Raw genomic sequence first — 144,179 nt, 5'->3', positions numbered from 1 at the left:
AGAGGGGTGAAATTTGAATAACCTGCTTCTGCACATTTAAGAGCTCTGGAAAGGAAAAAAATAAAGAAGCCCGATAAAATTTTGATTAATGTAAACTAATTAGCATGCATTGTTTTTTATTCCTCTTCCCCACCTGAAGTCACCGTAGAGGGTATTAGCATTTCTCATGGCATGTTTCAAATCCTATCTTATTTCTGGCATACCTTTGGGTTTGTTACCAAAAGAGAAAAAGTGAGTCTGCAGGTCTTAATCATCACAATTAGAGAGCGAGAAATCTAAACATGATCTGTTACTTCTTTGATAAGTTCCCCAGCACAGTTCAGCAGTCGTGTGTCTGTCTCAGAGAGTTCTAGAAGCTCTTGTTTTCGCCCAGCAAGACCTTGCTATCTCCTGAGGAATGTTGGCTGTGCTTGATTCTTTAACACACCTCTTGGCACAAGATCATGGGCATCCACACGTACACGTAGGCACACATAGACTCAGCCAAACACCGAGCTTCTTCTTGAGTGCTGTTACTGCAAGACTGGTAGGAACTAAAATTTGGAATACAAATAGTTTCAATTAGATCTGGAAGTGAGTCTCAGACACTGTGTTCATCTTCCACATAGCCAGAGAGGTCAGATGTTCATGCGTTATAGTAACAACCTCCAAAAGCGCATCGGGATGTACAGAGGCTGAATTCAATTTAAGTCTTAGTTTAAAAAATAGCTCCTCTATCTGCAGTACGTACACTAATGTCCCTTCTGAAAAGAACAATTTCCAATATGGAACTCAAATCCCATCACAAGAAACTCCAAAGGGTTCCAAAGAAACTCTTTTGTTTCTATCAAAAATTTAAGTAAGGAAGTAATTACCTAGGGTTTGTACATAGGTAATTTTGACATCCAGGTTTTGTGATACTGGTGTGTGCTCTAATTCAGTAGCCATCATCTCTAATATCAGCTTTTTTCAATAATTTTTTTGAACTTCTAATATGTGCCAAACTCCATTCTGAGCTCAGGATCCAAAGCCATCACTGGCTCCCCATTGCCTATAAAATAAAGTCCATTTCTCTAAGTCTCCATGATCTTGCTCCAAACCTAGCTTTGCCAACATCATCTTCACCATTCTCCCTCATTCACCTTCAGATGTACTTACTGCTCCTGAGACACACGCTGTGTTTAACCAACCCTGCCTCTGCTGATGCCATGTCCTCCGATTGGAAGGCCCTGCTCCCAGGTCTCTGTATGTCCAAATCCTTTGCTCCCTAAAGCCCAGCACGAATGCCATCTCCTCTTAAGGCCTTCCCATATGTAGGGGATCCGTGTTATCTGTGTATTCATAGCTGTGTCCTACAGATACTTGTTGCATATGGGGAAATACAAGTTGTCTTCTCTTGCAGATAGTGCCTAAGGAACTGACCCCTAATAAAAGTAGCCCCACTTGACCCTGGTTAACACCAGTGCTTGCTTTGCCCAGGATCTGCCCTTCAGTCTTTCCCTGATGGGAGCTGTTGTAATCATCCACACTGTCATGCACACACGATTCAAATTGATAGCAAAGTCAAATGAGGATTCTTGAGAAAGATGCGAATTTCATGAAGTCAATGAAAGTGATGTTGGAGAACTGTCTAATCTCACGTGAAGTCATTGACAAGTAACAATTGAGGAAGAGAATATCAAAGAGGATGATAACTCTGAAGGGGTTTGGAAAACAATGATTTGAACACCAAGCAATTAGGAGAGGCCCTTGGGAAATTAATAAAGCCCTCAAACATTTTTGGGAAAAAGACTGTCTTTTTGGTCAGTCCATGGAAGTTGAAAGTGATGTGCAGAAGGTTGTCTTGTGCTATCCAACGGTTATGTCTGACAATGATGCAAAAAATTCTCAAATCAATCCTGGATTCAGTTTTCATTTATTCCAAAAGTTTGTAAAAAGTGCTAATTATAACTTAAATTGTATTAAATCAAAGATAAGATAATTTTACTCATAATCTTTAGTTTGATTTTTCAAGACTAAGTCCCAATCAAACTGTTTCCACACTACTTGCTAGTTAATGCCCCCATTTCAACAGGCTTTTCTTAGAACCAATTACCCTTGGATAACGTGGACCTCCTGGACCAGTAGGCCCATAGCATTTCTTCCTTCTCTGAATACCTGTAGTCTTTTATCTGCACCTCTCACTCTCCAGCTTTTGTTACAGCTATTGATGAACCAGGATTTCCTCCCCACCATCCTGAAGCGAGACCTGTGTCTTGTGTATTGGAGGCTAAGAGCGGCCTTTGGGGTCAGGCTGCCTACAGTGAAATCTCAGCTCCACCTCCTTCAAGCTGTGTGACATTGGATGAGTTCCCTGCCCTTTCTGTACCTCAGTTCCTCATCTGTAAAATGGGGACAATAAAAGTGTGTACCCTATGAGATTGTCTTAGAGACCAGATTATATAAAGGACGTAAAAGTGCTTGGACTAATACACAGCATAGTATTAATTACTCAATAAATGCTAATCATTTTTAATGTTATTTCCACCCACTGGAATGTCTAGGAGGAAACGATTTCTACCTATTCCTGAAGTTTCTCCCATATAAAGGTATAAGTCTCCTGTCCCCGTCTCTCTCTCTCTCCCTGATTTGCTTACCCCTGAGCAGGAAATGCGACTTGAACTAATTAGAGGTTTTGGAAGGAGAAAACTGGGCATACTGGGCTCAACTCAGCTCTTTCCGTTTACCTCTTGGGAGCCAGGCTGCTCACAGATACCAGCACCAGCCCCGGCCCGGTGGGGAGGATGCCTGGGGGAATCCAGCACCTCTGTGACTGGGTCAATTTGTCTAATTTGAAGATTCAGGGAAAAATCCATTGCTCTTACTTCAAGCTACATCGTTCCACCAATCAGCACCAATGGTGATATTTTGGCCTTCATCTGCCTTATTCTTTGTCTTAATTTTCAGTTAGTTCAGAACCTGAGTGCAGAAAAAAATTGCTATTTCCTGGACGGCAGGGTCTCATCTAAGATTCCTGGCTGGTAATTCGTTAATGTTTGTTAGATAGATAAATATTTAAAGGCATAAGTTCTAGATTCTAGTTTTGCTTCTTGAAACATTATTTTTCAGATAACAAGAATGGCAATATAGCAATTGTGTTCAGGTCCAATGAGTCTTATGAAAGGGCTAGCAGACCATCCCTTAAACGCATTCCTGTGTGTAACACAGGATCACCCAAGGGGGAAAAGGATACTGAAAATACAAGAGCTGCTCCCAAAACCCCTTCCCCAGTTGCCATCTCAACTCAAAGACCTAGAGATCCCAACTCCTCATCTGTTGTTCCAAGGATGCTGGCTCTGAGCATACAACATGCCTCATATCTGACCTTTACTGGCCAGAAATCTGCTTTGTGAATTAAGAGACTGGTGAAATGGTCATCCTCTGCTTGTGATTTGATAGCTATTGACGTTTTGCGTTTGTGATCCTTCCTTCTCTCTGCTGGAACTTTCTTTCCCCTTTCTTTCGCTCTTAGGCTTTGCTACTATTCCTTGTACACATCCCTACCTGGCCTGGTGCTCCTCATTGCTCGCCGTCCGCACTGCCGGGCTCCTGACACCCCGAGTAAGGCTGGCAGGAGCCTCCAGCCTCCCTGCCTGGTGCTGCCATGGGCACCTGTCTTTCTGGTCATTGGCAGCCTGCAGCTGCCCCACTTCTCCCAGTTCCCTTTCCTTGATTCCTTCTGATTTTCCTGTCCAGACTTACCTCTGGGACCCGCCCTTTACAGACTGGCCCAGCTGACATTTGAACTCTGTGCCTGACCTGCCTGGGCCACTGCTGACCCCAGTGATCAGACTCCAGACACCTGAGCTTGCCCTAGTCTGTCTTCTCTGGCCCTGGATGGTCGGAGATATCTGGCCTTGGGGTCTATTGAGCTCTTGTCCTGGCTGGTGCCCCTTACTGCCCAGTGACACCCCCATGCCCACCACTAGCCTCCTGTATACGGAGCTTTCTCCCAGGTCGGATGGTCCCAGGAGTCCAGCGGCACTTCGTGGTGGAATCAACATGCCCTTCTGATTAGCATGTCACCGGCTTCCTCCTGTTCCTCCTTAGGCTTTTTAAGAGGGCAGCCTGTTTCAGCCTCTCCCTGTCCTCATCCCTGCTGAGCTCCACCACCCAAATCTGGAGCCAGCCTGACCAGGCAGGAAGGCCACTAGCCACTCATCCTCATCCACAGTGGGTGCCAGAGTTAGTCCTGCTCCCCAGACTCCACCCTAAGCCCCAAGCTTTTCTTGAGTCACGGCCTCCTCCTTCCCGCTCCCTGGGAGTTAGCTTAGGGGTTGGCTTAAGATAGGGCACTAGAAATGACAAGTGCCCTATCTTAAGCCAACCCTTATCCGCTGGGAGGGGCTGCCTAGAACGTTGTGTTGAGGCTGTGTCTGGGCTTAGCAGGAAAGAATGATGTGATCGGTAGCGATGTCCACCATGGTCTATATGCTGAGTGTTTGCCATCCTGCTTCAGTTTCCCTGAGCAGCTCTGATTCTCTGCTGATTCTAAAGTGTGGCCTGATCTCTAGCCCAGCTCACTGAGCCTCCAATCCCTTCTATCTCCCCTGGGGGAAGTGACCCAATTTCCTATCCCCTCTACCCCTGGCTAAAGTCTTGCCCTCAGTGGACTGATCACTTGGAACAATGCCACAGCCACTGCCTGACACCTTCAAGTATTTTGGTTTGCTCAGCTCCTCCTGCCACCATCTCCTGCCTGTGAAACTGGGCACTGGTTCAAAGTCATAATGAGATACCACTTCATAGCCACTAGGAGGGTTAGAATCGAAAATTCACTGGAATCGAAAAGTCAGATAATAGCAAGTGTTGGTGAGAATGTGGAGAAATCAGAAGCCTCATACACTGCTGGTGGGAATGCAAAATGGTGCAGCCACTTTGGAAAACAGTCTGGAAGTTTCTCAAACAGTTAAATGTAGGTTACCATTTGATAGAGCAACTCTACTCCTAGATATATACTCAAGTGAAATTAAACATATGTTCACATGAAAACTTGTACACGAATGTTTATTGCAGCACTATTCATAACAGTCAAAAAGTAGAAACAACCCAAGTATCTATCAACTGATGAATGGATAAACAAAATGTGATATATCTATATACCAGAATATTATTCAGCCATGAAAAACAATGAAGTCCTGATACCTACTACAACTTGGTTGAACCTTGAAAACATTATGCTAAGTGAAAGAAGCCAGACATGAAACACCACATATTATATGATAACATTTGTATGAAAGTCCAGAATAGAGAAATCTCTAGAGATGGAAAGCAGATTAGTGGTTGTTTAAGGCCGGGGAGGGGGTGAGGGGATGGAGGAGTGATAGCTAAAACGTACAGGGTTTCTTTTCAAGGTGATGAAAATGTCCTAAAATTGATCATGGTGATGGTTGCACAACTCTGTGAATATGCTAAAAACCATTGAATCACGTACTTTAAATGGGTGAACTGCATGGTATGTGAATTATATCTCAATAAAGCTGTTAAAAAAAATTCAAAACAGGCCCTGGTGCCAACGCCTGCCTGAGCCAGGTCTGGGCTTCTCGGGGACCCCTGTCTGGCCTGGGCTGGGCTGGGCTGCATTTCCAACTTTGTGCCTGGGGGACTTCAGACCCAGCACTGCCCGACTCCAGCCTCAGTGCTCAGGAGTAACAGTGCGGTGTGATCATAAAACAGGCTGAGACAGGGCTTCGTGACCGTGGGAACAGGGAGGTCCATGGGAGTCCACATCCCTCTTCTGTTGAAACTGCTCTCACTACTGCTGCCAATGACCATCTTGGTGAAGTCCTTGGCTTTGCTTCCTCCCATCCCTGCTGCCTCGTGAGGGTTCCCCAGACCCCTCCCTGGGCCCGGCTGTTGCCCAGGCTGGTCACCCTGAGTGGTCTCTCCTCACTCAAGGTCCCTCAGCCAGCCAGTTCCCTGTAGCTCCTCCTCCTCCCCAGTCCTTCAGCGTGGCCACCAGCTAAGGACATTGTCTCAGGGCAACTATGACTGAAAGTCACCACAGTCAGCTTGAGCTGGCTAAAGTGAAAAAGAGGTAGGGAGAGAAATTCATTCTGAAGATTTAGAGCCATGTTTCACCTTATTATTATTATTGTTATTATTATTACCCCCCTCAGGAATCGTTTCAGACATTTTTATGTGGCAATCAAGGTCCCCAACCCAGTAAAATTTTAATACCACAGACGTACTATGTGTCTGTTTATGTAATATGGCCTTTTGGAGGGCCACAAATCATCGTTAATATCTAAGGCTTTTTGCCCCCCCAAGAGCTAATTTTGCCTCCTTAGGGAGGATATCACCCCTGTTAAGAATGAAGAATATTCTAGAAGGATCTCATGGGAATCAAGGCCATTAGGTGTCCTGGGCCTCAGAAATAGTCCATAGCAAGGAAAGCATCTCAGCTTCCCTCCTCCTGCTCTATCCTCATCTTATCTGTGTATTTGCCTCCCTCTCTCTCTCTCTCTCTATCTCTCTCTCATTCTGGAAGGAATTCTTTCAGCCCAGGTTGGAGAAAGTGTTTACTCCCTAGACAATGGATGGGGCCAGTGGGCAGGGTCATTTGGTACAAAAATGGCTGCTGGGGATCTATTACTGTCACCAAGCGGACGGAGAACAATTCCCAAGGGAGGGATACCTAAAAAATCAGCACCCCAACACTGTCTCAGAACCCCAATTCTTCTTCTGCTCCCTCCTCGCTTCCCCACCTCACTGCTCCTGATGTTCATCTTTTCGTAGATTGCTCCTAAACCTCGCTCAGATCCTGGCTTCGTTTCCTCCCTCCCCTCAGGCCGGGTCTCTCACTGATGTCTTGAAGCCACTTCACACTCAGTAAGGGGCCTGGAGAGCCCGCTGGCCCTGACACGAGCAGGGCCCTGGTCCCATGGCTGACCTTGGACGGTTGCCCACCTTTCCTTTCTACTAGTGGTCAGTTGCATCGTGTGAATTTCACCTTCTGTCTCCATCCCCAGCTCTGAATCCTTGTTCTAAGCTGTGTTTTCTCAAAATGACCTTCTCAGCATCTACCTAGAGACCAGCCCTCACCTTTCCCAATCCATCTGCACAGGACTCCTAGAGCCCACTGTCTTCCTGGCCTGGATGTTCTCCACGTCTATTACCTGCGTGCTTCCTTCATCTTGTCCACCAAGCCATAGCTGTCCCAGCCTTCAAGATACAACCTTAGGCTTTTAACCAAGCACTGGCATCTGGGAGATACTCCAGACCCACTTAATTCACCCTGCAACCCAGTAATACCTTCCCTGACGTGCATTTGTCATTTATCAGCTCTTGAGCTGAACAGACTCAAGCCCTCTCCTTTCCTCTATTTGACTGTCCCTCCTGAGGTGTGACCCTCATCCTATCTCCACACACCGGGGGGCCCACTGCCCTGTGGCCCTCCCCGTTAGTTCTGATTCTTCCTGGGCACCATTCTTTCAAAGGCGCACAGTGGCAGGCAGTTTGCAAAGAATTTGAGTGACATGCCCTTTAAGCCATGGCAAGATGGTAAGAAATGCTGAGAAGTCCATAGAATAGCTTGGTTCTTTTGTCCCACAGGTGGCAGCTATGCATTTAGTATTTTGAGCTCTCAGGACCTTGCTCCCCAGAGGAACATTGGTCTGGCCCCTAAGACTTGGGATGGAAAGAGTTAGTATCTCCCAGCAGAGATGCCCAGCCTCACTTGCCTCAAAGAGAGTTCTTTACTTCAGTTTCCAGGAGCCTGATGAAACTGAGGGGAGGTGGGAGGCAGGCACGGACACAGTCATCTTTAGAATTAAGTTTCAGCATCATAGCCCTTGTCTGCACAGCCAGGCAAATGGTTGTGATCCAATAAGAGCAAATCCTTCCTTCTGCCAAGACCTCACAAGTGCCTTCAGACTCACAGGCAGCCAAGTCTTCTCATGAGGGAAGCGACGAAATGTGTGCAGAATGGTTTTATCAAGAGTAGAGTCACTGCGATGATGGCCATAGAGGATGAGACTCAAAGACGTGGGTTGGAGCACTGCCCGTGAACTTCACCTGTGAGGGAGACTTTCTTCCTCATCCTCTCTCCTCATCTCCTGCATCTGCTTCTCTCCATGCATTGGAGTCATTTCTCTCTCTCTCTGCAGACAGCCTTCCTGTGCTCTGTCTCCATCACGGCTGCCTCCATACATACCTCTCAAGGGATTATCTGGCCCATAATGGCCCCCCTTCTCTGGGAAGACCCCTAAAACTCAGAGGCGAGCCCCCATAACTATTTCTGCCCCTGTGGTCTTGCCCCTGGCCAGAGCTGATTGTCTCAATAGCAGATGCCTGACGCAAGCTGAGCTGGCCAGTTTCTCCTGCAAATTTGAACTTGAGAAAAGAGAGACGCAATGACTAGAGAAGTTGGAGTAGAATCACGTTGATGGTTGGTGGCAACCCCGGAGATTCTACTGCTCTGTGTCTGAATCAGTGCCAGTTCCTCTAATGCCTGGATCAACTGGAATGATTATCATTGCTAAATCTTTGCTTAAGTGAGCCAGAGTTACACTCTGTCAGCTTGCACCAAGAACTCTGAAACTAATAAAAATATCTTCCCCATGTTTCTATTCCAGAGTCCCCAGAGAGAGAATCTGGCTCAACCTTGCCTTTGGAATGGCTTTTTCTGGGTCAGTGTCCACCCCAAGGCCAATCGGCTATGACAGGGGAGGACAGGACCACTTAGAAATGTGGCTATAGCGGCCCACCCTTGAGGGTATTAAGGGTAGCTCAGTGCTGAGGAAGAAAGACACCTTTCCAGGTGGGCTGAGAAGGCCCCCATGAAGGGTCTTCTAAATGAGATCAGGCCGGGAAGGGAGAGCCGGGTATAGATGAGGATAGTAAGGAATCTGGTCTGACTGAGGCAAAGCGCTTGTGATGGAGCAGTGGGAGTTCAGCCCGACTTGAGTCTTATAAAGTCTTTCCGAGGCGGGAGGAAACGTTTCCAGAATTACATCTCCAGTCAGCTCTGCAAATCTTCTAACCTTGGACCCTTGGTGTCTGGTGGGCTGCAAAGACGTGTGATTTAAGGTAAAGGATGGCAGTGCCGACTAGCACGCTTCCGTAAGGAACAACTTATTGGTTATTCAGAGCTCTGTCCAAAGCTGCGAGTCTAATTAGCTTTAATATCCTCTTTGCAGCAAAACCTAATGTGAAAACACAGACGCATGCGAGGAAATCACATTTGGTTAATTAGCCTTGTGAAAACAACGTTCCTCACTTCTGCTCCAGCTTCCAGGTCTCTCCACTAAGCAGCCAGAGCCACAGCTTCGTGGAGAGAGCCAAGGCTGATTCTCTGATAATGAGACTGGGCAGGCTCCTACCTGCCGCCCCCGGGCAGCAGAGGATGTGAGCTGGCTGCTTTTTCATCCTCTCCAATGTCACCTGGGCTGACACTGCCAGAGGTGGAGAGAGCTGTGGAGGTAGACCTGGGGGGGGCCACTAGGAAGTACCTGATCGAGCCCCCTCATTTTATTTTATTGTTTTATTTATTTGTTTGTTCATTTATTTATGTATTGGTGAAATATACATAAATCTGAAATCTACCATTTTAACCATTTTTAACTGCACAATTTAGTGGCATTAAGTACATTCACACTGTTGTGCAACCATCACCTCCATCCATCTCCAAAATTTCTCATCTTCCCAAACAGAAACTCTGCCCCCATTAGACAATAACTCCCCATTCCTTCCTCCCCCAGCCCCTGGCAACCAGCATTCTACTTTCTGTCTCTATGAACTTTCCTGTTGTAGGTACCTCATACAAATGGAGTAATGCAATATTTATCCTTTTGTGTGTGGCTTATTTCACTTAGTATATTGTCTTCAAGGTCCACCCATGTTGTATCATGTGTCAGAATTTCATTTCTTTTTCAGGCTGAATAACATCCCACCATATGTGTACACCACATTTTGTTATCCATTCATCCGTGGGTGGACATTTGGGTTTTTCTACCTTTTGCTATTGTGAATAATGCTGCTATGAATATTGGTTTACAAGTGTATAAATTTTTTAACTTTAATGTTTTATTACAGAGGTAACCTATGCTCATTGTAAAAAAATTAGAAAATTCAGGTAAATAAAAAAGCAAATCAAATAATCCTTAACCTCAACATTAAGAGAGAACCCTATGAACACTCATTATTTATCCTTCCAAACATTCTCTCTCTCACTCCTTCAGGTTCTTTCTCCTACTAGATATCTATACAGATATACTTACATTTGTAAACAAGAGGAAATACACTATACATACTTGTTTATAAGCTTTTTAAGCTTATTTTATCATGTGCAATATCTTCATGTCTCCTTTTCTCAGTAGATGATAGATTAGATAGATAGATAGATAGATAGATAGATAGATAGATAGATAGATAGATAAAGGGAGATAGATAGATAGACACATACAGATATAGATACTGCTACCTGATTCTAAAAACTGCATTTTAATCCATTCCATGGATGTATCGTTATATGAACCACCATCATGTAATTTACCAGTTTCCCAGTGTTGTTGGACATTTCAATTATTTTCAATGTTTTGGTATTATAAGCAATGCTGTGATGCATCCTCGTAGCTGAGTCTTTGTGTATAGTCTTTAGTTATTCTCTTCAGATAAATTCCTTAGGCAGAATAATTAAGAACTTCCTCATTTTATGACTATGAAAACTGGGGCTCAAAGAAGTAAAGTGCTTGCCCAACTTCCATGGGCATAATTTGGTCATTAACCAGGTAGCTCGTAGCAGGACTGGAAAGGGTACAATGTATGTTTTCAGAGCCCCTTTTTGGTCTACCAGAAGCCAAAAACCTTCATTTCTTACTTATCAGAGACCCCCATCATGCTGACCCTCCTGAGCCTACCCTCCCTATAGTCACCCATGATCCTCCCAGTCACCAGCCTCCACTGAGCACCCCAGTCCCTTAGGAGCTCTGTATGTTCCAGGGTTTATCAGATCAACCAGATCATGCTGTGCTGAGATGCTCATGGTTAATAGGGGCTAATGACTCTCCAGCAGAGACGGCATTGACTAACAACTCTTGGGTGGTGCATATATATAAGGATCGAATAAGCAAACCCAGGTATTTGATACCTGGAATTTAAGGTGTGCTTATAGTGCTGTGGAGTATGTGCTCAAAAAATAATTGTTAAAAGGAGAAGGAAGAAGGAGAGAAGGAAGGAAGGAAGGAAGGAAGGAAGGAAGGAAGGAAGGAAGGAAGGAAGGAAGGAAGGAAGGAAGGAAGGAAGGAAGGAAGTTGGGAGGGAGGAAGGGAAGGAAGGAAGGGAGGGAGGGAGGTGGGGAGGAATCTGGTGTCTAATTCTGCTCCTCCCTAGTCTTGCCCCCCATACTTCACCCCACCCTTGCCTCATCCTTCCCCCAAGTTTGGTTAAAGTGAGTCTTCCTAACGAAGAGAATGCCAAGGGAAGGAGAGATGAAGAATCAGCTCAGTCTCTTCCCAAGCTCCATATCCATTAGGCCGTGAGCTGGGAAGTGCAGGGTGATTTATTGGGCTCTGATCCTCCATCATTTAAAGCAGTGTAATGAATTAGGGTGGTAATGCATTGAAGGCAAAGCCCTAACGCAGTGCGATGTTCCAGCTTGGAGAATTTATGGAGATAAAATTGTGAATATGTAAGGAAAGTGAGGAAAATTGATCTGCGTGAGGGACAAAGTGAAGAAAGAGGACTGACTCTTGGGATGGACCCTGCGCCCAAACACCCTGGCCACGGGCCTTTGTTAGTTTAAACAGATCCACTCCCGCCTGGCATCTTTGGGTTTGGACTACACAGATTCTAAACAACCTCTGCCCCACAGTGGCAGCTAAGTGCAGGGTCTGATATAGCCCAGCATCCCACAGTTACAGCCCCTGAAGGCCGCCATGACACTGACTGTCTAGACTCCCCCATAGACTGCAAACCCCTGGAGGGCAGAGACCACTTCTTCTCAACTTGGTATCCCCAGCACGTAGCCACCATGAATAAGATATAATCTGTGCTCATCAGTGTTTGTTAAATAAATGAGTGATTCACGTTTCATTCACGTACACAATCAATACAGATTTAAGCCAACTTTTGTGTGTGTGGGTGTGAGGAAGATTAGCCCCGAGCTAACATCTGTTGCCAATCCTCCTCTTTTTGCTGAGGAAGATTGGCCCTGGGCTAACATCCATACCCATCTTCCTCTACTTTATATGTGGGATGCCTGCCACAGCATGGCTTGATACGCGATGTGTAGGTCCACGCCCAAGGTCCAAACCTGCGAACCCCAGGCCGCCTAAGAAGAGCATACGAACTTAACCACTACGCCACCAGGCCAGCCCCTTAAGCCAACTTTTAAGATATCTATAACCCAAAACTGAATGTGACAGTCCCACAGGAAGGAACAAAGGGCTATGCAGGTTCAGAGGCCTTCAGGAAAGTTTACACAAGGGGATCCATGGAAACTTCACAGAAGAGGTGGCATTTGAGTGGGGTCTTGAAGACTGGGTAGGAGTTCATTTGGTGGATATGAGGCTGGAGGACATTCTAAGGTGAGGGGATAGCATCACCTTGAGTCTAGAGTTTTTTAAGTACAATTGCTGGAGAGAGAAATAGGAGAAAGTTAGCCTGGAGCCACAACATGCTCTGGGACATCTGTGTGTGATAAACACGACAGAATGTTTGAAGCTGAGAGCATCTCTCCAAGTTGAGACATATATGAATGCACACAGATACAAGCATGCTTACAGGGATACATAGGTACATTTATACATATACCTACATATATATATACATATGTGTGTGTATTATTTCTTACAAAGAGCTCCCAAACAACTCTATAAGACTTAACTACCTCCATTTTGTTGTTGTTAGTGCTGTGGAGTGGATTCAGACTCCTAGGACCCTGTGGACAGCAGAGTGGAACCCTGTCTGGTCTCTTTGTGCCATCCTCTCCCCTTCCAGCACAATATCAGACAATGCTCTGCTGCTATTCATAGGGTTTCCATGGCCAATTTTTTTCGGAAGTGGGTGGCCAGGTCCTTCTTCCTAGTCTGTCTTAGTCTGGAAGCTCCACTGCAACCTGTCCACCACAGGTGACCTGCTGGTATTTGAAATACTGGTGTCATAGCTTTCAGCATCACAGCAACATGCAGCCTTCACAGTAGGACAACCGAGAGACGGGTGGTATGGTTCCCTGACCGGGAAACGAACCTGGGCTGTGGTGGTAAGAGCACAGAATCTTAACCACTAGACCACCAGGGCTGGCTGCCTCCATTTTACAGATGGGGAAATTGAGGCCTAGCCAGGTTATGTGAGTTGTGCAAGAAGAACAAGCAGACCCAAATCTTCTGACTCCGGGATGCCATGTCGACTGTACCACACAACACCCTGTGTGCCTGAAATGTGTGCAGAAGCCTGGCTGAAGGGTGTGCTTCATGGTCCGTGTATGTAAGCCAGCCTATGGCTACAAATGGGGGTGCAATATCACTTCTAATTCAAATGTCCTTGGCTCTCACCCCCACTTTCTCAACCCAGGTCCTCTCTCATCCTGTTATGTCAGAAGCCTCCAGTGAACTTTCCATCAGCTGCAATTGCCCTGTGGCAGGTTCTTCCCTCCTGCGCCAGCCCTGTTGTCAGCATCCCCTGATTCCACCCCCTCCCCAACTCTATGTCACTCTGAGGGCCCACAGAAGCCTGCTTTGTGCCCTGCGCCTCAGAGGCCTTGCCTCTCCCTTCAGCCCCTCCCCACAGCTCAGGCAGAAGCTCTCGGGCACTGGGCAGAAGGCTTGCTCTCCAAGACAGTCACCACATTCCTCTCTCGGCCTTTCTCTTCATCGTCCTCACCCTCTTCCTCCTCCTGCAGGCTCCTTACCCACAAATTGGCCATCACAGAGAGTCCCTTCCCACCTTCTCATCAGACACACCTCAGAGTCTGGATTCCAGTGATGGGCACACTTTAGGCTTAAACCAGGACTTTGGGAGTGTGTATTCTAATGGATGTTCACACACACACTACATTCCTGAATTGGAAGTTCTTTTAAGTTGGCTATTGGTTGCTCAGGACACAATTTCCCCAAAGAACAAAGCTATCCTTCGTGGCCTGGCCTTCAGAAACCCATTAACCCATATGCTGAACTATAGTATAGTATTGCCTTGGTATTATAGTGTCAGTCTTTCGTATTGACTCCTGGAGTCAAGGAGCTGGCAAAAAGGAGGAAAAAGCCTTTCCTGGAGCCTGCATCCCTCCAGCCACACCTCACGTCCTCACATGCTCACAGCACAACCTTGAGAGCGTTGTCTGTGCTCAGTCTCCATGTCCTCGGTCCCTATTCTCTTTCCGGTCTACTTCAGTGAGCCTCTCATCCCCAGACTCTGCTGAAACGGCCCCATCAAGGTCTCCAGCGGCCACCGTCTGGTCCAACCCAATGGTCGAGTTCTTGTCCTCCTCTTGCTTGACCTCTCAGGGGCATTTGGCAAGGTTGGCAACTCAGTCCTTCCGGAAACAATTTCTGCCCTACCCTTCTGTGGTAGGTTGCACGAATGGCTGCCATTCTTCATCCCTCTCAGTAGGCACACCCTTTGCCATGTGGCTTTGCAGCTTCTTCTACCAGAGAGGGGGAATATATTTTCTGATGCCTTGTCTTTAATTTCTACCATGTGACTTTCTTCAGTCAATCGAAGTTCAGCCAGTGTGTTGTGACCAAAGGCTTGAAAAGTGCTTGCGTGACTAGGCTTGCTCTCTTGTACCTCTGCCATCAGTAAGAGGAGAACTCTACTGGTTCCAGGAGGATGATAAGAGATGTGTGCAGCTCAATGGATCTGCCCTAGCTGAGCCAGCATGGATGAGCTGACGACCAGTTGACCCACAGACTCACAGTTAAATAAATGCTTGTTACTGTATATCACAGGGACTTGGGGATTGTTTGTTACACAGCAATAGCTGACAATTACACTTTCCATGGCACCATACTCAACTCCCATCTCACTTGCTGCTCCTTCTAAGTCTCCTTTCTTACTCCCCCCATCTCCCTGCCCCCAGACCTCTAAATCTTGAGGATACCAGGGGCTCCATCCCTGCCCTTCTTCTCTTCTTTATCCATAATTTCCTTCTAAGGAGCTCAGCCAGTGTCTGGCTTTAAACTCCATCTTTGTGCTGATGACTCCCAAATTTATAGCACTGATATCTTCCCCAAACTCCAGATCAGCATAGCCAACCGCCTTCTCAACATCTCTACTCAGAGGATGACTCCAGTTCCTAAGATGGCTGAAATCAAACCACTGATCCTCCACCCTCCCCACCTTCCATCAAACTCACCCCTTCCCCCACAAGACATCCATATCTCAGTAAATAACACCATCTAGCAACCCAGGCCAAGAACTTCCAAGTCTTCCTTCCTTTCTCTCTTCCCTCATCCCCAGAGTCAGTTTACCATTAGTCCCATAGTCTGTACCTCCAAATCTACCCCAAATCTGACCACTTCTCACTACAGCCAGTGCACCTACCCGAGACAAGCCCCGTCCTCTCTTCTGGCCTCTCAGCCTTCACCCTTGCCCGCCTATGATCCATATTTCATGAATTATGTCCCTTCTTCCCCAGCTTTCATCAGGCCTGAAATAAAACCTGAGAACAAAATCCTTCCTTGGCCTGACAGCCCTCCTTACTCTCCATCCTGTCCCCATCTCCACCCTCTCCTCCTTCATTCTCTCCCTGTGCCCTCCAGTTTCTCTCTGTCCCTCCAGCCTGATCCTGTCTTGGGGACTCTGCCCTGGCAGTTTCTCCTTCTAGATTCCCACGTGGTGGCCTCCTTCTCATCACTTAGGTCATCACTCAGCGGCCCTCCCTGACAGCCCTAGGTAAAGCAGCACCCCACACTCTCTCTATCTGATGTCTTTTCTTCTTCGTAGCACTGCTTGGTGCCCACATTACACCACTTGCCTACTTGTCCAACACCTGTCTCCCTTCTTACAGCATAAGTGCCTTGAGGGCTCCACCCAAAGCAGGGCCTGACTCATAACATTTGATTGACAAGAGGAAGAAGTGCTGGAAGGGAAGGAGAAGGAAAGGGAAGAGACAAAGGAGACAGAGACAGAGGAGCAGGAGGAAGAGTGAGTGGAGGAGGAAGAGATGGGGAGGAAGAGAAAGGAGGGGAAGAGGAGGTTTCTTTCCCTTCCCGGCACAAGGCTGAGAGCCTCTATTCTGCCCCCCAGCCCAGCCCCAACTAGAATGACTCTCTGGGCCCCCAGGGTGACCCTGTTCCACACTGTGAACCGTGACCTGCATCTTCCTCAGGTGCTCTGTGCTCCTAATCGCCCCTCCCCTCCCCTGACTCAGAGGTCCCCTGCCTCAACCCTGAAACTCTCCGAGAGAGGCGAGGGAGAGAGTAAGTGGAGAAGATGAACTGCCAAAGTCCTGGCCGGCCTCCCCCACGGGGCCCCTACGCAAGAAGGAAAAATAAGGCAACATAAGAGGTTATGAGCGGTCAGACTTTGTCCCCAAATCACAAGGCGATCTTCCAGAAGGAGGCAGGATACAGGATTCCTTTTCCCGAACAACAGAGGTCTTGAGAAACTCAGGTCAAACGGCAGAGTTACTGCTTCCATCCCAAACCCCAACCCCGTGTTGCCATTCCTGTGTGAGGGGAGGTCACGCCACGGCCACAGGAGAAGGCAGGAGGGACACATGCCCTGTGTCTGGCTCAGAGGTGAGAGGGTGGTGACAGAGAGACAGAAGGGAGAGGCGCAGAGGCTGAGGTCCTTTCCACACCAGCCTCAGAGGGGCCAGAAGGCAGAACCACACCCCATGCTCACGGTTAACCCCTGCCACAGACCCCACCCTGGGGTTTTGACCCAGTTGGAATCTGACCAAGCAGGTCAGCCCTCCTCCCATTTGGGAGTGGAGCGATGTGGAAGAGGAGGTGGTGAGAGCCGGCCGGGAGCCAGAGGAGGGTCCCCCCAGCCTGAGGCAGCCCCGCTGCGATTCTGCTCGCCCACTTAGTCGCCCTCAGCTATCTTGCTTCTCGCAGCTCCTTCTTTTCCTCCATTTCTGAGCCCACAGGGTCTGTAAGAGCTCAGTCTTTTCCCCACGACTCCCTGGACAGCAGCGGCTGCCTCCAGGCACCGTGCAGAATGTTATGTGCGGGGCGGGCGTGTGGGGTTGGGTTTTCCACGTGTGCGGCGTGTGCACACACATACGCGTTGCATGTTTGCGTGCGTGTGATGGGGTGCTATGTTTGGGGGAGGCGTGTTGGGGGGACAGGGACAGGTCTGAGGTGGTCATTACAGGGAGGTCAGCGCCAGCTCAGGGGCAGCCTTCTGTGTGCACCAGTCGTCTCTCATGATGGTCAGGTTTGTAAGAAACTACTGGAAGACAAAGAAGAGGAGAAAGAAAAAGAAAACTAAGGAGACAAATAACTTGCCTTATATGGATATTTGTTTTCTTTGCTTGCACACTGTTTCGTCCTTAAGAGCTCTGAAAAGTAAAATAAGACACAAGCACAGGATCGGGCTCAATTAGGTGCTTAATAAGTATCCCTGGATGATGACAAAGGGCAGTGATGATAATGAGACTGCTCTCCTCCACCTCCCCCGTCGGAGCGCCCCTGGCTCTTCACACTTAGAGCTCTCTTCACAACAGAGTCGCGGTGAACAAGCCTCAGCTGCCATCTCTTCAGGCGGCAGCTCACAGCAGGTGACCACTGAACGTTTGTCTTTGATTTGAACGATGTGGATGCTACTCCAGGAAGCGGAATAGAGGTTCCCAGAGTTGCCCTCACCTCAACCAGCACCCACAGAGTGCTTCTCTCTCCTTAAGGGATCTCAGGCTCTCGTGCTTGGCCCTGAGCCCTGTATTTAAAAGGGTAAATCATCTATCCGACAAGGGGTTAATTTCCAAAATATATAAAGAACTCATACAACTCAACAACAAAAAACAAACAACTCAACCAAAAACTGGGCAGAGGAGGGGGGCTGGCCTGGTGACTTAGTGGTTAAGTTCACGCACTCCGCTTCAGTGGCCGGATGTTCACAGGTTCGGATCCCAGGCGTGGACCTACACACCGCTTGTCAAGCCATGCTGTGACAGGCGTCCCAAATTTAAAGTAGAGGCAGATGCGCGCAGATGTTAGCCCAGGGCCAATCTTCCTCAGCAAAAAGAGGAGGATTGGCAACAGAGGTTAGCTCAGGGCTAATCTTCCTTGCCAAAAAAAAAAAAAAATGGGCAGAGGATAGGAACAGACATTTTCCCAAAGAAGATATACAGATGGCCAACAGGCACATGAAAAGATGTTCAACATCACTAATCATTAGGGAAACGCAAATCAAAACTACAATGAGATATCACCTCACACCTGTTAGAATGGCTACATTAACAAGACAAAAAATAAATATTGGAGAGGATGTGGAGAAAAGGGAACCCTCATACACTGCTGGTGGGAATGCAAACTGGTGCAGCCACTGTGGAAAACAGTATGGAGAGTTCTCAAAAAATTTAAAATAGAAATACCATACAATCCAGCTATCCCACTACTAGATATTTATTCGAAGAACTTGAAATCAACAATCAAAGAGGCTTACGCACCCCTATATTCATTGCAGCATTATTCACAATAGCCAAGATGTGGAAGCAACCCAAGTGCCCACCAACTGATGAATGGATAAAGAAGATGTGGTATATATATACAATGGAATACTACTAAGCCATAAAAAAGACAAAATCATCCCATTTGCAACAACGTGGATGGACCTTGAGGGCATGATGTTAAGCAAAATAAGCCAGACAGAGAAAGACCAATACCACATGATTTCACTCATATGTAGAAGATAAACTAACACATGGACAGAGAGAACAGATTAGTGGTTACCAGAGGGTAAGGGGGTGGGGAGTGGGCAAAAGGGGTAAAGGGGTGCGTATATATGGTGACTGACAAATAATAATGTACAACTGAAATTTCACAATATTATAAACTACTATGACTTCAATAAAATTATTGAAAAAAAATGCACTCTTTCTCTCTCTCTCGCATTTATCTTAAACTTCAGGCTCAAATCGTGCCTGACACACAATAAAGACTTGAACACACATGTGCTGTGAATAAATGAATGACTAGATGAACTAATACGTTCCCTAAGAACATACGTTTGCAACAACAGATAAAGCACCTATTCTAAGGGCAGGATTCTCCGGTCCTGAAAGGAGGAAATTAGGCCTAAGAAGTCCTTGGATTATGAGGAGGCCCCCCCATCCTCTGAGCCAGGTATGCTACCCACCAGCCCAACACATTGGTGCAGGGAGGCTGGGGCTCTTTGCTTGCATTTCAAAGATGATGAGGATTATTAATTACACAGATGTTGCTCTCATTCCCTGCCGTTTGCATGGGGCTGCCAGCCCCGAGGATGCTAAAGCTGGAGGAACATGGAGTTCTTCACTATCGCTGCCTCCCCAGACCCTTCTCCCTGCCACACTTGGTTTGACTCTGCACAGATTAGCCTTCTGTCTCTCTGGCAGGGAACTGCACAGAAGCATCTCTCCAGCCCGCGCAGCAGAGGGGCTCGGCATGGCCCACATCGAGGGCAAAGTGCAGGAGACGCTGGAGGGACCCCATCTCATCAGCAGGAAGCAGAGCCCACAGCTGCCAGGTAGTGACTTGAGATTGCCCACAAACCATCCTGCTGACGGCTAACACCCCACAAACAGAGCTGCTCACCTGTCAGGCCTGAGCCTCAGGGTTTGTCACTTTGGCCCCTCCCCCTTATTCCAATCTGTGTCCATCTGTCAGCGCCACTTCTGCGATGCCTCTGGCTTCCCTCGTCTCCCCCTATGGTCCCCTCCTGCACACGTCTGCCTGCATCTCTTGCTCCCGCAATACAGCTCACTCTGCCCTGCCCATCCATTCCTCTTACCCCAGCTCCCCATCTTGCAGAAGCTCCTAGCTGTATTAGTCTGCCAGGGCTGCTGTAACAGAGTACCACGAACTGGGTGGCTTAAACAACAGAAACCTATAGCCTCACAGTTCTGGAGGCTGGAAGTCTGAGATCAAGGTGTCGGCAGGGTTGGTGGCAGCAGAGGGCAGTGAGGGAGAATCTGTTCCAGGCCTCTCCCTGTCTTCTGGTGGTCTGCTGGCGATCTTTGGGGTCCCTTGGCTTGTAGCATTGCCCTGATCTCTACCTTCCTCTTCACATGGTGTTCTCTGTGTATGCGTATCTATCTCCAAATTTCCCCTTTGTATAAGGACTCCAGTCAAATTGGTTTAGGGCCCACCCTACTCCAGTATGACCTCATTCTAACTTAACTGCAACAACCCTATTTCCCAATAAGGTCACATTCTGAGGGACTGGGAGTTAGGACTTCAACATATGGATTTGGGGGGACACAATTCAACCCACAACCAGCTGCCCACAGAATAAATTCCAAATTCCTTAGGTGGCCTTCAAGACCTTCTCTAATCTGGTCCAGACCCATGTGTCTAGCTGTTTCTCTCCTACTTCTTCCTTACATGCACATATGTGGTACTCTTTCATAGGAAGACGGGGTTTCTGAGGTTAAAGAAAGAAAGCAGAAGGGTTAGGAGGGAGAGTAACGTTTACTGAAAGTTTTCTAAATGCCACACTCCATGACAGGTGTTTCTCCTACATCATTTCCTATCATCCTCACCACAACCTCGTGAGATAGGCCTCGTGCCCATTTCACAGATGAGCAAACAGAGGCTCTGAGCATAAAGTAACTTGTTCATGATCACACCCATGGTAGGAGGGAAGCCAAGACTCACCCCCAGGCCTGTGTGACTCCAGAGCCTGCGCTCCCACCGCTCTGCAGAGGAGGAAGGCGCCTCTGAGAAGGCTCAGGGCAGGAAGAAGGAGGCTTGGAGAAAAGGGGAGAGCCGAGCACTGGAGGGAGCAGAAAGTGAGAACAGAAAGAGGTGCTGGGGATGTTCAATAGTGATTCCCCACATGAAAGGGACGTCATGGCAGAAGACTGGGGAAAGAGATCCTGAAGGCAGGGGTCTCCAAGGAGGCAGGGCTGTGAGGGGCGCCCTGGGCAGATGGCAGAGGCTGAGGACACCACTGCAGGGCAGGCAGTGGCAGAAGCCGGCAGAAGAAGCACAGAGGGTTCAGGCCAGCTCCAGGGGCCCGGGGATACCAGAGGGACCTTTGTCACAGGGCTGTGCCCTTGGCGGATTGGAGCTGCTCCAGGAGGCACGTTCTGGATTAATGCCTCTGCACAGGGGAAGGATGCTCCCGGAGCTGTTACAAACCCCTCCCAGCAGCAGCACGGGCTTTCCTGGGAGCAGGAACCTTAATCCATATAAACTGACAGCAGAGTCACAGAAATCTGTGTTGTCAGGCGCCCAGGAGAGCCGGGAGGTTTTCAAGCTGTTCCTTCAGGAGCCCTGGGGTCCTGCGCATGTCCTCAGTGGCCACTCAGGTGGGGGGAGGCCAAACAGGCAGAGCTCTGGCCCCCACCCCATGCAACCAGAGCAGCTCTGCTATCTATTTTCTATCCTGGATTCCAAGTAAGTTTTGTTTTTGTTTTTGTTTTTTTGTGAGGAGATCAGCCCTGTGCTAACATTTGCCAATCCTCCTCTTTTTGCTGAGGAAGACTGGCCCTGGGCTAACACCCGTGCCCATCTTCCTCCACTTTATATGGGACGCCGCCACAGCATGGCTTGCCAAGCGGTGCATTGGTGTGCACCCGGGATCCGAACTGGCAAACCCCGGGCCGCTGCAGCGGAGCGCGTGCACTTAACCGCTGCGCCACTGGGCCAGCCCCTCCAAGTAAGTTTTATTTCAGGAAAGGTTTCCTCTGCAAAAGAGAAGCATAACAACCACTGAAATGATCCTTCTCATTTTACAGATTATGAAACTGATATCCAAGGACTTGAGGGTTTCTTCTCTAGGCCACAGAGGAAGCAGAGACACGGTCAGACTAGAACTCAGGCCTCCCGAGCCCCAGCCCGGGGTTCTAATTGCTACACAGCAGATATGCTTCGGAGAGTAATGAGGGAGCGTGTGAGCCTTCTCTACTAGGGAAGAAGCCAGACTGGCTTTGAGGTGGCTGGGAGCTGGGGTTCCACATGGGAACCCTGTTTAAGGTGAAAGAAACAGGAACAGCCAGGTTCTGCCCCTAGGTGCGCCAGACTTCCCAAGTCCCGCATTTTGGGGGGACACTTTGCCAGCTCGCCTTTTCCTCTTGTAACTCTTCAAGAGTGTCAATAATTAATTCCATCCTCCAGAGAGAAGAGGAGGTCTCGGCAGTTGGGCTCGGAGGCCAGGCTCTGGAAGCTCATGCAGAGGGCAGAGATTGTCCACTGCGGGGGCTCCCAGCCTTGGCCACACATTAGAACCACCTGGAGCTGTAAAAAGCACCGAGACCTGGGTCCCTCCAGGGTCTGACAAGATAGGGCCGGAGTGCAGCATGAGGCAGTTTTAATAGTTCCCCAGTGAGATACCACCTCACACTCATAAGGATGGCCACCATCAAAGAAAATAACAAGTGTGGACAGGGATGTGGAGCAATTGGAAGCCTTCTGTAATGTTGATGGGAATATAAAATGGTGCAGCCACTGTGGAAAACAGTATGGAAGTTCCTCAAAAAATTAAGCATAGAATGACCATATGGTCCAGCAATTCCACTTCTGGGTATATACCCAAAAGAACTGAAAGCAAGGATTTGAACAGATATTTGTATACCTGTGTTCATAGCAGCATTATTCATAATAGCTGAAAGGTGGAAACAACCCAAATGTCCGTTGATGGATGAATAAACAAAATGTGGGACATACATCGACAAAGACTCCCTGGCCTAACTGTAATCAGGCTCCTCTGAGCCCTCTGCTCATCTAGATCCAACCTTGTGCTTCCCTCTCTGTCCTTGTAGAATCCAGTTTGAGCAAGAATCCTGTTGTCAGTTCAGTGAAAATGCCCCACCCTTGGTATCTGACCACCCTCTACAGCCAATCAAATTCCTCACCCCCACCCTTGATATCTTATCCCTCTGGCCTGCCTTCAGCAAGAATCCTGTTGATTCAGTGTAGCAAGAATCCCCCAACTGCGTGATGATTCTTCTTGGTAATTTTCCATCCATCAACCTTGCTCCTTGGCTATAAAACCCTACTTATCCTTGTTGGAGTTGTCTGCTCTCTCTCCCCACTACAAAGCCCCCTCATAGTGCCCCCCTTGAGTAAACACTGCCTTACCATCTTCAATAAGTGTCATGAATAATTTTTTCCTTTAACAACATTCAATGGAATATCGTTCAGCAATATTATTCAGTCTTGGAGGGAATGAAATTCTGATACCTGCTACAACATGGATGAATCTTGAAGACATGATGCTCAGCGAAATAAGCCAGTCACAAAAAGACAAATACTGTATGATTCCACTCAGATGAGGTCCCTAGAGTAGTCAAATTCATAGAGACAGAGAGTAGAATGGTGGTTGCCAGGGGCTGGGGGAGAGGGGGGAATGGGGACTTACTGTTTAGTGGGTTCAGAGGGTTCAGAGTTTCTGTTTGGGATGATGAGAAAGCTCTGGAGATAGATTGCAGTGATGGTTGTACAACAATGTGAATGTGCCTAATGCCACTGAACCATACACTTAAAAATGGTTAAAATGAGAGGCCAGCCCAGTGGTGTAGTACATAAGTCTGCACACTCCACTTTGTTCGTTCGCACACTTGGCCCAGGGTTCGCAGGTTCGGATCCTGGGTGCAGACCTCCATACCGCTCATCAAGCCATGCTGTGGCAGAGTCTCACATAGAAAATAGAGGAAGATTGGCACAGATGCTAGTTGAGGGCCAATCTTCCTCACCCCAAAAAAAAAATGTTAAAATGATAGACGTCATGTTACATATATTTTAGCATGGTATATATAAAAAAAATAATAATAAATAAAAAAGGGGGCATTCACATCCACTTGCAGGTTTTCTCCACCAGCCTCACCTGGTGTCATCAAAAACCCAATTTTCCAGCTGATTCCAATGTGCCGCCAAGGCTGGGAACCATTGATCTTTTGGGTAAATACCTGCGTCCCTTATTTGGGGAGAAACTTGCTCTTCCGTAAGCTACCAAAGATAGCCCCCATCATTAGTGGGTCCCAAAAGGACCTGATGAGTGTGAACTAGCTGACCGACACCACAGGGATTGAGAGTGTGGGCCGGGACCAGACTGCCCGGGCTGAGTCCAGCCGGCTCTCCTTGCTCAAATGGCTGATGACTTCTCCAAGACGTCAACGGGACTAAGTGGAGTGCCTGCCTATGAGGCCGTGTTGTGAGGGGGACATGGGACAGCCTGTGCAAAATGCTTGCCCCTTAGAAAGAGCTTCAATAAATGTGGGTTGCTATTAGAAGCTTTCAAATCAACCGAGAGAGAGTAATTCCTACTCTATTCCGTCAGCCATGGCAGGGGAATACAAAGATATGTCAGCCCCGATTCCTGCCTCCAGGAGTTTACAGCTGTATGACTTTATGACCATGAGAGCGATACAAACCAAATGCTATGGGAGTCCCAAGACAGAGATTTAATAACGACAGTGCAGGGAAATAGGAAAGCCTAAAGGTAAACGGTATTGGAGCTGGTCCCGGTGGGGTATGAAGCATGAAGCTGAGCTCCTTACCGTTTTGTCCAGCAGCATCCTTCTCCTTTTCCTATGAGATGCCCAAGCCTTAGAGGGGTTAGAGACCTGTCCAAGGGTCAGGGGGGTTCGTAAAAAGCCCCCGTCCCTACCCACCCCAACACACACACACACACATACACACGAAAAAGCTAGGTGTCATAACCCCATGACCCCCATCACTGAAAAACCCCCCTTACTGCCTGAAGGTGGCTTCCTCCCAGGGGCAGGCTCCAGGCTGCACACAGGGTCAGTGTGCTCAGGCCACAGGCAGCTGTCAAAGCCCACACAGCTGCCCTCCTCCTCGCCCAGCTGTGAGGAGCCTCCAGGCCACCTAGGATAGCGCCCCCTCTCGGGCACCCCGAGCATCAAACAGAACTAGGGTGACTGTGCTGGGTAACCAGCTGGGCAGAGGGAGGATGGTGGCTGGTATTCATTCACAAAGCCTTCCTGATGGAAAAGCTTCCCCATCGTTAGGGGGAGATTTGGTACTTAGAGCTGGGGGGAAAGAGGCCCTCTTGTGCCTGCCGACCTTGCCGCTTTTATGTCATTGAGGTTTCTGTGGAACAACCCGACTTGGAGAGTTTGGAGGCGTACTCACAAGCAGTGAGAGGCAGAGCTGGGGCCCCAGGGCATTCCACGCAGAAGAAACTACACTAGCAGAGGCTCAGAAGGGACCGCCCAGGGCACATTTAGAAATTTGAGAAGAGTCTGTCAGTTCTGACCGGAAAGTGCAGCATGTGAAGGCGAGGTTTGCGACTCAAGACTAGAAAGATAAGGGTAAGCCAGCTTGTAGGGGGTTGTCTTCACTTCAGTAGACGATGGGGAGCCATGGAAGGTTCCAGAACAAGGAGTGAGATGAAACAACTGTGAGTTATTTGTAGTTTGTTCAGCACATGAATGAATGAGTGTCTGAGGAAGACATGAGAGTCGAATGCAGGATGCTTTGTTTTGCAGAGGAAGGACTCTACCACAGCAGGTCCCACAACATTTTTATGCTTGGGTAACCCGTATAACTGCCCTGCAAATTCGGGGGGCAAGTCAAGTCATACCTAGTCTATATTTTACAAATAAACAAGATCAGATCAAACCCACATGCCAGATTAATGAGAAGGCCAGAATCTCTCTCCTGATGCTCCCCTGTGCCCCTTCCTTGGTTTTGCTGTCAGCTGCCCCAGGAACAGGCTCCCTTGGTCTCCGAGGGAGGACTGTCCCCTGCGTGCTGCTCCTTGGGCCGCCTGGGGCTCCCGGGGCCCTGGCGCTCAGCTCCTTCAGGCCCACACCCGGCCATCCCAGCTCATGCGCCTCCACCAGCTCAGAGAACACCCCCTTTCCCGGCAACGTGGTCACCCTAAATATTGCCAAACACAGAAGGTCTAAAAACACCTTCTTCTCCAAAGATACAGTCACTCAGCACAGACACCTGGATCCCCTCCTGGGGACCCACCACCCCCATCCCTTTCAGGAGTGCAGGAGGCTACCATTAGTGCCTCAGAGATGGCTTACCCCACTAAGAAAAACCAAGTAACTCCAGGATCGGAGGAAGAAAGAAGAAAAAGAGGGGGCCGGCCCTGTGGCGTAGTGGTTATGTTTGCATGCTCTGCTTCAGCGGCCTGGGGTTCATGGGTTCGGATCCCGGGTGTGGACCTACACACTGCTCATCAGCCATGCTGTGGTGAAATCCCACATACACAATAGAGGAAGATGGGCACAGATGTTAGCTCAGAGCTAATCTTCCTCATCAAAAAAAAGAAAGAAAAAAGGAAGGAGAGAGAAATAGAGGGAGAGAGCGTGAGGGTCTCCCACTACATTTATAGTGTAACGTTTTTCATACTATATTATTATTTTCATTGCTTCAGTTGGAGTTTCCCTTAACATTGTATACGCTTTATATGTTACAATCCCAGCATATAGTATTTGTTTATTAGGTATCTACTGAGGAGAGAAGAGAGTGAACAGGGAAGTTGGAAGATGGAAACTAAGATTCACCGAGAACCTTCTGCATGGCAGGCGCTTGCTGGGTGCCTGGCAGACATTCTCATTTAAGCCTCTCAGCAGCCTTATAAGGAATTTATTATGATGATTCTAATTTTACTGATTTAAGAAAATGAAGAGGGGGCAGCCCGGTGGCATAGTGGTTAAGTTTGTACACTCCACTGTGGTGGCCTGGGGTTCGCAGGTACACATCCTGGGCGCAGACCTACGTACTGCTTGTCAAGCCATGCTGTGGCGGCGTCCCACATACAAAATAGAGGAAGATGGTCACGGATGTTAGCTCAGGGCTAATCTTCCTCAGCAAAAGAAGGAAGATTGGCAATGGATGTCAGCTCAGGACCAATCTCCCTCACCTAAAAAATAAATAAATAAAATAATAACAATAAAATGAAAAGGGGCCAGCCCGGTGGCGTAGCAGTTAAGTTCGCACGCTCTGCTTTGGTGGCCTGGGATTCGCAGGTTCGGATCCTGGGCACGGACTTGCACACCACTCGTCAAGCCATGCTGTGGCAGGCGTCCCATATAAAGTAGAGGAAGACTGTCACAGATGTTAGCCCAGTGCCAATCTTCCTCAGCAAAAAAAGAGGAGGATTGGCAATTGATGTTAGCTCAAGGCTGATCTTCCTCAAAAAAAAAAAAAGAAGAAGAAGAAATAAATGAGAGGACTAAATGCATGAATGACAATGCCATTTTTCTCTCCCTTCCCACCATGCAAAGATGGCTTACGTTCCTGAATTATAAAACATTTTTTAATAAGTTAGAGAACAAAAAAATACGTTAAAAAGAGATCAAAGCAGAAGGATTTCTGAATCATTCAGTAAAGGATGAAAATAGCTTTGTCAGGGGCCGGCACAGTGGCGTAGCGGTTAAGTGCATGCGCTCCACTGCGGTGGCCTGGGGTTCAGATCCCAGGCATGCACAGACGCACCGCTTGTCAGGCCATGCTGTGGCGGTGTCCCATATAAAGCAGAGGAAGATGGGAACGGATGTTAGCCCAGGGCCATTCTTCCTCAGCAAAAAGCGGATGATTGGCATGGATGTTAGCTCAGGGCTGATCTTCCTCAAAAAAAATAAAAGAAAGTAGCTTTGTTATCCAGCGTGCGTCTTCATGAAGTCATTGCTGTCATGAGTTAGAACCTCCATTAACTCAGAAATTAAAATAATAGCCCCATGTGCGGTAAATTCTGAAGACGTCTCTATGATTTTCAGAGCACCTATTAATATTCTCCTAAACTTGTGTTGGATCTGAATGGTTTACTCTAAGAGGATTCACTTTAAATAGTCTACATCACAAAGACAAAAGTAATAAAACGGGATGAATCTGAAAAGCTTCTTTTTATATTAAGACTGAAGTACAAACTCTAAAATGATCAGGACAATGCTGGCATCGAGTAACAGGAAGAAGACCCTCAGACACAGACCCCAGAAGGTGTCTCGGTGGACAGTTCCGGAACCACCGAGCAGATCTGGAACAGTCTCTGTGGGAGAAGGTTGTTCATGGGCTAGGTTCCAAAGATTCAAACAGCAGCAGCTGCTACAATACATTTTTAATCAAATCTAAAGGCAAATTTATGAAGAAATAAATGTTACTCAAATAAAACACACAATGTGTTTTCCTGAAATATATTATTCTACTTTCTGGATATTAATCTAAAATTGTCAAATAAATGGAATTCTGAGGGGATTCACTATGGTATCACCCTAACAGTTAAAGATCTTGAAGAAATATTCCATCACTAATCTCCAAGACATATTGCACTCATATTTGGCACTTTCTGCGTCTGCTTTTGATCCTCTGTTCTGGGGCATCTCCCTCTGGTGGGTCCCTCCAGGGGTGGGATTTGCCACACGGTCACAATTTTCTGTCTTGGGCTAAGAACTCTTAGACAGTTGAGCCCTTGTCTGGTTAGCTCTGCTCAGCCCTGTGAGGAGAAGGGCGGTTAGCCTGCACTTCCTGATGCTGCAGAGATGGGTCCTTCTGAGGACGAAGGAGGGTGGTTTGAGGGCAGATGTCACCTGTACAAAGAGCTGTGGCCCAGAAGGTGTTTGCCTGTTAATCCAGTACTTGGTACATTGGCATTCTCACCTCCTGCCATTAGGAGGCCAGGAACCCTGGATTGGTTTTTATTGTGCTGTTAATATCACAGAAACAATTCTTTGGGCATGGAAGAGAGGGCTACTACAAATGAGCAAAGATTGTTCCGTATTTGCTTTAGACACGACCTCCCCTGAGCTACCTGTGGATCTCTCACAGCCTGTGCAATCACAGAAGATGTAGATGATGGAAGGGAAGGAGGGAGACAGGGAGGGAGGAGGGAAGAGGGGAGGGAGGGAAGAAAGAAAGAAGGAAGCAGGTGAGAGGGATGAAGGGAGAGGAATGAAAAGTCCAAGTTCTGAGAAGAGAGTTCTCTATAATCAGAGATCAAACACAAAACTAGAGAAACCACGAACTGAACTATTTCTATTCTCCTTTAACTCTCAGGAGATGGGAACACACACACACTAAAATATCACTTGCCAGCCTAAGAGTGCCTGTGTTCACAAAGTCTTTACCCAGCAGGATTGTGCAGTTGAGTTGATTCACAGGTGGCTCATAAAAAGCCCCATCCCCACCCCCCTGCCATATGCACCAAAAAGCTAGGTGTCATAACCTCATGACCCTGATCACTGAAAAGCCCCCCTGACTGCCTGAACGTGGCCTCCTCCCAGGGGCAGGCTCCAGGCTGCACACAGGGTCAGTGTGCTCCAGCCATGGACAGCTGTCAAAGCCCACACAGCTGCCCTCCTCCTCGCCCAGCTGTGAGGAGCCTCCAGGCCACCTAGGGTAACGTCCCCTGTTGGGGACCCTAAGCAGCAAACAGAATTGGGGTGACTGTGCTGGGTAACCAGCTGGGCAGAGGGAGGATGGTGGCTGGTATTCATTCACGAGGCTTTCCTGACAGAGAAGCTTTCCCCATCGTTAGGGGGAGATTTGGTACTTAGAGCTTGGAGGGAAAGAGGCCCTTCTGTGCCTGTCAACCTTGCAGCTTTTATGTCATTGAGGTTTGAACAATGGGATTCGGAAGCCATTGGAGGAGTACACTTCTGGACTGAAAGTGGCCCAGGACTCTCAAGCATCCCGGTGCACCTGGAACGTTAGTAGTTCAGTTCAAGGGTTGGCAAATTACAGCTCGCAGGCTAATCCGGCCCTTGGTCTGTTTTTATGTGGCCAGCAAGCTAAGAATGGTTTTTATATTTTTAAAGAGTCGTGAAACAAACAGAGAATATGCAACAGAGACATAAGTGGCCCGCATAGCCTAAAATATTTACTATGTGGCCTGTTACAGAATCGGCTTGCCAGCACCCGGTAAACGGAAGAGCCATAGATCAGAAAATGTCCAAAGTTCACAGGAAAAGATAAAGACAGAGGTGAATCCCTGGAGGCAAAGATCCGTCTCTAATTGAGAATGACACTGCCTCAGCAGGCTCACGGCACCCCTTTCACCTGATGGCGCCCTGCCTGCTTATTCTGGGGTGTGGTTCATTCAGGTGATGAGGGCAAAGTCTCCGAGGCTGAAATGAATGGAGATTGTGCAACGTGGAGAGATGTGATGGTTAATTTGATGTCAACTTGGCTGGACCATGGTACCCAGATATTTGATCAAACATATCTGGATGTTGCTATGACGGTACAGTTTAGATGAAATTAACGTTGAAATCAGCAGACTTTGAGAAAAGCAGAGTGCCCTCCATAAACCAGGTGCATCTCATCCAATCAGTTGAAGGCTTTAAGAGAAAAAAGACTGGGCTGGCGCTGTGGCTTAGCGGTTAAGTGCGTGCGCTCCACTACTGGCGGCCCGGGTTCAGATCCCGGGCGCGCACCGACGCACTGCTTCTCCGGCCATGCTGAGGCCGCGTCCCACATACAGCAACTAGAAGGATGTGCAGCTATGACATACAACTATCTACTGGGGATTTGGGGGGAAAATAAATGAATAAAAATTAAAAAAAAAAAAAAAAAAGACTGACCTGCCCCGAGGAAGAGGGAATTCAGCCAGCAGAAGGCCTTGGAACTCGAGCTGTAACATCAGCTCTCTCCTGTGTCTCCAGCCTCTGCTGATTTCAGACTTGCCAGCCTCTGCAAGGGCGTGAATCAATTTCTTATAAAAAAAATCTCTAAATCTCTCTCTCCTTCCTCTCTCTTCTCTCTCATGTGTGTATGTGTGTTCTGTTTCTCTGGAGAACCCTGACTGCTACAAGGGGGCTGGCCCATGTACAAATCTTTGTAACACTTGCTCTCTGGCTGAAGTAAGGGCAAATGTGTCTTGTTCCCATGATGCCACTGGGCATTGGAGTCAGTAAAGAGTCCCAAATGTCTTCATGTCACACTAGACTCTGCTTTCTCTGTTTTTCCCAAGACTCCACACGGGGCTGACGACACACAGAAGACAGGCTCCTGGTGACAGCAACACTCTTTCTTCTGGGGCTCCTTCCAGGTCTTGTACACTTCTCCAAGGCTTTGAAGGAATGCTCAGGGCAGGGCTCAGATATAAGGGTCCCAAGGTTGGTAGCAGCCTCCGGCTCTGACCACCATCTCTCCTCCCACTCGAGAGGAAGTGCGGTGATGGAAAGACCACAGGGCTGGGGCCCTCCTAGCTCAGGCACCCAGAAGCAGACTCAGAGCTTAGCAGGCAGGAGGTTTATCGGGCAGTGCTCTCGGGCGGGTGAGTAAAGGAAGCAGGATTGGGCATGGGGAGTAGGTGAGCCTCCAAGCGGTCCCAGCAGAGGCATCTGGCAATCCTCTGGAAAGCTCTGCAGCTGGGAAGCCCTTCAGAGTTGGCCCTCATTAGAGCAAGGATGTCAGACCTTCCTACCCCCACAATGACAGGTTATCTCTCTCCCCAGAGAGGCTGCCCCAGGAAGAGGATGTCTTCTTGGCTGAGGGCAATTCCCAGAGAGGACACAGCTGTGAGCCAGCAAGAACGAAACACTATATCCTGGAGGGGGCATCTGAAGTGTGTGCCCCAAGATTCATTATAGTGAGCTGCAGCAAATCACTTCCCAAATGGGGTGCCACCTTCCTTATCGGCAGCTCCACTCTCTCTAGGCTTCACCAACCTATGTGGACAAGTGGAGTTCCATCAGGTGAAATGGCTTGAATTTGCAACAACTCCCTCTCAAAATGAACATGATTCAAAGGCCTCCATCTCTCACCCACTGGTGTCTATCGGTGTCATGTCTATAGCACTGACCAAACTCAGTCTTTGTTTGATTAGCAGAGATTCTAGTATCTTTCTGGAAATGAACTCTCTGTCATTCCCTCTAGCAGCCCCTGGCAGGGTGGAGCAGGGGAGAAGGTCTCACACATCATCAAGCTGCCACCTCTGTCTCGTGTCCAACGCTCCTTCTGTTCTGCAGTCTCTTGGGCAGATGCCCGTGGGATTCTAGCCATGCCTATTCACACCCAATGTCTGGGCCATTCCTGCCCACCTCACCACCCTCCGCCCCACCTCGGGCCTCAGGAAATTTCCATCCTTCCCTTCTTCTGACCAGCTCCTTCAGAAAGCATGTTGGGTGCCTAGTAATGGCTCTCTCATCGATGCCCCAGCCCTTTGACTTCCTGGGTCATAGGTACTTCAGGGAGGGGTCAGGCCAGACTCAGGCCATATCTGGAATGCATGTGCACAGCTCTCCCCAACACCCAGGCCGAGCTGTCAAGGCTGCTCCACTCTGCCAGGCCTTCACTACACTCCCTGTGACTCCCTTGCAGAAGTCTCACTACATCTTCTTCCAAGTCACCCAACTTTGGGGAACCCAGTCCATTGGATGGTTCTCCATGTTTGAACCCCAATGATGAGGCTGGCTTTAAGTTTTTCCCACTGGACTTCTGGGCTCCAATCAAACCAAAAATGTGTCTGGACATCCATTTGACTGTCTAGAACTTTCCAAGAGAGTTAGAAGCTCTCTCATTCCATAGCAGTTGAAAACTGCCTGCTCATGGGAGGCAGGGGAACTCTGGAGGGCTTTGCTGTCTAATTCCAGAAACTACTCTAAAAGAATTATGATGCCCCAACAGAAAATGACATCACACAAAGAAATGGGTGCCCTTTCAAGGTGTGTTTGACAAAGGGATAGAAAAAATGCTTCTTGAATGCACATAAAGCATCCCCACCTACACTTGGACAATGGCCAGCCCCACTGGTCATAGCCTCAGCATGGCCTGGACTGGGACCACAGCAGTGTGGGTTGGAAGAGCTGGATTCTTGCTCTGGCTTATCCTTCTTTGCTGTATGCACTGGTCCTATCTGGGCCTCAACTTTCTCATTTGTCAAATGGAGGTGTGCCAGCCTTGACTGTCAGAGTGTAACCTTGGACATAAGTGAGGAGATGTCTGCGAAGAGTTTGTAAACTATAAATTACACAAATGTGAGGCCCACTTCTTGCATCATGGTCCGATAGCAGCAGCCACGCTGTGAGGTCGTTACTACGTGCTCCTTATTCTCTGTTCCTTGACCACTGTGTGGGGCTCAGCCAGAGGAGGACGAGTATGAGCTTCATCAACACACACCCCCAATCAAGATTCTCAAATATCTTGGTGGGGCTACGGGAGGATGTGTGTTTTGAAAAATATCCCCAAACTGTTCCACCATGAACTTCCACTTCCCAAGTTAAGCCCCCCAGACTCAGCTCTTCCAAGGAACCCATTGAGAACCGAAGGCCCAGAAATTCCCAGCACCCTTAGCTAGTTCAAAGTCTATGCCCAGCGGAAGTTCATCAAACGCTCCTGAAAAGTGAATGTTATTAGGCACAGCATCCTCCCCTCTCTCTGACTGATGTTGCTCTTCATTCCACAGCACATGCGCTCCTGTTCTGAGGCTGATTGGTCCATCTGGAGATGGCTGCTCCTGGAGAGGCCTGCGGTGCTGCAAATTGCTTCCAAAAGTCCCTTCCAGCTCTGAAATGTAATGAAACGCGTCTTTTCCAAAGCCATTCTACAATGTGATGGTGGCTTCCAGTGGGAGGTAAAGAGACCACCCTGGGAGCCATTAACCTTTCTGGATTTTAAAGGGTGCTAGGCAAGCAGTTTGGAAGGAGGCCAAGCCAAATTGAGAGCCCATGAGGGCTGGCTTTGGGGTGAGCCTGGCAAGCCGACACTCCAAGAGTGTGTATCTCAGCCGGCAACTAGGCCACCGCTGGCTCCCAGCCTGGGACAAGGAGAGGAGACAGGGAGGGAAGAGTGGCTGACAATGACCGAGCACGTGCTGCACCCCAGGCCAAGCCCTGCCCAAGCTCCGTCTCATCTAATCCTCACAACAAGCTTATGAGGCAGGTTCTTTATGAACCCATTTTATAGACAAGGAAGCCAACGCTCAGAGAAGGTAAGCAACTGCGGCCAACAGCCAACAAGTGTCGGGACCAGGATTTGACCCCAGATGTCAAACCACAATGTACACCCCCAGAGAGAGGTGGGGCATCCATTCTCAGAGAAAAACTGGGCCCCCCAGACAGGGAACTCAAAAAAAGGTCCTTCTTTTAGGCTCAGCTGCCTGGGGTTGGTGGTGCGTGTGTGAGTTGTGGTGTAGGGACGAGTGAGAGCATCCATACCTGGTGGGCAGCCCTTGACCTCTGCTCAGACTTTCCATCTTGTGGTAAAGTCTTGAGGCTGTCCTTGGGGTGACCCCATCTCCTTTTCCTTGGCTTCTCCACCCAGGTTTTTCTCAGGGGAGCAGCCTGGCCTGCCGCACAGTTTAGAGCACGGTGGAAGGTCCTCTCTGGTCTCAGCATCCCATCTGTCCTGCATTTCTAAGGATCCAGGAGAGAGTTCTCACTGATCTGGAAGCACCTGGGCATTGAGGCTCTTAGGAGCCGGCTGCAGGCCTGGATCTGGCAGCTGTAGCCCGAAATTGGAAGTGTGGGAAAGGCTGGTTCTCTACCCTTCCTCGCACCAGCAAGTCACTCAAGGCCTGTTGGAGACAAGCAGCAGTTTTCCATTTATTTTCCCTTTTCTCTTTTTTTTAAACACTTTTGTTCCATAATAGCTGGTATTCCTCAGTGTTTACTCTCACCATTATAAAGCCCTTATTCCTTAAATGTTTGCTTAACATTTTTTGCAGAGCAAAGGAGAAAGCTCTACGGGCCTGTGCAAACAGCCGCTTCCCAAAGGCAAGGGAGGAATTTGCCAAAGAAATGCTAAGTCCAGAGAGTCTGTGATGTCAGAGCCCCTGGCTGAGCCCTGGAATGTTCTCCAAGGAGCCAGAGGGCTGCAGCCCATTGTGAAGGCCATAATGTGGCTGCCTTCAGGGCCCACTAACTGACAAGTCGCTGGGGCCCATGAAGTCCACAGAGGCTGAGAAAAGGTCATCCCACCTCCTACCCAGAAGAACCTGGTGGGAGGTGCCCGCAGCAGTGGAGCAGTACAAACGATCCATATCCTAGTGGGGCCTCTGCACTCAGGCCTCAGCAGGGCAGAAGGTTCTTTGGGGATATTTAGAGCAGGACTGGCTCAAGAGTAGTCAAATGGCACCCCAAGCCAAGGATCTCCAGAGACTTCTTGGCAGCTCGGCTGCGTGGTCTCTCCTGTGGCCCTTCTCCTTGACTCAACTCCTTATATTCACAAAACTTCTTGTGGTTTCCAAAACACTTTCACACACATATTTTATTTGATCCCCACATTTCCCTGGAGGAAGGCAGGGGGGTATTGGTGCCATTTTGCAGATGAGTAAACTGAGGCATTGAGAGCTTAATGGCTTGCCTAAGGTCACTTCGTGCTATAGACTGAATGTTTGCGTCCCCCTAAAATTCATATGTTGAAGCCCTAGCCCCCAATGTGGTGGTATTAGGAGGTGGGGCCTTTGAGAGGTAATTAGGGTTAGATGAGGTCATGAGGTCCTCACGATGGGATTAGTGCCCTTATAAGAAAAGACACCAGAGAACTTGTTCTCTCTCTCTCTGCTTAAAGTATGAAGAGTTCATGTGAGTACACAGCAAGATGGCGGCTGTCTACAGCTCAAGGGGAGAGCTCTCACCAGAAACTGACCTGGCTGGCACCTTGATGTCGGACTTCCAGCCTCCAGAACTGTGAGAAAATAAATGTCTGTCTTTTTAAGCCACCCAGTCTATGGTATTCTGTTACGGCAGCCCCAGCAAACTAATACACTTGGCTTCTAAGGGGAAGACTTGCAGTTAGAAGCCAGAACACTGGTGATTTTCCACTTGCCCATGTGGCTCCCTGCCTGTTGGAACATCAGGATTTATGGCCTCAGCCCCTCCCAGTGAATGCTTCCATTCCAGCCCCCAACCCCAGAAAACCGGATGTCATCCTGACTCCTCTCCCGATCACCTCCCACCCACCGTTCTACCCTAAGTATCTCTACAATCCACCCACACCCCCATCCCTACTGCTACTGCCTAAATTCAGGTCCTTATTTCTCACCTGGATTAAGGCAATATCCTCCTCCCCACTCTTTACCTGGCCTTCAGAACACAGATCGGATAAGGTTTCTTCCCCAAGTCATCCTTCATTGATCCCCCAGGGCCTTCAGGATAAAGCCCCAGCCCCCGGCATGACCTGCAGGGCCCTCGATGGGTCACCTGCTTCCTTCTCTTATTTCTTGCACATGCTGCTCCCATCTGTTCCGTGCGCTCAGCATGGCACTCAACCCCAGCCCACCACTCCTCAAAAACTCTGCTGGACAACTCCTAGTCACCTCCCAAGATTGGACTCAGCCTCACCTCCTCTGGGAAGCCTTCCCAGACTCCCCCAGTCTCAGACAGGGGCTCTGGCTGCCCCAGGTTCCTCCTCCCATCATGAGGCTGCCCCCACTGGGATATCCCTGGGAGTTGATATTCTGTCCCTCCTGCTGGACTATGGGCTCCACGGGGCACAGGGCCAAGGTCTAACCTCTGTATCTCCTGGGCCTGGCTTAGGGCATGCTTTTGGAGGGAACGAATAGGTCCAAGGACTTCAGCTGGATCACTGAGATGCAGACTCTGTTGAGCATTAGAATTCCCTCCCCACATCCATTGTCTTTGCTCTGCCTGGCTCTGACTTGGCTTCTTTGAAAACATGCCAATGCTGATTCCGGGCAGAGTTCTCAGCTCCCAGCAGTCCTCGTCCTCACCCGCACCCATGCCCACCCACCACCCAGGGGTGAAAACAGGGCACAAAGGCAGGACCAGGTGCCACCTGAGAACCAGTCCTGAAGATATGTCTCAGGCACCTGTCAGTGAAAGGACATTCTGCCTCTTAGAGACTGGGGGCTGGAGACAAGGGATGAAAGACTGAGTTGACCCCAGGACCAAGGAAGTGACACATGTGGCCCCCCTATTTGGGGCTCTCCCCCCACTCTGTGGACTTGAAGCTGGGAAGCAGCTGCCCAGTCAAGGACTACATTTCTCCAGTCCCCCTCGCATCTTGGAGGGGCCGTGGCTGGGTCTGACCTATGGAATGTTGTAGAAGTGGTGTTCACGGCTTCCAGGCCCCTAACAGCCTCCTGCAGCATCCTCCACCTCCCTTGGCCCTCCATCAGCCAGGTAAAGGTGGGAGCCGTGCTTCCAGGATGGCAGGCCTCCCTCAGCCCGGCCTTGAGTGTCTGTGTGACGCCGACCCCTCCCCCCACCACTAGCTGGACATCATGTGAGCAAAAAAGAAAATCCTGAGATCTGGGGCTTGTCTGCTATTCCTGCAATGCAGAAAGCCCGAGCCAGGGAGACAGAAGGGCTCATGGGATCAGCCACAGCTCCTGGAACAAAGCAGAGCCCACTCCCGGAAGAAGCCTCCTGGCTCTAGCAGCATGAGAGCCGGACTCCGGGGGTGTACTCTCTGGTCCAGGTCCTGCTTCTACCATTTACTGAAAGGATGTCCTTGGGCCAGTCACTTGCCCTCTCTGGGCCTCAGTTTTCCTCTGTAACATGGGGATAGTATAAGTACATACTTCAGAAGGTTGTTCTAGAAGGTGCTGTTGGATCCTCACCCAGACCACTTTCCCAAGCTGGGCTGCTAACAGCTCCCAGTGCTTCCCTTCTCTAGAGAATTGCCTTTGTCCCCCTTAAGCCACCCGACCCAGAGATTCCTGAGAGGTTACACCCCACCCCCCACTCTGGGGAAGTCAACATCAATGACTGACTGATGAGGATACCAAAAGCCCTGGCCTCAAAGCAGGGCAACTCTGTTGTACCATCCAGGCTCGAGCTCCATGGGGTCAGGCTGGGGCTGGAATCCAGCTAATCACATCTTTGCTTTGCCTCTTCCCCTGCCCTATCCCTACCCCATCCCTATCCCCATTTCCTCATGTCCATGTAAGTTGCTCTCGACAATGCCCACTCATTAACTCACTTGCGTTAGAATCACTTGCATCTCAAATCTGCTTCTAGCAAACCCAACCTGAAACAGTTGTGGTGAGGATTAAATGAGATTATGAGGGTCAAATAGCCCCTGACATATGGCAGGTGCTTAAGAAAAGGGAGCTGGCCTGATTATTATTCCTGCTGGGGCTAGGGCCTGGTGGGACTCCCCCGTGGCCCCAGGCTATGACTGCGTTAAAATGCACCACCCCTGGCTGAGCTCACCCCGCCAAGCCCAGGAGGAAGTAGTTCAAGCAGGAAAGTGGAGTGTGTGCACAGTTCACTGCCATGGGTACAGGGGTCTGTGAAATAGTCTCTACCGCAGCCCTATTGTTAATACAGAGCCGGATTGTTCTAAGTAACCAGGAACGTTCATTTGTAATAAATAAGCCCTCAGGGACAAGGAAAAGAAAAGCTGGAAATTCCAGTGTACGTGAACAAAGCTGATCTCATGAATAGGCAACCAAGTGTGATCTGAGAGACTCCAAAAATCTCAACCTTCTAGACTCACAGCCTGCCCCAAGCTCCCTGCCCTCCTCTACCGAGGTTCCCGAAACGCCCGCATTCAGGATGCATTCCTTGGAGTTTTGAGCACAGGTTTAGAGTCAAATGGACTTGAGTTCAGAGTTGGGCCCTGTCATCCACAACAGGAGACGTGTCAAGGGGCCGGCCCTATGGCATAGTGGTTAAGTTAGGCACATTCCACTTCAAGCAGCTCTGGTTCATGGGTTCAAATCCCGGACACGGACCTACAGCACTTGTTAGCCACACTGTGGCGGTGACCCACGTATAAAGTAGAGGAAGATTGGCACACATTTTAGCTCAGGGCTAATCTTCCTCAGCAAAAAAAAAAAGATGAGACATGTCAAAAGCAAGCTTACATCTCAAGCAGAGCACGTGGAGGTCTCAGGGGTCTCCAGGCGAGGCCAGGTGGTCTGTGCCTGATCCAGGTGCACACCGCACTTAAGCAGTTTGGTGCCGTTAAAACAATCAACTGCCAAATTCCTAGAGACAGAAGGTGGGATGGTGGTTGCAGGGGCTGGGGGAGGGGAATGGGGAGTTCTTGTTTAATGCGGACAGAGCCTCAGTTGGAGAAGATGAAAAAGTTCTGTGCTTGGAAGGTGGTGATGGCTGCATAACAATGTGAATGTACTTAATGCCACAGGACTGGGCACTTAGAAATGGTTAAGATGGGAAATTTTATGTTATGTGTATTTTACTATGATTTAAAAAAAAACACACACAATCAGCTAAAGACAAGGGTGGCTGTGATGCCTCACTGTGTTGAAACGGCTGAAAGGGCCTGGCCTTGAAGCTCTTGAAGACTCCTTAGGTAGCATCTAAAACAGGCACTGGAGCAGGGCCTGCCTCCCAGAGGGGCGTGGAAAGCAGGGCAAGGGGCCAAGAAAGGTGGGCAGGGAGGGGAGACCAGCCCTGAGTGCCTGCAGAGGAAGGGGAAACCCTTCCACATATCCCACGTCTCCAGATGAAATGAACCCTCGGAACCAAGGCAGGTGTGCTGGGGAAGGAAAAGGAGAGGACCTGGGGGCTCAGTTTCCTGGTTTCATACAAGGAACACGGAGCGCATTGCTTATGGGTGGGTCTGTGCCAGGCCAGGTTCTGACAGCCAGTCAACAAACAAGAATTTCCAGGTCTCCACCAGGGCTCTGGGGATACAAAGATTAGTGAGAGCTTCTGCCCTCCCCGGGGTCCCGGCAGGAAGGCTGACAGGTGCACAGACAGTTCCAGGCCTGCGTTGTGGGAATTAGTTGGGGGGGATCCCATTCAGGGTGGGGAGTGGTAAGATTATCTGGGAAAGCTTCCAGAGGAGGCAGTGCCTTCACTAAAGTGTGGAAGGAGTTGGGGAGAGTATTAGAAGGGACTTGGGGGTCAGGGAGTACGGCTAGGAGCTACAGGGAAGACAGACCCTCCTCCCCCAGGGCCTTGACAGTCCACTTGGTTTCACCAAATAAGTAATTACTAAGACCGACTCTGCGAGAAAATGAAAGGTCTCTTGGGGAAAACAAGTTACCCATGGAGTGAAGAGCGTGTCCCTGGCGCCCTCCGTGAGCAGATCCGCTGCGGCAGAGGGAGAGAGAGGGACAGGGGTGGCCGTAAACGATGCCGTGTGTGGGCTCCTTTGTTTCTGTGGCATGTGGTTTCCAGAGAGACCGGGGCACGCTGCCTTCAGGTAAACACCCACCCATACAGGATTTATTCTCCAAGGGTTTTGCAAAAGAGGCCTCACCTACTGATGCCCGAAATTAACTATGTCCCAAGGGGGATTTACAGGGATGCTCTGGCCGAGACATCCAAGGGATGGCAATGGACGCCTCTGCAGGCAAGGAGTCTCCTGCCTGGCATCACATCTCCCTCTCTGTCTCCCTCTCTCTCTCTCCATCCAGATCTGCCTGCCTGTGCCGTGGTGAGGGGCCTGCCCCATGAGGAGGCTTGTGTTGCAACTGGGTGAATAAACCTGTTGACATGGACAGAGAAATGTTGGCAAGCCCTTGTGGTTACAGACCTAAAGCTGCATTCTCCAGCTGGTTTTGGGTTGGAGTGCTCACATTTGATCTCCATCTCTCTAGATCCTGTGGCCATCTCTCAGGTGGTTCTGAACTTGAGAGGAGGAAAGAGAAGGGTTACACATTGACCCTCTGGAAACTTTGTCACACCTCATCCATTTCCTGGAAATCCTGGTGTGCGACTTTCAGGACTACGGGAAGAAGAATGAGAGCCCTCCTTCTGAAACTGCTGACTTCAGCCTGACTCCCCTGGTGACGAGACAGCCCTGGGCAGTGAAGGGACAAAAGGAAGGAAGAGGGATGTGGCATTTACTGCGCAGGTGCGAGGTGCTCCACACGCCTACATTATCTCACACTACCACGGGAGGTAGGGAGTGTGCGCCCATTTTACAGATGGGGAAACAGACACTCAGGGAATCTCTTGATCACATCCCCACAGCCAGGAGGTGGAGGGGCAGAGACTTGCTCAGGTCTGACTCAATTTACAGCTCTTAACTCACTACAACATACTGTCCCCCGAGACTGGAATGAATTTTTCTAGGAGCAAGTAGCAGAAACTGAATTCAAACAGTTTTGTGGGTGTTTTGTTTTGGAATGAACATAACACTTTGCCGCCTTGTGGAGACCAGGCAGACATCTCTCCCCAGCACCCAGGGTGGACATGCTGGTCTGTGTTCTCTCTCTGTCTCTCCCCTCCCTCCCTCTTTCTCTCTTCTCTCCTTTCTCTATTCACCATCGTCAAGTTTGATTTCCCCACTAGAGAGCTTTACAGCCATGGTGATACAGTCCATCTTCTAGAGCTTAAGGCACTTCTACATATTACCTCATTTGTCTTCGCAGCCTCTCTGCAAGGGTGAAGACTTGACAGAAATAGTAAAACAAGAGGTGAGAGCTATAAAAGAACTTACATGACGGTCAGAGCCAAAGCAGGGAGGTGCTGCGGGTCTGTGAGACTGATGCTTCCAGAAGACCTGCTGAGCCAGGTCTATGGGGCTCCATAGCAGCCTTCATCTAAGCCCTCCAACAAGCCAAAAATGGGTTGTTTTAAAAACAGAAGATGTGCTATGGAACCAACGTGAAGGAAGGAATTAACTCTGCTTGGGGCATCCTCTCTGAAATGACAATGTGACATTTGTGCTCAGCCTTGAAGGATGGGTAGGATTTTTCCAGGCAGACTGGAGGAAGAACAAGAACGAGCTGGGGCAGAGAGACGCCAATGTCCCAGCTCATTTGGGCTCGTGGGGCTGGATGACCAGGTGCCTGGTGTGGGCAGTGGCCAGGGACAGAGGCTGGAGACCAGGGGAGGAGCCTTGAATGTCAGTCCACAGGGAGAGAGGGGCTGTGGGAGGGTTGGTAAAGTAGAGGAGGGTGGGGACCAGAAGTGTGCTTTGGAAAGTCCATTCTGGTGATGTGGGGCATGAAGTGATGTGGAGGAGGAGAGCTTGGAGGGGACAGGGGGCTCAGCCGGGAGCCACTGCTGCCAGGGTCCGGGGAAGAGACCATGCAGGCCTGGATTAGGGCAGGGTCGTGGGAATAAAGACAGGATGTCAGAGGCCTTGGTGATTTTTCCAACTAGAGAGAGGCTGTGGTGTGTGCTGGATGCTGTGAGTGTACCAAGGAGGTGAGGACACGGCCCTGCCCACATGGAGCTTACAATCTAATTGGGGAATAAGACCAATAGACATTGAAGCATCTGAAAGCAATTGCCTTAGAGTAGCCCTAAGTGCCACTGAAATAAAATGTCAAAGAAAGGAAAGATCAAGGGTGGGCAAGCTAACTCCAAGAAGTCATCGTGAGGGAGGGAGGAGCTGAACTGAGGGAGAAGGAAAGCATTTAGAAAAGCAAAGAGGAGGAAGGACATTGGCAGAAGCTGGAGTGAAGGCCTGGAGTGGGAGCCAGTCAGATCGCTGTCCTCTCAGCAGCACATCTGTCCCCACGGTCCCCTTCCCATCACCCTGCCCGCCATCATCCTTGATGATGTCTTGGCCCATATGCTGATACTTTGGGCAGAAAATAATGAGTCATTATATCCCTCTTTTTTATGTGAAAAGTCTACATGGCTCCTTTTTTGGTGAAAAGTAAGTAAATCAAGTGGGCCTTGGGGCGTCCAGGTCCCTCAGGGGGAAGAATGACATTTCGTAAGCCCCTGAACTCGAACTTCTGCCTGTCTAGTCCTTTCTGCTGGCAAATTCAGGCTCCAGTTTTATTTCTCATGCCTAGAACCTCTTGAGAGACTCCAGCTGGCCCAGGGGACTCTAGAGAACTTGACATATGTTGGTCCTCAACAATTAGTTTTTGAATGAATGAATCAGAAGCTGAACTCCGTTTTCTTTCCCCTCCCACACCCGTCACAGGCAGCTCACCGTGGTCCTGTGTATGAGGGAACAAAGAACACTCAACTTTGGCCCAGTGCTGTTCTAAGTGCCATATTCATATTACCCCTCACTCCCTCAACAGCCCTGAGTATGTTCATCCACATCTGACAGCTGTGGAAACGGGAGTTCAGGGAGGTTGTTAATGATACTGATGATAATCACAATGTCAATGACGGCTCACTCTCACTGAGCGCTGATTATGTGTCAGGCTTTGTGTAAATGGTATAAACACATTATCCCATTTAATTCCTTAACAACAAACTTAACAGGTAGCCATATTGAAGATAAGGAAGCCAAGAAAGAGCTAAGGGATGCACCAAGTTCACACAGCGAGTAAATGGATGAAGGAGAAGATGAGCGGGCACTAAGAAAGCATGTCAATCAACGAAAATAAGTCACTCAATCCCCTTCTTGCACAGGCTCACCCCTGAAGCAGAGGTCAATGGCCACGGGTAATCATTGAGATTGAATCATTGAGATTGCTCCACGTGTCACCTCCGCCCACCAGGGCACAACAGCCCACATCAGCAGTAGCTCTTCAGATGATAACGGCTCTGGGAATGGCTTGGGGGAGGAGAGTTAATTAGTTCACAGCAAACAGAGCGGGAGACTGATTACTCCCACTGCAGGGAGTTGATGGCTCATGATAAAAGCTAAGCCGACCTGGAAAGTTCTGTCCTTCTGCACCTGCACAGGTAGAAGGACAGAGGGCCTCTGCTTTCCCCAGGGGCCAGAGTCACCACCCAGAACAGAGAGGGATTAAAGAAGGCTCCCTCCAGGTTGTCCCTGGCCCACCCCACCCTGCCTTGGCTGGATAACAAGGTGACCATCAACCATCTTCTTGTGCGACCTGACCCCACCCCCAGTGGAGTGCAGAGCACAGAGGGCTGGGGTGTCAGTAGAGGCACTGGGCCTCTTGTCCCTGCTCCATTGCCTGCACACTCTGAGAGGCTCATTTGGCCTTTCTGAGGTCACAGGAACCGCATCTATAGAGGGCAACAGGAAGGACCCAGGTGTGAAGGAAGAGAGCCTAGGTTCAAATCTCAGCTTTTTCATTTACTAGCTGTTTGACCTTGGCTGCATTTCTTAACCTCTCTGAGCACTGGTTTTCTTATTAAAAAAAAAAAAGAAGAAAAAATTTACCTGGTATAATAGGATAGCATATGTAAATTGCCCAACACAATATTACTCAAAAAAGGTTAGTTTCCTTCCCTATCTATAAAAGAGAACTAGTCTTGCCTGCCTCTCCCGACCTTACAGGGATTGAGTGCCAGTGAGGTGAGGTATCAATTATGAAGACACTGTGACCCGTCATCCATATAGAGCACAGCTTCCCCCCATCATTCTCACCGGGAAAGGGCGACATTGATTTCCCAGCACTGGCTGGCCTCCCCCTGTGTGTAAATGATGTAGGGCCGGGATGATGATTTCTGGGGAGAGGACAGTGAGGTCCCTGACGTCTTGCACTCTGCCCTGCCTGATGGTAAGGGAGCCACTTCTCGCTCCTAGCAAAGCTCAGGAGAGGGCAGGGACCACCCCCTGTGCCCTTGGGGGAAGGGGAGGACCAGGTCCCAGGAAGCCAGCTTGGAAGACCAGATGTCAGAGTGCAGAGTTGATAAACCAGAATGGGACAGAGGGGAAAGCCTCTCCAAAGACCAGCCCTCCTCCCAGAGCCGGTCAGAGACTGAGCGTTCCCATCAGCTTGTGGTGGGAGGATGCAGGGCCAGCTCCAGGGCTGTAGGGAGGCCCTCCACAGGTGTCCTGACAGGTGAGAGACCATTTAGGGGAGTGTGACAGCTCACCTGGGCATCTGGGAATTCCCATTGCTGCAGGTCCACGTCCCTGGGAATCTGGTAAACACCAAAGAAAGGGCCATGTTGGGGGCGGTTGAACAAGATGGTGGACGGCGTTGGGTGGGTGGGAGGCAGACTGGACACAAAGCACAGAGCAGGAACCAGAAAGCAGGAGGGCACAAGGTCCAAGGAGGAGCAAGTTTTGAGAACTCTGCTGTTTCCTGATCCTCTTTCTGACAACCGGCCCCATGACCTTGGGCAAAGGCACCCACCCTTCCCACTCTGCACCATTTCCTCATTAGAAAGCCTGAGAAAATAGTAATTATCTGCTTCGGTTTCACAAAGTCTTTAAATAATTAACATTTATGGAACAGCTTTGAACTCAGATAGGAGCTGCTGTGCAAATATTATTATTGTTGTAAAAAATAATATGTCTCCAATCACCAACCGTTGCTAAAGGGTCTCTTATCTTATCCTTGGGGGTAGCTGTTTGCAAGCTGAATAATTAGAACTCCATTTTTCAGACTTTTTAATTTAGATGTTAATAAATTCAATAATTTTATCCATTTGTTGTATCAGATAAGATCCTTCGGGAATAACTTCTCATTTACGAGAATGACCTGAGCAAGAAGCTCACAAACTGTATTATGAATGTCTCTGATATGAAACAGTGGAAATTGCACTAGCAATACAGTGCTCTTGCAGGCCTCCGAATTACCAGACCCACTACCCAGCCCCAACACCGCCATTAAGTTGAATTAATATTCCTATAAGAAGCGTAAAGCTTGCATATCTGAGTTTCTGTGTAATTTCTTAACCCAACCATACTGACTTTTTCATTTCATTGACTTTTCCTCAGTTTGTGCCCAAAGGAAAAAAGATACTGCAGTAGAGGGAAAATGACTTCAATTGTGTCCCTCTGCCCTTCCCTGCTGACACTGCCCCACCCCACCCCCAGACTAAGAGGTAGGCCATCTGGAAGGAGAGACCCAGCCCTCAGCCATCTGAGGATGTGGGCACCTGCACCGGAGGCAGGGAAGAGATGTCTCACTCCCATGTGACCTGGGGCACCCTTTCTCGGGATGGAGGTGCCTGGAGATGGTGCCTGGGAGCAAGGGGTGGTCAGAGAAAGGGGGGGAGAAGAGGACTTCTGCCTGTCCAGGGGGGTTGGTTCCCAGCCCTTCTGGAAACTCCAGCCAGCAGCCTCTCTGTGGCTGGCTCCGTCCTGGGCCAAGTAGCAACACAGAACCACACTGGGAATTTACCACAGGGTAAATTGAGACTTGAGAGTCTTTCTCAAAAGGCCCAACTCCAGGCCTATCTGGGTTTCTAGACCCCTTGGGAGAGGACCCCAACCCTCCTCTGGACATCACTGTCCAGCCCCCACACTCTGCAGGGAGCCCTAGGCTGGTCCTTGCATGCCTCGTTACTCCCACCCTCCCCTCTTCTCCGCCCTGATCCTCTTTTAGTCACTTGGCCTGGGCTGCCCCTCCCTCCCTCACCTGCTCTCACTCACCTGCAGGCTCTCCTCCATCAGAGTTTTGTTTCACATTCCAAGTCGACCATAATCACCTGATTGATAGTAAAGATTCACCCGTCAATCACCTGCGCTGAGATGGGAGGAAGAGGCACAGATAGAACAAAGCCAGAAATGACCCCAAAACCACAGACATTGCTCTTTGGAAGATGCTGTGGGTTGGTTTTATAAGCAACACTCGCAATTATGTCTTTGTTAGGTCACTATCCAAACGAACCTCATTCTGTGAGCAGGGTCCCTGGTGTGAGGTAGGAGCTCTGTGTGGATGATGGAGTGACACCCACTGGTCCCCCCACAATGTGCCAGAGTCACAGGCAGGTCCCGCAGTCAGCTCTGCCCAGCTCTGTGTCTCCTCTAGTCTGATTGGGGAGGTACAAAGGGCACTGAGGCACCCAGGATGGGTTGGATGGAGAGATTTTCCTATGAAAGGCAGCAGCATAATCAGACCATATGCTGAGAAGAGAGGTGAGAGAACAAATCCCCATGGATTCAGACACAGAAAGAGCAGTGAGCGAGGTTTGGAACAGACAGCTCGGAATCTGTCACGGGTAGCTTCCTTCTAGCTGTGTGCACAGAGCCTGCGTCCTCACGTCTCAGTGAACCCGTGACACCTGCGTCCACGGCCACCCCTGCACCTCAGCCTCCATCATGTCACATCGGGGTCCCCGTGTCACAGCCTGCCTCCTTTCTCCCCTCCTTGGTCTCCCTTCCACTCCCACAGTGAGCATCTTCAAAGGCCAACCTAACCGTGCTCCCTTTCAAAGCTCCAGTTTCTCCCAGATAAACTGTAAACTCTCTATTCAGGTGAACAAGACCTGCGTGGTCTGCCCTGCGCCCCTCACCAGCCATGTCTTGCCACAGATCCCCCAGCACTTCTCTCCAGCCGTTCCAAACCAGGTGTGTCACGTAAAGGCTCTGCACTCTCCCTTGTCCACACTGCCCCTTCCTGCCTCCCCTACCTGGCTAATTCCTACTCATCCTTCCCAATTCCAGAGGCCTTTCCTATCCCCTCCCTCATCTAGATTTGTCTCCACATCTCAGGACTTCCTAAGAGCCTGCGGCGGGCCACTTCATGGCCCTTAAACCTCCTCATCTGCCTCCCGGTCTACAGGGTAAGATCCTTGAGGGCAGGAGCTGTGTCCTGTTCCCAGTTGTACCCCCAGATTCTGACACAGCCTAGGAGCTCAATATTCATGTATGTTCTTTCCTTCGTCATTGAAGCAGAGAGGCCTGGCGGGGCCAAAGTGAGCGGCTGTAGAGCAAGCGGTCAAGTTCAGGGGCTGCCAACCCAGACTGCCTGGGCCTGAAGTCTGGCCCTGCCACCTTCCAGCCATGCGACCGTGGGCAGGGGACTTACCTTCTCTATACCTCAGTGTTCCCCTCTATAAAATGGGACTAATAATAGTACCCACAACAATGGATTAATACATATAAATTGCTGAGAACCAGGTCTGGCACATTGTTAAGTATGTATAGGTGTTTGCTACTACTGTTAGTAAGGTGCTTTAACCCCTGGAGGGCAGGGACTGCACTCTCCATCCCCAGGTCTCCGCATGGTTCCTGGGACAAAACAGCAACACGTCTAGCGGAAAGGCACAGAAGAGAAACAAAGCCGGATTCAGTCCTCGCGGTGCAATCTTGGATGAGTTTTATGTTAAGAATGGAGCTCAGTCTTGTTGCCTGAAAAGCTTGCAAGTTTGCTGTGAGGTTTGGGATGATATTTGTAAAGCCCTGATTAGCACAGCGTCCGGCCCCTGGAGGACACTGGATGAACGGCGGCTGTAATCGTTGTTATTATTGTTGAATGAATGGGGTGAGAGTGAGCAGCAGACCCTCCAGGGCTGCAGTTACATCAGGAAATCTTCAGGAAACCTGCATCCCCAGACACGGGCCTGGCTACATAAATTTGGGGGCCCAGTATGAAATGAAAATGCAGGACCCTTTGTCCGAAAATTATTCAGTATTTCAAGATGGTTGCAGCAGAGCATTAAACCAAGCAGGGTCCCTCCCCGGTGCCAGAAGTCCTCCCTGCCCATGGGAACTGACCAGCACCAGTTTCAGCTGAACAGGCCGAGGCCCTCTCACTTTGCAGCCAAGCGTCCCAGCCCAGAGAATCCGGGTGCCCTATGTCACTTTTCTTCTGGATCACTCAGCAGACCGAGGCCGAGAGCTCAGAGGTCCTGAGGCCAGGCCAGGTGTCCCCGATGACCATCAATTCCCATCAGCAATCGCAGCACTCCCTCCAGCTCAGCTGAGACCCCAGATCACAAAACTTAAATGACTCAGGCCGTCCTCATCTTTGATTAAGTTTGGACCCTAAAATTTACATGGTACCTGCAGTCCATTGAATTATTGGTCCCAGTTCCTTGCTCCCCTCTCAATGCATTAGACCTCCACAGTAAGCTTGAGTGTACGTCACTGCTTCTTGACTTTCGGTAGGTCCATGTGACTTGCTTTGGCCAATGGGAGCAGCTGGGTTACCCTCTTGCATACCTGCCTCTCACCATGGGAAGCGCATACCCTGGGTGGCGCCTGCCCCAAGGGGGATGAGAGACACATGGAGCAGACCCAGACCCAACTCACAGTCTGAGGTCAAGCCCAGCTAACCTCAGCCAAGGTTAGCTAAACCCACCCAACCCAGAGACGCAGGAGTGAGAAATAAATGCTCATCATTTTGGGCCACTAAGTTGGGGTAGTTTGTTAAGCAGAATTATTACGGTAATAGTTGACTGATATAGTACCTTGAAAGCCAAAGAAACTGTCACTCACACCCCAGACACTTGTTGAGTGGCTATAATGTACCAGGCACGACTTCTGGGGGTTTGAAAATGAAACACACACACATCTCCACCCACAGTGAATTAACCGTCTAGAGGAGAAAGCAGATCTGTGTAACCATTACACTGAATGAGCAACTTTATTTTTTGCCTTCCAATTTTTTTTAAATGTATATCTGGAAGCTGCATTCTGTCTGCAACTCCAGGTAGCCCTCCTGGACAGGCCCTAAGATGGCCCACACTGGCCCTCTGTCATGCATGGTCCAAGGGGGTCCATGGGAATCACCCCACACCCTTTGACCTGCCGGACCCCAAGGGTGCAGGCCAATGCCAGTGCAGCAGAAAGCTCTGCTTTGCTCCTCACAAAGCTGCTGGTGAGCTTGTCCCTCACCTTTTAGCTTTTCCAGGGGGGCTCAGACCCTGGACCACTATATCCCCAAACTGAAGGAGACCCCAGTTGAGCTTTCTGGGTGATCTATTTAAAACCCTTGCATCTTGACCTGAGGTGAAGGAGGATACACGCTCCCCACCGCCATGCCCCTGTATCAGTCAGGGTTCAGATAAGAAAATAGAAGCCATTTGTTATTTTAATCAAAAAGGGTGAAAGAGCGACAGCTTCTTTGGTCGGTAGTACTCTGTGCCTGTTGTCACACATGCCGGAGGGTAAGGCATCCTGACTCCGCGGGGAGAGGAGAAGGGAGATTCCATGCTTGGGACTTTGTGGGCTCTGCCACGTGCATCCCTTCCCTTGGCTGATTTTAATCTATATCCTTCTCTCGTAATGAACCATAATTGTGAATATAACCACTTTAGTGAGTTCTGTGAATCCTTCTAGTGAATTGTCAAAACAGGTTTTTGGAACCGGCTGAGCTTGGACTTGGTGTCAGAAGTGAGGGCAGTCTGCTGGACTGTCCCTTCTAGCTTCCCAGTTATCAGATGCTGGTCAAACTCTTGGAAGGGCTGGAGAGAGATTCAGGAGTGCCGCACTAGCCCACCCCAGAATATCAGGTTCGTCCCCAGGGCAGTGGTCCCGAAGATCAGGAAGTTGTTGCACAGCCTGGAGTCTGAAAAGTGCGGAAACCACTGCTGATGTTCACAGCTGCCCAGCAGCCCTGAGGCAGGAGACTGGCTGGAAAAGAGAGAATCCACTAGAAAAACACGTGTTGCCAGAGTTCATGCAGCTGCCGCCACGCTGGAGGAGAAAGAATGGCTCTCCTCTCCACTCTGGCTTCCAAATCTAACTCCAGGGCCACTTGTTGGCAAAATTCAACCATACGCAGCACTCTGCAAACAACTGAGTCTGGAAACCAGCTTCTAGACCTCCTGGACAGGAGAGAGCCAGAGTGGGTGAACTGCTCCCCCACTGGGCTCACCAGGAGCTCTCTGGAAATCCACTTCCTAATTTTCCATTACCAATCCTTGATGCCCTCGCTAACGATGAGGAACTCATGTGACTGGATTTTGGAGAGCTCTGTGCCAAATCCCGCAAATAGTCTCCTTCCTTCTTTGAATGATGTATGTACAGTCCCCAAGCTTCAGCCACAAGTACCATTTTAACATCTCATCACACCTATATAGCAACTAGGACACAACAAAACACTTGGAACAATGACAGTATGAACATCATTCCATGTTTTACCCCAGTCTGGTCTTTGGGCGTAATAGACATGATCATACAGCCTGATATTCAGGTGAGACTACAGGTGGGCTTCTCTTTAGGACCACCATTTCCAAAATCTGAAATCGAAGGAGATAAAGGATGAATACTCATTTGCTACAAAGGATACCTTGTTTACAAAATACTTCACTTTAATGGAAGAGATTTCCAGATATTTACCACTGGTCAAAACAGCAGAAAGAAACTCTCCAGTGTTAGGAGCTATTGTGAGTTGAATACCAATTATTAATACAGACAAAGTATCTCAGAAAGAGTTATGAAATCATTCGGGAATTGTAATTTGTGTAACACATTGTTTCTATGAATGCATCTTTTTTATGAAATAAGGCCCAGCTGTACGTTATGGGTATGGCATGAGTTGATAAGTGCTCTCCAGGTGACTGAGGAGTGGATGCTAATCTCCTAAGGGGAAAGATTCTGTTTTCTATGTGTATCAGTTAGGATGCTTGTGGCTGCAAGTAACAGAATTTTCCAATCGAAATGACATAAATCATAAGGACATTTATTATCTCACACATCAAGAAGTCTGGAGATAAGAAGTTCTAGGGTTGGTTAATTCAGTGTGATGAAGTCATCAAGGACTTATTGCCTTCCACCTTTATCCTCTGCCATCCTCAGTGTCTACCTGGTCCCCTCAAAGTAGCAAGATGGCTGCCAACCACCTATTCTCATGCAGTTGCATCAGAAGGAAGGAGGGACAACCTCTCTTCACATTTCTCTTTTTGTCAGAGAGAAAAATCTTTCCCAGAAGTTCCCTAGAAGACTTCCCTTGCTGGCTCCTTAATCAAGGTTGAGTCTCCTGTGCACTCTCCAGGTGCAAGGAAGAGAAAGTGGGCAGATGGGATCTCAGCCTCTATCACGTGTGGCATCCTTGACCAGAAAGGAAGAAGGAGGTCGGGAAAGGTTATTGGTTCAGCAAACAGCCCTGCTGTTTCCTGAAGCCATAGCCCAATGCTCTGCCCATAGTAGGTACTCGGTAAACACAAGCTAAGAAATAAAACATCCAAGAGCCAGCTGGGACCCATGCTCACTCAGTTCCATCTCTGTTTCCGAAAGGGTGTTTCCAACTTTGCCTCAGTAGCCTACCTCATAGGCACCAAGAACCAGCCCCATTTCCCGACCGCCTGTCCCAGAAGTGGCTGGTAAGGCCCACTGAGGAAACAGGGAAGAGATCCACTTCCATGTTTTGTCATCATCCTGGCTCTCCAGTCGCATGTAAGAGACTTAACCTGCCCAGGCAGTGGAAACCTGGAGACCCCGCAGGAGAGGAGCCACTGACAGGAGCAAACTTGTCCCTGCAGAGATGAGAGAGCCTGTCCCAGGCTTGACCTCAGGGGGCCTGCCTTCAGATCTGGAAATAGAAGGGCCTTGTTCACGCTCCTGGGGAAATTGAGGAGAGCACTCTTTGGTTAAAACAGATGCTCCACGCAGGGCCCTTTAGAGGAGCTTGAATCAAACGGCTTTCAAGAGAAGAGAGCAGAGTTCAGAGGCGAGCTGTGTCAGACTGCCGAGATCCCCATCCCCAGCGGGACCTGCGGGCAGGACGCTCCCTTTTTCCTCAAGATGCAGATGGGGACTCAGTCAGACGTCACAGCCTCTTCAACTTGTAATTGTGACAAAATCTCATTGATCTCAGTAGGCCCGGGGCTTCTTGCCAGCATTATCTCTGTGTGCACTCAGCTTCTTCCAGAACACCAGAGAAAAGTGAGACTTCACCAAGGAGCACGTCAAGCGAGGAGAGTAGAAGCAGACTCTGCCACAGCTGACTCCGTGGTGAATGCCAGGCACAGCCCAGAGGGCCATTAGAGGCAGCAGGAATACAAAAGTGTTCATTTTATACCTCAGGAAACTGAAGCCCAGAGAGAGACACAGAGGTAATTCGGCTCATTGGAGAGGCTAATGGCTCACTCTCCACTCCTAATTAGTTGTATAATTTTGGACAAGTCGCATAACCGCTTTGAATATTGGAGTTAATGATGTTGACTGCACAGGGCAGCTGCGAGCATCAAATGAGATGAGGCACATGGGGGTGAAGTCTCCATGACCATCTCCCTTCCTAACCACCTCCCCACTCAGCCCTGGGGTTTCCAGGGGCAGCAGGAGGCTGACATCATTACAGCATTGACATTCTTCTCTGTCCCCAACACAACTCTGAGCCTGCCAGTTGGCAGCAGGGGAGGATGACGAAGGCAGGGAATCCCACCCATGAGTCCCCACACTCGGACTATCAGCCAGGCCTGGATGGTTCCTCAAAGGAACCAAAGATGCACCCCGCCTTCTCTGTTTGCTTGGAGCCATCTCTTCTCTGCCCCCACAGAGAGGCCAAGCCTCAGAGCCTGGGGGAGGATGGCAGGAGCTGCTGTGAGGTCCAAGTTCATTTCTCCTGCTTCTTCCTTCCAAACCACCCATCCCGGGCCTGCCCTCATGAGGGCTGCTGTCCTCGCTCCCAGCCTCAACCACTTGTCGGGAGCAGTTATGGCTTCAAGGACCAAGGACACCAGCCCCACCTCCCTCCTGCCTACCCCTGTAGTGCCTGGACAGGAAGCACCCATCTCCCAGTAATGGTGCCTAACCTCTGTATGGTCAGTGATGATCTAAATGAGAACAATAGCCCACATGGACCACCCCAGAAGAGTGTTCTCAGGGAAGTCATTGTTCATAAAGATGAGCTCTTCTGCCCCAAAGCTCCTGGGCTCCCGGCACAGGTGAGTGTCCCTGGGTGTCCTGAGTACTGTGCCCTGGCCAAACAGTACTCAGTACTGTGCCCTGCTTTCATGGTCCTTCTGATCCCTGTGAATCTCCCATTTGAACTGGAAATGTCTCCTGCAGAGGAAGCTTCCAGCACAAATAGAGATATCCAGAGCCCACGAGTAGCCCTGGGGTGGCAGCCAGGATTCCTGCTTGTGACTTCTCGGGGGACCCGAAGCATTATACCTGCAGATCCTCCAAATCTTGATATGTAGACATGATCCCCCTCACAAGGGAGCTGTAAGGAATAACTGAATAACAATTGTGTTTTTAAAGCACTTTGCAAAGTGCCACCTAAATAACTCTTCGTGTAAGTGATTGTCATATATGTAAAATGCTACAGATGGCGGGAAAAAATTATCACCGGAGGCAGAGACACACAAATCCATGTCAGGAAAGCAGGTTTCTGGGAGTGAGGCCCCTGCAGTGTACTGAGAATTAAATGTCAGCAGAGACCTGTCCCTGCTCATCACTTCCACGTCACTACATGCAGACAGCAGACACAGTGTGTATGTGTTTCAAACATCTCCAGCAGTAAAATCCACTTAAAATATTAAAACAGTCCTGATGTGGGTTACTTATGGTGACATTGATTCTGCTGCTTACTGCCTTTAATTCTCTGAAAAGTGCGAGATGATAAAACATAAGCATTATTTTGCCATCTTATCTGTGGTTGCTAATTCTTTGCTCTCTGAGCACCGTGGAGCCTTCTAAGGGGAGTTTTCTCTCCCCTCATCGTGTGGTGTTTAGTATTAGTTAGATGTCATTTACAAGGGCAGCTCAAGATCATACTACCATCCCCACACACGTATTCCCCTCCATCTCTGAAGGGACAGTGTTGAGTCGGCTTCATTCTTAGCATGAAAAAAACTCTCAATAATAATTGTGTAAAAGTTGGCACACACACAATCCTTTAGTGAGACCACTTTGGCGTCCTAGCTCTGAGCTTAAAACAGACAAAAAGAGTCCGACACAAAGTCCCACCCTGGTGATAAGCCAAGCCTGTTCTAAAATGGGACAAACAGGGAACGTGGTCAGGCCAAGGCTTTGAAACACTGATAAGAAAACAGACAAGACTCCAATGCGATTTGATCAAAGAGAATGAGAATACAAATAAAATATAATCAGAATGAAACAGGCCACAACTACAAATACAGCAGAGATTTAAACATCATAAGAAAATGCATGAACAGTTTTGTGCCAATAAAGTTAAAACCTTAGATGAAATGAACAATTTCCTAAACAACTTAACTCATTGACTTAAAAAGAAATAGAAGGCAGACTTCTGGGTAAAGACAGTGGATTGAACACTCGCATCTAACATTCTTCCCTCCCTAAGCTCCACGAAAATTACGGTAAAGGACTTTTTTCTTAATTTGCCACTTTTAGGATTTAGTCTCTTTTCTGCCCTATTGTATGGTTTGCCGTTCATTTCCATTGAGCTCTGTTTTTTTAATCAAGACAATTGTTTTAGAGCAGTTTTAGGTTCACAGCAAAATTGAGGGAAAGGTACAGAGATTTCCCATATGTCCCCCGCCCCCATAAGGATTTTTTTTAGGGAAAAAAACTTAAAATCTGGAAGCTGGTGGGGCCGGCCCGTGGAGTAGTGATTAAGTTCATGCTCTCTGCTTCGGCTGCTCAGGTGCAGGGGTTTGGATCTCGGCACAGACCAACACCACTCATCAGCCATGCTGTGGCAGCGACCCACATACAAAGAGAGGAAGATTGGCACAGATGTTAGCTCAGGACTAATCTTCCTCAAGTGAAAAAAAGAGGAAGATTGGCAACAGATGTTAGCTCAGGGCGAATCTTCCTCACCAAAAAAAAAAAAAAATCTGGAAGCTGGAAATTAGACGAACAAGTGGTAAGTAACAGCAGTTTTGAGAAGGCAGCGTCTCACACAGTACTACTGGCCAAGCTATCCCCTTTTTGATGACCACTGCCCAAAAGACACTTGAGGGCAGCTTCTCACTGGCATGGCTCCACTGCGTCTGGTGTCTCCGGTGAGAAAGCTGGAGTGTCCACCTCGTGCTCTCTCCAGGTGCTCCCAAAGCCTGAAACACTCAGGGGCAGAATTAATGCCATGTTCTCTTCTGTTCTCTCTGAGCCATCCTTGGGTAAGAGGAGGCTCTCCACTTCCTAGCATCCCACTCCCGGCCCTTGTCTCCCTCTCCCCACAAAGGCAGCTCTTCTGCTCCTGCCACAGGGCCGGGGAGGGGACCAGAGTGTGAGACCAGCGCCATCTTACCTTCCAACACCAACATCAAACCCAACACCATCAAACCCAATGCCCCTAAAGCCCTTTCATCCACGGTAATACCCTTCCTCCAAGCAAATTAATTCCTGCAACGGCTGCTGGGAAACACCCCAACAACCCCCAAGGCACACCCAAACCCACTTAATCCCACTCCTGAGCACCACATCCCAGACACGGACCCGCTAATCATATGGGTTGTATTTTGAAAATCTCCTCTAAGTGTGAGGAAGTAGAAAAATAGATTGCATCTGACTTGTTTGCATTTAAAACGATCATATTTGGTGAATTAGATGTAAATGAGTCCCTAGTCACACAATATTTTTAAATGTAATAGAATTTACTTCAAAATGTTTTAAATTTTCATTTCAAATGGAGCTCCCAGCAACTGAATTCTTCAGCAATCTGGCATCTCTTAGCTTTTATTAGGTTACCGGAAATGAGCGAAAGTCAGAGAGGAGAAGCAGACATCGACATTACCATAACAAAGGAAGTTATTATATTTTCTGCACTAAGTGCCTTCCAATGTCAAGAAGGTAGAGGAAGAAAATGGATTTTTAAAGAATAGAAATATTTCTAAATTTTCTGAATGGGATTGTTGCTTTTCATAAGGAGAAGAGCTCACACTGCTGGAGGGTCTGCTCTGTGCCCGTCCCTGAACCCAGAGCTGTACGGCCATAAACTCATCTAAGTCTCCAGCAACCCAGGCCAGCAGGAGCCACTATTACCCCATTTTACAGATGAAGAAACGGAGGCGTGATGAAGTTCAGTGACTCGTCCAGGGTCACACAGCTAGGAAATGAGGATTCGACGTTTGTCTGACACAGAGTCTGAGTTTTTAGTCAACATCCATCCTGACATTTTTCTGAAATTTTGTATAAACTTTCTCTATTTCTGCTGTTTCTAATACTTCATTTTTATCAGGCTTGAGAAAACTAAACTTCTGCCCAGAGAAAGAATCTTCTATCTATTCGGATGCTCATTTATTTCTTGGGCCAGAGTGCAAATTTCCAGAAGTCAGTTTCTCTACCAAGGTGAGTCAGAGCCCAAAGGACTGAAGCTGCTGTATGGTTTGAAGATCAAAGGGCTGGAGGAAATTCAGCCTATAGCCAGGCTTCCCTGAGATGCCTACCCTAGCATTTTTTGTTTGGCCAATAGCGATACTGAGAAGAGCTTGCTGAACCTCGATTAGGCTGGTTCCCTGGACTCTGTCCACCAGAGTCCCTCACTGGCCTACGGCGCTTATATCATCCCTCTGGGCTCAGTCAGAACCCTGGTGCCCCCCAGAGCCACCTCCTCTCATCCTTCCTGGGTGCACAGAAACCTCCCAGATTATCCGTGCCCCATGGTTTCCAAATGGGGTCCCAGCTGGCTCCCCTCCTTTGATTCCTTCAAAGTACCCTACACACCCCATACAAAGCCGCCGCAGTGGGGAGCACTTCAGCTCAAGAACCCACACCACCCACTTTGACCCTCCTTATCATCAGCTTCCCCTAAACTCACCCACTCCTCGCTTCAGTCCTTGGCTCTGCCTTCTCCAGCTGATTCCCTGGTGCCCTAGTTCCTGGACCATCTCTTCAGCTCAGACCTTTGCCCCCTCAGACTCTGCTTCCTGCGTTTGCTCATGGGCTCGCCTGCCCCCTTACTCGCAGGGTCCCCCACAAGGTTGGACCTCCGCGCAGCCCTCCCCCACCTAGAGTGGGAAGCAGACAGTGGAATCCCATCAGGGAGAGAGGGAGTGAGGGAGCACCTGTAAAGTGTGGGCACTGGGCAATGGTCACTTAATCCTCACGACTACTTGTAATCTATTTATCTTCCACTTTATTCCAGAAATGGGTTGAGAAGCCTCATGAGACTCCGTTAAAGACTAACTAGCATGAATTAAAAGCAGCAGCAAAAGAAGAGAGAGAAGTAAGGGCACATGAACCAAGATTAAACTGCCAAGTGTGCAACACGCCATCTTTGCTCTGCGTGGGCCATAATTGTCTCTAATACCCTCACAGCCAATGAGAGAAGGACTTGAGCAGTCCCCTGAGGCAGGTGTCGCCATTTCCAGTTGACAGGTGAGGAAACAGACCAGAAGGTTGAGTGATCCATCCAAGGTCACACGTCTGAGAGATTTAAACACAGACCTGTCCAAACAGAAGATGCTTTCTAACTCTAAGACTCCCTTGAGCTCTCTCATCTGGGGCCAGCACTTCTTCTTGAACAAGAAGCATCCGTCAGTCACCCATGGCCCTCCCTCCAACCACAGTCATGTCCCCTGGATGATTAGAGAAGAGGACACCTGGCTGCTGTGGGCTTGTCCCCAGGGGCCATGGCATTGAGGGGAGTGGCTCCTACCGCTGTTCTGACCTAGTAAGACGCAGAAGCAATCAACCTCCAGCATGGGGGCGGGGGGTGCAGTGGGCTTGCGAGACAGCCCACACTTCTGTATGACTGCCCCGCCTCCCTGCTTCCCCCGGAAGGCAGCAGACCACTAATAAGCTCATCATCTGGGGAGACAACGTTAGCCTCACAGTTACCATTTTACTAAATAAGTCATTTTAAATTAATTACACTGCACCCTGGAAAGAATTAGCTCTGGCTGACTCTTCCGTTCCTGCTGATGATGGCGTTGGCAGAATTCATTAGTCCTGTAGATAAGCCAGAGCGTTTGTGTGCGCTGGGGATAGACAAGCTCACCGTCTCTAGCCTAGATGGGTGCCGGGGCGCCCGAGTGCTCGGGAAAGGAGTCTGTGGTTGGGCAGCTTGGCCTGGGGTCCACCAGTGGCCTGTCCCAGGACTCCGGTCATGATCCTTGAGAGTTGCATCAGGCTGTGAAAGACCTCGTTACTGGTTGGCTTTGCCCTTTGCCTCTCTCTTCGGTTCCATGGGAAAATCTGTGAATTAACACATCTGCTTTCCCATCAACTTGACAGCCACAAAGAACAGCTGGCGAGCGTGGAAGGGGAGGGGGAAGCATACTTCTTGGGTCTGGACCGTGCTGAGGAACAGGCTGGAGAGGACCATTCTGGGAGCACTGGGTGGTGTGGAGTAGACACACGTGGACAGTCACAGGCTTGTTCCACCTTCGCTGCTCAGTGGACTGAATGTTTGTGTCACCCCAACATTCATGTGTTGAACCCTAACCCCCAATGTGATGGCATTAGGAGGTGGGGCCTCTGGAGGTGATTAGGTCATGAGGGTGGAGGCCCCATGAATGGGATAGTGCCCTTGTAAAAGGGCTCCCAGGGAGGTCCCTCGCCCCCTTTCTGCCACGTGAGGACACCAGAAGACCAGTCTGCAACCAGGAAGAGGGCTCTCCCCAGAACCCGACCACGCTGGCACCCTGATCTCGGACTTCCAGTCTCCAAAACTGTGAGAAATAAAGGTCTGTCGTTTATAAGCCACCCAGTCTGTGTAATTTGTCAGAGCAGCCCGAGCTGAGACAGCCACCTACCCTTAACCTCCCTAAGCCTCAATTTCCTCGGCAGCCAGCGGGAATAAAGTACCCACCTCGGAGGACCGTGGTGACGGCCAGCATTTGTAGTGTTAACGGCAGGATTTTAATGGAGCATTTACCATGTGCTAGACACTGTTCTGAACACATGGACCAATTCATTTAATCCTGATCACAGCCCTATGAGGGAGGTACAATAATTATTTCCATTTTAAAATGAGAAAATTTAGGGACAGCAAAATAAACAATAACTAGGTGGCCTAAGGTTGCACAGCCAGCGAGTGGCAGAGCTGGGCTCAGGAGCTAGATGGTCACCTCCACAAGCCTTGCTCTTAGCCGCTGTGGCTTGTTGAATGGATGAGATAACACACAAAACATTTCATAGAAATTTTGGCTTATAGAAAAACTCAACTACTGTTGGCTGTTAGTGCTGTTAATTTTGCACCTTAGTGGGATGGAGAGGAAAAGGCAAACAGGGGTAAGGATAGGGACATTCCATTGGAAGGGACCCTACTATCCTAGGTTTCCAGCTTACATGCTTCCCCCTGTAGCCCAGATCTCCCTGCTGAAAGGGGTCACAGTTGCAAACTCCATTCCAGAAGCTTCTTTCTCCATAGACACTTTAATAATTTCCCCAAAGACAGAATGTTGAGTTTGGAGATCTGGAAAGGAAGCTGCGTGACCCTCTAACCCAACTCCCTCCCATTACAGATGAGGAAACTGAGGCCTGGAAAAAATCATTGAACAGGGGAGCGCAGAGCTGGCCAGGGGGAGCCTGAGTCCCCTGATAGTACAGGGTTTTTCCTCGACAGCAGGCTCGATGTCCTATGCTATTATTTTCATATTGCTTTCCATAAATTTGCATATTGGGCTCCAGGGACCCGGCATGTGAATCAAAATAAAACTTATGGACACTGAATTCAAACTTAATAATCATCTCGATGCACTTGAATGCAGAACAGAGCCCCAGGCTGCAAGGAAAGGGCCGCTGAGGGCTGATGAGGGAGGGCAGGAGCATAGGACACAGCTTCTCTCTGTGCCCAGCATGACCCAGAAGCTACTACAAGTAGCCACTGGACAACCCCTCCACGACAGCCCACCAGAACTAGGACACGGATCCAAGACATGAGTTCTGCTAGTGCAGCACTCATGGGCACTGAAGCCCAGAGAGGTGAAGTGACTTCACTAAGATCACTGGACAGTTAACGACAGAGCCAAGACAAAGACTCACGTCTCCTGACTCCCAGCCCTAGAATTATGGCACCTCGGGGTGAAGCTGCCACGAGGCCTCTGCTGAAGTGCAATCGCTTCCTTCCCTGGCTGGGGAGGGAGGAGTCTCAGGATTGCCACTAAGTCTCCTCTATTGGCTCAGAGCTGTCCCTCCTAAGGAATTGTCCCCTTGGAAAACCCAGAGGCCATGAGCAAATGAGCCCAAGGACAGGTAAGTGCTGGGGCTGTATGGATGCATCCTGGGTGGTCCCCTGGGGACATATTCTTGAGGCAGGCAGGCGCTAATCCTGGTCTGCTTGGCCTGGGAACACGGCTGGAGGTGGGGCCACAGAAGGGAGAAAAAAATCACCCGCAGAGCCCGCATGGGAAAGAGAAGCCAATGGAGCAGTTACAGCCCTGCTGGGGAAGAACAGCCAGGACTGCAAGCTCAAGATTACCCACTGTCTAGAGCCCAAGAAGACCAGGGGTGAGAGACTAGCACAAGGCTGGGCTGCAACTGGCCCCTGCTGGTGGAAGAGAACCGGGAAGGGGGACCTGAGAGCTGCAGTTATGGAGAGACTGGACTGGGGACCCTGGGGCACCAGGAACTCAGTGGAGGCTTTTCTCTGTCTTGAGAGCAAAAGATGAGGTCAGAGAGAGCCTAGAAGACACCCCTTCAGTCTACAGTGGTTTTCCTGGCGGAGACTTGGCTAAATACGGTGAATTCGCTGGTTCATTTCACGCCCATCGCAGACCACAGGAAAGCAGCTCCTTCTCCCGAGTTGGTGAGAGACGGGGCTGGATCGGATTGAAATCGTGCCTGGGACAGGCAGATGGGCTTTCCGTGGCTCAAGTTCAGGGCCCTGCAGACCCTTCTTCTCTGGTCCAGGGCCCTGGCCTTCATCCCTACTCGGCTTGGAGGCTCGGACTCAATAGGATATAATTTGAGTTTTGGCATGTTACACAGAAGTAAAGAATCTCTGCTTTTCCCCACTTTTGTTGGTGATGGAAGGAGGAGGGATGGTGTGGGTGGGCATTGAAGGGGAGGAAGAACGAAAGGAGAGCACGGAGGACGGAAGAGCCCCACAAATGTGTGAGCACGCTTGGTGATTTTGATTAATATCAAGTCATCCTGTGTGATTGAAACACAGCAATGAAACTGGGGAAGAGTCTGGAAAGATGGCCTGGGACCCACCCAAGGAGGGTCTCGGACGCTGTGTTAAGGAGTGGGACAGTCATTCTGGGGCGACAGGACTCTGCTGAAAGTTTTGAGAAGGAGAGAGATGGATCCACTGGTGCTTTAGGAAGCAACTTCCCATGCAGGGGACAGAGAGGCAGGAACTTGAAAGGAGAATTAATTAGGAGGCCTCTGCACACGGCACCCCAGGAGAGGCAGGTAATAGCCTGAATTTGAGTAAGGGGAAGAAAAGGGGGAAACCAAGAGAAAGAGAAAAGAGAACTGACAGGAATCAGCGATGGATTAGCCACGAGGATAAGTAAGAGGAAGGTGTCAAAGATGACTGAGTTTGTAGCCAGGATGGCCAGGGGATGACAGTAAGTGACATCAAGGATGGGAGGGTGGTGAATCGGGAATAAAGGGAGGAGAATGAGTTCAGCTGGGGACACAGAGAATCTCAGATACTTCAGACAATCCTGACCCCAGAAGGCAGCTGGAAACTCAAGACCAAGTCAGAGAGAGCTGGGCTGCAGAAGGGATGCGGATCTGGGGGCTGATGGCATAAAGGAGCCAGGGGAGACTGAGGAGGACAAGGTGAGAAATTGAGAAGGAACCCAGGAGAATGCAGAGCAGACAAATGTGAGGACAGACAGGTCCTCAGTAGCCAGCAATGGGGAGGCCACCTGAGGATAACGGAAGTCAGAAAAAGAAAAAAACCTCTAGAAGAGATGCACGTGTGGTGAGAAAATACAGCCCCAGAGGCTATAAAGTCACTTCCACTCACAGGGCCTGTCTGGGAAAAGAATTTCTAGCCCCATGTGAGCCATAGAGTGTTGAAAAGAAACTATGCAAATATTCTGAATTATTCTGGATGATTTCTATATCTCAGGTTATTAAGACTGCATTCTTCAGATTAATTTTCTCTTAATGAATTAAAATGGAATCTTTTCATAACTTTATAATACAAATGGTGTAAATATTAAAAAGCAAAAACACCTCAGTTAAGGTCAGCTCCATCCTTCAGTTGCTTCAGCCAAAAATTCTGTAATCATCCTTGACTCTTCCCTTGCACCCATACCCCATCTCTAACCCGAGCGCAGAGCCTATAAACTCGCTTTTCAAAGTGTGCCCAGGATCCGAGCGCTCTGCACCGCCTCCACGGCTGCGAGAGTGGTCCAAGCCACGGTCACCTCCCAGCCAGGCTGTGACCTCAGCCCCCCCACAGTCTCTCAGCTGCTCCTCAACTCAACTCTCAACTCAACTGCCAGAATGGTCCTGATAAAATGCAAGTGGGAACTTGTCACTCTGGTTCAAACCTTCCAATGACTTCCCATCTCACTTGAGTCAAACCCAAAGTCCTCACCATGATTTGTGGGAATCAGGCTGGCCGTGACCCGGCTCCTGCTCTCTCCATCCAGCTCCTGCTCCAGCCCCACGGGCCTCCGTGCTCTTCCTCAACCTGTCTGTGTTCTTTCGTTGCCTCTACCTAGAGTGTCCTTCTCTTGAGTATCCAGACAGCTCAGTCCCTCACAGTTTTCAGGTCTTTACTCAAGGGACATATTCTCAGAGAGGCCTTTCCAGACTTCCCTATTTAAAATTGAATGCTTGCCCCAGTCACACACACACACACACACACACACACAGACACACACCTTCTTATGCTTTATTTGTCTTCATATAATATGCTATATATCCTATCTAATTTACTCATTTATTTTTGTCTGTCGTCTGCTTCCCTCAACTAGAACGTTAAGTCCATAAAGACAGGGATGTTTTCTGTTTTGTTCACTGTGGTATCCCCAGAGCTAGAAAAGCACCTGACATTTTGTGGGTGCTCAAAAATCTATGTTGAATGAATGAATCTCCAGTTTATAAGACGACCCAGGGCCGGCCCCGTGGCTTGGCGGTTGAGTGCGTGCGCTCTGCTGCTGGCGGCCCGGGTTCGGATCCCGGGCGCGCACCGATGCACCACTTCTCCGGCCATGCTGAGGCCGCGTCCCACATACGGCAACTAGAGGATGTGAAACTATGACATACAACTATCTACTGGGGCTTTGGGGAAAAAGAAATAAATAAATAAACATTTAAAAAAATAAATAAATAAGACGACCCACCTTCTAAATCTACGTCCTCTGTGAGACTAACACGTGACAGGGTGCTCCATATTAGTCTCTGCCAACAGGGGGCGCTAGCGGCAGTTGAATCCACTTCGCAATTATTCCTTCAGTTGTAAAGCCTGCCTCCTTGTGGCACAGCCTCCCCCTCCAGAGACACCAGTTCCTCAGAGGTCTGTTTCGGCTCTATTGGGTCTCTCCTCTAAGTTTCTAAGTTTTAATAATTCCAACCTCTTCCCTTTATTCACTCAGCCCGACGCATAGCAGCATCCTGCAGCTGTTACCTCCAGGATACCCTGAAGTGCTCTTTATATCCATTCAATTACTAGTTATAACTTTATACCTAGTTAACAATTTGTTACATTTAATTCTTTCTGTTCATATGAGTGCTGTGGTCTCTGCCTCCTGATGGACTGCGGCAGACACAGCCCACCACTCAGGATAACCACCTACCGCCGTCAGCCTTCCTCCCTGGCCTTCCACCTGTAAGCCAGGTGCTGAGGATGAGGTTCCCTGGCCCTCACATCTGGGTCAGACTGGAGAGAATTCCTATTTCACACTTTCTGTTCCACACAGCCTTGTCTGAACCCAAAGATGAGCCAGGGCCCTCAAGGCACCCTGTACCAGCCCCCACCACTGCCCCTTTGCCTCACATTGAAGCCACTTGTTTGACACCTGTCTCTGTCCTCAAACTATAGTGCCATGCCCAAAGGCATGGATCATATCTTATTCATGTGCCTAGCATACTTCCCTGCACACAGTAGGTGCTCAATAATGTTTGATGAGCCTAATAAACACTTGCGAATCCAGAGATTCCAACGTGATATGAAAGCCACCCATTTTAATGTGCTATCCAATATTTTTGTATAAATACAGAAAAAAAAAACTCCACGTGGCAGTAATAACAAAACAAAAAGAGAGAGAAACTGGAAACTCTCTGCTTTAATCACCATAATGCCAAATGAGATTTTCAGACGCGAAAACGTAGCCAGTCCCCAGTGAGTCTCTCTCCTCATAATGTTGGGCTATAATTATGTTTGCATCGTGTCTGCATGTTATTATTTACATTTCCGTGTTGGTGTTTGCACAGTTGGCAGGGGTCCCGAGGAAGCCTTTTCTCTCTGAGCTCAGAGACGGCTGCACGTCTCCTGGAAAGGTCGCTGGGGTCCCCAGACAGCTGAGCTCCTCCAGACGAGAGCCAGCCTCCGAGACCAGGAGGGCCCTGCCAGCCAGGCTTTCCTTCTCAATCTCAATCTATATCCATCTCTCTCTCTCTCCTCCCCCCTCTCCCCCTCCCCCTGCCTCTTGCCTTCCTCTCTCATTTCTGGGAGGGAGTCTATTAGAATCACTTCTGCAATACATAACGACCCCTTTATAGCTGCTAGTGCTTCCCTTGTGTAATTAGGAAGTGCATTGTTGTATAATTCAGAAATTAATTAGTAGTAAATGTTTCAAGACTGCAGGTGGAAGTGGAGGCCTACCCGCTTTCTTAGCCATGCATCTGGATCGCTTTTCAGCTCCAGGGTAGCATTTCTGGGCTCACCCGGGGACCGTGCCCATAAAGGACCCTCCTGGGGGCCTCTGTGGTTCGGGGGGTTGGCCCTCTCTTCCTCACCCTGGGTGGTGAGGACATAGCTGCAGAGGCCACAGCTGGCTGCATGTCAAGGTGCTTTGGCCCACTGCCAGCCACAGCAGGTGTGTCTCAGCTGCCCAAAGAGATCTGAGGTCTTTCCAGCCCAGGGAATGGAGGGGTAGATGTTACCAAGCAACTTGAACCTCAGGAGGCCAAGGATCTTGCCCTATCTGGGGAATAGCCTCCAATTATTTCCCTCTGATATAGAAACGAAAACCACCTTAGGCAGGAACATGGCACAGAAGATGCGAATAAGCAAGGAAGACGGCTGCTTCCTGGCCCGGGCGGTCCTGCGGGGCTGCAGTGACAGCCTCGAAGTCACGGTGCAGCACCCAATCTTCCAAGAGCCCAGGCTTCTCCAAACGGGCTCCGTCTTTTCCTCCACACTTGCCTTCTTTCATGCTATTCCCTCCATCTGGAACATCTTTCCCTCTCACTTACCGGTGCCTGCACAATACCTAGAATATTGGTTGTTAGTGCCGTGGAATCGATTCCGACTCCTAGAGCCCCTGTGGACAGCAGAGCAGAACCCTGCCCCATCTTTTTGCACCATCCTCTCCCCTTCCGGCGCTATATCAGACAATGCTCCGCTGCTATTCATAGGGTTTTCATGGCCAGTTTTTCCAGAAGTGGGTGGTCAGTTCCTTCTTCCTAGTCTGTCTTAGTCTGGAAGCTCCACTGAAACCTGTCCACTATGGGTGACCCTGCTGGTATTTGAAATCCTGGTGGCACAGCTTTCAGCTTCACAGCAACACACAGCTGCCACAGTGTGACAATCATAGATGGGTGGTGTGGTTCCCTGACCGGGAAACGAACTCAGGCTGCGGTGGTGAGAGAACCGAATCTTAACCACTAGACCACCAGGGCTGGCTATGCCTAGAATACAGCTGGCGCTTAATAAATATTTACTGAATGGATGAATGAAGTTCCAGCTGTCAAATTCCTACCCATCCCCCATGAAGCCTGCCCCATTTCCTGAGACAGCATTAACCTCTCTCTCCTCTTGTGGCCTGACTTTTCTGTACCTCTCTTCTAGCACTGAGACCACACTATTTCAAACTGTTGTTACTTGTATGCGAGTCTGTCTCCCCCATTAGATGGTAAGCCTCTTGGAGGCGGGGACCTGTCTTATCCATCTTTGCATTCCCTCACTGCAACTCCCAGGGTGAGCACCGAGCCTCACATGCAGTTAGTGCTTAAGACAAGTTTATTGATTGAATGACTGAGTAGAATTGCCCCACTGCCCTCGAGATGGTGAAAGGATGCCACTCCGGGTCGCCAGGAGGAGCCTAGGGGCCAAACATGAGCACCCCATGCCCACTGGCTAAGCCCACTGTTCAAATCCACGCATGAGTGTCCGTGAGGTTCTCAAACAGGCTCCCCAGAAATCCCTTCCAGAGCATAAGCAGGATCCTTTCAACCACAGCATCATTTTGGCTTGGATTTCATTACCAGCTGATGTTTCTCATCTCCTAATCCTCTCTTCTTTGTTGAATTTAATTCAATTCAACAAGCCGAAATTGAAGGCCTACACTATGCGCAGAGCCACAGTACCTCCTAAAATCCCAGACAGTTCCCGTCTGCTTTCCTCTGTGTTTACTAACAGAGCCACTCCCCTGAGAGAAAACTCAGAAGCAGCCTCCCCGCAGCAGGGCCCTCCCCAGGCCTGGTGTCCTCAGGGCCAGTACAGGTACGGCCCGCCCCACTGGCCACAAAGAGCGCTTGGTGGTCCCTAGACTCTGGGAACATGGCTGAACCTCAGGATCCTCGATCTTGGACCTAAAATTGATCAGGACCAAAGGGAAGCCCAGCAGGCAAGGCTCAAAATACACAAAAGAGACCCAGACTCTGCCTCAAACAAAAACAACCACAAAAACGATAGTAATTGTTACTGCACCAGGTCCGTTTTTGCCCGCCCGTCACCCACAAAGCCAATCACCAAGATGACGAGGTTGCAGAGAGAGAGGGTGTAATCACAAGGTAGCCTAGTGAGGAAAACGGGAGAACAAGTCTCAAATCCGCCTCCCCGAAAATGGGGACTCAGGGGTATTTATGGGGAAATGATTGGAGGTGAGGAGAGATGAGGGAATTGATGATCTGCGCAAGCGTAGTCAGCCTTCATGTTTCTTCGTAGGGCACATGTTCACAGAATGGCAGCATTAGCATGCCCTGAGGGTGGAGTTCCAACCTCTTGACCTCAAAAGGGCCCAGTTGAGGGGTTGGTGGTCTCAATCCGGCCTGACGTGGACAAGGGGTTCAGTTCCTGAAAAAAATAGCTCAAACACCCATTACCATGGTAACCCAGGCTCCAAGGAGATGTCATCTATAGGAACCTAGTGGGAGTCAGATAGCGTATTGCCTAAACAGCACAGTTAACAATGGGTAAGTATATCATGCAGATTTAATCCCTGATAAATTTCTAGGTAAGGCCATCCCCCCTTCTTCCTGGTGCAGGGAAGAAGATACCATTACAAATGGAGATTTTCTTTACAAATGTAAATGTCTCTCATAAAGGGTAACTAGAACTAAGAATGGGCTTAGCACGACCCACCCAGGTACCCAGAGATGTCTATAGTAATGGCTTTTTCTGAGGGCAGGCCTCCCATCCCAAACTCCTTTGGTCACTTAGTGGGGGTGGGGGTCAAAATGTCATTCAAGTGAGACATATTTTGAGTTCGCAAATTCCAGTCCCCCATAGTTACTAGCTGTTTAATCACCAATGGCTGTTTGCTGGTTTCATAATCTCTGAGACTTATGGCGTGCTTTCTAGAGAATGGGCATTGTTCTGCATGCTCTGGTGCAGTATCTCTTTAATCCTTACAACAATCCCATAAGGTATGTATTATTATTATCCCATTCTACAGATAAGAAAGCTGAGGCACAGACAAACTAGCAGTAAGATGACAGTCTAGGAAATCTGTAGAAATGTGCTTGAAGGTGGAGGCGGGGTAGGGTAATTCATGTTTAAATGGATAGATGATGTGAAATTCCAGCCCAGAGGGTCTCAACCCTTTCAGAGAAGTCTGGAATGCAACCTTTGTCTACCGTCCCTTTCTCCACTGAATGAGCTGCTGATTTAATGTGCAGAATAATTCACTAAGGCCTCAAGCTGGGTTTGTCCTCTCTGTGAGTTTCCTTCCCCCTGTTGTCAGCAGATGGCCAAGCTGTGTGCTCTCCGGCCTCAGGGGACGACTGTGACAAAGTGAGGCAGCCTGAGCAGAACCCCCTTTCAGAGCTTTTCTTCTCTGAAAGCTGAGCATCCTGGAGGGAGCAAGGAGTAGTAGGCAAGGAGGGATTGAGAGGCAGGGACTCCTAGAGGCCAGGAAGGAGATGCTCCCAGCAGGGCCCTGCCTCCCACGCCCAGGCAGGGGCTCAGAGAACTGAAGACACCCCGAGCAAAGACCAGGTGTGGCCCAAGAGGGGCGGCTCCAGCCCGGAGAATCCTGGAGCCAACGGGCCACCAGCAGGAGACCCCACCTCCAAGGATGGGCGTGCCCAGATGGCAACCACAGAGCAGGGAAAATTAGACAGCCTTTTCCCACATTCCAGGGCCCTGTGATCCATCTTGTATAGCCCTGGCGAGAGGGAGGAAGCCAGGATGGACACTCAGCGTGAGATTTAACTAGACTGAGAAGCACGTAGAGCAGATTCATATTGCCAACGTTCTTTCTTAAAAGTCCACTTATTTGTTGGGGCCAGCCTGGTGGCGTAGCGGTTAAGTGCAAATGCTCCGCTTCAGCGGCCTGGGATTCGCAGGTTCGGATCCCGGGCGCGCACCAACGCATTGCTTATCAGGCCATGCTGTGGCAGCGTCCCATATAAAGTAGAGGAAGATGGGCACGGATGTTAGCCCAGGGCCAATCTTCCTCAGCAAAAAGAGGAGGGTTGACAACGGATGTTAGCTCAGGGCTAACCTTCCTTACAAAAAAAAGTCCAATTATTCGTTAACTATTCAATACCATGAAAAAGGGGAAGATTGCTCTAGATTAAAAGGGGCAAGGTGGGGCCAGCCCGGTGGCCCAGTGGCGTAGTGGTTAAGTTCGCGCACTCCACTTTGGCGGGCCAGGATTCACAGGTTCTGATCCCAGGTAAAGACCTACATCGCTCGTCAAGCCGTGCTGTGGCAGCGTCCCATGTACGAAATAGAGCAAGATTGGCACAGATGTTAGCTCAGGGCCAATCTTCCTCACCAAAAAAAATAAAATAAAATAAAAGGGGCAAGGTGAGGCTGGTTGAATCCCCACTCAAATAAACCAACTGTAAAAGTACATTTTGAAGTCAAACAGGGAGATTTGGATAAAGATGGGTTATTTGATGTGATTAAACAATTATTATTAATTTTGTTAGGTTGGATAATGGTATTGTGGCTGTGTAATAAAATGCCCTTTCCTAGAGATGCATAATTTAGGGTAAAATGTCATAATATCTGGGACTTACTTCAGCAAAAACTGATACAACAGATATGGTAAAATATTAAAAATTGTTCAATCTAATTGATAATATATGGGGCTCAGCATACAGTTCTTTTACTTTTATTTATACTAGATTTATATAAATATCAATAATGTATAAATGTGTAAATAAATTTATATATAACCTAATAATAAATTATAATAAATAAAATAATTTTATTAGAAATAAATTTATAAAATACAAAAATGTAAATATAAATAATAAAATTTTTTCAAAACGAAAAAACAAAGTTGCACAGATGGAGGTGAATGGCAGGGTCTCCCCATGTGCTGCACCCCTGGCTCTGCTCCAGAGTACAACAGGTGCCTGGAGAAGCATCATCAGCCTTCACAAGACTGTCAGTAACTCGGTGGCCAGGACAATGTCCCCTGCCGTATTTCCACCCCCTGTAAAGTTCTCCTACACTTCACTGTTGGACCAATCACAGGCCTCTTAAAATTGTAAGGAGACAACACCTGACTTTACAACTTGCAAACTCCAAATTTTCACCCTTTTCCCCATTAGTGGGGCCTCCTTCTCCACGCAGCTGCCCCTAGTAAGTGACTAATGCCATCCTTTCCAAAGACCGAAGCTCGGACATGGCATGTTGCACACCCGACAGGATAGAAGGCAGGTGATGTCCAGGACACTTCTCTCCATCTTGTTGTACCATACAGATGGCCTCCATAGTCACACCATCCATAACATGGGACTGAGGAGCAAAGAAAAGGTGGCAGATAAGGTCCTTGCTGATGCAGTCTTTTCTGAAGTGTAAGGAGAGGTCGGTGGGCGTCTTGGTTGTCCACTGTCGATTATGTCAACCCATCTGTGGTCAACCCAGCCCATAAATCAAAGGGAAGGGCTATTGTATGAAGGGAGATTGTCATCAGGGACTGGGCTCCCCCGTGGGAGAAGAGCAGAGACCCAGTGGGCTGGGGTATGGTGGAATGGCAGGGTCCTGGAGCCAGAGTCAGAAGCAATAACAGAATTGGGACTGGCAGGAAACTTGACCATCTAACTCTGAAAAGATGCTGGACGTCTGAGAGGTGAGGCAGCTTGAAGCTTGAAGTGAGAAGAAAGAAGTCAGCCTAGTCAGGCAGAGAGGGCACAGCTGACCGAGGAAAGGAAGACTTTGTTCTGTGGACCAGCTGCCCCAACTCAGAGGAGCAGCTGGCATTAGAGGGGGGGCAAAGAGGCAGAGCGAGACCACCCGGGGGGGGCCAGGAGCCTCTGCCAGTTGTGATGAGCAGAACGCATAACCCAGCAGATCCGGGCTGCTGAGACCCCCGACGTTCTCAGGACCTTGGTGGGAAGAGTCCCCTTTTGCCTGTGGAAGGGCTGTCTGCTGGATTCCCCCAGCCCTGCTCAAAGCTGCTTCTGCGATTGTGCGAAATGACGAAAAGCTCTGCCTGGGCAGGTGGATGTGAGGAGAATGCTAATCCATGACTCTGAGCTCTTGCAGGAAAAGGGACGTGCAGGAGATGGCCTTGCTGGTGTGGAATTACCCAGAATGTTCCATACCCCCTAACCACCTCCCACCCAAATGTCAGCTTCCCTGTTCCCGAGGTCTCAGTGGAGTCTGGAGGCTGCGTGGTGGCATGTTTCCTCACATTCACTAATTTGCCTTTAAGAGGTAAAGTGACCCTGCTCTGCAGGCCAGAGAGGACTGGAGTGCAGCAGAGGCAGGGCGACCCAGACCCCCACAGCTGTCTCTCCAGGCTGACTTGAGCTTCCCACGGAGCTGCTCTATTCTCCTTCCAGAAGGTGGGGAACCCGAGAGCTCCCACGGGCTTCTCGGCACAGATCAAAGACCCGCTGACACGGGAGTTGGCCCACTGGAGCAACAGCTGGTGCTGCTCTGGCATTGTGAGGGTTGGGGAGGGGCCGGGAGGGAGCCACTCATCATGGGACCCTGTAGGCGCCACATCTCCTCCCCAGCTCCCCAGCCCTGCGCACCCTACAGAGGCCAGCTTTAAGGCATCCACATATCAGCAGTCGCCCCCCACCGGGGGCTTCCGCTACCATAAATGCTGTGAGCATTTATGCAAACCCATCCTCTCTCCCGGGAAGACAAAGTGAGGTGCATGCTCTACAGAGCCTCCTCATTTGCAAAGGAAAGGGTGTAGTTTTCATTCATGGAGTGCCCACTCTGTGCCAGGCACTGTTCTAGGCTCTGGGGGTGCAAGGACAACACTTTGCATTCACAGACTATCCAGTTGGAACAGGGAAGACATGAGACATGTTCGTGCAACAAAGTGTGGAGAGGGCTCTGGAGGAGAGAGCGCAGGATGCTGGGAGCCTTCTGGGGAGTCCATGCTGAGGAGCCCCAGATTCCAGCAGGGACTAATTTCTCCTGAGATGCAGCCACATCTCCCCTAGGAGCAATGAAGAAGCCACACGAGAAAGCAACACCTTCCATTGCCCTAATAGGGGAGAGGTTGGGGGAGAGAAAGGAGCATAAAGCAAACTCTAAGGTGTTTGAGAGAAACTATGTAGCATTGGGACCCTTAACCTGCCTCACAGGTTGTACTGGTAAGGAGTCCCCAGGACAACCCTTACCTGGGATCCGAGATCCCCAAAGCAAACGCTGTTCTGTAATGAGACTGTATTTTTTGGGTTACCACACTATCCCCTAAGGTTGTTGAAGCCCGAGGGCCTTGAAAATAAAACTACCTGTTGCAAGTTGATTATAACACAGCACTTGAAATTTAGGCAGCCATGCTATATTTGAAAAGTAAGGGAGAATTGGTTTGTAGCACTTTATTTTTCAAGGATGGGGTGGAGACTTGTATCTGGTCGATGAGCGTCGGACTGACACCAGCTGGGCCCATATGGGCGGCTGGGTGGTCTCTCCAGGTGGCTTGAGGGTGGCTGGATGTACACCTGTTGAGTCCTGCTGATGGGAGCTCCCTCATACATCCAACTGGACAAGGAAAGACCCCTTTTCTTCTGGGACCCACAGGCTGCCCAAAAAAATATTCCTCCTTCTCCACCATCAAATGGACTGAACTCTCCCTGCAGTGGTGCCATCAGAGCTCCCCCCGAGGGGTGAGTCCCAGAGCTTTACCTCCCCTTCAATTAAGGGCCTGCCCCCTCTACCCTGCTGGGCCTTGGCAGAATCGAAGGCAGCATTAAAGTTGACCAGTGTGTTGCCATACTTATGAGTTGTTCTCCTATAAGGACCGTTCACCCAGCTCTACTTCTAGAACAGGGTAGAGCTCTACCCTAGAGCTACAGGGTAGCTCTACTTCTGGAAGTCGAAAGTTAATCTTTAATCAGACTAATACAGAGGCCCAGGGGTGTATGTGTGTCTTCTCTCCGGTAGTTCTGGTGTGGACTGAATGTTTGTGTCCCCGCCAAATCATATGTTGAAACCCTACCGCCGCCCCATGTGAAGGTGTTTGGAGGTCTTTAGGGTTAGGTGAGGTCATCAGCGTGGAGCCCTCATGATGGGATTAGTGCCCTTGTAAGAGTCACAAGAGAGCTCGCTTCCTCTCTCTGCTCTCCATAAGAGGACACATCGAGGAGTCTGCGACCTGAAAGAGGGTCTCACCAGAACCCGACCCTGCTGGCACCCTGATCTTGGACTTCCAGCCTCCAGAACTGTGAGAAATCAATGTCTCTTGTTTATAAGCCACCCAGTCTATGGCGTTTGTTATAGCAGCTCAAACTGACTAGGACATCCATCCTCCTTTATACCTCATTTCCAAAATCCATGTGTAAGGACCCACTCTGTCCCCATCTACCCATTAGGACGCTAGGCTGTGGCATCTATTTTCTTACCAACAACAAAGATCCCTGTGCACAGCTGTGAGCAAAACTGACCAGAAGTGCATGTCCCCTCTAGCTATTTGCCAGATAAGAATTCGGCTCCACAAGAATTTACTTCTAGACTCAAAGATGCTGACATGTGCAGTACGGCAACCTCTCCAGTCTGCAAAGTGAGGAAGAGAGGCCTGTTCTCCCGCAGCCCATCCCTGCAGCCTTCCTCGGGAGGGCTGAAGGGGGCCCCAGAGGCAGCTTGATCTGCAGCCTCTCCTCCAAGAAACTCACCCACATTTTCCATCTTTCCTCAGCTTTGGGCCATGTCATTTCCCAAGAGCATCTTCTTCCTTAAAACATGAAAAGCCCAGGGTGCTCCCTCATTGCATATCACTAGAGAAAGGCAGAAACCATTTGGGCCACATCTTTAATTGATTTCTGTCCCTTTCATTTATGTGCAATGCTGCTGAAAGAGACCCAGGGCTCCCCAGACTGCTCCAGGGGGACAGGCCAGGATCTCAGGGAACAATGACAGACAAGGAAGATATGAATAACCAATGAATGCCATTCAAGGATAAATGTTCACAAAACTGTAAAGACGGGGAGAAAAGAGGCAGGCATGCTGGCAGGGAGCATCACTGAGGTCCAAAACCCTGGGTCAGACCAACACACAGCACAGCCACTGCAAAAGAAGGACACCAGTGAGCTCACTGCTCCTCCGGGAGCTCGAGGCACTTTGCCAGAGACTTCTCCTGCCTCTCGTGGGTGTGAGCTTGTTCTAGCTCTGTCCTCCAGTAAGTGCCTCGCTCAATAAGAGGAAGCCCTTAACCAAGTCACTAACCCCTAAGCCAGACCACTATAGATATGTGACTTAGGAAAAGCTTAGACCCAAGAGGAATTTCCAAAAATAGGTGTGTGTATATACACACACTCAATTTCAAGTTCAACACTATTGTCCAGGTGTCTGAAGGCATCCACAGATATGCTTCTATGAAAGGCTTCCCTAGGAGGCTCAATGACATTCACATGTTAGAGACAAAAAGAAAGTGGCTGTGTCCAGACAACTTGGCAGGGCCAGGAATAACCCGGTCCTCTAGTTCTGATGCCTCAGAAGCAGGTGGAGAGCAATGCCTCCCTCCCGGCCTGGACCCTAGGGACATCCCCCACCCGCGTCCCCACAGGCCAGCAAAGGCCTCAGCTGTATGGGGCTGTGGCCCCCCACAGGGGCAGCGCTGTGGTGTTGTCTGACATTATGCGGTAGAACACCCATTTACTTTGCATCCTCATTCTACCTTGTTGCAATTTAATTTTTTGTTTCTGATGTCTTTCCACCTGTCAATCTAAGACATCTGGTCCTAGAAGTCAGACACTTTAAATTGTACCCACCACCCACAATTCCATCCCAATTAATAAGAGCTTGTATCCTTGAAACGATTTGAAATGTAGCTGTAGCTCTAACTTTAAAATGTTAATAATAATAATAAATAAATAAAAATGTTTTAAAAAAGTGCAGGACAATCCCATTCCTCCCCACAATACCTGTCATAGAGCATGTGTTGTATGCTCATGGAAATAAGACAGGTCAATATGATTAAACACCACTCAGCCCCGGTACCATCCAAGAATTCCAAAGTACCATCAGCAAGCAGTTCCTCAAAACTCAAGCCATTTACCTCAGCCAGAGAGAGCTGGACAGTGCCACTCTGGTCCTTGTCCAGAAGCCTGAACAGTTCTAGAACGCCAGAGAAGGAATGAAATTAGATAGGGATGTTGCTGGACTTTGGAATAATCAGAGAGCTGCCTCTGTCCACCCATCCCCACAGGGTACCCTTCCCCTTCCCCTGCACCATGCCCCCATCCGCTACCTAGCTGTGGGGACCCTGAAAATCTCCCTCTAGATCCAGTGCCCGGGGCGAGGTTCTTTGGCAGCAGACTTCCCCCTGCCCAAACGGACAAACTTCTACTTGTGAGCAGAGATGGTCTTTTGTCATCTCCATCCTCAGAAGCTCTAGAAACTTGCAATTCTTTTAACAGGAGTGGAGGTGGTGGGGGTTGTGGAACAGATGGTAGTTGCTCCATTTATGGGGCGTCCAGTCCCTTAGCTTCATCTCTGGCTGGCTGACCTTTTCCCGTTAGAACTGACCCCTCCCACCCCCCAGGGGAAAGAAAACGCTCTCCCTTAATAGGACGTCTCAGCATGAGCCCCAGACCCCAGGGGGCAGGAGAACCTATTGCCTTCCAGAGGTGGACCCCTATCCCCTCCCTGGGAGGTGACACATGCTCTCAACATGATCCCCACGGAGGCATGGCTGTGAATTGACAGTAAAAGCCATTTGAGGACCGTTACTGGGTCTCATTCACTTTGGCCTAGTGACTGCACAACCATCTGCATGGCAGCTTTTTAAGTCTCCAAGAAAAGGCAGCCTCTGACCTTGGTGTGGCCAGCTTGGACGTCCTCAGGACCTTCAGCTTTCATTTCCCCTTCCCCAAGGGTGCCACACTGACAGAGTCCTGTCCGTGGTTTCTTTGACTCCCTGGCCACCCAAAGGCACTGTCGGTCCTGCCTCCTGGCCCGGCCCCCTGCCACTCCCTGCACCTCAGGAGAAATGAGAAGGGGTTGAAGGGGAGAGCGACTCACTGAAGAGGGTCTCCAGGCGGATCATACAAGCAACGAAGCCGTCGAAGTCGATGCCGAGTTTGCTGCATGCATACCGCAGGGCGATGGTCTGCTGCACCTGATTGTTGAGGGTGAAACCTGCGGGCAGAGGGGACCTGGGTCACAGGGGGGTGGAGGGCTCGGCACTGTCACCAGTGGAACTCAGGGGCTGACAGTGCAGGGGCCGGGCCTGACTCTGCCCCCTCCAAGGGATGCCAGAAGGGTCTGGTCATCCAATCGGTCTCCTTTTAGATAATTCTCATCAGGACTAGCCTCCTCCCTGCTCCTAAGTCATGCCTGCAGCTCCAACACTAACTCAGCTGCACATCACATTCCTGGAGGGAAAAGGTGCTCAACAAATCTTTGTTGTTACACTGATTTCCAACACAAGATAACTACCACTGATGATCATTATTCTCATAAGAATAACTGTTTAAAATGGGCACATCTGAGTCCCAAGACCTTGTCTTCAAGATGTGTCCTCACCTGCTTTCTTGAGGGCTGTCCTCATCTCATGGGCATCGATGGTCCCCAGGTGCTTATCATCAGTTTCCCGATAAATCTCCTAAAGCAGGAGAGAAATTCCAGGTAGAAAACAGTCATTTGTGGCCCCTGCTAGAACCCATCTGCCTCCACCCCATCACTTTCTCAGAAGGTCAGGGATGCCCTCAAGAAGGAACCTCACTGACTCCTCCCAAGAAGTTCTAGAACAAAGATAAGAGCTTGGGCTGAGGGCCAGTGTTGGCCCCCTTGCCCTCTGAACATTAGGGCTTCTGGTGAAAGATTGGCATGAACATCTCTCATTGCCTTCTTAGTCCTTCCTGAACAATGTGTCCAGGCTTTGTGCTGGTTTTGACCATGATTAAGGATCCGGTCAGACTAGAGCATGAAATAGTCTAGGAATGAGTGTCAGGGAGGGTGAGGGGCTAGAAACAGAACAGAGAAGAGGGACCAGAGCCCAGAGGAAGCCCAAGAGGGAGAGATGAGTTACCAGATACTTCTGAATCTTCAACCAGAGCATCTTGAATTCCACTGGTCCCAAGGTGCCTGTCCCATTGTTCCAGGCATGTTAAAGGCCAACACGATCAAGCCAAAATTCTACATGCCTTATGGATTTCTTTCTCTTGTGACCTCGCCCAATGAGAGTCCTAAGGCCTCAGTGAACATCCATGCCTACAGTAAGCGGGCTCCTGGGGGTCATGGTGGGAAGAGTTGGTGGGAAACAAATTCAAATAAAGATGAAAGAGTCAAACACTCACGAAGGCCCTTCTTTGAGGTCAGGCGCAGAGCTAGGAACAAAGGGCAAGTCATGAGCCTAAAGCCCTCCTCGAAATATCATTAATTGGCATCTAACACCCTAGACATCCTGGGTTTTTGAGAGAGTTAGGCTATATGATCTGTAAATTGTCTTCCAGGTTTAAATTTCTGTGATTGATAATCAAAATGAGTAGTTGTTTAGAATGTCAAAATGTTATCAGAAAAATCATCGGAACACAGGATTGGGATTCTCAGCCATAACAGTCTGCGTGGGTTTGTCAGCGTGCCTCAAAGGGAGGTCCAAACTTCCCGACACTGATTCCCAGGACACAGGGACGCAGGAGCACAGCTGACCCAGAGACCACTACTTAACCAACACAGGCAGAGGGTTTTGTGGAATTCTCTGTGTCCAGCTTACATTACTCTACAAATGTTTACTAAGCAATGGGCTGCACAATAGGATTTGGTTTTGAACTGTCTCTACCCTCACCAAGTTAAGTCTCTCTGAAACTCTACTCTTTTCTCGGCAATCACAAGTAATCAATAAACACCAGTGTGTCACAGCACGGACATTAAAATTCTGAAACAGACCATCAGTCCCACCTCCTGCAACTAGCCAAACGAAAAGTCGTGTTCACACCCAAGAGCGTAAACCTCACCCGTTGAGAAAGTCTGTGCTCTTATGTCTATGATCCAGGCTGAGTGTTGAAGGCACCAGAGCCTTCAAACCCTCCCTAATAATTCAACCCACATATCTCACAATAGTGGTCTGCAAAGGGACCTAATGCTCTGGGTTTAGGCACTTTGTATATTCTCATTTCATCCTCACAACAGCCATAGGAGCTATGCATTGTTATTCCATTTTCCAGGAGAAGAAACTGAGGTTCAGATCATTTAGTAAGTTCTCCAAATTTACATGCGATAATAAGTGGGGGAGCCAGAACTTGGCCTTCCCTCTGTTCCAAAGCCTTTGTCCCAGAACACCAGTGGTTCTCAACTCCAGACGGAACTGCCTGCAGAGACCCAGGCCTGGTTCCAGACCTACTGAATCAGCATTTCCAGGAGTAAGACTCAGGCAACTGTATTTTTAAAACTCCATGGACGATGAAGTACCGATACATGCCATAGTCCTTAAAATATCCTGCTAAATGAAAGAATCCAGTCTCAAAGGACCACAGGTTATATGATTCCATTTAGATGAAATCTCCAGAATAGGCAAACTAGAGAGACAGAAAATGTTTGTAGGGCAGGGGGTTTGGGGGAGTTGAGTGGCAAAGGGGAGTGAGTGCTAATATGGGTACAGAGTTTCTTTTTCGAGGTGATGAAAATGCTCTAAAATGGGTGGTGATCTTTGCACAACTCTGTGAGTATAGTAAACAGGTACATTGTATGGTATGTGAATTATATCTCAATAGGGTCGTTATTTTTACAAGTCTCCATGCGTGGGCCTGCTGCATACCCTGGTTCAGAGCCACTGCCCGTACCATCCAAACTGGAACAGACTCTCCTGAAGAACAAGAGTCACAGTGCTCTTGGAGCCAAGAGAGATGCAAATACCACTGGGAACAATGATAGGGTGACTACAAGGCCACTCTCAAATCTAAATTGAATCTACAGGCAAATTTGAGAAGAACAATCCAGAAATCAAGGAACTATTTGCAGCAAAGTGACAGTTCTCTGTGCCTGTGAATTAAATTGTTAATCACGCAGACCTCACAGAAGGACACTGGGCCGAAGGGCCCCAGCACCTGAAGCTCTGAGACCACAAGTACAGCAGCATCCCTCCACCGCTGGTACCCCCGGCGGAGCTCAGCACACGTGCGCTGGCTATCCAGGACCCCTCTGCGTGACCACCGTGCCAAAAAAAGGCATTCCTCCCGCCCCAGAGGTCAGCAGATCGCACCACGGATGAGGCGCTAAGAACTGAGGAGAACCCTCCAAGGCTCCAAGATATAAAGAAATCGTCTTCTCCATCAGCACCATGGAGAGGGTAACATGGACCCAGGCGAGGCGAAGACTGAAGGAAGTGATGCCCCACCGCTCTCCCTCTGTGCCTTCATGTAAGCTGTTCCTTCCACTCGAAATGCCCTAACCCTCTCCAGGCCTCCCGAAAACTCTTTCGCATTCTTCAATATAGAGCGAGAGTTAAATTGGGTCAGAGACAACAAATAGGTTTATGTCTCGTGTGATAATTCTAAACTCTTGGTAGTGGCTGTCGGAGGGTTGTGTCAAGACTCGGAGACAAAGACCAGACAGGGATGGGGAGGGAATGGGGGGGAGGGTAGAAGCAGGGAGGGGGTGGGGGAGAGGCAGGGGTGGGAGGAGAGGGAGGGGGGTGGGCATGGAGCCTAGACAGAGGAATGTTGTGAGTGGACGGGGGGCACAAATGCCACATATTTGCTGTCTCTGAATTAAAAGATTTTTAAACAAGTCCCTTAAACACTGTGCACCTCAGTTTCTTCACCTGTAAAACGGAGATAATCTCAAGCTTATTGCGAAGCAAAAATGAGAAGACATATTTATCTTTAAAACTCAAGCGGGACCCCTGACACGTGCTCACTAAATGCCACTTTCCCTCCCTGTTTCCACCCCTCCCTCCCTTCTCACTGGGAAAGGCTGAGGAGTCGTTAAAAATAGGAAAAAAGTCAAAATAATGTGACATTTAAAGGATACATCCATCAGGCTGATCATCTCCCTGCAAGTGTTGATGTCGAATCCGTCAAATTTTATGTCCGTTCCTAAACATTTAAACAGCAAAGGGGGTAGGACTCAGGATCATTTGAAGACAGGGGAAATAATCTCCGTGGTCGGAGGCCACCAGAGCCACCAGCCAGAGTGCGGAGCCAAAGGCGGTCTCCACACAAAGGGGAGGGTACGGTGGCAGGCTCCTCGGCAGAGGCCCCTGAGTCCCCTCGCACCCTAGGAGGTGGTACGGGAGGGCACCGGCATTGGGGTTCAGTGTCTGAACCTCACCTTTGCTACTCACAAGTCACGGGACTTCAGCAAACTAATCTCTCTGAGCTTTGCTTTCCTCTTCCAGCAAGGGGGAATAAGAACAATAATAACATCTGCCCCAAAGACGGATTGGGGATAAAATGAGATAACGTAAGTGACATTCTTAGCACAGTGCTTGGTATATGGTAAGTTCTTAATAAAACAGCTGACTTTTTATTGGCGAGGTATTGTTCTAAGCACTGGACTTCTACGTAGATATTATCATTATCCCCATTTTATGGATAAAGAAACTGAGGCCCAGAGAGGTTAATTTGCTCAAGATCACACGACCAGTAGGGGGCAGAGCTGGATTTAGATGCAGGCCTCCTGGCTCCATAGCCTGCACTGTTAATTACAACACACAGCCTCTCAAAGAGCAGCTGTTATCCATAGCTCCTGCCTTCGCTGAGAAAGAGCCGAGAGAAGTGGCGAGGGCTGCAGGGTGTTTGGCTCCTTCCTGCCTTGGCTCGCAGGTGTGGGCAAGGTGAGCTGGAGGCCAGGGACGGCTGCAGCTCCAGGGAGATGCCTGTGATGTAGTGAGAAGAGCTGGAGCAGAGGGTGGGAGGGCCATGAGAGCCAGGGCCTGGGCTCTGAGCCCTGGGGAGCCGTCTCCGGGAGGGCCCACACTCAGCCTCGCCCATGTCTGCATTCTCACACCCTGTCCTGCTGCAGTGGGTGAACATGCCCATCACTCAACCAGCTGGAAGACTTCACCTGGTCATCCCGGGGCCCAACAAGACTGGCTCCGTGCCAGCTCCCGTGGGGCTGGGGTTCAGACGGAGGAGCAAGCCTTCCCTTCTGGGTGCAGTTTGACCCTCTGACAGCCCCCAGGGCTCGCTAAAGACTGCAGATGGGGAACTGAGCGTGGTCTAGGACAGTCAGAACCATCCCTCCACCTCCCTCCCCAGGGATGCGCTTCAGAGCAAGAGCTTCCCTCTGCAGCTTTCCACGGCATCAACGTTATTAATTTCGTGGGAAAACTTCACTTAAGCCGCTCAGCCCAGCTTCCTTCCTCCCAGGACTCAAGACTCCTGCCCCCAGGGTCCCAGCATAGGCAACCCCAGCACCCCCTCCCCTCCAGCCTCTCCTCCTGCTGGACACTCTCTCAGCCTGGAATCAGGGGAATCAGGAGTCAGAGGCCAAAGGCCCCTGTTCTCCATCTGCGGTGCTCCTGGCCCATGCCTGCCCCCACCCTCACCCCTAACCTAGCATCTCTCTTAGGCTCCCACGGACTTTCTGAAAAGCCACAAAGAAGAACTTACGTTTGGAAAACACCTCATTCAGAACCGTCTTGAGTTCATTGGCACTGATCTCAGAATCCTAGAGAGAGGAACCCAGATGCAAGTCGTGTCAGACCCTGACAAGCATTTCAAGACATTAATGTAGAGTCAGACACCAGGTCCACCAACTCTGTGATTTGAAAAGGCTGTGACATCTTTAAAAACTCCAGTTCTCAGCTTCTCTGGGGTCCGCCACAGCCTGGTGGGAAGAGTGCATTAATGGGCTGAGCACAGTACACCCGTAGCAGAAGGCTGCCACACCAGGGGCTTGCTGCCTTTCTTCAGCTTGGAGAACAAAGTGTGGCGAGTAGCAATAATGGCAGCTAGCCTTGATGGGCCACACACCCGACATGGAATGTCCTCCAATCCTCCAAACAACTCTCCACCCATTTTAGAGTTGAGGAAGCTGTGGTTTTGTAAACTGTTCAACACCATATACATACACGATGTAATTTGTCATTCCCATGTCATATAATTGCTTGGGGTTCATGCTACCAAGTGACAGAGTTGGGATTTGAAACCTAAGACAGTCTTACCCCAAAGGGCCCACTTTTCCCACTGCGCCTATGGGAGCTGCTATTTCACACCCAGTTTATTCGATTCCGACGCCTGGTGACCCCATGTCTGGAGAGTGGAACCCTGCCTGCTCTTTTTGGACCATCTCTCCCCTTCCGCACTATATCCGACAATGCTCTGCTGCTATTCATAGGGTTTTCACAGCCAGTTTTTTCATATAGTAGCCCATCTCAAACTGGGAGCAGAGGTTGAGGGGAAAAGGATTTCCCATGTGCATTTGGGATAAACACTGAGCCAGAAGATGATTTGTCCCTTAACTCGCAGCTAGAGGACAGACCTCAGGCAGGGTGACGAATGAGGCACAGAGAAGGGGCACTGGACTGAGATCTGGGTGCCAATCATGACTCCACCCCTTACTCACCGTGTGACCTTAGCCAAGTCACCTCCCCTTGAGCAGTGTGGTTTTATCATTTGTACCCAGGGCGATCCCACCGCCCCGATCCTCCACCAGCCAGGCCGAGGCTGTACTACTGGAAACGAGCGAGATAGTTGCACAGAGCAGCGTCTCCTGTGAGGGCAGCCAGCCTCATTCTGGCACAGAATAGTCAGTCCCAATAATAAGACCTGGGGACCCTCAGAAAAGCCTCTGGGCCAAGAATATCGCCCCCATCAGCCTGCCAGGAAAGAAATGGGATGTGGAGATGTTCAGACCTTGGCCTGTCCCTCACGATGCCTTGTGCCCCAGCCAGCTCCTTAACCTCTCTGTGCCCGACCTCTCACCAGCAGAGCAGGGAGAGTGACCGATATTGCCCCTCACAGCAGGAGAGAAAAGTAAGATAAGGTAGTGAAGAACTATACAAATATAAGCGTTTACTTTTTTTATCAGTCTTGATGTTCTTAATAAAATATGGCCCCTTGGCAGCTAAGGCAACAAGGTTTTGTTAGTAAAAATACTGGTCTGAGCATCCATCTAAAATATATATTGACTCATTTTTGCAAAGGTTTCATTAACTGCTATGCAAAGAAACTATGTTCCTAGATTTTCTTTTCTGCACAGGATTCTGATGTATTTTCTTCTCTTCCATCCTTAAGTCCAAGAAGCAGCTCTGAGCTTCGCTGGGGCCTAGAGAGCATTATTTTTCTCCTTCTGTTATGGACTGAATGTTTGGGCCCCCAAAATTCATATGTTGAAACCTAACCTGCAATGTGATGGTATTAGACGGCAGGGCCTTTGGAAGGTGATTAGGTGACGAGGGGGGAGCCCTCAGGAATGGGATTAGTGCCGTTATAAAAGGGACCCCAGAAAGCTCGCCCACCCTCTTGCCACCAGGTGAGGACACAGCAAGAAGTCAGCAGTCTGCAACTTAGAAGAGGGTCCTCACCAGAACCCGACCATGCCAGCACCCCGATCTCCAACTTCCAGACTCCAGAACTTTGAGAAATAAATGCTGTGGTTTATAAGCCACCCAGACTGTGGTTCTTGGTTACAGCAGCTCAAGGTGACTGACACCTTCCAAGGCCCTGTGACACACCTTATTATCCTTCAAAGAGCAGCACATTCATTGTATTTATGGGCCAGTTGTGACATCTGGAGTCCTGAGTCTGCTCTGACCTATGGCCCCACAGAACTGAAACCACAATAAACCCAAGTCAGCGGGAGGGGGAGAGAAGGAGCAGTGGGCACAAGGGGCTTCTTTTTCTGGCTCCATGGGCCCAAGTGGTGCTGGCACCGGGGCCAAGCTTGAATTCCACAGGCCAGACGCTGGTGGTCTCCCTGAGGGCAGGTGAGGCGGCCAGACACACAGCACCAACCCCAGGCCAGGTTAACTGAGCCATCTTCCACTGTGCTGGGCGATTCCTCCCCCTCTGAAGGATATTGACTTAGGGAAGTTTTGCCTCCCCACATTTTTAGGCAGGGCCCTGATCTGACAGGGCCAGTTTACAAACAGAAAGGCTTCTGGCAGGCCCTGGAGATTCAGATTTTCTATTTTCTCAAGAGTCAGTCAAGGCAGCAAGAAAAGTGCCCTGAGGACCATGGTTACTCTCCCCAGCAGTGCAGACAGCAGGAGGTGGCAACAGACAGAAGCTGGGGGACCCTGAGGCCTCACCGTCTTTACTCACAGAGACTCAGGGAAATAAAGACTAAAGGACCAGAGCATTCTTGAACACTCTCCTGCCCGTCTGGAAGCTCGTATCTGCCCTCCACTCACCTTCTCTGCAAGCTTCTCAAACAGGCTCTTGAACTGGCCATCGTCTCGATCCACCTCGCTGGGATGTGGCTAAAAGACAGGACAATTGCAAAGTAAGGTGGGAATCACTGCGGAGAATGAAAGGTGAAGGTTTAAAATTCCTTCGATCATTCATTATATCTATTGCGCCCCTATCATGCGCCAGGCATTGGCTAGGTGGGGGCAGGTGGTGGTAAACAGGAGGGAGCCAAGGTCCTGGCCCCGAGGAGCTCACGGTAGCAAGGATGCGGGGCAGGGTCTAAGGGCTTCCCCTCTGAGTGATATGGGGAAGTGATCCCCACCGACCCTGAATTTCTGGTTTCAACCCTGAATCACTTCCAGAGACCAGCAGAAACAGTGACAACAGAGAATCTCAGTCTGGGTCTGTGGGCTCCTAAGGGATTCACCGATGACCTTCAGTGGGTCTATGAACTCCAGATATTGCCTGAAAATTTCGAGTAGTGTTGATAGGTGTTTTCTTAGCTTTCACCAGATTCTGAAATTGCATAGATTAAAAAGTAGTTAAGGGGCCGGCCCGGTGGCGCAAGCGGTTAAGTGCGCGCGCTCCGCTGCGGCGGCCCGGGGTTCGCTGGTTCGGATCCCGGGCGCGCACCGACGCACTGCTTGGTAAGCCATGCTGTGGCGGCGTCCCATATAAAGTGGAGGAAGATAGGCACAGATGTTAGCCCAGGGCCGTCTTCTTCAGCAAAAAAAAAGAGGAGAATTGGCGGATGTTAGCTCAGGGCTGATCTCCTCACAAAAAAAAAAAAAAAAAAAAATTTCGAAAAAAAAAAAAAAAAAAAAAGTAGTTAAGATCACAGCCTAGCGGAAACACCAAAGTAGGAGCCAGAAGACCAGAATGCAAATACCACATCGGCCATTTACTGGATTCCATCTCAGGGCTCTGAACATCCACTTCCTCAACTCTAATATTAAATTAACTAGGCCTGCTACATGGGGTCATGTTGAGAATCAAATGAGTGCTGATGCGTGTCAAAGTCCTTTAAAAATTACAAATCATTATATGAATGACTCTGTCCAGAGACCTTCTGATATGACAATGGGCTCTTTCCAAAATAGAATGACTTCCCAGTGTCACCACCAGACAAAATGGGAAAAGTCACAAGCTTCCCAGATGTCTCAAAGAGTTCCAGAAAGCCAGGTCAATTTCCTCCAAAACTATCACTCAGAAAGTCCGAAAGACCCAATATGGCCTTATGTACTAATGAGAGTAATAACTGTAGTAACAGTGCTTACCTCTGCTGAGTACTTACTACCTGTCAGGTACTCTACATAGATTATTTTGTTTAATACTCATGACCACTCTATGAGGTCAGTCTCATTGCTGTCTACATTTCACAGATGGACAAACTGAGCCTTAAAAGTGTTACGTAACAGACCACAATCACACAGCTAGTAAATGGTGGAGCCAGGATTCAAACCAGCACTTCTAGTTTTTGAAGCCCACGCACTTCTCCACCACCCACCGGTATGACACCCAGAGTAGATACCCTCAGCATCCTTCTACAACCCAACCTCTCCAGGGCTCTGTCCCCTCATCTATTATCCCCTAACATGGTGACGTTAATGCCTGTCATACTGTTTACACAATATGATGAGCAAATCCAACAATACCTCTAAACTTTTTAGAAGAAAAAATGATAAACACTTCTCATCACACATATCTGATTCTAAAGTGGTTTTGCAGAATAAAAACATTACATTGTTCATGTGCTACAATATACTATACACCAAAATCTAATGGGAGATCCATAAATTCTGGACATGGAGTAATACCGTATTATTCTGGGGAAAAAAGTATGAAATTGCACACCAAAAAAACCCAATAAATGGATCTGGGCACATACTGGTACATGGCAGGCACTTTACCATGGGGGTACCATTGCACACAAGGGAATTTGTGGCTACCCAGGAAGAAGAAAGATGCATTTATACAACGGTGTATAGGGCACTTCACAGCTTGCTCGTTCATTCAAAAACAGATTTGCTGGATGCCCAGCACACGTTGGGAACTGTTCTGTATCTGTGTCTGAGATGCACTGGTGAATGAGACATGGTCCTTGCACTCAAGGAACTTACTGTAGTGGAATTATCTGTTGTCCTGAGAGAATACGTGTGAAAATGCTTTGTAAATGGTAAGGCAGCGTGGCAGAAGCAAGGAACTATTTTACTGTTATTATATTATGTGTTGACAACATCTTTACAACCCTGCTCAAAGTGAACACATCTAAATTCCAGGAGTGTGTTTGCCCAACCCATATTTTTTCCCTCCCCCAGTCCAAGCAGGCAGTCAGGCCCTTTGAACGTCTGACTGTCCATGAGTTGGAGGTTTCTGGAGGGAGGAAAATAGAAGTTCTTGAAGGCAACAGCTCTTCTTGTCTCCTATAAAGTCCTGAGTCCTCTGAAGACGTTATCTGGCGTGTGTGTGTGTGTGTGTGTGTGTGTGTGTGTGTGTGTTGGGTGAGTTGTGCCCTCCAGAGAAAAGGCCGAGTTTACCTGAGACCAAGATGTTGGAAGTCCAGGGCCCTGGGATACCACATGGCTCCCTGTATGGCTCCACAGCCTTGCTCTGGGAACCTCAGAAGGGAAGGCTGGACCCTAGGCCTGGGAGCTCCTCATTCACCAAAGATTCCAGGCCCCAGACTTAACGCAGAAGCCCAAGAGCTGCCCTGGCACAGAACCTGTGACCTGAGACGGTGGGCATCTCAAGGGAGACCAGGGTGGACTCATGGCCAGATGAGATTTCCTGTTGTTTTGGTGCTTCAGAAAATCCCAGACTGTGGGAGATGCTGGGGAGCCCCCACAATGACCAAGATTGAACTCCCACCAACCTGGTACAATGTGGACTTAGAGTCAATTTTAACTCAATTTAGTGGAAACCAAAAGAAAATTGAATAGTGGGCCCAGATGCATACCCTCTACACTGGCACACTGGCCTTTCTAACACATCTGCATGATAGTAAGAGATGCCACTGTGACAGGTAAGTCCTCTGGGGGCAGCGAGATCACCAAGATCCACAAGCACAGGAAGGGCCTCTGGTGCCTGATACCTCAGCTGACTCGAGGGGGGCCCCTATTGACCACTGGCTTGACCACTGTGCACCCAGCTCAGTTCAGGGACTAGCTGGAAGGAGGAAGAACAGACAGTGGGGGCACGCATTTCCTAAGAAACTCATGACATAACCCCCCAGGGCAAGATGGATCTGTATTTGGCAGCGTCTCATGCCTCTGCAGAAATACGAGCTTACAAATTTGTTATATGCCAAATAATAGAACGTCTGCCCCATCTCCCATTCAGCCAAAGACAAACTCAGCAGCTGTGGGGTGTTCTGTGTGGCTTCTGCAGAGACACCCCAATCCGTTTGGATGGATGGAATGGAGTGGTGAAAGCTGGTCCTGTGCCCCCGTGAAGATAGCCCTGCCCCACCCCTGGCGAGTGCCCACAGGCCATAGACACAGTGTGGCCCCCAGAGAGTACCCTCATGGAGCAGCCACACTCTCAACATGCTGCCTCCACGCACATCATCTGAGGAAGAGGACAGCAGATTGAGGACACAAAGGAGGGGTTAAGGGAGAGAGGAAGGTAAATCCACACTTCAAATTCCTCCAAAGTCTACTCTGAACTCACCTCCTCCATGGAGCCCTCCCAGACTAGGTGCTCACTCTAGCACCCACAGACTACACACGCACGGGTTTAGATCCATTCCTGGCATGAGCTTATGAGCTTTTTCATACCATTATTCATCCTCTAAAAGACTAGAGGTCTATCTAAGAGCAGGAGACTGGATCTCTTTCTCCCATCGCCTTCTCTATCCTGCACAAGAACACAGGGAGTGCTGTATGTGAGGGTCCAGCTGACCAGATAGGGGGACGATAAGACTCCCCCTAGCGGGTAGGGATGTGTTACAAAGCCTGGGTCCCAGTGCTGCTTCTATCTCATCTTCATCAGGAAGAGCCAGGGCCTGGAAAAGTTGTGGTCCTGATGAATAAAAAGTTCTCATCCTTAATATATAAAGAACTCATAAATCAATAAGAAACCTCGAATGACTGCTATGCAACAGTGCCAGAGCTTGGCATACTAAAAGATTGCATACCTCACGTGGGTTTCCAGCTACCACATCCCCCATTTCCCTGAAACACAAAGAAAGAAATAAACCAAATATGAGTAAGTAAAAAGTATAGCTCATGGCTAGGGTCTTTTAGGAAGTTCTTGACCTTTCTGAGGGATTGGTTTCCTACCCAGACCTTCAGTTCCTACCAGCACCAAAGTATATAAACTGAATCTTCTACCAGGATCCTTTCCCTTCTCCTCCGCAATGCCCACCCCACCCTGAGTTTTTCACCAGAGACGAGAGCTGCCATATTCAGTTTGCTCTTCATGAAGTCTAGAATGTTCACCCTGGTGGATCACTCTTCTGGAGAATTCTCTCCCCACCTTGCCTCAGTTACCACTCTTCTCCTCCCCTGAGAACCCAGCTATGTGAATCTCTGTTGAAACAGCCTCTGGGGAATGAGTCAGCAAGCCATAGCCTTTGTGTGCGTGTATACATGTACTGGTATGTGGTGTATTGTGTGTGTGTGTGTATGGTGTATATGGTATGTGTGGTGTGTATGTGGTATATGCATACTGAGTGTGTTCTGTGTGTTCTGTGTGTGTATGTGCGGTGACTGTGTGTGTGGCAAGTGTGTGTACTGTGTGGTGTGGGTGTGTATGTGGTGTGTATGTGTATGGCATATAGGTATGTGTGGTATTTGTTTGTGTCTGTATCTACTATGTGTCGTGTGTGTATGTGTGGTGTTTGTGTGTGTGTGGGGGGTGTATGTGGTGTATATGTGTGCAGTATGTGTGTGTGCATGTGGTGTGTGTTTGTGGTATGTATTGTGGCATGTGTGTGTGTGTGTGTGGTATGTGTTTGTGGTGTATATGTGTGGCTTTTGTGTGTGTTTGTGTGGTATGTGTTTGTGGTATGGATGTGTGGTGTTTGTGTGTGTGTGGACTGTGTGGTGTGTGTGTATGTGTTGTAAATGTGTACGGTATGTGTATGTACGATGTATGTGTGTGTGGTATGTGTTTGTGGTATGTACTGTGGCGTTTGTGTGGTAGTTTGTGTGCGTGTGTGGTGTGGTGTGTGTTTGTGTTTGCATGTGGGGTGTGTGCGGTGTGTGTGGTGTGGTGTATGTATGTGTGGTGTATGTATGTGTGGTATTTGTATTTGTGGGGTGTGTGTGTGTGTGTGTCTTAGGGGAGGAGGTGGTGCCCTCATCTCATCTGGACCCTACTCTCTGGACCTCACAGGTCTAGCCACACTGGGAGGAGAACCCTCCAACCAGGCTGTCACTGGTGTCCCTTCTCTCCAGCCTTGACCTTTTTTCAAAAAAAAAAAAAAACTCCCCCAGTGTCCTGTAGACCAAAGTGGAGGGGGCAGGAGGGGACACCCAGTGAAGGACCCTGGAACCTGTGGTGTTTCACAAGTTTCTTCTGGGAAGCATCAGCTGGGACCGGGGTGGGTCACACACAGGGACGGGGCCCCAGCCCTGCCACTCAGACCCCCCACCACCTCCATGGAGGGAAAGGACACGCACAGGGCCTTGGCCTTCTTCTCCGAGAACACCCTCAGGCAGAAGTCGCCGTCCTTGAAGGGCTCGAAGGTGGACGGCACCACCAGGTACTGCCCCGGGGGCAGCCGGACACGGCTGGAGACCTCCCGCAGGTTGACATAGGTGCTGGAGCGGGCCGAGGGCTGGTGGCCCATGAAGAAGTCCCGGCCCAGGTGCACGTCCGTGTGACTCTCCAGCTGCACAAAGCAACATCGGGTCATTTCTTCTGAAATCCTGGCAGATGGGGCCATGGAGTTTGGTTTTATCGTGCTGATTGAGGAAGTGTTGATTTTTAACACTGGGCTAAGGATCAGGAGGCCTTGGATTCTTCGTGAACGCACCATGTGTCAATCATCGACTGTATTTAGAGCACCTTCTGGGTGCCAGGCCCTGTTTGTGGCAATGACCTTGACTATGCGACCTTGGCCAGACTCCTTGTCCTCTTCTGGATTAAATGAAGAGCTGAATAGCAGGGTCTCTGGGTGTGCTCAGCTTCTCTCTGGATATTTGTCCTCATGAAACCCCCGCTCATTGAATCCAACAGACTCTTATTCTGGGGCTGTACCCGGGCGTGTGGCATTGAAAGCCCCAGTACAGGCCTGTGGCTGGAGAAGTGAGCTTAAACCCTGGTCCTCATCAAAAGCAGCCAGAAGGGCTGCTTACCTTGGCCTCTCAGGGAAAATTGCTCTGCAAGGTGACCAGGGCCGTCAGGCTGGGGGCCAAGGAGCCAGACAGAGGGGGTGACGGCAGCCAGGCCTCCCTCAGGGCCGGGGCTCTCCTCGGAGAGGAGAAGATGCTTCCCATTGCCCACCTGTTTGTAGGAGGGCGAGGGAGGTTGTGAGCGTGTGACATGGGCTAATTAGTGCCTGCAGAGTGCTTTGAAAACATGGGTGCCAACGTTATTATTGCTGTAATTAAGCCTCCGTAGCACTGTATCTTTATCACCAATCTTAATCAGAATGCCTGTGATAGAGGACAGGCACTGACAAGCTGTAAGGGCTGTGACTTCTGTGTGACCTGGAGCCAGAATGCCCACCCCAGAGTGGACAGCATCCATTCACAGTCACCAGACCCTCTTTGGATCACAGGTCTGCTAAGCACGGGAGGCAGGCAGGGCCACCTGCCCCCACTGCCCTGATCAGGACTCCACAGGGATTCCCCAGCCAGCTCCGGCTGACCTGGCTACCAGGACAGCCACAGCCCTTGGGATTCCCCCTGAAAATGTTTATCCTCTGGGCAGGAGGATGCTAGGGCATGGCCAGCAAGGCCATGGTCGAGGTCTAAGTGCTAGGGGGCTAAGTGTCATTCTTGCCCTCCCTGATGACAGCACGCAGAAGAGGCAGAGCCAGAGGGAGAAAGGACTCCGGAGTTGAGGTGGGGAAGCAGACTCTAATTTGGGTTGGGCTGGGAAAGGGGCAAACTGAGTTCTAGCAAGAACCCCGTGAGGGACAGATAGAGAAGACCTGTTTGGGAGGCCAGGGTGGGAACTGGAGGACACCGAGGCAAGAGCTGGGTCCCTTCTGTCCCACCGGGGACTCCAAACAGGCATGTGCCACCAGCCCCTGGCCCTCACCTCTGCCCTTGGATGGCCCAGCTAGGAGTGACAGGATGGGGGTCAATCAGGTTTAACTGAGGCTGGCTCTCAAAGTGAGGGCCCAGGATCAGCAGGAGCATCCCTGGGGAACTTGTTAGAAAAGCTGATTCTCAGGCCCCACTCCAGACCTACAGAATCGGAAGCTCTAGGGGTGGGGCCCAGCCATCGGTGCTTCAACAAGCCCCGCAGGGGATTCTGAGGCAGTGGTTTGAGAACCGTTGATTGGAGACCCACCGGCACTTGCAGAGCACAGAATCCACAGTGACACGTTGAGGGCACTGGGAGGTGTGTTAGGGGAAGCTCCACTGTGCATACGACCTCTCTCCTATAAACGGGGCATTTCTGATGGGAACCACCATCGACCAGACTTAACGTAGGTTTGGATGTAATTATTTCCTAGTAGTGAAGAGGTGTGTGCTCTAAATCACCCGTACTCCCTTGTCTGTTACCTCCATAATGGACAATATGTATTCGTGAGCCAACAGGCAGGTAGAATCGTAGTCTGCAGCCTTGAAACAAGACATGGGCTGGAGCCTGTGAACTTGGCGTCACTGGCACATGCTACATAGCTGGCCGAGCCTGGGAACCCAGGAAAGAGGGGGTAAGACTGCAACAGAGCAAATACACCGCTCCATAATTAGTGCAACTCACCCCAGCCGGGGGAGCCCCAGACAGAACAGGGGTTCTTAACCTCGGCTGCACATTGGAATCACTCCACAGTTATAATTGTTCTGGGGTGCAGCCTGGGCACGGATATTTTTAAAAGCTCTCCAGGTGTCTCCAGCGTGCAGACAAGGAGAGGCTCACTAGGCCAGAACAAATGGGGCCTTACTTTGCACTGGCTGCCACCGAGGATGTACTCTTAAGCAAGCCATGCCAGTACCCTCCCCAGGAGTGCTGCCTGAGGCTTCTCCTTCAACTGGTAGAGGCAGATGGGCTAGCTGGGTGAGGCCTTGGATAGCAGCAGGAAACCCCAGATGTGAGTATGACAATGATGATACGTCTCTCTAATCCACTTGTAAATCCCTGAGGAGGCGCAGGAAAAGCCAGGAGCCGAGAAGATAGAGTTGGTGCTTCCTTTTCTTATTAGAGATCAGGGCATTTATTTCTGTTGGCTAGATAAATAGGAGCTAAGGTGCACTATAATCATCTTATTCTGATCAGACCACCAGGCACACAGAGGGCAAAGGTCACCACTGTCCCCTTCCACAGGGGCCTGGCAGGTGGGACCCAGGATTGTCCTTACCAACTCTCAGAGTTACCAGCTCACCACATGATGGGGGAGTCTGTGGGAGAACAGGCTTCCATTACAGGAAGTAGGTGCTGCTGCATGCCCATCTGTGAAGGCGGCAAAGCTATTTCTTACCAAAGGAAGGACATCTCTGTCTGCACTCACATACCTCTTTGGGGACCTACAGGACAGAAGAAAAGAACAGGTCACCTGAGTGCCGAAGTCCTTCCCTTGTGCCTTTGCGTCCCTCCCCACATCTTGCAGACAGATTGCAATCCTGGGCCCCTGGGGAGGAAGTTGTGCTAAAGCGAGAGACTAGTCATCATTTCTAAAACTGGAAAGTCATTGATGAATTTCAAGGCCGTCTGTAGACTACCGAGCCCTAGATATCTGAATGGAAAAAAATGTTCCACTTCTTTACTTTGCTTTCTAGTTATATCATCCACCAGGATCCCAAATTCTTCAGGAGTAATAACTGTGGGGTTTAAGTGAGAGCTAGCATCTTACAGACCTACACACCTGGCCTCCAGATCAAGGGCTTACCCAGAATGGGCTTCTCACCCAACTTGAGCCATAATCCATCCTGCCCTTGGCTACAGTGATTGGTCCTGGCACAGGCACACGACCCAAGCTGAGTCTATCAGAGACTTCTCTGAGATTTTTGAATTGCAACTAAGGAAGGGGCCCCTTCTTTTGTCCTTTGATATTAGGGATACTGTGAAGAAAGCTGGACCAGGAGAATGGCGTTGACAGCAGAGAGGAGATGTGGACAGGAAGGGTCTTGTTAGCATGCAAGTCCCCTGTCCCAAGCAGCCCTCCCGTCCCTTGGTTTGGTTACATGATCTGGTCAACTCTCTTTTCACTAGTCTAGGTAGAGGTAGGCTCTATTGTTTGTGACTGAGAATGCTGGCTTGCACAGGAGATCTGCCCTCAGCTGCACAGTGGGAGCCCTCCCACGTCCAGGGGAGAGAGGGGTGTTCAAATGCCCTAGGGTCCTTTCCCCGCTTTGCCCCTGCCATGCAGGCTCTGGACCAGAACAGGAAGGGCATTGTTCATGGCTTGGGTCCGTGGGCAACTGCCTGCAACCCCAGAAACAAAAAGTAGGAAAATGTGGATCAGCTGGCATCCTCACTCCGGTGCCCCCATCTATAATTGGCAGCAGAGGTAGAAAAGTTCAGGGTCACTGTCACTCCTCTAATTTTGAGTTTAAAACCAAAACCACTCATGCAGTGGCCCTGGGTGTCTGGGAGAGCAGAGGTCCTCACGGCATCTTCCTCTGCTCCTGCCTAAAAGCCTTCACCCCCCTCAGCAGGGACTCTCCAAACCTCCCTGCTGCTTTCCATTCAGCACGCCCACCGCTGCTGGCAATGTGCTCTGAATCCACCCAGCCCAGAGTCAGCGGGCGGGAACCCAGCCAGCCCGCGGGGCCTCTGCGTGCACAAATCCGGAGCAGGAGGCAGGGAGCAGGCCTTAGCCCTTGCCCACTGATGGATGGAAAGGGACTGTCACCTTTGAAATGCAGGATCCTGAATGCAAACGACAGGCCTGCCTGGCATGAGCCTGTTGTCACTGCAGGAAGGTAACAGGGGAGAGAGACGAGGCCCGACAAGCCTGGCTCCTTAGCCTTTGCGGTTTCTGGCTGCTTCTCAATCAGTGTCAGGTTTTCAACCTCAAACTAGACTCCAGTATACAGACATTTAAAGCTAGAGGGGGCAGATACAGGGGTCAGAGAACGGTACCCCCTACAACCCCTACAGCCCCCTACAACCCAGGTACTCCCTACAATCCCAGGTACCCCTACAACCCCAGGTACCCCCTACAACCCTAGGTACTCCTACAACCCCGGGTACCCCCTACAACCCCGGATACTCCCTACAACCCCAGGTACTCCTACAACCCCAGGTACCTCCTACAACACCAGGTACCCCCTACAACCCCAGGTACTCCCTATAACCCCAGGTACTCTCTACAAGCCCAGGTACCCCCTATAACCCCAGGTACCCCCTACAACCCCAGGTACTCCCTACAAACCCAGGTACTCCCTACAACCCCAGGTACTCCCTATCACCCCAGGTGCTCCCTACAACCCCAGGTACGCCCCACAACCCCAGGTACTCCCTATAACCCCAGGTACTCCCTACAACCCCAAGAACTCCCTACAACCCCAGGTACCCCCTACAACCCCAGGTACCCCCTATAACCCCAGGTACTCCTACAACCTCAGATACTCCCTATAACCCCAGGTATGCCCTATAACCCCAGGTACTCCCTACAACCCCAGGTACCCCCTACAACCCCAGGTACTCCTTACAACCCCAGGTACCCCCTACAACCCCAGGTACCCCCTATGACCCCAGGTACGCCTACAACCCCAGGTACTCCCTATAACCCCAAGTACCCCCTACAACCCCAGGTACTCCTTACAACCCCAAGTACTCCTTACAACCCCAGGTACCCTTACAACCCCAGGTACGCCTACAACCCCAGGTACTCCCTATAACCCTATATCCCCCTCAACCTAACTTTAAAACTGCTTGTTTTCTCAGATGTCATGCTCTAAATTATACGCCTCTGGTCACAAGAAGGCTCATGGATCACACACATGGGGCTATTTTATAAGAAGCTGTAATGTGATGTCTGAAAAATTGACATGCTGTATATATTATTTATGAGAGCAAATGCCATGCCAAACAAGCTATTTCAGTGTGTTGGCTCACGCCCCTTTGAAAGAATGCTTTGCTGCTCTGGTTATACAAAGCAGGGCTGGCGGATGAAGAACCGGCAGCCACAGTCCCTGAGGAGCCCACCCTGCAGCCATACCCGCCTACTACCCTCTCTCCAAAACCATCACTTCCTTTCCAGCTGTCAGGAAGCACATAGTGCCCGCTCTGGCTGGAATGTTCTTCTTTCTCTACCTTTGAAACCCAGCTCATCTTTTGAAGCCTTGATCAAAAGTCTTGTACGTGGTGAAGCTGTCCCTCTCTGAAGAGCCCTCAGCCCCCTATGTTGGTCCCCCATCATAGCGGATCTGCCCTGCCCGGCAGTTAGAGCGTTCGTCTGACTTCCCCTCTAGACTGTCAGCACCTGGAGGGCAGTAACTGCGTGCTTTACCTCCGCGTCTCAACTTCCCGCACAGCACCCAGCACCGAGTAGATGTTCCCTAACGCGCGTTGAATGGACACGCATACAGTAAGTGCCTCCTCGGATATTTATCCTTATATGCAAAGAATCTGGTTTGCTGCTATTTACATTCTAGGTGCAGATGGAAGGGCTAAGCTGGAGTAGAATTGGAGCTCATTTATTTGAAATTTTTTTCTCCTGCCACCAAGCAGCAATTATTTTCCAATTCCCATGCTTCCCACATAAAATACACACACATACACACACTCTCAACTCTAAGGCCCTAGGTTCCAAAATAGGAGAAAGAAAGAGGCTGGAGGGGTATGAACTGGACAATGGCACTTTCCTTACTGGTTTCTTATTACAATACTTCTTTTTCATGCAGTAATTTATACTGAGGTGTTGGGCCTCCAGCCAGCTCTTGGTCATCCTGATTAGCATTGTATTTTTCCCCAAGAAATTCAGTTTTAACAAAACTGTAAAAAAACAACCACACGAATCCCTCCGGAATTTGTTACAAGGAGTCTTTGCCTGTATGAAAAAGTGGATGCCAATTTGTTCCCGGCTAGGCTCGTCAAGACCTGAAGGTCTTGCTCTTACATATCTGTGAAGCTGTGAAATCCATAGAGGGGAGGTTACCAGCACAAATTGGCATGTTGAGCCAGGCAGTGCCGCCTGACCAGAGCCAGCTGTGGTCCCCAATTCAGAGACATCAGAACTTAAAATGGCCTTGTGGCTTCTCTCACCCCAGCCCAGCCTCGTGTGTCCCAACAAGTGTCTCAAGGCTGCCGAAGGAGAAGGAGAGTGTATGTCTTTGGCTCCCATATCCAGCCTCCCTTCCCCATCACTCTGTGATGCCCTCATACTCCTTGTGTCACCTCAAATGCCTTGTGCCCCATGTTCTTGGCTCCTGTCCCCTGTGAAGCCTATACTTGGAAAGAGTCTGATAGGCACATTTCCACTGAGCCCTCAATGACAGGCAGAGTTTGATGAATTACATGTCTCAGCGTTAACAGCAGAGACTTATACGGCATAGGAATGAATCTCTAAGTGTGGAATTCAGGGCTCAGTAAGGCCCTTGGGAGAGGCATTTTGAGGAGCAAAGAGAATGCTTGATTAGGAATATTCAAGCAATAGGAAAGTTACACTACAATTACTGGCCAAAATATTCCAACCAAAGACGTCAAGTGTGCAATAAAGGATGACCCCAGCTCAGGAGTACCTTGTAGACAGCGTAGCCGATGCTGAGCATGCCCTGTCCTATCCTCTTCTGTCGCCTGCAATTCTTCTGCATCAGACCCAGCAGCACCGTACAGCATGGCTCACCCTCGTTCTCCTCCTGGTGGTCATCCACCTCGTCCAAATGGATTTTGAACTGGGGGTTGGTCCAGTAAGTGGCTGGAAGTCACCCGGGAGATGGTGGTTCCCCCGCAGCGGGGTGAGGAGATGAGGAAGAATAAAATGAAAAGGAAGATCTTTGATCATCCCAATGAAAGAGAACTCTCGCCAAACCGTGCCTGGCAAGCAGGCCTCGGCACGTTTTCTTTACAAGGTGGTCAGGCATCCCCTCCTTTCTCCCTACCCCACCCACACACCAGCAGACACATCCCATGGCATTTGGAAACTTGGCACTCGCCCATTTGATCAACCAGGGGCCCAGACACACTTGACAGGGAGTATTCAAGGTGTCATGTTCCCAGGGCTACCCTGGGCCCCCTGGAGGGAACCTCCAAGTCTTCCTGGGGAGATGGTCGACAGCTCCTTGTTCTCAGCTCCCGGCGTGTGAAGACAAACCCACCTCCTGGAGGTGGGAGATCTCCAGAAGATCTTCCTCTCCTGGAGGAAGGGAGATCTCTGGGTAAAAAGGATGTCCCAGGGCACAGATGAGGACCAAGTCCAGAGGAGACAAGCTACCCAGGAGGCCTCTGCTGATGGGCTGTAGAGACCACCACTCTTGCCCCCTGGAAAGCCCCGCCTGACGGGCATGTGCTCTCCCTCAGAGAGGGCCCCCGCTTCAGATCACAGCCCGAAAGAGCCCTGATTGCTCATCCTCTGTCCATCGGCCCAGGGCCTTCACTTGATGGCTTTGGCGTTGCAGCCCACTGATGAGACACACTCCCTTCAAGAGCAAGTCATTTAATAATGCATGAGGAATAATAATTGGCAATTAAGAAGCATGCCTGCCACACCACCTACGGATATTTTAAAAGACTGCTTGGTTTCAAAGGTGACTTTTTAAAAAAAAATCTCTCAAAATGGTGACTACACAACCCAAGGCACAGAGAGGTCAAATGGCTCATCTAAGGGCACACAGCGGTTCTATGACAGAGTCAAGCAGCAGAGCGCAATTGAAGCAGATGGACCTGACAGGCATCTCCATGCTAGGGCCTCAACAATTTCAATAATGATGTACCCTGGGGAAAGAAAGGAGTCGAGAGAGGAGGGGAGTTCCTACATCCTCTAAGGGTCCAACTTGATGAAAACACAAGGCATTCACAGGTGACCGAGAGCCACTGATTATTATATTTTCTTCACAATAATATTACTTATTCATTTCCACTTTCCCAGAATCTCCAACTTCCAGAATTTTTATTTAGGGCACAAGTGTGTTGATTTTAAAGCCAAATATTTGTAGATTCCGGGGGAGACAGAGATAATTCCATAATCATCCATATTTACATCATTACCAAAGGGCAGGAACAATCCATCTCTCCCCGACAGCTAGTTGGGGGCACAGGTGGGAATAGCGATTCCGTATGCACAGATACCTTAGGCACTCCCCACAGTTCCGAGCTCCCAGAATGATCCAGGCAAATTTCCTATGCATTTTCTAAGAGCATGCTAAAGGTGAGCATATTTTAATTTCCCCCAAATGCAACATTACTACAATCCCTATGTTTTTTGTTTACTCCTTAACAGAACGGGAGGAAGAGAATGGGCCATAAAAATAATACCTCCCATTTGTATAACGCTACCCGGTTTACAAGGCGCTTCCGAAGGTGGGTATTATCACTCCGTTTTGAGGATCAGGAAGCCGAAGTTCAGAAAAGGGAAAAGATCCCCCCAGGGTCCCCAGCTGGTAAGCCGAGCGACAGTGGCAGGAAAGGATCCACTCTCCTTCCTCTCTGCTCTGAACGCATCTCTGCAGCCACAAATGGGAGCTCTGTGTTGGATGGGGCATGAAGCTGGGGAGATCCAGTCGAGACCCAGGCCTGCACCTGTATGGGACCGTATTATAATGCCGCTTCCACAGCACTGAGTGCAGCCCCGCAATGAGCTCTGTCCTGAGAAGAAAGCATCTGGCCTGCCCTGTGCTTACAGTCTAGTCAATCAACACGTCACATCAGACCATCAGAGCGGGGGAGCACGGGGTCTGGGGAGGCGGGAAGTGGAGAGAGTGGGTTTGCTTTCCTTCATTACTCCTTAGAGATGTGGGGTCGTTTTTCAGGTTCTTCCTCAGGAGCTGCCTCAGCTGATTCAACCTAGGAGGAGCCTACATATGGATATATTAGCGACCTTTGGTCACCCGGGCAGGCGTCCCAACTTTCATAAGATGAGGGCCCAGGTTAGTGCAGAGGCAACGGTTTGCACCAGATATCCCCCCAGGGATGGAGCGCCAATGACTCCCATGAGAGCAGGGAGTGGCCGCTCGCATGCCCCGGGTGTGCTCATCCCCGCCCACACGTCAGGCCCCTCCACCGCCGACTCAGGCACAAACACAAAGCAAATGGCTGCCCTGGTGGACGCAGTCAACTGAAAGAGCAGATGTCACTCCTGTGTTCCTCTAGCGCATTAGCCGCTCTGTCCCAGAGCCCAGCGGGATGGGTGTCAGGCAGCTGGGTCAGGTGGGGATGGCGGAAGCCCAAGAGAAGAACAAGAGACCTTAGCGCAGGGTGCCAAGAGCACGGTTAGTACAAAGAAGCACGTCCTTTGGGGGCAGGGGGCAGGTGGGTTGAAGCAGGGATATGGTGAAGAATGGTGCTACCTGAGATCAGGCCTCAGGTGAGGGGCTGCAGAGCCACCGGCCAGCCGTGCTGCCCTGACCTCCAAGCCCCAGGGTGGAGCTGGGCCTCCAAGGGGTGCCCAGGAGCCAGAGAACGGGGTGCAAGGGGTGTATATCCAAAGATGAATATGTGAAGACACCCAGCTCAAGGTGGACAAGCCAGGAGGAGCTGGGGCCCAGGCAGCCCTTCATCTTACCTGGGTAGTTCTGGCAGCCCCCCGCGGTGGAGCCCCGCGTCCAGCGGCCGTTGAACAGGACCAAGTTCCACTTGTGCACCTCCTCACTGCTCAGGGAGTCCGGGGACAGGTTGCAGATCTCCAGCCGCGAGAACTGCCTCAAGAAATCCGCAAAAGACATCCTGGAGGCAGAGGGACCAGAGGGCTCTGGGGCAAGAGAGCTGGGCTGGAAAGGTGGTGGAGGGCAGGTCTACCGGGCATGGGAAGGAGCAGAGGCCATGTGAGCCCACTGACACAAACACACAGAGACTTGCCCAAATTCCTCACTATCGTTAGCCTCTCCATTCTTATGAGAGGGGCCCCCGCACACAGCTAACCAGCCAAGCAGAAACTGACCGTCAACTGGAGGAGACCCCAGGAGGCAATCAGAACACAGCCCTGTCTCCAGGTTGGTTACAGCTAAGCCTACAAGAGGCGTTCTCCTATTTCATTCTGACCGGTGTCCAGCATAGAGATGTCCTCTAAGCTGTGTCATATTCAAGGGGCGTCCTCATTTCTTCCTTAGCCCACCCGCGAAGGAAGTTATCCTATTTTGATGGCAAGCTAAATCTTAGACTTAAAGAGACAGAAGCAGTACCCTTGGAAAGATACAGCAACTGAGGAAGACAGGCTGATAGCTGACCCGTTGAGGGCCCACATGGCGCGGTTTCAACGCTTTAGACATACTGGTGGAGAGGTAGAATTACACTAGGGTAAAAAGGGGAGAAGAATGAAAGCCCCCTGGCCGAGCATCATGTCGAATTTCTGGAACACCTTAGGGACGCACTGCCCCGCATCAGAACTGGGAGTGAACCCACAACGAAGGGGGCAGCTCCCCGGGAGACGACTCTCTCACCAAAACTCTCCATCCTCGGCTTTCCTGTCCAGCTTTGCCTTCTGCCTGGGATCTATGTAATTCCACTCTGGCGCACTGGGGAAAAATAAGAAAATTCAATTTCTTTAAAAAAAGGAAGCAGGGGTGGTCGTTCCTGAAGGATTTGCTGCAGTGTGAGGTGTTTACTGCGGCTAAATTTCCCTCGAAGAGCCAGAAATGGAATACCAAAAAAAAAAAAAACAAGCAAGGCAGAAAGGAAAGGCAGGACAGACAGTGTGTGGGGAGGGGACACAGACCGGGGACACGGACTCCACGGGCACTGGCAAGGTGACCTCATACATGTGGCAGAAACGCGCTCCACAGCTTTGCTCTAATTTCACTCTCCAGGCAAGTTTTACATTTCTGATTAAGACTCCCAGGCCCCTGATCACAGGAACAGGGAAGTCCGAGAGAGGAGAGGTGAGGACGCCTGTCACAGGAAGGCACGCACGCCAGGATCAATTAGTAAATTGTCATTCAGGCTTATCCATCAGGCTGGGGTGAAGATATTGCAGAGGGTCTGAGCATCTCTGGGCACAGGGACATGGTCCACTTCCTGATCCGGAAGAAGGACAACCAGGCCCAGATTTATGGCAATTTCCCTGAAGGAATGTTGCCCGGTGAGACCTCCTGCTGGTGGCCTTTTGGTGGCAATACCCACACACTCTGTTCAAATGCCATCTCCAGCTACCTTACCTTTACAAAGCTAGGTTTTCCTGAAATATCTACACAATGTCTAAATAACCAAGCAGTATCAAGATCGGTCTTAAAAAATAAAAAAATCTCTCCCTGAATACTTTCAGCAATACTTAAACACCTCCCCTTCCCTGTAGAAAAGCTGGGCGCACCCAAGCCCAGCCTCTCCCTCCCAGCTGGCCTCCAGGAGCCCCGAGGGATCAGGCGGGAGAGCTGCCAGGGCGTCTTTAATTCATTGAAACGTTCATTGGATCAGAACCAAATCTCAGAACGTGCTTGTTACAAACAAAGATAAGGGGACACATTGGAGAATTCTAGATCTGACCTAAATCTCCCAGTTGGTATTTTGAAACTAAGAAAAAAATTTGTTTAATTTAAGTAGAGGGCCAGCCCCGTGGCTTAGCGGTTAAGTGCGCGCGCTCCGCTGCTGGCGGCCCGGGTTCGGATCCCGGGCGCACACCAACGCACCGCTTCTCCAGCCATGCTGAGGCCGCGTCCCACATACAGCAACTACAAGGATGTGCAGCTATGACCTACAACTATCTACTGGGGCTTTGGGGGAAAAATAAACAAACAAACAAAAAAAATTAATTTAAGTAGACATTGGGTTGAGCCCGCGGATGGTCGCTCAGAGATGCATCCCCTCCTCCCGCAGCAGTCAACGTATAAATATACCCCAGGCTGTATCTCTACATGATGGAGCACATGGGCCTCACCAGTCAGCCCCTCCCACCCTTGGACCTGTCCCAGCCTGCTAGAGACTGAGTGGCATCAAGAAAAGGAGACAAAGTCAGAGAAGCCCTTCGGGCAGCTTGGTAAACAGCTGTCGGTTAAAATGACCAAAACTCGGGGTTTCAATTTCATTTGGTGTGACATTGTTTTTGCGCAGTTGGTAGAACTGAACTTTTGAGTTTTGCTCAATCTTAGGCAGTGGAATAAAAAATCTCTAATACAGAAGGCCGATCTGTGGCCCTAGGGACACATATTTCCTCTCCACACAAACCTGAAGGGAAGTATCACAGTTATGAGCAGTAATGATGTGTGATTAAATGTAATAAAGTTCCCTTCAAGAGCCCCAGTGGCCTCACCAAGTACAGACAGCACATGGGGGCACACTCGAGGTTTAAGGACGTATTGAGGGGGTCTTATTATGACCATTCCCATTTCTGACGGCTCTTCATCAATGATGCTGGCAAATTCTAGTTCCTTTCCCAGCGCCAACCTGCCTCCCCACGCCAGCAATGCTAACCAAGACGGAAACTGCTCCATGCTCTCTCCATCCTCCTGCATCACTGTGACATCAATTCCAGGGCACAGCAGTCCCAGGACACCATGGAGGCCTCGGTGTCCAGTCACTGTCTCTGACTGACTTCCTCCGCCCAGCGGAGAGGCCCGCCCAAGAAGAACCTCTCCAGTCATTAATGACTTTTCGGGAAAGATCGACACTCATCCCATAATGAGTTCACGGGGAGAGTGAGCATCGGCTGCTGCGGCCAGTGGGCTCCTAGGATGGAGATCTGCTTTCTCCTTTTTTTGTGTGTGAGGGACATTGGCCCTGAGCTAACATCTGTTGCCAATCTTCCCCTATTTTGTATGTGGGTCGCCCCTACAGCATGGCTTGACAAGCAGTGTAGGTCTACGCCCGGAATCCACTGTGAACCCAGGCCGCCGAAGTGGAGTGCGCCAGAGTTCTGCTTTCTAAGCATGGTTTCCTCTTGGTACTGATGGCTTTGGCCTTCATCAGAGTGACCAGGGTTTGTGGAATGGAAAGAATCCGACAGTGAATGATGGATCTCACCTTTGGATCACCAGCATGGGAGGCAGGAAACAGGCAAACCCTCCAGCCCTAGACAAAATTCAACTGAGCCGCCAAATTCGCAAACACCAAAGCCAAGATCCAGAATCAAAGACAACAGCTAAGTGGGTTTTGTTTTGCTTTTCCCAGCCTGGAACCATTAATACTCTTTTCTAAGAAGGCTGTGTAATCTATAGACAGAAAATGCTGCCGAACTCACTCTACCATCGGTCTCATGATTATCGTGTGTTTGCATGACGCCTTTCCTCGGGGGAGGCGAGGACTGTGGGGGAGAGGAAGGAACATACTCGTCACTCCAGGCTCCCGTCCACTCCACTTCACCCCACGGATTCCTGAGCCGGATCAGCCTCTCTGGACGGCCCCGAAAATCCACCTGCGAGGTCCACAAACAAAAAGCAAATGAGTTGCTGCACTCTCCTGCCCTGCATTCATGTCTGCACCTGAGAGGATTTGCATTCAATTTTTCAAATGTCCCTAAACAACCGTGCTTTTATTTTCTTTTAACACATGTTGTCAGGCGTAGGCCAACTGCTCTATTTTTCAGTTTGGTTGAATAAATAGTGAGTCTGGCACAAAAACAAGTTTATGTCTGCTTTAACTTGGATTTAGATTTTGTGGTTGACTCAGTTCTTAATATATGAGACCTAACAATAATAAACGCCCTCCAAACAAATACTAATAGCACAGCAGTTCGTGTTTATTGAGTATGTACTGCCGACTAGCAGGTGCTAAGCATTTCAAATGCCTCATTTAAGCCTCAGGCCAATCCTATGAGCTGGGTACTGTTATTATCTTCATTTTACAGCTCAAAAATCTGAGACTCAGAGAGGTTCAGTTACCCAGGATGGAGGACAGGCACCCAGGCAGTCTGTCTCCAAAGCCCATACGTACCTCCTTCCCCTACTATTTATTGAACATTCACTATGAGCCCCGTGCTTCCATTTGCACACACCCACACAAATAAGATGAATTGTTAATTCTTCAGTGTCTTACTTTCCTTTGTATCTTTCATCATATGCTAGCCCAATGTTTACACATAGGTGCTCAATTCATATTTGGGAATTGACTTGATTAAAGAGCATATTTGTCAAACACAAACACATGTAATAAGCATTAATGCCATTTTAATAAGTAGCAAGAGCTGAGACACCCATTGCATTTCCCTTTTTGCCTTGGCCACCTGGAAACCCAAAGGCAAAATTAATTTCTCAATTGTTGCAATGTCTTTAGCCTAGATTGGTCTTAGCCTAGATTGGTATGGTCTTATTGTGTCTACACTTTTCATTGTAAGCCACCTCAAATTCTTTTTGGAAGTAGGCAGAATATAGTAAATAAGAATAATGAAAATTATAGCTCATGCTTTCTCCTTGGGTTGGAGAGTGAGGAATACGTGTGCTCCTTCCCATTATTATACCCCACTCTGAAAGTTGGGGCAGGTATTACTGCCTTTTTTCTCTTTGGGGATCCTACGGGTTTACACTGCTTTACCTGCACAAACATACTTCTTGGAATGAGTGTAGAATCTAACTGACAATTTCTACAACTTTCCTCCAGAACCTTCTTCCTCTTCCTGGCTACATCTCAGAGGAGAGCCTGCATTTAGTTAGAGCCCATAGAGCTATAGCTCAGAGAGGTTACATTATCCACCTCTGAGTGGGTAAGTGTCAGAAGGGCCCTTGTCACGAGCAAGAGCACACGTGTGGTGCCAGGGCTCTGTGCAGCCAGAGAGAGACTGCCCCTCTGCAGGGCAGGGAAGCTCCTGGCGCTTATCCCCTCTCTTCCTCTCCAGGATGTTCTGGACTTACGGCAATATCATTACATATCACCCTTGCCCTCCCCTCGCCCGATTTTACCTCTTCGACTCCAGTGACAGAGTATGCGTGACTCTTAACCAGCTTCTGGCTGGTGATGGCTTCTGTTTCGGCTGCGCTGGAGACCTGGGTTGAGAATCAAGTCCACTCAGGGTGGCTGACCCTGACCTCGTGGCGCTGGTCCTATGGTGTTTTCCAAGGACACACGACACGGGGGCTCCAGTGCGGGGCTGGAGGTACAGATGCAACGATGAACCTCTGGTAAATAGAGCCCTCTCCATTCACCCCTCTTTAATTCTGCAGTTCCAGACAGGGGGCTCTGTGGCTGCTAAGCCTGGAATATGACTTACCAGCCTTTAAAATGCCCCAGGAAACTGGGAAGACATGAATTCCCCAAGAGCCACCCCCTGCTGCCTGAAGAAGACTAATTATCCACAACGAACGTTCGGGACAAGTCCTCGTTCTCCAGGTTGTCACTGAGTGGGCTTCCCAATCGTCCTTCCTCTTTCAGAGCCCACCCCGCAGATGCCCGTATCACCTCTCCACCAAAAACACACATATCCTGCTGGGATGTTCATAGACGCTTGTCGTTCACATGTCTGAGATCATCAGGTAAGAGCGGGAGAGGAAGGAGGAGCAGGTGGAGGGGCAGGTGACAACAGACCACAGGGTTGGTGGCCCCTAGGCTCTGTCTCCACGTCACCTCGGCACTCCATACAGCCAACCCCCCAGAGAGGGCATGACCCTGGTTCACAGCCTCTTCCCTGTCCTTCAGCAATCTCAAAGTCCATCAAGCATTGTCAATCATCACATTTGTTTTCCCAAATCCCAAGATTACTTAGCAAAAGGGAGGTAGCAAAGGCAGGGCCCAGGATCCAGGGATCAAGGCTACATTCTTAGGGCAATTCCCACAGGACTAAAGGGGCTCTAACAATTAGCGGAAATTGGGGATCCTACCATGAGACCAACCTCAGTTCCTCCCCACTAATTAGGTCTTAACCAGCTCTCACACGCTGGGGACCAATATGTCATCGGACTTGCCCAGTAAGTCCCAGACGCTGCTCTGGCCCAAAGCCTTCCCAGGCCTCTCACCCCGTGTCTGGTCCCTTCTCTACCAACACGGGGAGTGGGGGCAAGAGAAATCATCATGGCTCACATCAATGGAGCAGGCCAGCAGAGAGCCCCTGCGGAGCGCCTTCCGGACGATGTGATACAGACTGGCTGGCGGCTTCTTCAGGTCATAAAACTCAGAGATGCCGCCCGTGAAATCCTCAAACCCCTCCACTGTGGACCCTCCAGCGAGAGCCTCATAAGAACCATTGAGCCTGTTGGAAAAGAAAGAAAGTGTGCGTTATCCACAGCCATTAGCAACCTCACGAGGGGACCATGCAAGGTAGGGGCAGGGGCGGTGCTAGGCCGGCATGGTCTGGAAGGTAAAGGAGGGCCCTTGGCCAATTTTGTCGTGGACCAGGAAGGTGCTTTGGCCACGGTCTCACGTGGCCAGTTCAGCACTTGGCCGGGAACGAACCTCATACCACCTCTCACCGGGCCACCCCCTCCTAGAAAAAGCAAAGTGCAACCTTTCCAGAGCTGGCCCTGGCTTTCTGGGTTTCTAGGGCATAGATAGGGAGGGGGGACCCTCCCTCAAGGCCGAGAGGCATCCCCTGGGGCCTGCTTTGGGAATAGGGCTGGAAAGGCACTGAGGACGCAGAAAAGGGTACCAGTAAATGAGACTAATTAAAAGACCCCAAAAGAAGGCTTTGAACATGGAATACCAGCAAGAAGGAGAATGACTCCTGGGCAAAGGGTAGAGAATTTGTTGAGTCTGGTATCTAAGTACATTTGTTTTATTCTACTTCATCATCATTCTTTTAAAGATTCACATTGACCTAAGAACTGACCCTGAGGTTCGAAAGAGGAGAAAGCTAGGGGGCAGGGAGGCTAAAAGGCTTACCCCTGATTCACAGATTCACTCAGAACAGAGTTGCGCTTTTCAACTCATAGCCCAAATTTCTGTTTCTCTTAGTTACAGAGGGACACAGACATGGGGGTCCAGGTGCTGGGACGGACTTGGGTCTGACACCCTGAGTTTGGGGAGGGGGCAGGTGAGACCCTCCAGGGGGCGGTGGAGTCTCCTAGCTCCTCCCTGCCCGGCTTACTTGGCGTAGGCTTTCTCCAGCAGCGCGCTCCAGAACTCATTGCCTTCTTCCGAGTGCACGAAGAGCAGCTTCCCGTCCTTAGTGGGCAGCCTGTCGTCCACGACCACCTCCACCCACTCTCCGAACTGCCAGAACTGGGGGTGGGAAAACACAGCAGCTGCTCACAGGAAGAAGCTGACGGGCAGAGGGAGTCTCTTCAGGGGACCTCGGAAAGCACCTCTGTGCTCATCCGTGGTCCAGCCTCGGACCTTCAATGAACTCTAAGCTCCTTAAGAGCAGGATCTGTGTCTTACTTATCTGTGCACTTAGGAGATGCCAGAGAAAGCAGGAAATGCCGAGTCTAGGGTGAGTTTGTGGGTAAGAAAACTTGACCAGCATCACACAGTGGTGACGGTGGGTGATTTGGACCCACATCTCCTGACCCTCAGTCCAAAGTGCTTTCCTCAAGGCCACACGGCCTGGGGGAGACAGCTGGGGGATAGATGCGTGGGTAATTGGATGGATACGTTAAATCAGTGGTTCTCACACTCAAGTATGCATCAAAATCACCTAGAGGGATTGTTAAAACAGGGGCTACTGGGCCCCACCCCCAGAGTTTCTGACTCAGTAGATCTGGGGTGGGACCCAGAGAGTACGAAAGTAGCATCAAGGGTCGTGAGCAAGGCACAGTACCTGAAAATGAAAGATTCCCGCGTAGTTCTTCTGGAAGTTCTGGTCCCTGGGGACCACCCGGTAAAGCAGCTCTTCATTCAAGGTGAGAGAGGCAATGGCCGCCAGAAGCCAGCAGTCACCTGCACAGTGTCACGGGGAACACACACTGGTCAGGCCAGGCCTGCAGGGCCCTGCTTTCTCTGACCCTCACTGTCCTCTTCAATCCAGAGCCCACGTCACACCATTCCCTTCTAAGTCAGATAGTCAGACTCTCCTCCTCCAAGGTCACGGGCAGCTGTCAGCTCCTGCTGCCTCACTGGAAGTCTCCTACTCCATCGGAAGTTCTCTGCTTCTCCATACCGCCCCCTGCACGCTGACCATTTCACATCTCCTAAGCACTGGATGAAGGAAGGAAGGAAGGGAGGGAGGGAGGGAGGAAAGAAGAAAGGAAGGAAAGAAAAGAAAGAAAGAGAGAGGGAGGGAGGGAGAGAGGGAGAGAGAGAGAGAAAGAGAGAGAAAGAGAGAAAGAAAGAAAGAAAAGAAGGAAAAACCAGTCTCTTTGGTCCCTTATTAGCAACTCTGACAAAACATCTGGTTGGAGGAATCATTGAAGCTATTTAGCCAACCCAGGATGTGTGCGTGTGAGCATGCGTGAGCGTGTGTGCATGTGAGTGTGTGCGCGGATGTGTTCCTTGCCCCACATGACCTTGGATGATGGAGAGCTGGCCCCACACATCTGTTTACAGGACTGCCCTTTTGTGTTTCAGAGCTCGCCACGACAGCCTTGATGCTTCATTGCTTATAACGCTCTTGAGGTATTGATTAGCATTAAATCATCATAATATGAGGCAGAAGAAATAAAAGTCAAGAGGTTTAAAATCCTAGGGCGTGGTGTTGGTCACTTTGGAGAGCCAAGTTAATGTAGAAGAAAACAGAAAACCCCTTTCTGTGCAAGTCAGGACCTCCCAGACCCGCACCACTGAGTGGCACTTTCTTGGAAGGCGTCATTGTCACCCATGGTGTGGACTTCAAAAGATTAAGCACAAGCCCTAGACGCTTCTTGCTCACCTAACATCCTGTGGTGGATCTATCATCCTGGAACCGATGTAAACTTGGCTCACATGCACTCATAGGTTTATTCCACACCAGTCTCTGAGATCTCAATGTCCTTAAGCGTGCTTCTCATTGAGTGAAAGGATATTTCATCTCACTGACGCACCAGCTGCCTCTTTCCAGTTTCACTACAGAGCCCTACCTCTAGGAGGCTGGGGTTTGGTGACAAGTTTCTCCCATTCATTCAGTTCAGATGACTCCAAAATCCTGCCTATGTGTCTCAGCCTCCACCTTTTCCATATAAAAAAAAAATCTGAATCTCTTCAATGTACCTTCAGATGGAAGCCCCTTCCACATTTTGGAGGCCCTCTGAGGACCTTGTCTAGCTCTGTTTTCCTTTAACACTGGCTGAAGTTGCATATATAGTCCAGGAGTAAATACCCCATGGTTTTCTCAGACTCAGGTAAGTAAATTATGGCCCAGGAACCCACCTCTAAGAATCGGTCACGTGCTCAGCACGGCTCTATCACTGGGTTATCCTGGAAAGCCCTTTGCTCTGTCTGCCCTTGTCTCTCTCAACAAAGAGCTTCATGATTTGGTCCCAAGTTAATTCCTTTTCCTCCTGCTTTCCCCAACCAACCTCATATTCTCTCTCTCTCTCTCTGACACACACACACACACACACACACACACACACACATTTACTTTTGGAAGAGCTCTTCGATCTAGAAGGCAACTCTGCTTCCCGCCTCCCTCTCTCACCCGGCCCCACTTCACTGACAAACATCATCCTCCTGAAGGCAGCCGGGTTCCCCGGTGAGGCCAGCCCTGGTGGCCGGGGAAGACAGAGCTGGTACGGGCAGTCATGGTCTTGTTGCTTCTCACTAAAGAAGATTTAAGAGGGGCAGCATCTCATTGAAAGGCAATTTCCAAAGAATGAATGAAAAAACACAGTTTCCTCCCCTCACTCCTATCTCCTTCCTGTTAACACCTGTGACCATGTCGTTCCTCTGCTCAAACACATCCAACTGCCTCCATTGCTTAAGACTGAAAAAAGCTAACAGGGCATCAAGACCCTTCACAATATGACTCCTCCCACATCCCCCCCCCCCGCCCGTCTTTCTCCCATTACACTGCCACCCTGAATCTAATCTCCAATCTAACTTGGATGTGCATAAAACATGCTTTGGTCTTTTCCACTGCCATGCTTCCTCATTTGTTCCCTCTGCTTGCAAAATCCTCACTGAAACACCACCTGTTGAATCTTTCTTCTCCTCCATGAAGCCTTCCGTGATGCCTCTCATCCTCCAGCCACAAGTCACCTCTTTTTCTTTGTGTTTCCTAAAGACCTTATTTATACTCCTCTAAAAGCTGACCACAAGCTGCCTCAGAGCACAGCCATCACCCAGATTGGATTCAGAACTCCACTTGCGCCTCAGCTACTTGGCCAAGCTTTCCTGATCCGATGGCTGACCCACCTCAGCGCCCTGTGTGCTCCCTCCTGAGAGCCCCCAGCCCCTTCCTGGGCCACTTGAGCTGTCTCTTTCCCCATTCTTCTCTGATCTCCTCCTGCAGAGAGAGATGTGGATTCCTTCATCTGGGCATCCCCAGCCAGCTGGCACAGTAGGGACTCAATGAATGTTTGATGAACGAAAGTAAATTAACAAGGGACCGAATGAATCAATTAGATTTTGTTTTTGTGCAAACCCCCAACAGCGCCTTACACAGGTCTGCACCTGAAGCTCCTCGGTGTGGGGAGGTGGAGCCCACGAGGACGTGCACTGAACCTGACAGGTTCCGCTTCCACCAACATCGGGGGCCTGTGCCTCCAAAGCTCTGGGGCAGAGGCAGACATGGGAGGACAGTCACCGAGGCACAGGCCTCTGGGCAGTGGACGGGGTGACTGCTCTGCAACCCCCTGCGAGGCAGGTGGTCTCTCACGGAGATCAGAGCAGCCACACAGCCCTCACGACTGGGCGCAGCCCTGCCTCTCTTCTGATACCGACATTCTGCTCCCAGCCCGAGCTGCTTCCAACAGCCCACCTAGAACACTCCGGAGACATTACAATTCAAGGCACAGAAACTAAATGTCCCTCGGTTGCTGACATCAAAAGGGGCTGCCCAGCTGGAGGAGAGTTTAATTCTCTCTTCATCGGCCTCACTCCTGACTTGCGCAGGTCCACCCAGCTCTCGCGGCGAGCGCCCAGTTCTGAAGAGAGGCAGCAGGTACACGAGCTTTTGGATCCCGGCCAGGGACTGTCTACAGTGGGAATGGAATGTCACGACAGAGATGCTTTTTCTAGGGAACATAGCCAAATGAGCGTGTTCCCCTTCAAAGACTCCTCTTGGGAGGATGGACATTTATGCTGTTGCTCAACATATTTCAGGAACTTGTTTTGGAGACCTGCCTTGAAGCCTGTGGCACATCCGTTGGGTTCTTCTCCGTGGACATGCAGCTTTGATCTTTGAGCATAGTTTTAATTTCTAAAAGCAGCCAAGAGGCTTCTGGATCCAAGTTTGGTGGTGAATAAGGTAGACAAAAAACCTGGGAAATAATCTGGATGGACGGGTCCCTCCTCCCCAGCCACCTCCAGTGAAGGCCAGTCATGGGTTAGAGGTTTGGCCAACCAGGAAGCTAAAGTGTCTGGGGTCACTGACCTCATGGGAAGTCGGGGAACCCCCTGAGCTTTGTTATTCCTACTCCTTATTCAGGTTATATACGTAAGAGGTTTAATATTTATTAAAATATTAAATATTATTAAAATAATAAATTTATTTTTTTGTATTCCACTCAAATAATAATCCCCTAGAACCTGCCACCTATTGCATCAGTAGGCTTCGGGACCTTCCAGAATACTTCAGACAGACCCCAACCGTAACAATGAAGTCATTGTTCTGCCCTGCCAAAAAATGTTTTAAGTCCATCAACAAATAATAATCCTGAGTCGGCCTTTGCTAAAAAAGGTATCTCTAAACTCGAAAATTCCCTTTACATATTATGATCAAATCTTGAAGATCTGGGGGCCGGCCTTGTGGCGTAGCGGTTAAGTGCGCACGCTTGGCCGAAGCGGCCTGGGTTCGGATCCCGGGCACGCACCAACACACTGCTTGTCAAGCCATTCTGTGGCAGCGTCCCATATAAATTAGAGGAAGATGGGCATGGATGTTAGCCCAGGGCCAGTCTTCCTCAGCAACAAGAGGAGGATTGGCAGATGTTAGCTCAGGGCTAATCTTCCTCACACACACAAAAAAAGCTTGAAGGTCTGAACACCTAGCATTATTATAAGCCATATGTAGAGAAAACTCAGGCTGTAACTTATGGGAATTTCCCGAACACCAAGGGAGGAAGTGGAGATGCTTCCGGGCTACACGGAGAAGGAGAGAGGAGGGAAATGAGGAGAAGAGGTCAGACATGGGAACCCCTGCACTAGCCCCGCCCCCACTTTGAGGATGAACAACGGTTAGAGTGGGAACAAGAGTTAAATCCCAGGTAGACTGAAGGGAAGCCAAAGCAGAGAGGACTTATGCCCTACTTCCCACTGGGGACTCCGGGAACAGAATAAAAATGGCAACGTGGAGTATTTAGGCAGAAAGAAGGAGAGAGAAGATGGCAAAGAGTGCCCCCAAGTGCTCCCTCTGCTGTCAGATGGTGATGGAGCTGAGGGCAGGATGGAAAGGCAGGTCAGCCCTACTACTGAGGCTGTGGTGACTGTGTGGTTCAGGGTCTGGATGGACGGCATGATGTGTTCGCCCGCACTGAGGTGGCCCTGAGTCAGCCAGGGAAGGCACATTGGACCCTGAGGACACCAAGAGAACAAACCACACAACACGCCAGTCACATCTCCAGGAGCCCAGCCAACACCCAGAGGACAGCACGGGCACACAAGGAGGACGTTGGCTTTCCTTATATGCAGGCGCCATCTTGGGGAGGCTGGAGAGGCGCCTTGAAGAAGCAAAAACCACCACACAGAGTCATTGAAAGAGGAACATTTATCCAAAAGAGAGGAGAACCTGAAACAGGCAGAGACAGAAATACTTTTAATTGGCTAATTTAAAGTTTCCCTCCCACACATGGTCAGCGGCCTTCGGGGCTCCCCAGCAGGCTGAGAACAGTCGAGGAGAATACAGAATGCTCTGCTGATTGCACAGCTGAGTGTAATGCAGAGATTTTGACCCTGCTAATATGTGCTCGTTTTGTAAAAATCCATCTTCGATATTTGATTACAGCTGAGGCATCCTGCCCCTGCTCATGAGTATGAGGCTGCTTGCAGGCTGTCTACACAGGCGCGATTTCCGCTCTGCACATCAGCGCTAAGCGGTCACAGAAGCCTGCCTCCTTCTCTCCCTCCCGTTGGTGAACATGCCTTTTCCAGCCCCCAGCATTTAACTCCTGCCTTTTTGACGATGTTAAAACACACGCACACACTGTGGCTCTTCTTGCTTTGCTGACAATTCCCATCTCTCTGGCTGGACCGAAAGCTCCCTGGGGGCAGGCGAAGTGGGCCTCATACCTTTCACAGACCCCAGCCTAAAATACTGACTGAAGGGAACCACTTCGGTAGGAAATTGTCAGAAGTGATTTGAAAATTCACGCCTTGATTACCAGCAGGGAAGTCTTATGACTGAGCCCATTTTGCAGTGGAGAGCTCAAACAGGGAGCGATAAAACAGCACATATTAATACTGTGTAGGACTAGAAGCAGATTTAGAACTTAGAGCTGGCTGTCTTAGTTAATAAATCTCCTATAACATCGTGTACCCAGCTAGAGCAGGGTTTCCCTGACTCAGCACTATCGACACTTTGGGCTGGATAATTCTGTGTCGTGGGGGCTGTCCTGTGCACTGTAGGATGTTCGGCCGCATCCCTGGCCTCCACCCACAACAGGCCAGTAGCACCTGCCTCCCAGTGTGACAAGCAATAATGTCTTCAGGCATTATTGTCTGAAGTCAAACGTCCCCTGGGGCGAGGGGATGGTGGATCATCTCCCCATTGAGACCTAATAAGCCAGAACAGCCACAGTGAAATCAGGGGCTGAGGAAAGTCTTTCTGCACGGGAGGGAGGCTGGAGAAAATGGCTCTGCATAAGTCTACAGTGGTAAACAATTGCTCAGTATCAATGTCACTGATGATGATGATAACAATATTTCTTTAGCCTATCACTACTCTGAGAGCCCCTTTCTGCTTCCCCCTTCCTTCTCTCACTCTTGTCTTCTCTGGCTGAAGAAAATTGTAACAGCCAAAGGAATTCTCTGACTTGCTCATCGAGTTTGGCAACCACGTCAGAAGTAGGGTCTCATCTTACCCGGAGGCCAACATTGGCTCCACTGAAGCCCTCTGGCATGATTAGACTCAGGCCTCCCAGGATGAGGAGAGTGACCTCTTGACCTTTTGACCTCCTGCAGGCCCTTTGAGCCATATAATGACACCATTCTTCCCTCCCTCCAAATCATACAGATGCCAGCCCCCACCGCCACAAGGTGAGGCAAAGCGAGACATTTCTGAACCCGGGAGACATCAGCTCAACTGGGTCCCTGGTGACCCCACCCTGCAGCCCTGGCCCTCCTCTGTGGCCGGACTCCATCCCACAGATACCCCTCTGCCCTCTCCCCAGGCCTAGCCCTGGAGCACAGCTGCCTGCCAGCCCTGGAGACGCCTGACTCCAGCTCTGCCATGGCCTTTGGGCATCCTCGGGGCTCCAGTCCACTCTGAGATCATTGTCACCTGCTCTCCCAAGCCACATCGCCACCTGGTAGCAGTGCCTGCACAGGCTGGCTGGGTGGCACACCGGGCCAGGGCAGTGAATAAATCAGTCATGTTCACACCCCCGAGCATCCAGAGTAGGAGCCTTCATTTACATTCCGGCCTCTTCAAATCATTTATTACATCTCCCCCATCACACCAGCCTCCAATCCTCCTTGGAGAACAACTTAGGGAGATTCCTCCCTTCAGGTCTAGGGGGTCGTTCTCATATGTCACCATCACTCACCAGCCCTCAGAAGCATCGCCATGTTGAGTGGGGGGAACACTCTGCAGGACTCCGGGACAAGAGAGACATAAAAGACATGGTCCCTGCCCTTGAGAAGCCCACAAGCTTACAAGAGCAGAAATAACACAGGCTTTGGACTCAGAAAGCCTGGTTTAAATCCTCAGGCCCCTACATGTCTGCTGAGTGACCTGCAGCAATCACTTATCTCCTCTGATCCTCAATTTTCTAATCTGTAAAATGGGTTTGTGCCTCACAGTTGATTGTACAGGATCATTGGATACTAAGCAAAAAGGACTTATTTGTAACAAGAGGAATGTTTGTGAATATATATATATATATATAAATCTCCAGTTGGGTGGAGAGGACATCAGGACATAAAAGATATGAAAGACGCACATGTAACAGTAGTCATAATATTTTTAGAGTACCTCTTGAGTATCTTGATTAATGGTTCCCTATGAGTAAGCCAGCTTCGGTCTACCTGACCCCACTTGCCAATACAGCTTCAGGGAAGAGCTGTAAGAGGTGGGCTTCAAAACTCCAGAGAAGGGAGGAGGTGCCCAAAAGGGTTGAGTGAGCATAGAGGACCGAGGGTCTCTTGGGCCCTCCCCAGCCAGGACTCAGAGAGAAAACCACTCTGGAGAGAAATTCTGCACCAACTGGGGTGGCCTCCCCAGATTTAAGAAAGTGGTGAGCCGTGGATGGACAGAGATGCCTGGCTGGTTCTCCGAAAACCCCCTCAGCTCCCCTGTGGCCTCAACAAATAAAGGACAAGAGGCCACCAGTGTGATGCCAGCAGTGGACACCAGCAGAAGGCCAGGGAGGAACCAGGCCAACCACAGCTCAGCCGACATGGCCAGCCTGCACGTGAGGATCCAGGCGGGCCAGTCCTCCAGCGCCATCTTGGAAAGAAGGGCAGAGGAGAGGAATCTGGAAGACCAACCAGTTACCCAAAAGGGACCGAGTTAGGCCTTAAACGACTGTTTCAGTTATTGGATTGGACAAAGTTTTAAACTGAATTGGACTAAATTTAGTTCCTGACTTCGCTAGGCAGGGCTCCTGAGGAGGATCAAACCAGTTTTAGATCTCAGACATGTGCTAAGCGCCAAACCCAGTGACTCTAGAGGAGCTGGCTGAGATGAGCTTTCAGAAAGTCTCCCACAATCAGCCACATATCTGCAGATAAGGAAAATTCCAGCACCTTCCGTATCCAGGAGCTTCAGTGCCTCCTGGAATGGGGCACAGTTCTCAGGCTCTGTCTATGGTGGTCTCTTTACCCTCTCTCAAACAGACCACTCTGAGCCCAAGGAAACGCATCTGGGACAGCAGTCACATCATAATTGCAATCATCAACCCCTACCCGGGGTTCTGCTCCACCTGAACCCATTCACTGTGTTCCCACCCTCCTGCTCTGGGTCAGGTGGAAAGTGCCAGATATCTGCACCTTCTTTGAGCCTGCAGATGGACTTCCAGTTAATGGGCCTTGCGCATCTGGAAGTTGCCCACAATAAATCCTGGTAAATCCTAAAGCAGATTAACCCAGTGGTTTCTGGGCAGGGTGAGTTCCTACAAAATGGAGATGAGAAGAATATGCATTCTAGGCTCAACCCTTCGCCCTCCAAGAGTTTCCCTGAAACCACCTCTCAGGTGGACCACACAAGGAGAGTGCCTTCCTATATCTGAATCTTTCAGGCTTTGTACCAGTCAAGAAGGTATTTAATCCCCACTTTCCTGATGACAAAGCTGAGGCCCTGAGCAGTTGAGTGACTTTCCAAGGTCACACACACAGTGTCAGAGCCAGGACCAGCCCAGCAAGATAATTAGCTTGCTGCCTTTCCCACACACTGCAGAGCCACTCGGAAGGTGAAGCAAAAGGATTATCACCACTGGAAATATTTGCCCTAGACGTCTGGGCAAGACAAGCAAGAAATTTCAGGAACCTTCTCTCCTCCCCTCAAACCACACACAGCTCCTCGTTAGCCTCTCTCCATCCTCACTTTCCGTGCCCTCACCACCTCCTTGTTACTGCACAAAGGGCACGATCTGCTCAGCACGAGACAAAAGCCAATTGTCAAGAGGCAAGATGGTGGAAAAGAAAGGGCAGTTTATTACATCTTGCTAGCAAGGGGGAAGATGGCCAACTAATGTCTCAAAGAACCATCTTAAGGGGGCACAAAATCTTACAGCAGTTACATAGGCCAGTGGGTTACAGGGGAGGGGGTTAGGAATGTTGACCCTCTGGTGTTACAGACTGGGAGTCGCCACACCAGATCTTTCAGTTTTCATTGATGATGGCTGTCAGCATAGACTCTCTGTTCAGGGGTCATCACATTCCTAAGGAACTCAAAGGAACAAAGTTATCATGTTATCACAGCTGGAGGTACATGCACAAGCAGAGGTCGTAAAATCTACAAAGCAGTTAGATCTCCGGAGGGTGCAGAGCAATCTGGGTTAGTTTGTCAGAGGTCATTCAAAGTTACAATAGGGTTTCTTTTCTACAATATGGCTTCCCTTATGTCAACCTTGTCTTGAGCCAGTATCACCCTCTCCCCTGCCCTCATTAACATTTGGTTCACCCTCTGACCTACCTCCTATAGTAGCATCTACTTACATCACAATAACATCAAATAATCACTACTTCTTGGAGTTGTTATGAAGATAAAAATGAGATAATATGTGCAAAGTGCTTAGCTCACAGCCTGCTGCATAGAAAGCCTTCAACAAACCTCCTTATTATTAGCTATTATCACCCAACACACGATTAACCAAAACCACAGGGGAGCCCAAACAAAGGAATCAGCAAACATTAACTGAGCATGTTGTTAGTGTCACGGTGTCAATTTTGACCTCTAGTGACCCTGTGTACAGCAAAGCGGAACCCTGCCCGGTCTTTTTGCACCATCCTCTCCCCTTCTGGGGCTATATCAGACAATGCTCCACTGCTATTCATAGGGTTTTCATGGCCAATTTTTTCGGAAGCGGGTGGCCAGGTCCTTCTTCCTCGTCTGTGTTAGTCTGGAAGCTCTGCTGAAACCTGTCCACCATGGGTGACCCTGCTGGTATTTGAAATCCCTGTGGCATAGCTTTCAGCATCACAGCAACATGCAGCCGCCACAGTGTGACAACTGACAGACAGGTGGTGTGGTTCCCTGACCAGGAAACGAACCCAGGTGGCGGTGGTGAGATCTTAACCACTAGACCACCAGCATCCATACTAGACCACCACCAGCTACTACCCGTGAGAAAACTAAAACAAAAATTATACTAGGGGGGCCAGCCTAGTGACGCAGCAGTTAAGTGCGCGCGCTCTGCTTTGGCGGCCTGGGGTTTGCAGGTTTGGATCCTGGGCACGGACAAATGCACCGCTTGTCAAGCCATGCTGTGGTGGCGTCCCATATAAAGTAGAGGAAGATGGGCATGGATTTTAGCCCAGGGCCAGTCTTCATCAGCAGAAAAGAGGAGGCTTGGTATCGGATGTTAGCTCAGGGCTGATCTTCCTCAGCAAACAAACAGAAAAAATTATACTAGGAAGTTGCTGGTGCAATTCCCTATACTAACCTCCATGATTGACCTATGAAGCATGATTCACCATCGTGCTCCCACCCACCTGCCTCTCCTCCCGGTGTCCTCTCTCAGGCATCAGCACCACTAGTTTCCTAGTTTCCCAGTTGCTCAAGCCTGGGAGTCTTTTTTTTTTTCTTTTCCTGCTGGGAAAGAGTCACCCTGAGCTAACATCTGTTGCCAATCTTCCTCTTTTTTTTTCCCTCCCCAAAGCCCCACTACATAGTTGTATATTCTAGTTGTAAGTCCTTCTAGTTCTTCTGTATTGAGCCACAGCCACAGCATGGCCACTGACAGACGAGTGGTGTGCTTCTGCGCCCAGGAACCGAACCCAGGCCACCAAAGCGGAGCGTGCCGAACCTTAACCACTAGGCCATCAGGGCTGGCTCCTGGGAGTCATTTTGATTCTTTTCCCCTCACTCCACTCGTATCCAATTGCTTCCCAAATGCTTTTGATTTTACTCCTAAACAGCTCCAGAACCCAGCCCCTCCTCTCTAACACCCCTGCCATTGCCTTCTCTCTCACTGGGACCATCAGGGACCCGCTTTTTGCAAATGTTCGTTATCCAGGAGCTGTAATTAAGAGGTTGCAGAAAGAAACAAACGTCATGAAGGAAAACATTCACGCATTTGCGCCTAAACATCCTCCCGCTTAACACTAGTACCTGTCCCTGTGCCCGTCTCACATGCAAATATAACGCAAAGTAGTTGCGAAGTGACAACGAACATGTTGCTAAGCTTGCAGGATTTCATGAAGTCAATGAAAGTGACACTGGAGGTCTGCTTCTGAGCCACAGTCCATGTTGAACCTGGCAGAGTTAAAGCAGTTACAGCTGTGGGGGAAGAGGGAGACTCCCCCTCTGCCCTTTCCCTTAAGGTTGTTATGGCTGGCCAAATAATTAACAAGACAGGTTAGCAGGAGAAAATAATATCAAGTTTAATAACATGTATACATGGGAGAAACCAGGGATACTGAGTTTCTCAACACAATAGCAGAAATTCTCGTCTTAAATACCATGTTCAGCCAATGACAAAGGAGGATGTTGGGGGTGGGGGGAGTCAGTTACAGGAGATTACCACTAAAGCACAGTAAACAAGAGTAAGGTTATTATGCAGATTTAAGGCCTCACTTTCCACACTGATAAGTTTCTAGAAATGAGGTCACCACCCCCCTTCCCAATACAGAGAGGGAGATACCTTTACAAATGGAGATTTCCCTTATAAATGTAAATGTTCACCTGGCAACTCCTCGCGGGGCCATCCGGAGAATGTGGCCAGAAGAGACAGAACTTCCGATAAGATGGGCTTGTTGCTGCCTTTCCTATTGTAACATCTATTTTACATTATATTACAGCCATCAGATGGAAGATCTGTTCCAGGAAGGAATTACTATGTTAAATTCTTTAGGCAGTTAGTGGGGGAGGTCAAATGTCCATCAGAGAAAACAATCAAGGTGAAGAGATAGATTTCAGGGTGGTCAAATCTTGATCTCCCACACAGCGCAGAAAACTGACTCTGCTCACGGCAGGATTGACACTTCAAAAGGGAATGGGTTGAGCATCAAAGGATTGAAAGAGGACCTTGGGAAAACTGGTGAAGTCTGAATGTTTTCCTGATTCAGCTTGGAAACTCAAGACAGAAGTGGAGGGTGTTGCATCCTGCAGCCTTGTCATCTTTTTGGAAAAAGCACAACCCCTAAAAAGTCAACAATTGATTCATTCCTTGTTCTAAGATTTAGCACAAAGCTATAACTATTACGTAAGTGTTGTGAAATCTAAGAAAACATTTTTTCCATAATTTTCTGTATTATTTTTCAAAGTCGTACACTAATCAAACCTTTTCAGAAACTATTTACTAAGAAATGTGGCCTCTGTTTTGCTTCTAGTGGCCTCCTATTCCCACACCAGTTACCCTCAAATAATGAGGGTTTCTGGTGGGGTACTTGTCTCCTGCCTGGTGTTTCCATTCTTCCCACTTCAGCAAGTCTGGCTGAACACACCCATGCTGGCAAACGTTCCACACTTCCCTATTGCTCTGAGGAATCAAGTCCAAAATTCACACAGCATCAAGGACCCTTGTGGTCTGGCCACTCCCTCCTTCCCGGCCTCAGCTTCTGCACCCCTGCTCTCTCTATGCTCCAGCCCTGCCACTTCCTTGCAAGTCCTTCCCAGGGCCCCGCTCTTTCTAGCCGAAGGACCTTGGCTCAGATTCTTTCTGCTGCCTGAAACCTTCTTCCTCTCTCTCATTACCAGGAGAGGAAAGACAGTGCCAATTTGTTCGAAGAAGGCACTTAATAAATATTTGTAAGAGGAATGAATGAACTGTGAAAGTTCTTCCTGACTCCGACAAATTAGCGTGTCTGATAAGCCACACGTCACTTCAGTCTTGTAAGTATCCTACCGCCAACCATCCCTGAATCTGCCACGTGACCCCCACCTCCTGCTGTATCTGTAAATTAAGAATCCAGCACAACTTACTGGAACATCTTCCTCATTTTGTCGTTGCATTAGAACAAGCTACCGTTGTTCTAGAAGCAAGACCCCAGAGCACATCATTCTCTAGTATTGGGGATGTCCAGAAATTCTCAGCAGGGGGTGGGGCATTGGAGTCTGGGAAGAGTGTCACCAACACAGATTCAATGATGAGCCCCAAATCTTACTGGTATTTTTCTGAGCAACGGTGGTGAGATTCCTTATGGCAAGTATAATTTTTATATCCTCAGAATCACTCCCTTCGAGCCATATTACGTATAATAAAATGCACTATACTCCACTTCTGCGGCCCCCCATAGGTCGGCTCACAGCTCCACTCTCTGGTTCCCATGGCTACCCAGAAGGCGCCCCTCACAGCCGACAACAGAGCGGGGACAGCTGGGCGCAGACGGCGGCTCTCACCCATCGCAGCATTTGGCCGAGGACAGTTCTGGGCCCGGGGGTGTCTTTGGCTTCCGGGAGCTGCAGAGCACCCCAGAGAGTTAATGTGGTTCAAAAAAGAGGGAAAAATGAGAAAAGTTGGCAGGTCATCTTTTGAAATCAGAGGCCATCTTGCTTTACCTTCTAAGTGATCAGCGGGGAGGAAAAGAAAAAAAAAACAAGAAAACTCTTCACAGCCGAGGGAACATATTCAAATTATTTCAGTTTCTGCTGGTTTTCATGAAGCCCACCAGGCCAATTCTCATCTCATTTCTGCTATTGTTGAAGGAATAAGGCTCAGTGGTGTGAAATTGCTCGAGGACTTCCTATCTTTTTTCCCTCTCACTTTAAATCAGATCTTTAATGCTATTTGGAGGGGAAAAATTTCTTAGTAGATTATAAAAATGGAACTGATTCACCAGAGGGAAAAAAATCAGTAAGTAAATATATTTAGGGCTTATGTAAATACACCTCAGAGTCAGTTACAAGGAAGTGGTTTGTTTACTGAGTTTAATTATAATGCCCTTTGGATTCAAAAATAAGACAAAATACTAGAAGCCAGGTCTAAAGAGAAAAAAAATAAAAGATGAGCACTAACACTCATTGTTAGCTCTGGCCAAGGCTGAAATACGCACGGCGAGGTCCTTCGCTGTTTGCGCTGGGGCAGCCGATCCAGATTGCAGAACGCCCCCCTCCAAAAATGATTGTAAATGGTGTGGCACTCCCAAATCGTGCCAGGGATCCTGAGCCTTCCAAAGGTACACGTGGGTCCTTAAAATGCATCAGATATTAAACACAGGATCACAGAGAGGCTCTGTGGCAAGATGAGGACAGCCTTCCAGCCTCAGGCGTATTAAGAGATGAAGTGAAGTGAACTCAGATGTAAAAATGCCCGGGAGCCCAGTGGGGTGTTGGGGACTGAAAGCAAGGCATTTTTAGGCTGGGAAAATATTCTGATTACAGTGCCTAGGAGCAACAAGATGCGAAAGGAGACAGGAAGGAAGCAAAAGTCTCAGGGGAGGGGTCGAGGGGACCCTGGCCAGGTCGCTGGGTAGACGGCCACAGAGAAAACGGTTTCAACCAAGAGCCAGTGCAGAGGTGCCTGGGGGTCCCCCACAAAAGAACAGCATTTCTCTAAAGACCCAGGTAAGGATGGCGAGCAACAGTTCAGCGCAGAGCAGAAGGGTGAAAAACGACTGGAATGCAGAGTGTGCAAAGGGTCGGTGCCATAATTCAGGCCCGGCGGGGCCTTGGTGTAGACTGAGGGGATCAGCCAGTCCTAACCAGCTTGCCCATCTATTCTGTTCGGCTTGTGCAATGCTGACCTGCATAGTGATTGATATATTTGAATGCGGAGGTGTCACATCAAAAACTAGATTTCTGGCTTCTCTTAAAAATTGCAAAATCTGGACCAAATCCCTCTATATATTGATTCTACCAATATTTATTGAGCATCTAGTCTGTACCAAGTACTATTCGAGGCCCTGAGGATACAACAGTGGGGAGAAAAATATCCTTGATGTCATGGAGTTTCCAGTCTAGTGGAGAAGACAAACAATAAATAAATACACATGCCACGTGCTGGTATATGCCAGACAGAAAAGGAAAGCAGAGAGAGGGGAGTGACAGTAACTATGGGGCGCCATTAGATGCAGGGCAGTTGGGGTGGGTCTCCTTGCTCCTTCTCGGTAACACCCGGCTCAAGCTGGGGGGTGTTTCCCCATCATGTAGGGCATATTCTCTAGTTTGCCACAGTCACCACTACTCTCTATTGTTACCTCCTCCTGGCCTAGAGTTATAGGCAAAAGGGCAAGAGCTGAGATGGCCAGAGGGAGGCGACAGGAACTGACAGGGCCAAGAGAGAGCATCTGGAAGAGGGTGGCATTGGGGAAGGGCTTGTAAGTGGCCCAAACTGGTGCAATGGAGACTCTGCCTGTTTCCATTCTTCAAATCAGTGTAGCCTCTTAGAACAAAGGGAGCATTGTCCTTTCTCCAGTGAGCAGGCGCCGTGGGTTTGCTTCTGGGAGGACCCGGCTCTTGTGGGAGGAGGAGAGAGCAGAGGAGGGAGAGGGAGGATCCACGCTTCTGTGCCGTGGGTGGTACACCATGAAGGTGCACGCCCGTGAACTACAGCCCCACATGCTCCTGTGGGAGCTTCTAATAAACGCCCAAGGCTGAGCCTGATTTCACGGAGGCCCGAGCACAGCCCGTCACCTCCTGCTTCCTGCGCCTGCACCAGCCCGCCTCCACCTCGACTTTTCCTCTCAAGGAGGAGCCCCAGCACCCAACACACACAGGCTCCCTGCAGCCTCGGGACCCGGACATTGCATCACCAGCGCTCCACCAACGGCCTGTCTGCAGGTGGCCCCCAGGTCTCCTTTACTTATGCCCGTTAACTAGCCACGTGTGCTGGACCTGATGGCTGAGGTGGGGACAGCAGTGTGCCCCTAAACTCAGAGAGGGCTGGAGGACCCCAAGACTCACAGCCTGTCGTTGATGGAGAAGTTGTCCTTGGACCCTGGGGTGACGTCTGCAAAGTGGGAACCTGAGCCGTGGGCAGTACCCTGAGCCCTTAGACACAGTGTTGGGCCCCAACGCTGGGGTTCTGTTGGGTCTGTGGAATACATTAAAGTTACTGGGCCTCTGAAAACGGAGGACAGAAGCATTCCAGCAAGCATCCCTCTGCGCAGCAATCAGCCCCCCTCTGGGACTTGGTTTTCAGACCCAAACCTCAGGCTGCTCAGCCGAATGGAGCTCAGAGAGTGCTCCCCTGGCCTGGCACCACTCACCACCTCCTTAGCAAGCTCAAGGGCAAGGGTTCGACCCCTTGGGGACTCAGAGGCTGGTCTGCACTTTCTGCATTTCTCTTAGGAAATGAGGGAGAGTTAGGACATCTCTGAGTAAGTAAAATTGGAGAGTGCTGACAAAATTCTCTTGCTGCAAAAAGAAATCTCCCCCTGACGGAAGCTGCCTAACATTCCAGTATTGCAGGGTTTTTTGTTTTTGGGTTTTTTTTTTTGCTGAGGAAGATTCGTCCTGAGCTAACATCTGTGGCCAGTCTTCCTCTATTTTGTATGTGGGACACTGGCACAGCATGGCTGATGAGTGGTGTAGGTCCATGCCCAAGATCTGAAGCCGTGAACCCAGGCTGCCAAAGTGGAGCATGCCAGAAATTAACCACTAGGCCACCAGGCCGGCCCCGGGGGTTCTTAATCTTTCCTGTGGACCCTTTGGCAGTTCAGTGAAGTCAAGATCTGATCTTAGAACAATGTTTCTAAATGCATAAAATACAAAATAGGACTACAAAAAATCATATTAAAACAGTTACTAAAATATGTTTTGTAAAATTATAATATAGTAAGGTTTGCGCTTCTTATTAATGTTCTATATAAAAAATTTGGAGTGGAGCCTAATAAACAGCATAATTATGAGGTAGCAATGAGTAGAAATGGTATTTTGAGATATGTGCAACAACTGTAATGTGATATGAAAATAATCTGTGAGTTCTATTACTGTGCTTCAATGCCTGCATTCATACTAAAGGAAATAAGTTAGTGAGGGTTAGTGTAACTAAAGATGTAACACTAGGATTCTTTCATGCTCTTGAAATAATGCTCAATATACAAATCCTCCCATAACCCACTGACTCAAATTCTCACTAAAGTGTAAATGGTTGTCCTGGGCCCTTTCCTCAGGGTAGACAGGGCAGTGGTGATAGTGGGACAAAACACGAGGGCAATGAGGACTAGGAATCAAATAGAGAGGAAAGATACACCACAAAAATGGGGAACCACCATAGGCAGGATGCGACCCTGTGAGCAAAAGCAAATTTCCTCCATATCACGTATGACTGGGCTGCAAGGAAATGTCATCTATAGTTTTTCTGCTGCTGAAAGTCTGACCCTGTGCTCACCAGAATCAATGAGTGGATTTGGCCCTTTAAGTTCTCTGAGGCTTCCCCTGATTGCTCATTACAAGGAACCATTTAGTCTTAGTGAATTGACTGACTTTGCCCCAGTCCTCGAAGGATGCTACAGATCAAAAGGTGTCTAGCAAAGTGCTTTTCAAAATGCTGACAGCAGTCCTGACTGCTGAGAGCAGTATGCATCCAGCCCCTGCTCCAGGAGGGCAGCCCATCTCGATGGGGAAGCCCTGACTCACGGAGCAAAATCAATGTGGAGGATGCAGCAGAGAAGGCACCTGAATTTAGGTCATTGTTTGTTTTTTATATGTCCCTAGAGACATGTGAAATGGGATAGTCGTTCCCTTTTCAAAACAAGAATACAGAATATAAAACTCTATTCAATAAAGACAACAAAGATAAAAAAGACATCAATTCCACAGAGGTGAAGAGAAAAATCGGGTCGATAGAGAAAGGACGATAGAAGAGATAAGCAGGCACACAGGAGCGCAAACACACCAGAGGGGAAAATGGACGAGAAGGCAAGATGAAGAGAGGGAAACTCCAATACTCACCAAACCTTCAAAGGAAAGCTTATCTCACTCACTAATCCTGCTCTGCCTGGAAAATAAACCACCCGGCAGATCAAAAGTGTGGATAAACATTGTGGCATTTGTTATCCAGAAAGCATTCACACTCCTATCTAAAGTCTGAAGCCTCTGTTCCCCATTTGTTCTAGAAGAAAATCTCCTGCTCCCTGTTCCTGAAAACAGCAAGTGCCCAATTTCATTTTTCAGGGACCAAGGTCGCCTATGGTTGTAAAGTAACATCCTTCACATGGCCTTTGGGCCCATTTATGCCTAAAGAAGTTTCAAGTCCTGTTGCATTTTTGCACCCACAGGCATAAGTGATACCTGGTCTCGGTGTTCCCGTCCACGTGGATGAACTAAGGTAGGGACAGGTGGACCTGTGTGGCAGCTGGAGTTAGAAGGTCTTGCTGAGCTTGAGAGACAGGCCAACTCAGAGGCCTCAGAGCAGAGTCCCCCTGGGGGGCCACAGGATCCGGCGAGCAGGAAGTAGGGGCTTCTCCCTGTGTTCCTTTATTCACAACACCATCAGGGCCTTGAGATAATGTCATTCCAGGTCTGTCCCTGGGACATTCCTCCGTCGTCAAGGATCAGCAAACACCTTCAAACACCTTTATACTCCTACCCAGCAGCCTCAGTGAGCTGAAGACAGACAGGCAGACAAGCTAGTTTGCATGAAACTTGGGAATCTTCTGAAAATAAAGACACATAGACAACTTCAGGATGGAATTTGTATTCTAAATGCCTGACTCAGCCTGATTGCCAAGAGTGATACTGGCGAGGAAGGAAGAAAGACACAAGTAGCCTCAGATTTAGGTTCTCCCTGTTTTCAAATGATTTAATGACGGTAGAAGGCAGAGGGGTTAGGTTGACAGGTCAAAAGTTCACAAACATCCATCAAGCCCAGCTCTGTCCCAGACACTGTGGACGTAGAGACGTGTAAGAGAGTCAGGCCCGTGGAGCCACAGTCAGGACCCAGGGTCATTAACATCCACTTCCACCATGGGAGTGCCCACTTCTCAGAGGACAAGGAACCGGGTGTCAATTCTCTACTCATCATAACCACCTGGTGACCTGGGTTGGATTATAGTCCCACTTCACAGCTGTGAAAACTGAGGCAGAGAGGCCACAGGTAGACTGTGAAGACCCAGGTCTCCCTGCGTGAGCTCTTTCCACTTGGCGGACTGAATTAGGTACTGCTGTTTATTGTAGATACCAAAGAGAGGAGGGCCCTCAGGCATGGGCATTTCCAGGAGCACTGCAGGGTAACGGGTTTAGGGGCGGGGGAAAGATGCCAGGGCCCCTGGGTTCAAAGAATAGAGATGACCTGGGATGGGGAGAGCACAGCCCAGCAGGTCATCAGGGGATCAGGCCAGCACAGTAGACTTGAGTCCCCTCCACCTCACTTAGATGTTGAAGTATACTTTCTTTATTCTGTCTGCCCAGCGCCACTGCCCCATTCTTTTGGAGAACTCTGCCTGTGGTTTGGCAGGGAGGCTCCCAGTCACAAGAGCAGGCCCACGACCCAGGCTGAGCCAACCATACAGTTCCTCACTCCTCCGGCCGAAATAACTGAATCCAAAAATGGGCCACGACCCAAACCATCAAATCAGAGTCCCTTTCTGAGATTTGTAAAACCAAAGCTGGTTTGCGACTCTACGGGGTTGAAGTCTGGAACCACTCGTGGTCATATTTCCTGCCATATGGAGCCTCCCTGCCATGGAAGAGAGAAGAAGCCAGCAGAGACCAGCAGAGAGGAGAGACAGGCCGAGATAGCTCCGGGAACATTTCAGATCCCTGGATCAGGCTTCCTGAGACCAACGCTGCCCTTCCCTTTCCACGGTCTAGCTGGATGAGCCAATAGATTCTATTTCAGTGGCCACAGAAGCCCCAAGATGTTCGGTGACACGCGTGGGCCAACGTGCAAGGGAGAGACAGACTGCTGGAACAAGCGGCCGAGGGACCAGCGAGGTCTCTGCACACATGACAGATGGGAAGCTGATTTTTCAGACGGGAACTGCATGCCTTGCAGTTGTTTTAATTTTTGGAGAGTGTCTATTCAAAATAATAAAATAATAGTAACACAAAACTCTGTGAAAAAGACATCACGTTCACTGTATAGATCCACTGTTCAAAAATAATCATGAATTTTTTTAAAACCTAGAGTAGACCCCGCTGCACTGTGCTGGACTCTGAAAAACCAACAAAGCATTTAACAAACATTAATCCATGTCACGCCCTGATTCAACAAGGGCCGCATGACACCGCCTTCTTCTGTGGGGACACATGCTGTGTGTCGGGCTCCTCTTAATCTCGCCACAATCCACCCACCGTGCAGGGCCAGCCCTGGTGCAAATCTCACAGGCCACACAGGCTGTTGGGACTCAGCCACCAACTTTCACCCTGGCGCTGAGTTGCAGGCCTGGTGCCATGAGGCACCCACTTTTCTACTTGCTGAGTCGCCATCAGGTTGACAGGACCGCAGGCCCCATACCGAGCGCCCTTCAGGAAGCTGGACTCCACAGCTCCTTTCTGCTCTGTTCATTAAAAACCACCGCCGCCGCGGCTGGGCTAACCCAGGGCGGCCTCCTCCGCAGCAGGGCCGCACTCCCTTTGATGTGAGGTGGGTTCTGAGAGCTAGCTGGGTTCATTTCCTGCGCCTCCAGCCGCCGGCTCCATCATTGGCAGCACACGCTCACCATGGTAACGCTCCGGCCTCTTTTTGGAAACCCTCTTTTCTCCTCGCTTAAAACTATTCAGAGGAGATCTATCCAAGTCCATCAATTAAAAGGCACTTATGAAACACCTTTTCCAAAGTTAAAACGTCCATAAGGAGACGCCATTAAAAGCAGATTCGACCTTGTGTTTCCCTGAGATACTTGCTAAATTAGGTTAAACATTTAGCTTGAAGGAAAAAGGCAAGTCACACTTAGAACAAGAAAAGGTCAGAACGCCACCCCGCTGCGTGCCCTAACACAAAGGGTTGGGACGGGAGGCTGTGGTTTTCAGGGAACGGGCACATGTCTGTGTGTGGCACCCGAAATCATTCTCGCTACTTTATACTCACGCTCCATGAGCTCCGGCTAAGGGGACATTTGCTCTCCTCATTAAAGGAGAGAACACTGGAAGCATTTAAAATAAAATGCCCTGTGATTTGCAAAATCATAAAGGTTTCCAGCAGGCTGAACCACGCTGGAACAAGGAGGAAAAGGAAGGGAACCTCCTGACAAATAAAGGTTTAGCAAGTCCGTACGGATGCTGAGATTTTGTTGTGCTGATTTCACCAAGTAGGATTTGTTTCCTCGTTGCCTTCATTTCCAACTCTATATTTTGCAGCTACCACTTGACGGCGATTTGGAAGCCCAGTGAATTTAATTCAGGGCCATGTTGTCCCGTAAAATATCAGTCTTGTCCAACTCAATGCAGAAACTGTGAGGCCCTAGGATCAGCAGGGTTTATGAGATCAACAAGCTAATGTGCTATCAAGGAGAACCTCGGTTTCTGACTTGAGGCTAGAATTTACAAAAGAAAAGAAAAGAAATTATTTCCTAAGCTTAACTGCACCTGATTTGGAGGGAATGTGAAAGTTTGGGATGTAAAGGTTCTTAATCCTGGGATTCCGGGCTAGTGAAAGAAAGCTTGGCTAGATAGATAAGATTCTCGTGTTCTTACTAATTATAAAAGCACCTATTATGACAGCCCATAATTGTATAGACATTGCCATTCCATAGGGCAAATTATGTCCACTTAAAAGTAACTATTATCAAAACATAGCACAGCACGGTTATCAAGTACACGTCTATAATCCTGGCTCATTAATCTAGCATTAAAAGAGGTTAAATGAGGGCCAGCCTTGGTGGCCTAGTGGTTGAGCTCTGCACGCCCGTCTTCAGTGGCCTGGGTTGGGTTCCCAGGTGCGGACGTACACCACTCATTGGTAATGCTGTGGCAGCAACCCACATACAAAACAGAGGAAGATTGGCAATAGATGTTAGCTTAGGGTGAATCTTCCTCAGCAAAAAAAAAAAAAAGGGGGGGGGGTTAAATGAGCATTCAGGAAATCTCTTGTTAGCGGGAGCCAGAGGTAGTTCGAACATTCCAGACCCACAGTGAAGAATACCATCTCAAAAACACAAACCCATATGGGTAAATCAGGGACGGAATTTAGTCGGTCAAGTCTAACAGCTTAATCTGATGTTACTCATTACACACACACCCGCCCTCTCCCAAAACAAACAGGACTCTCCCAGGTTACTCACCGAGACCACCCTGACAAATGTCTGTGCGCGTGGCTCCACCAACGATAAATTGAGGGCTGGAACACAGTTCCTGAAAGCAATTTGGAACAAAACACAAGTCACAAGAGGATGCCCAGCGATGGCGGCAGCCAGGGTAAAGGAACTTGAGAGTCATTGAATTCAGACCTGGAAGAAACCTAAGAGATCATCTACTGTGCATAGCTCATGTTATTGCTGGGGACTCTGACGCCCAGAGAAGGGAGGACACCTGCCCACAGTCACACAGCCATGGGGTGACAGAGCAGGAGCTGGAGCCCATGGCCCCGAAGTGACCAGTAATTTTAAGGCTATGCATACAGTACAGGTGTGTGGGTGTGAGAAGGGGGCGGGGCGGAGAAAGGCAAAGTCTGAGATAATAAGGTGATGAAATATGATCTCACCCATTCAGACAACACCCTTATTTACAGAGAGAAGATTAGGATAATGGTTAGCACTCTACAAAATGCTACACACTCTGTAGACACTCACTAAATACTCAACTAAATGATGATGAGCCCATGCGCTGATGGAGACACCGAGGTGTCAGGAAGTGCCATATGCAGAGAGAGCTCATCTCTGGGATGTTCACATATCTGTGCTTCCTCCCCTCACTGGCCTTGTGTTTCCCTGAGACACGTGCTAAATTAGGTTAAACACTCAGCGTGAAGATGCCCTCTGCCCACAGGCAACCTCACGGCCCTGGAGCGCTATTGGGGCCCAAGAAGGTATTCCTTCTTTCTTTGTTTACCCAGCAAGGATTTATTGGGTACCCATTCTAGACACCGTGCTATTTGCACCATGGCAGGCAGGGGAGAGAGGGGAGCGTGGTGAAATGAAGAAAGGAAAACACGAGGTTCTTGGCCTCAAAGAGCTTTCAGTCTACGTGGGAAACCAAACCATTCATGAAAAAATCAGAGAAAAGGCCGAGTGCCTAATGATGGAATGTGGACTACACACGCAAAGGGAGAAAAATGAGAAATGCCCCCTAGAGATTACGTATGGAAGACTTAGATGGACATTAGAAAGACAGCGTTTAGGAGCAGACGATGGATTGGTTCCCGAAGGAGGGTTGGGTGTGCCCAGCCACCACGCCAGCTGTAAGAGGGAAAGGGTGGGACCTCCGGACAAAAGAGAGGTAAACCCACATTTCACCAGAGTCCTCCTGGGTTTTATTACATCAAGGACCGTCTGACCACAAAGAGCGAGAAGCATTTCCATCGTACTCCATAGAGATGAAGAAATGGTGGTTCAAAAAAAAACAAGGAAGCCAGAGGATGAGCTAAAGGCAGACATGGGGGGACGTGAACTGGGATTCTGGGGTTTGCTGTATGACACGGAGCCTTCCAAGTGGCCGCCCTACAACCCTATATAAAGCTGCCAGATCCTGCCGAAATGGGAGGAAACGGTGCCTTCGGGCTGGCTTTTTTTTCCTTCCAAGTATTAAAAAAAATTCATCAACTTGTTTTTTATTGAAAAAGTAATACATGCACATGGGTAAAAAAAAATCTAACAGTAAATAATGCTGTAAGACAAAAAGTTCCTTCCACTTCAGATCCCTCACTGTTAACATTTCTCGTGTGTCCTCCAGGAACTGTCTTTGGATATAGAAGCACATTTACACATATATCCATTTTTTATCACACATGTCTTGTGCATCTTTCTTAGCACCTATAGAGTTTTGAAATTTCACTATAAGTATCATGAGTTATTTAGCCAGTCCTGTAGTGATGGATCTTTGGTTCCATTTCCATTTGTTTGTTTATTTGTTTCAATCTTCTGCAATCTCTAGTGGTAATTTCAAGAGAGAAGCGTCATTAGCCAAACTAGGTGTTCTAAAAGTGGGCAGCTGCAAATTCTAATCCCAAGTGCTCAAGAGCTCCCAGTCTCCAGCCTGTCACCTCTTGGTGAACATTCATTAAAAAATTAATAAATAAAAAGGGAGGGACAAAAAATTTTTAATTTAAAATTTGTTTTAAGAAAGGAAGAAAGAGGTTGCATCATTGAGAAGGAAAGGAGGAGAGCACATCCTACAGGGGTATGGCAGAATCTGCCCCCTTAAAGACCCTCTTGAAATAGTCCCGTTTCTCATCACCCATCCATCCACCTGTCTCCTGAAGTCTGGCCTCTACCTGCACAGCTCCATGGAACTCCTGCCACCTAAGTCACCAGTAGTCACAGATGGAGCACTATTCGATGCCAGTCTAACTTCTCCTTAACATTTGATACTACAGTCTAGTCCCTCCTTCTGAAAACTCTCCTCTCTTGGCTTCTGCATCTTTACTCATTCCTCTCTAAATACGCCTTCTCATTCTCCTTCAAGGATCCTTCTGTTCACCCCTAAGAATCAGGGAACCCTGGGGCCAGTCCTTAACCCCCTGCAATGACCCCATTTCATACAGCAATAACATGCCCTACGCATTCTCTCTTGGTGACATCATCCAAACCCATGGCTTCAACTCCTAACATTAGAATATGATGATGCTTCCAAAATCACCCCCCTGAGCTGTGTATTCAATTACCTGTGTCACACTATTCATGGGATCTAAGCTCATTAGACTCATATCTAATAGATCTACCAAGTTCTGCTAAAATTTTAGTTTGCTTTGGAAGACAGAGTGGTTTGCAGAGGCTAGAGACAAATTAAAGTGTTATAAACAGAATGGTTACAACAGAACCACATTCCTAAGTGGTTTGTGGAATGTTCATTTTGCTACATGTTATTTATTAGCATAATTCCAAATGCACCCCTTCCAAGAAAAAAACAACCAAGAAATGCCATGGCTAAAATGTCGTATGAATCTTTCAGGGGCCACAAAAGGTCCTCAGCTTTGCAAGGAGATTGCATCACAGCATTATGCCTGAAGAACATTCCCGAAGTCTTCTCTCCATTGCTCCCTAATAGAACGCAGATCAGAGATACAGAGTAATTTGGCTGCCAAAGAGGTTTAAAGAGGCAGACCTCTGTGAAGAGGCAGGCTCCCACCTCCCACACTTGGGACACTATTTTTTTCTTCCTTAATAACAATCATGTCTTTTTAGTAATAATGTTTACTATTACTCGGGTAGGGATATCAAAACACTCCATCACACAAATTACTCAAGCCTCGTATCAGCCTCTGACGAATGGGCACAAGAGAAACAGGCATCAGTAAGGAATCCAAGGTAGGAAGTGACTTAAACCGCACACTCTCAGTGACGATGGCGACTTGGAAACATCGCTCCCCAGGGCATTCGCCCATGTTTGACAGTCTATGTTTGGCATTTCAGAGCTCTGGCCATGCACTTTTGGGAAACCCAGTGATGCTGCCATCTTCATCGTCATCACCGTCAAGGATGGCCACATCATTCGGCCCAGCACTCCTGTCCCTCTAGGATCTGGCCCCATTTGATGTTTCCAGCTTCATCTCTGTTTCTCACAGTGTTCTCCCTCCTCTAATGACCATGGACCATGCCTCTTTCTGGATAAGCTTGCTCTGAATATACTTCCACAACCTTCTACAGCCTTTGCTCACACCTGTGCCTTCTCCATGGTCTCTATCATGACCCTCTTCTTCCAAGCCCAGCATGAATGTCTGCAGTAATTAACCTGTCCCAATTCCACAGTCAAATTTACTTGCTTCTTCCCCTGAACTCCCAGACATCTTGTTCATATTTGTATTTCACCCTCTGGACATTCTGTCTTGTGATAACAGCTAGAGACAGCTCCTCGTATCAAGTATTTATTATGGACCAGCCACTGCATTCAACCCATTCTCACATTCAAGCCTCCCAATAAACCAGTGAGGTAGGTAATATTATTATTCCCATTTTATAGATGAGGAAACTGAGTCCCGGGGAAGTTAGTTACTTACCCACGGCCAGACGGGTAAATGACAGAGAGGGAACCAGAATCCGGATCCACCTGATGCCCAGGCCCAAGCTCTTAGCCACTCTGCTGCCTGTCAGTTGTCCACTTGCCCCTCTCCCCGACTAGCTAACGCTCCACGAAGGCTCTGCACTAGCCCCTGCACGTGACCAGCACTCAGTAAGTCAAGGCTGAACTGAAAACTTCAAATTCATGAATCCACGAAGCAGCAGCTGGAAAAAGAGCGGAAGCCCCAACCTGAGCCCTCTCTCCTTCATCCTTATCCGACTTCCCAACAATTCAACCTGTCTGTATTACTCTTAACTTGGGTTGGCTGTTTCACAGGTCCTTACTGTGCACCTGACATGGCCCCACTTCTCTCTCTGTATTTCTTCTTAGGATCAAGAAACTGGTGAATTGCCAAAAATTGGACAGAGACAAATATCATTGACTGGGCCACACTAGGGCCCGCACACACTGAGCATCCTTCAAACCACAGGGGCCTGGGCTGGGCATCGACTCAGCACAGTGGGGAAGCCGGGACATGAGAATGCAGAGAAGCAGCAGCTAACAGCACCCCCTGGTCTCACACGGCCAGCTACCTTGTTTGTGATAGGATTGCTGCTCATCCCCGACACTAGTGGGAAACAACGCCTTAGGGTCGTGAGTAGCCAAACGTTTACCCTGAGAACCCAAGCTTGACCTTGAGGTCTTCGAATTTGGGCAAAATCTGTCTTCCAACACTTGGACCAAGAGCCCAAGCAAATCTTTCACTCAGCAGCTTCAAAATAGGCAGAAACACCCCGCAGGGGCAGGATGTCAAATTTTATGATTTCAGAAAACATCTAAGTACCAAGATCTATTTATTATTGAGAGGGTAAAAACATACATGCAGATGTAGTTAGCCCATCCCATTACCTTTCTCCCAAAGGCAAGTAAAAATTAACATCTTTGTAGGAACCAGGATCATAAAAGCCACGTCTGGGCAGTTGACTTAAAGCCCCGAAGACTAAGAAAGTAAGAAGTCATCCTAAAAGCAGCAAGTGAAACAAAAAAGCAAACAATCCAATTTAAAAATGGGCAAAGGACTTGAACAGGCATTTCTCCAAAGGAGAAATACCAATGGTCAATGAGCACATGAAAACATGCTCAACATCACTAATCATTAGGGAAATGCAAACCAAAACCACAATGAGATACCACCTCACACCCAGTAGGATGGCCACTATCAAAAAACAGAAAATAACAAGTGTTGGTAAGGATGTGGAGAAATTAGAACACTTGTGCACTGTTGATGGGAACGTAAAATGGTTCAGTGGTTATGAAAAACGATATGGTGGTTCCTCAAAAAAATCAAAAATAGTGGCCAGCTCGGTGGCGCAAGCGGTTATGTGCACGCACTCCGCTGCAGCGGCCCAGGGTTCGCCAGTTCGGATCCCAGGAGCGCACCAACGCACTGCTTGTCAAGCCATGCTGTGGCGGCGTCCCATATAAAATAGAGGAAGATGGGCACTGAACTGTACACTTAAAAATGATTAAGATGGTAAATTTTATGTTATGTGTATTTTACCACAATGAGAGAAAGAAAGAAGAAAGGAAGGAAGGGAGGGAGGGAGAGAGAGACAGGGACAGAGAAAGAAGGGAGGAAGGGAGGAGGGAGGGAGGGGAGAAGAAGGGAGGGAAGAAAGTAGCAAGTGAACTCATTACTGCACCTCATTTCTGGATACCCCAACCATCTTTCAGGCTCTGAGAGGCTCTTGAGAGAAAGAAATGAAGTATTTAGGAACAGTCTGATTTTCCCAGGTTCCAAGGCATGTCCCTGATAGAGATAGAATCAGGGTCATTACTGCCTCAGGAGCCTATTTAATAATCTGTAAGATCTTAGAGAATAAAACTGCGTCCTGTAATGTACCTTGCAATGTGTGAGCACAGCCTGGCCAAAGACAGCCGTGTGACAATTCCTCACTGATGATGGAGGATGGAGAGGGTAGATTTTGACAAGCATTATTTATTCACCTGAAAACTCCAAATAATGGGAGTACTTCAATTCCACATTAATCAGGCTCTAGCACCTCATCCTCTGGATTTTATAGCATTCTGTTGACAGGCACAATCAGCACATCCAGTCTAAAGCTACCATATTTACGTGGACAGTGGGGCCAGGTGAAGACACAGTCTGAGAGGGGGAACAGGCAACGTGGTTGAGGAGGTAAGGGCTTTAAGAATTTCAAATAAAGGAGAAAAATGAGGCAAAGGTTAACTGACACTTGACTTTGGTCACAAAGTGAAATCTTCTCTTCCCCACATTTCCATCTCCCCCCGCCCCCAAGCCCCTTGGGGTCCTTCAATCCTGCTAGAATGCATCCTCCTCCCTAAGTCTTTCCATCAATGGGTCCTGACATCCCAGGTTCCCACACCCATGGTTTATGCCTCTGTTGAGTACGTCCTTCATCCTGCCCAGGGTGTCAGTCCTTTATTCACGTGTCTGTCTCCCCATAATCTCCATCAGAGCTGAGACCCCAGCTCCTGCCTCAGTTTCTCCCCGACCACCTTCCTAAACAGGGCATAGCCAACGCCTGACACAGAACGGGGCCTGGAAAACTGTTGAAATGAAACGTGGCTGTCAACTCTTGAAATTAGAATACAAAAGTGTGATTCCCAACCTTGATTTTGCCAACATCCCAGGGTAACCCCATAAGTTTTGGAGGGGGATGGGTAGATGGGCCACGGTGGGCAGGAGGGAGGCAGGGCACAGGAGTCATTCTCAGAGATGGAAACTGCTGTGCCAAATTGAGAGGATGAAAACAGAGGGGTTGAGAGAGCTGGAGCTAAACGATGATTTTGACCATGTCCAAAGAATTATTCTCTCCTTATCCTCCCTTTTCAACCACTGCCAAGAAAACAGGTACCATGACTTGATTTTCCCATCGTGGTCTAGAAAATAAAGGCGTCCTGGTCAAAGGCCACTGAGTGTGTTCTCTTGTGAGACCTTTTCTGTGGCAGACACTGATCAGAGCTCTTCATACGATCATCTCACTTCTCACAACCACTCTGCGCGGGGAGGTTAAATCGCTTGACGGGGTCACAGAGCAGCAAGTCATGGGGCTAGATTTGGGGAGGACTGTTCTCCATCCCCTGCCCTGGAGCTTTGGGTGGCATCAATGACAGCACCTAGGAGCCCCTGACTTCCACCTGCGTTCACAGACCCACAGCCCCCACCTCTCCACTCACCAGCTCTGAGAGAACAATGACAATTCATGACCTTAAACACCTTGCACCTTTCACATCCACCCCAGGACTGCTTACATCCAGCACTGATCTGTTGCATTGTGTGCTGGCCCAGGACGCAATAATACAACAACTACCACGTATTCTGTGCCTATTACGTGCCAGTCACTATGCTCTGTGTTTCATCTCTAGTCCTCGTACCAACCTGAAAAGTAAGGTGCCAGTAAGCCCATTTTACAGATGAGAAAACTGAGGTTCACAGAGGTTATCTATCTGAGGCCACACGGACAGAGCCAGGATTCAGATCTAATTTATCTGGTTCCGAAGCCCATGCGGCTCTTCCCTCTGTATCTCACTGCCTCCAAAAAGATTTTTTAAAGGCGGTGGGAGGTTGTTCTAGAATATGAGATCCAGGAACTTGGGATCTAGAGCCATGACATCTCCCTCAACTACTTCTGACCAGAAGCGAGGGCTCTCCATCCTGGATGACACCCAACAGCAAGCCCATCTCCTTACCGTGGGCCGCTTCCAGACAATGCCTTGAGTTTGGGGGGAGCCTGGTCCAAGATCCTTGTAGCCCAAGGCTGATGGGCATGCTGGGAACTCCGGGTCCTTGAACAGGACCCCTGAGTCCAAGCACTGTTGCCTCAGGGTCTCGAAGTCCTGGCCCAAGTACTTCACGGCTTTCTGGTTGGAGCCAAGACCTTCCGCTGCCGCCCGCTGCTTGGACACTCCGGCCACCAGGGCTGCCATGGCCGTGGGCTCCGTGGGTTAGACAGGAGGGCAGAGCTGCTCTGTGCTCTGAGACCTGCCTTACAGGGCGGGAGCTACAAGGCAGCATGGAGGGGAGGCGGAGCAGGTAAACATTTCACCCGAGGCCCTGCTCCCGAGGGAGGCTGAGTCACTGCCAGGAGCAAATATGTACCCAAGGTACAAATCAATCTGCACCTCCTTCCCCTCCTGCCTTTCAGCAGACACTTCGGAGGCTGGGAACCTTCTAGGGCCCCTCCTGGGCCATTAACCTAAGAAATCTATTAAGATCACAGCCATCCCCACCACTCTGAAAGACCTTCCTGCCTCCCATTGGCCCCACTGGCTGAGATGAGCAGGCCTATCTCGCAGTTTGAGGCAAGTATCCACCAAGGAGTTGGAGAAGTGGTTCTGAGCATGAGGAGGGCAGCGGTTACAGAGGTTTCCTTTCCTTCCAGAAAAGTTTAGGTCCACATTTGCTGGGAGGACAAAATATCAGAGACAGGCGATTCACAGAGTGGATCAGCCTCAGTGGAGGCTGTTCCAACGACGAATGAAGGTTTTGGCCACTGACTATTGTCGTTTCTATCCCAGCTGCACCAGTAATTAGCTCTGTCACCTTGGGCAAGTTATTTAACCTCTCTTCCCCCTAATTTTCTCATCTGTAAAATGGAAGATAATAGCAGGACCTACCTCATAGGGTTGTTTGAAAGAGTGATGAGGTGGTACGTGTAATTTGCTTTGAATGGTACTAAGAAGCAATTGGTACATCAGCTTTCATGATTCCTAGGAACCAGGACCAGAAAGAGAAGACCTGGGAATCAGGAGTCGTGGGTTCTAATCTCAGAAGTGAAATGGGCTCTGTGACCTTGGATTAACCAATTTTCTCAGAGCTCCAGAACCCAGGCCTGTTCTACCCAAAGGATGTGGACCACATCAGTGATTTTTGAATTTCAGTGTGTGTGGCAGGCTGGAAAATGGTCCCCCAAAGATGTTAAGTCCTAATCTCTGGAACCTGTATATAGTACCTTATTCGGAAAAAGGATTTTTGCAGATTAAGTTAAATTAAAGATCTTGAAAGGGGAAGATTATCGTGGCCTTAAATGCAATCACAAGTGTCTTCATAAGACGGAGGCAGAGTGAGATCTGACAACAGACAAACAAGGAGAGGGCGGTGTGTCCACAGAGGCGGAGATTGGAATGATGCTGCCACAGGCCCAGGAATGCCGGCAGCCACCGGAAGCTGGAAGAGGCAAAGAACAAATTCTCCCCCAGAGCCTATGGGGGGCATGTGGCCTTGCCCACACCCTAGTTTCAGCCCAGTGAAACTGATTTTGGACTTCTGGCCTTCCAAATTGTGAGAGAATATATTCTGTTGCCTTAAGCCACCACGTTTGTGGTAATTTTTTACAGCAGCCACAGGAAACTAATAGTGTGTGTAAGAATCCCCAGGAGCACTTCTTAAATGCTGATTCCCTGAGGGCCTACTGTCACCCAGGGAAGTCCCTACAACATTTTCCATGTCTAATGCTTTGTTCCTAAGTTGTACTTGCTTATAGGAACCACGGCAGAACGCTGCCAGAGGGCCAAACCACAGAACAGGTCCAAACCAGACAGGTCCAAGATGGCAATGGAGTGCTGTGTGCAAAAGGAAACGTGTGCAAAAGGTGCCGTGTGCAAGAAGGGAAGATCTGTGCATGCCCCAAATGCCCCCGCACCAAGCAGTGATGTGGAGACCCCGCCCTCTTCACATCCCATAAGACCTGGCTCACCCTCCCTTCAGGGAGAAGGTGTTTTAGAGCACGAGCTCTGCCTCCTCTGCCTCCTCCATTCATTGATCAATGAATAACATTTCTGCTCTGCTATTCCCAACCCAGTCTCATTCTATTGGTGCAAACAGCTCTGGGCCAAAGGACCCACTTGTGAGTCACCGGTCTCTTAGGGTTCAGTGACCTTACCACTGTTCCTCCCTCCCCAAAAAGATATGACTCAGTGGTCTGAGGTAGGACCAGGAGTCTGAAGTTTTTAAACTATGATCCCAGAGATGATGCCAATGGAGGGGTCCATAGACCACATCCCAAGAAGCTCTGGACCCGCTGACCTCTGAGCCCCCCAGCTCTGACCTCAGCCAGTGACAGCCTATGTGTAAAGCACTTAGCTAGGTGGGCAGGTCCGGCAAGCAGAAAGAAGGGTCTGCTTCCCAGGCGTCCAGGATAAAACGTGGTTTTTCAGGTTTCACCAGAAATTCAAGGCCAAAATGACCTTCAGAGGCTCAAGCCAGCATCAGAAGACTTGGCCATGGCCCTCACCCCTCTGGGAGCCCCTCCTTCATTTCTCGGCACCATTGTCCTTGATTCAACATCTGCCCTGCAACTAAGCTCATCCAGGGTTCACAGTGACATTTCACCAGCCCCCAAAGTTGACCCTGGTCTCACTTGGGTGGCCCTTTAAAACCAGAACCACAACTCCATTCAATCAACACAGAATCCTCTCAGGCACATTGGATTCCTGGGGAAATCTAGCAACTCTGTGTGGGAAAGGAAAGGAAAAACATAAATATTTTTACTTTTGAATCTACTGCCTAATTATCTGAGGCCTGGGATTGATGCTCAGGAGCAGTCTTACTCTACTCAGAGTGGCCATTTCAAACACAAATCTGACCATGTCACTTCCAAGCGTAACACCCCCAATGGCTGCCCATTCCTCTTGGGGGGATGGGTCTGCACAGCCAAAAGACCCTAAGCAGATCCGCCCTTCCCTGCCTCTCTACCTCCTCCCTCCTCTCCCACGCTCTCCTCTCTCTCTGCTCTCTACCTCCTGGCTTCCTTTCAGGTCCTGGAAGGTCTGCTGTGTCCCACATCAGAACTTTGCACCTGCTGTGCCCTCTGCCGGAAATGCCCTTTTCCCCACTTCCCACCCCCCGCTCATCCTTCAGATCCCGAGTGCCCCAGGGAAGGCTTTCTGAACCCCCCTATACAAGCCATCCCCGTCTTCTATGCTTCCATAGCAATCTGCAATGCCCCGCCCAGCAATCATTTAATTAATGCCGCTCCACCCCACCAGGCTCTGATCACCACAAGGACGATTGTCTGTGTTGGTTTTGCTCATTGCTGTATCATCCAAGCTTAGAAAGGCTCCCGGTGCACAGTAGGGACTGAACAAATGCTTGTTGAATGAATAAACACCCATGGGTATAAGACACCCAGTGGTTGGATATATGCACACCAGGTACAATGGACCTGACACCTTCAGGAAAGGTCATTAGTTAATTGACAGGATCTGATGGGATTGTTTTCTCTGGCTCCGTTCTCCCCCGTGCCTCCCAGGAACATTCCCTTTCGAGTGACTGAAATGAACAAGCCCTGCCTCCATCCAATCGCAGAGTAAGCGCAGCTGGTAATCTTCCTTCTCCATAAGGGACTCCTTTGGGGTTAGCAATCTCCTTCCCACCCCACCTGCCTAAATCACCTCCCTCGTCACATCCAGAGGCTGCACAAACAAACCATTCCTCATCCAGGCAGACAGGTCTGAGCCGCTGCGAATGGAGCCTTCATTTACAGAGTCACGAAAAGAGAAGCGAAGGGAGGCAGGAGCCGTCCCTGCTCACCAGCCCCTCCTGAGCAGACAGCGAACAACATCTCCTTGTTATCCAGCAGGCGCCCAGGAGGAAGCAGCCTGCGCCCACTGGCTCTGTCAACCTGGACTGATGTCTCCCCAGCCTCACGCCCAGATATCCACAAGAGCCAAGACCAGCATCCTTGCAGGAAGCCCAGGATCCATTACAGAGGCTGACGAGGCTGAGCAGAAACACGCCTGGCGGCACCTACATAATGAGAACTCTTCTCGCAAACGGCGCAGGTAAACGCTGCTCCCTCCGGTGTGCACACCAGCTGAGCCAGAGCGCTGAGCTTATCCACCCATGGCTCCTCCTCGGCTGCAAGGACCAAGGCTGCGTTGTCCCCTCTGCAAGGAAGATAAACCACCCAAGGGCCCAAGTGTGCTTTTCAGACAATTGAAGTTTGCAAAGCTTGTTGTCGCGCATAACTATATGGGAAAGGGATGAGTGGAGGCTGGCGGCAGCCTTCTCTCTCCTGGGCCTTCCCATTTCGGAATTCTAAGGCAAGCAGGGACTGAAGCCAATGTCAAGAGTGTTGCAGAGTTCTCATACATTGCCGATGGGAACGCAACATGGTGCAGCCACTTTGGAAAATAGTCCGGCAGTTCCTCAAAATGCTAAACACCAAGTTACATAGTAACTCCAAGAAACATTCCACTCCAGGGAACCGAAAGAGAATTGAAAACCTAAGGTCCACACAAACATTTGTGCTTGAATGCTCATAACAGCATTATTCATAAGAACGAAAAAGTAGAAACAACCCAAACGTCATCAACAGATCAATGGATAAACAATACATGGTATACTCATGCAATTGAATATTATCCAGCCATAGAAAGGAATTAAGTACTGACACAAGCTACAACATGGATGACCCTTGAAAACATTATGCTAAGTGAAAGAAGGCAGTCACAAAGAAGGCAGTCACAAAAAAATACATGTTATCTGGTTCCAGTTATATGAAATATCCAGAATAGGCAAATCCATAGAAACAGAAAGTAGATCATCGGTTGCCAGGGATTGGGAAGAGAGGGGAATTGGGATTGACTACAAATAGGTACGAGGTTTCCTTTTGGGGTGATGAAAATTTTCTGGAATTAGATAACGGTGATAGTTGCACAACATAGTGAATGTACTAAAAATCACAGAAATGTATACTTTTTTTTTTTTAATTTTTTGCGAGGAAGATCAGCCCTGAGCTAATAACATCCATGCTAATCCTCCTCTTTTTGCTGAGGAAGACTGGCTCTGAGCTAACATCTATTGCCAATCCTCCTCCTTCCCCCCACCCAAAGCCCCAGTAAATAGTTGTATGTCATAGTTGCACATCCTTCTAGTTGCTGTATGTGGGACACGGCCTCAGCATGGCCAGAGAAGCGGTGCATCGGTGCGCGCCCGGGATCCGAACCCGGGCCGCCAGCAGTGGAGCGCACGCACTTAACCACTAAGCCACGGGGCCAGCCCCAGAAATGTATACTTTAAAATGGTGAGTTTTATATTATGTGAATTATATCACAGTAAAAAATTAATAATTAAAGAAAATAGTATTACAGAGAAGAAGGCATGTTATGATCCAAGCGTTCATTAGTGGTCTCTAAGGAAAAGATTGGTTCCCCATCTGCCCAGGACAGCAAGTGTCCCATCACGCCAAAGAGTGCCAGAGCTGTCAGACCAAACCCTGTCTAACCAGCCCCGGGAAAACAGAAGGCTGGATGGGTCAGGAGCGTGGGCTCATCCCTCTCCAGGTCTGTGGGATCACTCTTCATGTCTCGGGATCACACACCACCCGAGGCCCTCATCCCTGGCAGGAAAGGGTCCAGTCAAGCCCAGCTGGGATGTCAGCTGAGACTGCCCCACAGTGGCCAACCAAGATCCCGCTGACCCAGTATGACTAACGCTGTAAAAAGTTACATTCCAATAGAACGTTAGGTCTATGTAGCACTTTCAAGTCCGTGGCTGATTAGAGACTCACAGCAAGTCTATAAGTAGGTCGAATTGTCAGGCTAGCCCAAAGTCACTCACATGGCAAACTTGAGCCCAAGTCTTCTGATTTTAAATTCCATGTTCTTTCTACAACACAGGACCTACACTGCCTACCAGGGGGAAGCCCTGATCTGGGCAATAGGCCATGAGGCACGATGCCTGAAAGGAAGAAGTCCATTGACTCATTCAGCCCTCCCATCCATAAGCCCTCTCCATGCCAACACTATGCCAGGCAGAGGAAGATGCTGGGTAGAAGGATGAAAAGACAAATAAACACCATCCCTGCCCGCAAGGAACTTCAATGCCATAGGAAAGACAGAGCAACACACAAAGAAAGGAGTAGTCAGTTCTGAGGGGACGGATGATA

General features: G+C 49.4%; 1 protein-coding gene across 1 annotated transcript; it reads right to left on the bottom strand.

The window, feature by feature from the left end:
- Positions 1–73,119: 73,119 nt before the first annotated feature.
- On the bottom strand, positions 73,120–138,216 carry CAPN8 (calpain 8). Its single transcript, XM_058533643.1, has 21 exons — positions 137,980–138,216; positions 130,374–130,443; positions 108,136–108,254; positions 107,464–107,597; positions 106,461–106,629; positions 105,347–105,430; positions 103,781–103,866; positions 100,964–101,038; positions 100,090–100,250; positions 97,112–97,287; positions 92,939–92,950; positions 89,930–90,141; positions 88,441–88,477; positions 84,308–84,376; positions 81,564–81,621; positions 79,981–80,045; positions 77,042–77,110; positions 76,537–76,615; positions 76,033–76,149; positions 75,068–75,126; positions 73,120–74,076 (listed from the first exon to the last, which is right to left on the bottom strand). Exons 1-21 carry the CDS (start codon positions 138,214–138,216, stop codon positions 74,053–74,055), a joined length of 2,112 nt encoding a protein of 703 aa, XP_058389626.1. The 3' UTR covers positions 73,120–74,052.
- Positions 138,217–144,179: the final 5,963 nt, after the last annotated feature.

The sequence above is a fragment of the Diceros bicornis genome, chromosome 38 (genome assembly GCF_020826845.1).
Source record: "Diceros bicornis minor isolate mBicDic1 chromosome 38, mDicBic1.mat.cur, whole genome shotgun sequence".
Classification (NCBI taxonomy): domain Eukaryota; kingdom Metazoa; phylum Chordata; class Mammalia; order Perissodactyla; family Rhinocerotidae; genus Diceros; species Diceros bicornis.
This window is presented reverse-complemented; position numbering and strand designations above follow the sequence as displayed.

Coding starts and splice junctions, on each gene's coding strand:
- CAPN8 (XM_058533643.1), bottom strand. CDS start 138,216: ATGGCAGCCCTGGTGGCCGGAGTGTCCAAGCAGCGGGCGGCAGCGGAA. Junction 130,444..137,979: donor TTGTCTGGAAGCGGCCCACG/GTAAGGAGATGG, acceptor AATTGCTTTCAG/GAACTGTGTTCCAGCCCTCA. Junction 84,377..88,440: donor TAGCTGGAAACCCACGTGAG/GTATGCAATCTT, acceptor CCTGTCTTTTAG/CCACATCCCAGCGAGGTGGA.